The 144,179-nt window shown below is 39.1% G+C and overlaps 1 protein-coding gene, 1 long non-coding RNA gene and 1 pseudogene across 7 annotated transcripts; 2 read left to right on the forward strand and 1 right to left on the reverse strand.

Annotated features, from left to right (window-relative positions):
• Window positions 1-9,809: 9,809 nt before the first annotated feature.
• LOC123000193 (uncharacterized) lies at window positions 9,810-13,306 on the forward strand. The gene is made up of 3 exons (XR_006408018.2): window positions 9,810-9,862; window positions 10,484-10,813; window positions 12,912-13,306. It is a non-coding gene; the product is annotated as an uncharacterized LOC123000193 (long non-coding RNA).
• Window positions 13,307-21,595: 8,289 nt separating this feature from the next.
• HECTD2 (HECT domain E3 ubiquitin protein ligase 2) lies at window positions 21,596-96,211 on the reverse strand. 6 transcript variants are annotated; one of them, XM_057308703.1, is made up of 22 exons: window positions 91,191-91,351; window positions 90,893-91,011; window positions 76,209-76,338; window positions 60,148-60,286; window positions 58,103-58,205; window positions 57,545-57,634; window positions 55,648-55,712; window positions 49,157-49,202; window positions 47,334-47,443; window positions 45,743-45,891; window positions 44,880-45,018; window positions 42,421-42,517; window positions 39,255-39,362; window positions 38,282-38,414; window positions 37,313-37,401; window positions 34,026-34,184; window positions 30,599-30,673; window positions 29,887-29,974; window positions 29,695-29,801; window positions 28,031-28,146; window positions 26,966-27,109; window positions 21,720-24,091 (listed from the first exon to the last, which is right to left on the reverse strand). In XM_057308703.1, exons 2-22 carry the CDS (start codon window positions 90,974-90,976, stop codon window positions 23,971-23,973), a joined length of 2,292 nt encoding a protein of 763 aa, XP_057164686.1. In that variant the 5' UTR covers window positions 90,977-91,011; window positions 91,191-91,351; the 3' UTR covers window positions 21,720-23,970. The 6 variants fall into 6 exon arrangements, 5 of the variants coding, with proteins under 5 accessions (XP_026337429.1, XP_057164685.1, XP_057164687.1 ...); XM_026481644.4 differs by lacking the exons at window positions 90,893-91,011; window positions 91,191-91,351 and adding an exon at window positions 96,002-96,211 and having other exon boundaries at window positions 21,596-24,091; window positions 44,880-45,003; XM_057308702.1 differs by lacking the exons at window positions 90,893-91,011; window positions 91,191-91,351 and adding an exon at window positions 96,002-96,211 and having other exon boundaries at window positions 21,597-24,091.
• Window positions 64,226-65,999, forward strand: LOC113243057 (60S ribosomal protein L21-like; annotated as a pseudogene).
• Window positions 96,212-144,179: the final 47,968 nt, after the last annotated feature.

Below are 144,179 nucleotides of genomic sequence, written 5' to 3' on the forward strand. Positions count from 1 at the left end.
GTACTATTGGTGGGAGTATAAATTGGTGTAGCCACTGTAAGTATGGAGATTCCTCAAAAAATCAAAATTTACTGTATAAGCCAGCAATTCCACTTCTGGGTATTTATCGGAGGGAAACAAAAACACTAATTTGAAAAGGTGTCTGGGCCATGTTTGTTGCAACCTTATTTACAATAGCCAAGATATGGAAACGATTTAAGTGCCCACTGATGGATGACTGGACAAAGAAATCGTGGTGTATATGCACACAATGGAATATTATTCAGCCGTGAAAAAGAAGGAAATCTTGCCACTTGCGACAACATGGATGGACCTTGAGGGCATTATGCTAAGTGAAATAAGTCAGACAGAGAAAGACAAATGCCATATGATTTTACTTATATGTGGAATCAAATTTAAAAGCAAAAATAAGCTCATAGATACAGAAAACAGATCGGTGGTTGTAATAGGCAGGGGGCAGGGGTGGGAGAGGGCAGGTGTTTTGTATTTTTTTAGTTTAAATAAATTGAATAAAAATTTTTAAAAAAGATTGTTTTCCCACTGTACTACTTCAAAAGTAAAAGTGATTTTTTCTAACCAAAAACATTCGCAAACAAAAAGGTACTGGGCAGTGTGGTGGTTTAGTAGAGAAATCACTAAAGTGGGAATTGGGAGATTGGAATCCTGTTCCTGTCTCGTGACCTTGGGTAAATTGCTTCCCTTGTTTGGGGCTCAACTTTCTCCATTTGTAAAATAAGAAAGTTGAATTATAGTACATTGAAGGTCTAGTGGTCCCCAGGGGTGGCTGTCAGTTCAAGCCACCAACAAATCAACCCACAGCAGGGTGCTTCCATGCACCCGAAGTTTGAAGAGAATCCCCCTCCAGATCGCTGACAATTTAGAAAACCTAGAATGCCTGCTGGAGGTCCATTTCCTCCTAACCTGCTGAGACAGCCTTGCCTCATCAGCCTTGCCTCATCAGACTCACCGGCAGTCATGAGGAGTGAGTGTGAGAGTGTGTAGCAGAGATGTTGCATGATCTGGACAGACAACTGTTTACTATTGTGTTGTCATAACAGTTCAGAGGAATGATCAAAGGCCAACCTGCCTCGTCTTCAGAGTAACTCAGCTGAGGAGTGGGTGGACTGTTGATGATACCACCGACTGCTTCAAGTTAAACTTGTACACCATCTCTCAGGAAGAAAGTTTCAGACAAATAGGTTAGAATTCATGGATGGAGGAAGGACCAACAGGCACGGTGCTGAAATCCACTGAGCAAGCAAACAGGAATTTCCACAAAGCCTCAGTGACTCTGTGGTCTGTTGGTGAAAGGATTCCCTCATCAGAAGCTTGTGGTCGTGGCTGCTCTCTCTGTGGCCCCTGAGAGACCCTTACCCTGTCCCCACCGTGGGCCTTTGAGGATTTGGGCCAATGAGTGATGTGTACCAGTCAGCCCAGGCTGCGTGAGTCTGGAAGCTGTGAAAGCAGCCAGCATTTATTAAGTGCTTGATAAATGCCAGGCCTTGAACTAATTGTCTTACAATGTTGTTCTATTTAGTCCCCCGATGGTCCTCTGAGTTGGGTCTTATTATCCTTCCCATTTTATAGATGAGGAAACTGAAGTTCAGGTAGACCACATGCTTTTGCAGGATTTGAAGCCAGGTCTTCTGACTGCAGATTCCATGACCTAAACTGCTATCGCCTTTGGCCTCAGATAGTTCCCTCCTCCTTGGAAATAGTGTGTGCCAAGCATGCACAAGGGGGCAATACCAAGCACACAATCTTCAGTTAGCCTCAACAGCCTGGTGAGATGAGCATTATTATTCCCACTTTACAGGTGACCCTGGTCTCAGAGATGTAACATCCACAAAGTCACACAGCAGGAAGCGGAGGAATTACATCTGGTCTGCCCAGCCTGAGTCCTTGTTCTTCATCCTTCTACTCTCCTGACTCTCCCCGAGCCATCTCGAGATCTACTCACTTAGAATTGTTGGCTCCCTTCTTGGGATTCTGTGGCTCTTCGAGCATTCTCTTCTACAGCACACACCACCTCATGGTGACTTTTATGGGACTAGGGCACATAGATCCCATCTCTCTACCAAGTGGAGAGCCTAGCAAGGGTGCTGGGGTCTTATTTCCTCTCTGTGTTTTCTGTGCCCCCATGCCAACAAAGCAGAGAAGGCAGTCCAGAGCTACATTATAGAGAACCTTAGCTGTAGAGTCCTGGGTGGAATTTTGGGGGCTAAGACTAGCCGGCAGGATCCTGGGATCTTATGGACAAAGGCTGGTAAATTGAGACAAAGGTCTTTTTGTGAGGGATAGGGGATGGGGATTCCAATGCTTTGGAGATTAAATGCCTGGACAAAGATTTAGGGAAGAATTCAGAGACACTCATCATTCCCATGTTCTTGTTTGGACTGCTCTTTCAGAGATGCCAGAAAGACCATCCCATCACAGCCCACCCCCCTCCGCTGCCCTGTCCGCACAGTGTTTCATCAGTGCCCTGCCGTGGCTTGGTTACAGGCAATAGGCAGGGTGACTGGGAGACAGGGAGGGCAGCCTCCATCCCCACCACGTGCCTCAGTGCTGGGCCACACCACATGGAGGAGCCTAAATGTAAACTGTCTAGGGTCAGTAATGATGCAACCACAGGCTTTGTTGCAAGTTGACATGGCTGTCAGAGCTCCAAGAAACCCTGAAAAGAGGAAGAGTGGCCCAGAGGAGCCAAGGTGGAGCTTGGAAGGCCCAGCCAGGAATGTGTTTGCTGTGGCGCAAGTCATCCTCTCCTCCCCCTGGACTCTTCCCGCAGCTGTCCCCTGACGAGGCCAGATAGGATGGATGCCTTTTCCTACCTAGGGTTTTGGAAGGCCTGAGGTTCTTGCAGAGGCCTTGGGGTAACTGCATGGCCAGAGTCCTGAGTCCCTTGGGGCCAATGTCAAACAAAGCAGCTCCTCTCTATGATTTCTGTGCTTGATTCTCTGGGCTCCCTCTTCTCTTCTCCTCACCACCTTTCTCTGCTCCTACCCTGAGCCCTGACCTATTTCAACTGATTCTACAACTCTCCCGTAGCTGGGAAATCATCAGGCCTTGGGAAGGGAAGGAAGGTGTTGTGATGAGTCATTTCACTCCTCGGAGTGGAGGAGGGAGGGGAGACTGCCAAGGTGGTCGGGGCACCGCAGGACCATCTGCCTTTTCTTGCTTTCTGGCACACCCTGGATAGTGAAACTGAAATCCGATGTGTAAAAGTGGTCACTCTCCTGAGTGACTCCCAGAGCTCTGGAGCCTTATATGCCGTAAGATCACTCATTTCTTTTGCAATCTTGCATTCAAAGATCCTGACGGTATAGCTGTGTTCCTCCCTAGGTGGTCTCTGAGTTCTGACACAGCTTAGAAGATTTCTGGTTCTATGGCCTCGTCTTCCCATGTAGTCAGGCTATGATACTGTCCACAGTGAGGAGGCAAGCCAGAAGCAGGCCTTCAACAAATCAGTCTTTAGTACTACATAATGACTTCTTCATCATCCCCAGGCATTTGGACAAGGAACTCAGAAGGAACAGAATGCCTCCATTGGAAGACAGAGCTTCCTGATGTCTGAGATCTGGTCTCACGTTGGCTTTACACTCCAAAACCTGCCATCCTGGATAGAATTCTAGGTGGAAGACCTGGGAGTAGGATACTCTCCACTTCCAAATATAGGCTTATAAGCAGCAGAGGGGAGGGAAGAGGGTGCTCCTTTCCCAAGGCCCTCAGTGTGCTCTTGGTTGAATAGAAGGAACACCCCGCTAGCATAGAGAATAGCTGGTGGTCTTTCCCCACTGGTGAATCCTTGACAATTAGGACTGATGAGAATGACTCTAGAAGGCTCCAGAGGAGATGCTTCAGAATTCCGAGTTGGAGTAGATGCTCCAGTCCTTGTTCATCCCACCCCCACAGAACAAAGCCCTTGTTTCCAGCTTTCAAGGGACTGTAACTACGTAGTAGCTGGATCTACATGGTGCGGCACCAGGATCCCACTTCCTTGGAGATTAAGGTTGATAACTTTCTGGGGTCAGGCTTTGCTCACAGGTAGTGACACATTGGAGGGTCAAACAGAAGCAGCTCTGTCCTGTTCACCAATGCTATGTGTCCCCAGCATCTTCCACTGTATGCCTCGTCCTGATTGGGGGAGAGTATGGCAGCCACGCAAACAGCAGCAAAGAGTCTGGTAAGAAAACACCAAGCACATTCCCAAACTATTAGAAGTTATAGAGCAATTCAGTAATGTGGTGGGATACAAAATCAATGCTCAGAAATCAGTTGCATTTCCATACATGAATAATGAGACTGAAGAAAGAGAAATTAGGGAATCCATCCCATTTACAATAGCACCAAAAACCATAGGTTACCTTGGAATTAACTTAACCAGAGACGTAAAGGACCTATATTCTAGAAACTATAAATCACTCTTGCAAGACATTGAGGAAGACACAAAAAGATGGAAAAATATTCCATGCTCATGGATCGGAAGAATTAACATAGTTAAAATGTCCATGCTACCCAGAGCAATTTACACTTTCAACGCTATCCCGATCAAAAGACATTTTTCAAGAACTGGAACAAATAGTCCTTAAATTTGTATGGAACCAGAAAAGGCCCCAAATCGCCAAGGAACTGTTGAAAAGGAAAAACAAAGCTGGAGGCATCACAATGCCAGATTTCAAGCTGTACTACAAAGCTGTGATCACAAAGACAGCATGGTACTGGCACAAAAACAGACACACAGACCAATGGACCAGAATAGAGAACCCAGAAATGGACCCTCAGCTCTTTGGGCAACTAATCTTTGATAAAGCAGGAAAAAACATCCAGTGGAAAAAAGACAGTCTTGTCAATAAATGGTGCTGGGAAAATTGGACAGCTACATGCAAAAGAATAAAACTTGACCACTCTCTCACACCATACACAAAGATAAACTCCAAATGGATGAAAGACCTCGATGTGAGACAGGAATCCATCAAAATCCTAGAGGAGAACATAGGCAGCAACCTCTACGACATTGGCCAAAGCAACCTTTTTCATGACACATCTCCAAAGGCAAGAGAAACAAAAGAAAAAATGAACTTATGGGACTTCATCAAGATAAAAAGCTTCTGCACAGCCAAGGAAACAGTCAAAAAAACTAAGAGGCAGCCCATGGAATGGGAGAATATATTTGCAAATGATACTACAGATAAAAGACTGGTATCTAAGATCTACAAAGAACTTCTCAAACTCAATACGTGAGAAACAAATAAACAAATCATAAAATGGGCAGAAGATATGAACAGACACTTTTCCAATGAAGACATACAAATGGCTAACAGACACATGAAAAAATGTTCAACATCATTAGCCATCAGGGAAATTCAAATCAAAACTACACTAAGATACCACCTTACGCCAGTTAGAATGGCAAAAATTGACAAGGTAAGAAACAACAATTGCTGGAGAGGATGTGGAGAAAGGGGATCCCTCCTACATTGTTGGTGGGAATGCAAGTTGGTACAGCCACTCTGGAAAACAGTGTGGAGGTCCCTTAAAAAGTTAAAAATTGAGCTACCCTATGACCCAGCCATTGCACTACTGGGTATTTACCCCAAAGATACAGATGTAGTGAAGAGAAGGGCCAGATGCACCCCAATGTTCATAGCAGCACTGTCCACAATAGCCAAATCGTGGAAGGAACCGAGATGCCTTTCAACAGATGACTGGATTAAGAAGTTGTGGTCCATATATACAATGGAATATTACTCAGCTATCAGTAAGAACGAGTTCTCAACATTTGCTGCAACATGGACGGCACTGGAGGAGATAATGCTAAGTGAAATAAGTCAAGCAGAGAAAGACAATTATCATATGATTTCTCTCATCTATGGAACATAAGAGCTAGGAAGATCGGTAGGAAAAGAAAGGGATAAAGAAAGGGGGGGGTAATCAGAAGGGGGAATGAAGCATGAGAGACTACGGACTCTGAGAAACAAACTGAGGGCTTCAGAGGAGAGGAGGGTGGGGGAATGGGATAGGCTGGTGATGGGTAGTAAGGAGGGCATGTATTGCATGGTGCACTGGGTGTTATACGCAACTAATGAATCATCGAACTTTACATCGGAAACCGGAGATGTACTACTGTATGGTGATTAACGTAATATAATAAAAAAACATTAAAATAAAAAAATGTATATGTGAATTTTTGGGGTGCCTAGCTGGCTCAGTGGGAGAAGTGTGTGACTCCTGATCTCAGGGTCATGAGTTTGAGCCCCACGTTGGGTGTAGAGATTACTAAAAAATAAAATAAACTTAAAAAAAGAAAAAAGAAGAAAGAAAACACCAAGCAGCATTTCCAGGCTGGCTACCAGCTAGGCCTCCTTTCTTCATAGACTCCTGCCTACTGCTGAGCCTTGGGACAAATGCTGCTATATCCTGGGACCTCCTGTCCTGACCCTCTGGGTGGACCTTAGGCTTTTCTGCTTGTGAATCTTTCAGCTTACCTGATGCTGGGTGGGTGATGTAAACATCCCCAGTGATTTTCAAAAGCTGCTCCCATTTGTCTTCACTGATATTCTCACTGGCCAGAGCCATTTTGGAGTCCATGAGTCATATCATATTCAGTTCACTCAAGAGAATGGCCTTGAAAAACTCTACATTTAAGGAGGCAAAGGCTACCTAGGAAATTTCCGGACTGCAGTGTTAACAAGGACGGCAATGCTCTGCAGCCAGAGCAGCCCAGCCCCTCCTGCCACCAACCAACCTTCCATCCATTTGCCACATGTGCATCTCTAGGGTGTTTGGGTGACCAGTGCTTCCAGTCATTCCCCATGGTCACCAGTGTCCCAGTCCGAGGTGAAGGGGGGCATGAGAAGAGCCATTACTGCACATTTGGGCCCTGCCAGCTCTCTAGAACTCAGGTTGGAATCCCAGGAAGGCCCATTTTCAGTAGTTGACCAGGGGACAGTCAAGTGGCAAGAACAAGACTTCCAGAAACCCACAGACCCAGCTTGAATCCCAGCACTACTGCTTACTAGCTGATGACCTAGTTCGGGCCTCAGGGTATGAGGGGTTTGCCTTCAGTGACTCAAGTTCTCTCTTCTCTCAAAAGCCCTAGGATTCTGTCCTGAGGAATGGGAAATGGCCTATTTTGTCTGAGTGTACTGAGTGTTCCAAAGTAAACAAACCCTGGTTACTAATTACCTGACCTACATTCCATGTGATTGCAATGGTGTGGGACAGATCTCAAATTTCTGCGGAGGAATTGGAAAGGAGATAATAGGAAGCACCCAGAGGTGAGGCCTAAGGTTCTCACTGGGCAGAATCTTGAAGTTTTGGTTCATGCTATTCTCTAGCAAAACCTGTATTTTTGAAAAGCCCCTTAGTCTTTTTTTTTTTTTAAAGATTTTATTTATTTATTTGACAGAGATAGAGACAGCCAGCGAGAGAGGGAACACAAGCAGGGGGAGTGGGAGAGGAAGAAGCAGGCTCCTAGCAGAGGAGCCTGATGTGGGGCTCGATCCCATAACGCCGGGATCACGCCCTGAGCCGAAGGCAGACGCTTAACCGCTGTGCCACCCAGGCGCCCCAGCCCCTTAGTCTTTAAACACAAATAGGCACTGTCCTATTTTCTCTTAGTTATAAAAAATAATGTGTTTATTATATATATTTTATTAGTGTATTATACATAATATTATGTGTATGTATATATATACATATACATACACACACACAATAGAACATTCTTGAAATTATAACTTAGAAAGTGAAAATCTGGAATCCTTTAGCTGCTTCCTCCCTGTGGCCCCCACTCCCTAAGATAACACAGTTAATAGTTTGGTGCATATACTTGTGCTGGGATTCAAGCTGGGTCTGTAGGTATTTTCTCTGTAGAAACAAACACAAATCTATTATTTTATGGAAATAAAATAAACATGCTGCTCTGAAGTTTGCTTTTCACACTTAACCACATATTTTGGACAACAGTCCCTGTTAGTACAAGAAGAGATCTTAATGCTTTGGGGACTTTAGAAAAAGGAGGAAACCATGAAGTATATAAAGCCTGTTTTCTTTCATTTTCAATATTATTTCTGCTGTATTTAGGAACAGCAGAATATCTAAAATTAGTTTTCAAATACTTCAGATATAGTTAAGTAAAGAAACAATCACAAGGAGGACACTTGGATCACTGCAGGAAATCAGTGAATAAATGAAAAAGAGCCACTTTACCATCCTGACCATTCCTTATTCTTATGCCCATTTTTGTCTTCAGCTGGACTGACTGAGCAATGGAAAGCTTTCTGTGGTAGCAGAACAATGGCCCCCAAGGACGTCCATGTCTTACTCCCGGGAACTTGTGAATATGTTGTTTTGGCTGGAGTGGGACTTTGCAGCTGTGACTACGTTAAGGATCTTGAGACGGGGAGATTATCCTGGATCATCTCAGTGAGCTCAATGTAATCGCAGGGGTCTTTATAAATGAAAGGAGGCAGAAGGTCAGAGTGAGAGATTAGACAATGCTACGCTGCTGGCTTTGAGGAGGAAGGAAGTGGTCAGAAGCCAAGGAATGCGGGCAGCCTCTAAAAGCCGGAAAAGGCAAGGAAACAAAGTCTCCCCTAGAGCCTCCAGAAGAAATGCAGCCCTTCTGACACCTTGATTTTAGCTTGGTAAGACCCATTTCACGCTTCTGATCTCCAGAACTGTAAGAAAACAAATCCGTGTTGTTTTAAGCCTCAAAACTTGTGGTAATTTGTTACAGCGTCCATAAGAAACGAATACACCTCCATTCATTTGTCTTGCATGCTGAGAAGCATGTGGTCTCCCTTGGATTCAAACACAAAACATTGCGTCTGAAATCATGACACACCCAGATGACCAGGAACTAACCAAGTACTCAGTATAACATGGCCCTCAGGTAAGCCAGAGTCATCTTGTGGAAATCATTTTCAGTTATCAAAATCAAAAAGAAAAATGACAAAGGAGAGCCCATTGGCCTCGAGAAGGATGTGCATAGAGCCTGGAGGTCTACAAACTCAAGGTTTAAAAAGCCACCAGAGAAGTAGGTAGACTTGATATTCTTGCCCCACTTAATGGTTGCATCATGAAGGCCCTGCAAAGTTACTTGCTCAAGGTCACAGAGCAGGTGAGGGCCTGAAGAGGGCTGAGATGGTCTCTTCCTCTCAGTTCTGTGATGGTTTCTCTTCTCTTTAAAGGGAACACCAGGCTTAGGGTACTACTGAGGGGGTGACAGGAGGAGGAAGGGTGGGCCCAGATTTGCCCATCCCACCAGGCCCTCCTTTGCAACCTTACTGCTCTCACCCACCTTGGCTGGCGGCCTGTCAGATTCCCTGCTCAGGGAGGTGGCTACCTGATGCTGGTTGCCTGTGGTTCCAGATGACTAGGAGTTAACCCAGGCAGCCTCCCCGGCTAGCCAGGACTTGTGTTTGGCTTGAATTTCCCAATGTTCTCTTGTGATGGATCAAAGAGGAGAGCTTGGCAGCTGTGTTCTCAGCTGTGACAAGCACAGACAACTTCCCAACATTTCCTTTGACCATTGGAACCTCAGAAATGACAGCAAAAGAGAAAAGTAGGTCATTTGGTATAAAGTGGGGGGATTTATTTCTAGGTTTCCAGATTTCTCTCTTGGACCTAGAAAGTGATTATAGGCCCTCAGAAGCTCGGAGGTCAAGGCTGATGGGCCCACACATAAACTAGGGCAGTTGTGTAATTCAGAGGCCATTTTCATCTCCCCCCTTTTAATAAATCACTCCGAATGCTGCTAAGCTGGGCTCCTGATGGGGCTGTTCAGACTCTCCAAGAATGAGAGGAAGCAGGAAAAGCTGGAGACTGAAGCAGCATTGATCAGGCCCTTCCTGTTCAGGTACTTTATAGACATTCTTGCCAGGGTTAGGTTCCTGTGCCCACCACCCTGCTCCCCTCAGGGTTGTAGCAGGTGGAGTAAACACACATGGCTAAACGGAGATCAGACTATCTACTTGCTGTGTCATTTAGCTCCCAAGTGTGGCCCCTCTTGGGTTTGGAGAACGTGCTGAGATCTTGCCGGACTGCTAGCTGGCACCACACCCTGCTCTCCCTTCTTCTTGGGCCCAGAGCTGGCTCACATTTTTCAGACTCCCTTGCAGTTAGGTGTGGCCACGTACGGCAGACATGAGGTGCGCCTCCAGACACCCCTTCCAGGAAGGGCCTGCTGCCCACGGGCAGGAAATGTAGTCAGTAGATGGTCTTCAGTTGTCAGCTCCTTCAGGGTTGGCTTGAGCTACAGAGAGCCACCTCACCCAGTGTCACACCTTTCCCAGGGCCCGCCTGACTGCCTGAGGCACGACAGAAAGGCCTGGCTATTTTGACCCAGACAGGACAATTCTGACAGACAATATTCGCTCCGGAGCTCCCCACCGGGTTGGCCATTGTGTTGTCAGATTGTGCTGTTATAGCCCAGCTTCTTCCTCTGCCCAGTTCTGCTTCTCCCCTTTTCCTTTCATAGGTACTGTTTTCCAACGACTTCTGTGTACCCCTGAACTTCAATGTCAGCACCTGCTTCTTGAGAATCCAGCCTGCGGCTCTGTGTCACTGAGTTCTCTCCAAAGCAGTGTGAGCAGGCACCGTGGGTGCTATTTGTAGGCCCGGCCCATGAAAATCTTCTGGGCAATCTGCCATGCTTTCTCCTTCAGCCCACTGGATACGGACATCAGTGATGCCCTAGGGGATGGTGGAGCCACAAGATGGAAATGGCCTGGGCATGATGACGGGGACAGCTGGCATGATGACGGGGACAGCTGCCCTGCTGACCTCAGTATCCTCCCAGAACTGCTGAGTGAGTTAGAGACTAACTTCTACTTCACAAAGCCATGAGTCTGGGTCACCTGTTACTCTAGCTGATCTTCGCTGACTTCTCTGTCCTCCGCTCTTACTTCTCCAGATACAAATGGAGGAGCTGGAGAATGGTGGGTCTCATGGGCATGGCCATTGGCTGAGGAGACTGGAAGCTCAGGTGCCCACTGTGGCTAGGCCAGAGATTCCCAGAACACTAGAGAGAAGAACAAGGCCCAGGGCAGCTTTTCTGTGTATAGATCCACACTCCAGTGAAACACGGCCCAGTGAGACCTGGCTCTCCTCAATCAAAAAGCAGCTGCCCTCCCCTGGGGGCAGCAGTCAGAGAGTGGAGAGAAAGCAAGTTCTCATTCTAACACTCCCTGAGCGAGCTGGAGAATCAAAGGCCTTTTGTGTGTGTATTTGTGTGTACGTGTGTGTCTCAGGGTTGGTATGCAGGAAAAGCAGCAGGATTTGCCCAACAATGGAATAATTCCACTGTTTCTGTAATTCATAGATAGCTAAGGAATAAGTGACAGATAGAGGCTAGGTCACAGAGGATAGGTGGAGGGGATAGAGATAGATAGGAGACAGATAATGGATAGATACAGTAGATAGATGATAGTAGGCAGGTAAGTAGGTAGATAGGTAGGAAATCAAGGTCTAGAGACATTGAGGTATGTCTTCATAGTCCCATAACTAGTATGGAATAGAGGATGATTCAAAGCCAGGTCTAGTCTGACTCAGAGGTGGGACTTAAGACCTGGCTCCATATCCTTTCCTCTGCTGAGGATGGTAAATAGCATGTCTCGTTTGCCCCATACACAGGGTTTCACTTACCTGTAAAACGTTGGTTGCTTTTGTTTTCTTACCTTTAGGATTTATCTACTTGTAGCTTGCGTTTTATCATCTAGTAGTTTTTGTTTGGTTGGTTGAAGATGGGCATTTAAAAGGCTGCATTCTCCAAACTCTTGCATGCTCAAAAATGTTTATTGTGGGACGCCTGGGTGGCTCAGTCAGTTAAGCATTTGACACTTGATCTCAGCTCAGGTCTTGATCTCAGGGCCATGAGTGCAAGCCCTGTGTTGGGCTCCATGCTGGGCATGAAGCCTAGTTTAAAAAAAAATGTTTTTTGCTTTTTGTTCAAAGAACAACTTGGATGTCTACACAATTTCTTAGTAACACTCTTTCAGAACTTTTTAAAAATACTTTTTAAAAAATATTTTATTTATCTATTTGAGAGAGAGGGAGACAGGGAGGGCACAAGCAATGGGAGGGGCAGAGGGAGAGGGAGAAGTGGACTCCCGGCTGAGTGGGGAGCCCGATGTGGGGCTCCATCTCAGGACCCTGGGATCATGACCTGAACAGAAGTCAGACACTTAACCGACTGAGGCACCCAGGTGCCCCTCAGAACTCTTGTTATGGCTTTCTGACAAGTCTGCATGCTGTTTGGAAGGATTATGGCATATTTGAAGGAGAAGCATAAGTGCCAAGGTTGATTAAATTGGGTTGAACAATGGAAAGCCTCCAATCTGCTGCTGTGTTTTGACCTCCTGTTGTGGGCAACAGAGAGCCACTGAAGGTTTCTGAACAATGTGGTGGTGGTAGCTTGGGTGTAGATGGATTTGGGAAGAAAGAGGCCACAGAAAGACCAGATTGGAGCTCGCAGTTGAGTAGGTGGTCAAGGCCTGGACCAGTAAACATGCACTGAGCCAGAACTGACAGGGCTTGGCAACTGCTTGAACGAGGGAGCCCTGAGGAGCCCAGGGAGGGGGTGTCGTTTTTAGAACCAGAGAAAGAAGGTGGAGGAGGAAGAGAGATGAAAGACAATGGGAGGGTGAGAGGAGAAGGGGAGGATCTGAGATCTAAGAGGCCACATTTTGGAGGAGCTGTCAGGACCCCGAGGGGAGCAGTTGGGCCACAGCTGAGATTTGGAAGCAGAGTTCAGAGGAGAGTTAGGGTGAGGGAGAGAGCAGAACAGGAAGGAGCCCCCAGGTGCGATGACTATGTCCAGTACAGTTTCTTTCTCCTTAGCCATGTTTCTGGAGGGCGCTGTGAGAACAGCCTCTGACATCTGTCCTGTCAACACTGTTTTCTTCCAGATGGTGATGGCGACAGTGACGGACTTGCAGCCTCTGCTGAGCAGGACAAACGTGGGCTCCGCGGCACACCCCACTACCTGCAACTGCTTCTCCTTTCTAGTGTGGTGTGGTTCCCCCTTTTCCTGATTAACATTTGCTAGAAGTTTATTAATTGTATCAACCTCTTCAAGGGACCTGCTTTTGGGTTAATGCCTCGATGATACTGTTTTTATGGTTTTAAATTTAGTTATTGATGCTTTTATCTCTTTTTCTTTGTTCCCCGCCCCCTCACCAAAATTTTAATTTATTTGTTGAATTAATGAATTTATCTTTTGTCGATAAAAATATTTAGGTTGTAAGTTTCCCCACAAATACTCTTCGCCTGTATTCCCGGTGATCAGACATACGGTGTCTCACTATCATGGTTTCCTAAGGCATTATTATAGACAAAATATCTTCCTCGATCCAGAGGAAGTTATTATTCTGTATTATATTTAAAAATTCCAAGAATATTTGTCTTTTTTTTGGAAGACAAAAGGGAGGCAAATAAAGAAATCATCTAAGGTTACACAGCCAGTAAGTGTCAGGTTTAGGATGAGAGCATAGATTGACTGACTCCTGGGCCAATCAATGAGAAAATATTTTGTCTACACCTAGCAGTACAGTTTAAGCTTAGGAGTTTCTGGAAAGCCTCACTAGTTTGGGGAAGCATTTGAAATGGGAAATCATGATGTTTAGAGTCACACAGACATGAGTTCAAATTCTGCCTTGGTTCCTGTGTGGGCCTTGGGCAAAAGTTTAGACTTCTCGGAGTTTTAATTTTCTTATCAATTTTATACTGTTGTTGTAAAGATTAAATGAAATGTGAAATGGTGTACATAAAATGGCTCATACACCATAGATGTTCAATAAATATGGATCTTTTTCTGTAGATGCTTAGAGTATTGGGTACCTGGTTTAAAATATTAAGAGTTTTTTCTTTATTACGAAGAAATTAAAAACACACAAGCAAAAAGACAAAAGTAAAATCATGCATAATCCCAGTGATAACTACTATTAACAAAGTGCAATATAGTCTTTCAGAACATACACACACATATATACATTTATGTACACACACAGTCACACACAGTCACACACACACACATTCACAAATATACATACATACATAACCAAAATTTGGTTTATACCACAGAACTATTTTGCAACCATTTTGTTTCCCTTTCACAGTTAATGTACGATGACTGCCACTGCTTACTGATTTTGTTTCGTTTGGTGAATGAGCCACTTGGTAATTGGAGGCAGGCAAGCTCAGGTTCCGTGTAGTTTGGAGTGGAAAGGTAGGCTCAGGCTGATGGGAACATGGTGGTAGGTGGGGGTTAAGAAGGTGTTTCCTCAAGGCTGACACACTGGAGTCTTGACAGCCAGGGTGCAAACTGGTTTGTGTGAGTCAGGACAATAGGCTACAATTAACAACGAACTACTTACCCAAGCAGGGCTAAGTAGTTCTCTGGTTCATTCCACGGACTGCATGACTGCTTCACCTGCCCAGTCAAGTCAACAAGTCAGATAGGATTTTATCTGAGTTTACTGACCCAACACTGTGCTAGGTGCTAGGTGGGGACACAGGAAATAACTTCTGTTCTCAAGCTGCTGATATGCATATAGTGAATCACACACCAGTTTGAAAACACGAAGCACCACCTGAGAAATGAAGACAGTAGGATGGTGTGAAAAAGAGTGCGATTTGCCCCCCAGCTACCTTTTTTGTTTGGGGGTAGTAATGGTTCAGGGCAAGGTTTGGCAGGGGAGAGAGAGTTCTAGACTGGGAGGCTCTGGAGGGCAGGAGACGTGAGCTGATTTGGGGTAGAGCTGAGGGAGGAGTTGGTTGGTGGGAGAGGAGCAGGAAGAGGACCATTAGAGAAGCATTAGGCTGAGCAGGGATGGGACTGAGTAGGCGTGTTCAATAAAGGAGCTATCCTCTTGGAAGTTGTGTTGGGGAGAATGCAAAGTAGAAGTGGAACCCATGTTAGGCTCGGGATTTGGAAGATGGTCAGGTCAGCACTAGATATATCTTAGACACTTGATAGCAAGGCATGTGAGAAGAACGAAATTTTATAAAGATTAACTGAGGAGCCTTAGGATAAATGGGGAAGAGTGAGTCTACAGTCAGGGGGGCCAGTTAGCTATCAAAGGTTGAGTGTCTAAACCAAGGAGGAGGCTGTATGAACAGAGTAGAAAGAGGGGTCAAACAAGAGAAACATCATAAAGGTGAAGATTGCTGATAGGAGGCTGAAGAGGAGGAAAAGTTAAAATGAGACCACCATTTACAAGTCAAGTCAATCAGGAGAGTAAGACTGCCAGTGACAGAGACGAGTCAGGAAGGCGTATTGAGAGGTGGCCTATGTGCAAGTGGAAACACAGCACAAGACTGAGCTCCTTGAGAAATCCTACTGAAATAATTCTAGATTTTTCCTATTGTGATTTGCATGTGTGTGTGGGTGGGTGTGGGTATGTGTACATATGGAAAAAGCCAGGTTGTGTTGCTGGAAAACCCAGCAGCTAAACTCAATGGGATTAATGCTCCTACTGTCTGTCCACCCGTGGGTTCAGTTGTAATATCTAAATGGCATGAAAACGTTGAGTTGTATAATTGCTATGAAAATCCTTGCTATAATACACATTTTAATGCTTCATAAGTATTCAGAATCACATCTGCTTCTTATGTTTGTAAAGAATAAACAAGTGGTGTATAGCGTTAACCTTCAGCCTCTAGCTGACATAATAGTCACTCAATAAAAAAGTGTTGAATTAATAGGGCACCTGAGTGGCTCAGTCGGGTAAAGTGTCTGATATTGATCTCAGCTCAGGTCTTGATCTTGGGGTCGTGAGTTCAAGCCCTGTGTTGGCCTCCACGCTGAGTAGGGAGCCTACTTAAAAAAAAAAAAGTATTAACAAATTAATAAGCCTCGATGCAAATAATCTACAGGAAACAATATATGTCAAAGTTTCACAAATTGGATGGGGTAAGAAGAACCAAGGGGCATGTTTGTATAGGCTGAGTTGAAATGGAAGAGGCCATTGACTACAATAGAATTTTATAAATTTTGGGAACATATCTACAAAAATCTTAAAATATAAATGTCCAAAATTGAAAGCAAGGGAAATTATCAGTTATAGGAAATGAGGAAGAAATGAAAAGCTGAAAACAGTAAGCAGGATTAGGTGACTCATGGGGGTGATGAGACCTGTAAGGGATTTCAGTGCACATGGGTTCAGCAGACATGCCTCAGGCCTATTCAAGGTGCGCAGTCAAAACTGATCCAACTTCATAAAGCCTAGAGTTTAAAAGGGTTGCTATGGGGAGACCTGAGCGGCTCAGTCAGCTAAGTGTCTGCCTTCCGCTCAGGCCCTGACCCAGGGTCTTGGGATCAAGTCCCACATCAGGCTACTTGCTCAGCAGGGAGTCTGCTTCTCCCTCTGCCTGTCACTCCCCCTGCTTGTGCTCTCTCTCTCTCTCTCTGTCAGAATAAATAAATAAAATCTTTTAAAAAAAGGTTGCTATGTCTATGAAAAGGGGATAGAAAAATTCTACTCATAAACCCACTACAGGTAAGGGGGTCCACATTTTCACAAGTGGAAAAGGAAACCTAGTCCAAGAAGTTAATAGAAAAATTTGTGTGGGAAACCTGGAGGGCCTTGGCTGAGAACAACGTGGAACTACTCTGCTAGGGCACTCGCACGATTCAGGACCTGAAAGTAAACAGAAAATGCAAAAATACAAAATCACAAATCACACAAGGATACAAATCACTATGAGATCCAGTACATGAAGAAATACAAGAATTAGGGGCAGCTGGCTGGTCTGGTTGATGGAGCATGCAACTCTTGGTCTGGGGGTTGTGGGTTTGAGGCCCACGTTGGGTATAGAGATTACTTAAAAATTAAATCTTTATAGGGTGACTGGGTGGCTCAGTCAGTGAAGCATCTGCCTTCAGCTCAGGTCGTGATCGCGGGGTCTTGGGATCGAGTCCTGCATTAGGCTCACTGCTCAGTGGGGAGCCTGCTTCTTCCTCTGCCTCTCTCTCTCTTTCTGTCTGTCATGAATATATAAACTAAATCTTATAAAAAATTAAATCTTTATTAAAGAAGAGAGAAATACAAGAATTAGTACTTCAAGAACTGAAGAGTAGAACCATTTAAAAGAGAGTATCAAACAAGTATGCTGAAAATTATTTAAAAAATTAAACCATATGAAGGAAAGAACAGTATGAAAAAAGGACAGGGGAGCTTGAAAAGGAACCAAAAGAATCTCTAGAAATAAAAAAATAGAGCCATTGAAAATTTAAAAAAAAATCAGTGTGTTGGTTAAACAACAGATCAGGCACTCAGAGAGATGGAATGGTTGAGTGAGATGTTCCAATATATGTCTAACAGGAGAGGTCAGAGAGAACAGGGAAGAAGCGTAATTCAAAGAGGAAATGGCTGACACATTTTCTAGAATTGAATGATACAAATCCATAGATTCAAGAGACATAATGAATTCTAAGTGGGATAAAAAAATATACAATATATATCGTCTTTGATGTCCAGTAGTGTCATGAGAAAATATTAAAAGTAGAGAAAAAGATTATCTACCAAGGAGTGGTAATTAGGCTGACAGCTAACTTCATACGAACAATGAAACCTAAAGATAGTGGATTAATATATTCAAAGACCTTAGACAAAAATAACCACCAACATAAAAATGTGTGCTTAATAAAGCTATCTTTCATGAACAAAAGTGAAAGTCATTTTCAGATGAATGAAAAAAGAATTTACTACCAACAAACATTAAAGGAGCTTCTAGTAATTGTAATTTAGGAGGAAGAAAACTGATCCCAGAGGTAAATGTGAGGAACAATAGATGAGGGAATGGTGTGCAAGGAAATTATAAATATGTGGTTAAATCTAAACAAACATCAACTATATCATGTTTTATTGTATGGACTACATTAAAATTTAAAAAATCATATTATGAAAGTTAGGCCTCATACTAGAAGATCTCTGCAATGCATGAACTATAATAATAATAATAATAATAATAACAGTCATAATACTAAACATATGATTATGGCTCAGGCATAAATATAAGTACTTATTTACACACATATATACGTTAAATAGGTTTAAAAGTAAGTACATATTTTTGTGTATATATTAACTAGATATATACAATATACTTATAAGCTTATTTAACTTCATATTACATATATTTAAGATATACATATATGCATAAGTATATGCAGACACACACACTTACGTATGCTTATACACAGGCTTATTTAACAACTCTATGAGCTATGTATTATTATTTTCTTTATTTTACAGAGGTGAACTGAGAGTAAACTGAGGTGAAGAGATGTTATTTGTCGAAAGTCACATAGTCACTGGCAGATTAACAAAGGATCAGAATTGAGAATAAAGAAATAACTCCTGAAAACCAACGAGGGAAAAGATAGAAAAAAAAAATAGGCCAGCATATTGAACTAGCCATTCGCAGAAGAAATATGAACGGCCTGTAAACGTACAAAGATGTGCTCAGCAATGGTGGAAATGTAAGAAACACACTGGTAAGCTAAAATCAAGTGTTAAGGAGAATGTGGAGAAATGACAACTCTTAGAATGTGGTGGAAATTAATACTGGTACCACCACTCTGGAGAGTGATCGGACAATAGCATCTGTGTTTTGGCCTGTGATTCTGGCCATTCCACGTCGGGGCTTATGATCTAGGGAGACTGCGCAGGTCCGCTCAGTCTGGGAGAGGGCACTCTTCGTGGCCCGGTTCACCCTGGCGAAAACACCTAAATGTTAGTCTGTGAAGGAGAGATCTACAAACTGTGGTGTTTATACATTTAGTAGGGTTCCGTTCTGCAACTAAAACGGGTGAATTATATCTAAACATAGAATCGTGGATAAACCTGGAAAAGACAATATTGACTGTAGACAGTTGGGTTCAGATAGTAGAGTATATTAGGTATGCGACTGTGGCAATGCTGTCTAGTGTTTATAGGCGGGCACGTGGGTGAGAGGGATATAAGACAGTGCTGGAAGGGTTCACGGCCGCCGAAGCTTAATGGAGAAAGGAAAGAATGTATTGGGATTGGAGAAGGGCACAAAAAGGGGCTGTTCATAGCAGCATTGTCCACAATAGCTAAATTGTGGAAGGAGCCAAGATGCCCTTCAACAGATGACTGGATTAAGAAGATGTGGTCCATATATACAGCGGAATATTACTCAGCCATCAGAAAGAACGATTACACAACATTTGCAGCAACATGGACAGGACTGGAGATTATGCCAAGTGAAATAAGTCAAGCAGAGAAAGACAATTATCATATGGTTTCACTCATTTATGGAACATAAGAAATAGGAAGATCGGTAGGAGAAGGAAGGAAAGAATGAAGGGGGGTAAACAGAAGGGGGAATGAACCACGAGAGACTATGGACTCTGGGAAACAAACTGAGGGCTTCAGAGGGGAGGGGGGGTGGGGGACTGGGATAGGCCAGTGATGGGCATTAAGGAGGGCACGTATTGCATGGAGCACCGGTGTTATACGCAAACAATGAATCATGGAACACTACATCAAAAACTAAGGATGTACTTTATGATGACTAACATAATAAAAAATTATTATTAAAAACAAAGGGGCTTCAACTCCACCTGTAATTTTTTATTTTTAAATAAAGTTGGGCAAATGTTAACATTTGTTGGATCTGAGTGTGGGGACATGGTTTTACTATATTAATTTCTGAAATTTTTCTCTGTATTTGAAATGTTTCATTAAAAATAAACTCCCCATTTATGAGTTTTAAAATTATGCCATTTACACATCTGTAAAATAGTATTAGAAACCCTTGCCCAGAGGATGTGGAGAAAGGGGAACCCTCTTACACTGTTGGTGGGAATGCAAGCTGGTGCGGCCACTCTGGAAAACAGTATGGAGGTTCCTCGAAAAGATGAAAATAGAGCTACCCTAATGACCCAGTGATTGCACTAGTGTGTATTTACCCCAAAGATACAGATGTAGTGATCTGAAGGGGCATCTGCACCCCAATGTTTATAGCAGCAATGTCCACAATAGCCAAACTATGGAAAGAACTCAGAAGTCCACTGACAGATGAATAAAGAAGAGGTGAGATACACACACACACACACACACACACACACACACACACACACTGGAATACTACTCGGCCATCAAAAAAATGAAATCTTGCCATTTGCAATGACGTGGATAGAACTAGAGGTATTATTAATGCTAAGCAAAATAAGTCAATCACAGAAAGACAATTATCATATAATCTCACTCATGTGGAATTTAAGAAACAAAGCAGAGGATCATAGGGGAAGGGAGGGAAAAATAAAACAAGACAAAATCAGAGAGGCAGACAAACTGTAAGAGACTCTTAATCAACTGAGGGTTGCTGGAGGGGAGAGAGGTGGGGGAATGGGATGATGGACGTTAAAGAGGGCACGTAATGTAATGAGCACTGGGTATTATATAAGACCGATGAATCACTGACCTCCACCTCTGAAACTAATAAAACACTATAGGTTAATTAATGAATTTAAATAAAAAAATAAAATACAGAAATTGATGCAAAAAAAAAAAAAGAAACCGTTGCCTAGTGAGACATCTACAAGGATAAATTCTAAAGCACTGTTTCTGGAATAAGAAATATTCTCAAAAAAAAAAAAAAGAAATATTCTCCTAACACAATTTTAATGCCTCAGAAGCACTTTGTGTTCTTTAATCTGTGGTTGTCCCAGTGTCTGATAGTCAAAACCCCCCAGAAGCCTTCAGAAGCCGTGGTTTTAAGGTCAACACGTAAGCACCATGCTCCCTCTTGCATCCCATCATATTGTTTAACATATGCCACGTGCGGTGAGTGCTTTACACACATTGACTCATTTAATCCTCCTACAAACCTACTTACTAGATAGGTTTGTTATTTCCACTTACTAATTATTTTCACGTAGTAATTGAGGCCGGGGGAGAATAAGTAATTGGCCCAAAAAAAACACAGTTAGTGAATAGCAAACCCAAACCCAGGCAGTCTGGCTCCAAAGTGTGGTTCGTAACCACCACATGGGACCAAAGGCTGTGTGGCCATCTGGGTGAACTGATCGCGTATTTGCCACTGTGAAAACCCACCCTGGTCTTTCTTCCTCCCACCCAGCTACCTATCTTCCATGAATCAGTCAGCTCTCTTGTCCCATGAATTACTCATGACATTCTCCCCTACATTCTCATAATCTCTTCTCTCTTTTCCTTAAGCATAGGGGATGTGGGCAAGGTGAAGAAGCCCAAACTAATGGTTTTGGGGAGGAATACTTAAGATCTGAAGTTGGCCAATGAAATGTCTTACTTGGTTCCTTTCTAGGTGGCCTCCGTGGCGTTTTAACGTTCATTTGACAGAATGGTCTGTGACCGTCCAGACACTGGATAGACGTTATTTCATACTGAAAATAATGTGAAAGAAGTTGGTTTTATTTGGTGTCAATATCAACACATATCTCTTGAAGCTCTACGTATTAGCAAATTCCCAAGCACTAGTTTAGGAGACAGTGTGATGAAGAGAACAGTTTGCTTTTATAAGATATTTTAAACTTATGGTTTTAATTAATTGCCTAATATTAAAAAATTGAGCTGAAGCCTGATTGATTGTATAACTTTAATATTTGAAAAATTTTATCCAGAAACGAAGAACTTAATACAATACGATTTGTACAAAAAAGACAGACTGTTAAAAACTTTTGATCATACAGACAAAAATATGATTAAGCAGATTTAAAAAGGACAGGACGTTTTCTAAATACTGATAAATACTGCACAATGCTTTAATTTACTGTGGCAGATATAAAAATCAAGAATTCTTTAACAGATTATATTTTAAAAAGCAACTACATGAATTTTCTAGCTATTTAAATTAACAAGATAGAACAGCAGTGGTTTCTTTTTTTTTTTTTGGAAAATGAGGTATTATTACACTGTAAACCAAAAACAACATAAATAAATAAAGGCAACGTGTAATTAAGTGATAAATGGTTACAAATTTCAACTTAATAACAACGGACAACAATAATTTTCTAGTTGCTTATGGACTTTGTCATTTAAAAATTTGGCTTGCTTGTGTACTTATTTAAAAGTGACAGAGCTATCGATATACAAGCACATCATTAAACATGCAGACCAAGCCAACACAATTTTTCCATCTCTACCAAATAAAAACTCTGTTTACATTTTATTTAAAACACTTAAGTCTGATTTCTTATACGTGATTCTTTTGTGCTTATTAGTAAGTAGTAACCTACATTAAACATCTTACATTCTAGTTCAAGCAGTGTAACAGAGAAGCAGTTTTATTTGCATATGGATAAAAAACAAGAGCAAACAAAACCAAACCAACATGCCTTTAACTTCCTTAGGCTTTTCCAAGATTTTTAAGAAGAATCCTTTACATAGTATACCCAGTGGAAAAGCAGAGTCACTTCCGTCGCAAAGAGAACAGTAACCTAAGTAACTCTATTCCTCAAACATTTGAGAATTGGCTCTAGAACTACAGGAGAACGAGTTGATTCGTTCCTCCACCCTAAAAGAATTCTGCTGGTTGGGTGTAGGAAGCATAGCAATAAGAAAACAGTGTAACTAAGAAAAAACTGGGGGATGGTATTATTTGCCTGTGAACCATATGCTGGTACTAAATGCTGGCTTCATTATTATTGCAAATGTATCTTCAGAGTTTCCTGAAGGAAAGCTATCAAAGTATAATAGAGAAGTCTTGATTCGGAAATATTTGTAACATGCCAATAAAACTGCTTCATTTGCTGTAAATAAAAAGAAAACCATTTACAGTCTGACTTAAAATGTAGTTTCTTTTTACATGCTACTTGTTTAGAAACGCCTAAAAGGGTAACTTTTGAATTTACTACATTCAGAATCCAGTGAAATACAATCATTTTGGCCAAAATGTTGAACTTTATTTTTACACCAAGCTACATCATTTTGACATAGATGTTATTATTGTATTCACTTTTGTCAAATATCTTATCCTAGCCTTTCCCCAAAATTAGTGTTTCAGTACAACTGGTGATCAAAAAATATTAGAAATAAGCCTTGTACATCAGTCAAAGTATATATAAAAACAGTTCTTTTCTTTTGTGCTTGTAATTGACTTAATTTATCAACAGTTAGATCTGATTTCCCCTCTAATGTCCTGACCCTTAAGAAGAAATGATCATTATACAAATATTACAGAATACTCAAAGTAACTAGTTTACCACCCACGTGCATGCAGACTAACATTACTTAAAAGAACAGAACCTCGAATCCAATTAGTCTGAAAATAGTTAACACTCTTGTACAATCATCTTTATTGATTTGTAAAAGCTGTATACACATCTAAAACCCTGAATTTACTTTGTAAAAATAAATCTTTTAGCAATAAATGGCACTATCAAAATCCCATTATTCTCAGGCTATTATGTAGTTATTTACATGCTTTTCAGCAACAGTTGAAAAGAATCTTATAGGACCAAAGCCAGTATATCAAAAAAACCCTGTAAACTGCATTTATACTGTTGTTGTTTACCTCTATATGAAAATATGGCTACATGCCTTACATGAATGCGAATGTAGCTGTGTGTGTTGCTAGTGTGAGCCAGCAGCACACAATCTGCCACCGGGCTCCACCGGGCTCCACTACGCGGTCAACGCACTCTTCACTGTGCTTTGCTTTCCCAGTGGAACACCTGTGAGAAACTACTTATGGAGAATGGTAAAGTGCTATAAAAAAGAGGGGCTGGACCCACACCTGTCTCTGCCATCTGGTGTTTTCCCCACTCAAGCAATTTCTGTGTTTTTAGAAAATCATGCCTCCCCCACTGAATGTATTTCATATTTGATTTTTTAAAAAAATCAGTATTTTAAAGTTGGTGAGCTTTGTCAGGTGTTGTGAGACAGAGACATGAAAAGGTTAAAGGCACAATAAGAGGGAAGTGAATGCTACATATAAATATATTTCAAGTCTTCTAGGTTACTCAAGTCCAAAACCTTCTGAATTTGAAATTCCAATGATCAATTTCTGTTTTAGGTCCTTTTTGCTCTTGTAGGGGGGAAGGCAAAGTTGATTGAAGCAGGTGTGGGCCACAGGCAACCTAGGGAAAAAAATTTTTTTTAGAGATGCTAAGTCTCAGAATACATACAGGATACGTGCTAAGCTATGGTCAAACATGGCCAATTCGAATCTAGTTCGCTATGCTAAGAGGCGACCCATTAATTCCTTCACTGAGCAGATACTTACAGAGCACCTACTATGTACTGGCACCGTTGTTCTAGACACAGGGGCTGGGTTTACAGACCAGACAGTCAATGTCCCTGCGCTCTTGTGAAATTTGCATCCTAGAGGCATTACTCTTGGAGGCAGATCTGAATTTGAATGCTGGATCCCCGACTTTTTGGCCATGGGATCTTGTTCGAGTGGCTTCATGTCTCCACATCTCAGTGTCCTTTTCACCACAACAGGGTAAACTATCCAAGTTGGTTGTTTGAAAGATTTAAAGAGCTATGTGCATAAAACACCTGGCAGAATAGTGGGTAATACAACTGTTACTATTATTTCAGTCTTGATTGTCCAAAAGTAATAAAAAGAACATTCCTGGATACTTAACGCCCACTCTTTCAGTGCCGCTGCCCTCAGGCACATGCGGCATCCATCCTCGGAATCTTCTGGACCAGCGCCGGTCCTCTCCCTGATGACACTGTTTATCTTCGTTCTAGATTGCTACCCTTTCTTAGGCCCTTCCTGCAGACTTTATGAACTTCGGCAGCGTCAGAACAGCCATCAGAGAAGTCAGTGAAAAAAAAAATAGAGAATGTGCCAGAAAAAAAGGAGAACATTTTCAAAGAAGTTTGTAGGTTAGAAACTAAACTTTGCCAGCTCTCCGTATGAAAAGACTTAAAACTGTTATAATCAGTTTGCATTTATTGAGTGCTTGGTCTATGACAAGCACCGTGCTAATATGCAGTGTTTAATTTAAGCCTCAAAGCAACCTAAAAAGTGGTTTTTGTTATCCTCATTTTACTGATGAGGGAAACTAAACATGGAAACATACAGGCTAAGTAATCTGTTCGACACTATAGAGCTGGTAAAGTTGTAGACCTGATAATCAAACCCAGATCAGTCTGACCCCACACCAATACTGTTACCATGTAAAAATTCAACATTCTCATTTAACAAAAATCTAGTGGCTCTATAATGGTGATGTACAGATCTTTGATGGACAACTATATTTAATCTATGTGATGTCCTACTGCACATCCTAGAGCTGTGGAAGATTCATGCCTAAACCACATGTGCTCACAAAACAATCCCTGAAGTAACAATAGGAAAAGTTCAGATGTAATACCACTTTTGTATTAAATTACATTACTCCTATGACCTTATTTATTTCTTTTCTTATTTTCTTATTGTTAAAGTGGGCTCCATCTGGGTGTGGAGCCCAGTGTGAGGCTTAAACTCACAACACTGAGATCAAGGTCGGAGCCAAAATCAAGAGTTGAGCGTTTGACCCTAACTGAGCCACTCAGGCCCCCTCAGGTTACTCTTTCTACATTGACAATATTGTTGTTAGTCAATATTCTGGAACATCAATTTCTGTTAAGTAAATAAGCCTATAACCTTAAAAAAAGCTTCTTTTGAAATTTTTTTCATTTTGGGTTTTACTTGTAAATCTTATTTAGACATTTCTCAATTATATATATACATGTATAAATATTTGTTTTGTAGTTTAATATAATGTTGATGTTGACTGAACTATTCATTCAGGAAACATTTATTGAGCACCTAATACATACTGTGGCTATCTGAAGAATACAAAGATGTATAAGGCATGGCCTCTGCCTTGAGGGGCTAAATGACTAAGATAAAGGTGCGAGACGCTAAGTGACAAAGGATTTCTATTAAATATTTGAGGAGCGCATCGAAGGAACTACGATTTTTGGCTTCACAGAGAAAGTTGGTGAGAAAGTGGGTCTTTAAGGAGGGGTAGAACTTTCTTGAGCAGATAGACAGCAAGTGAATGTTAGACACAAAATGTGTCTAAGGAAGAGCAAAATCACCTGCTGACTAAAGCATGACAAGAAAGGAAAACTGATCTGTAATCTTGGGGAGAAGACTGCAGAGCTTTATTGGATAGGCTCTAGAGTCTAGAACTTACACTGAAGGAGAGCAGTAAAGGTATTACGGCCCAAGGACATACCATGAACAAAGCAGTGTTAAGGAAAATGAATTTAATAGGATAAAATAATTAAAAAGGGAAGAATCTGAGCAAGTAGACCAGGAAGAAGGCCATTTCAGTAAGTTAGGAATGAGGCAAAAAGCAACTCCACCAGGGTGATGGCCGTGGGAAAGGAAAGGACGGGGTCCAGTTCTAACATGAAAGAAAGAGCTGACAAAGCTCAGGGAATATATTGGGTGGGAGAAAAAAATGATTCTAATAAAAACAGTGTCTACTCATATCAGCTTTAGAAATTATAAGGTGTTTGGGAAAACAAGTAGATCAGCATCAACCCATCAATACTATTAGAAAACAAAGCCATCATTCAAAGCCATCATTACAACCTTCATATGCAAAACGCACTAGATATAAAAAAAAATGACTACTATTAGAGGACTTCGTGAACTAACTGTAATACAAGCGAAAAAACTCACCTTAATATTTTTAATAAAAAACACCTTTAAATAAAAATGAACATAATACAATGTACCACTAAAAGCCAGATAGATTCTAAAAGAGACTACAAAGCAGCCGACTTAGCAAAGTAAAAAGTTGATAGAAAGGAGTTATTAGTATTGGTAAGTCTTAAAAATGAACAGAGAACTTTAATGCATGCTCTCTCGAGGCTGTATTTACTCCCAAGATTTTTTTTCTACAAAAATGACTTCTGACTGAAAGAATCCTCTAATTCCAAACATATTATTATTAGCAAAACTTACAGATTAAAAATAAAATTACGATCTGGAAATTTACCAGTTAGTAGAAGTTTCATTCTTTGAGATTTTAAAGTTCAAGTCGGCCATTCCACCTACAGGTACTCTGTCACTTCCTGTAGTAAAATGTAGCAACTTCTTTTGCAGATCAAGAGGAAATCCAAGCACAACATCCCAAAAATATCTAGAGAACACCAAAGGAAATTTATATAAAATGTCTTGTCAAAAATTCTGCAGATCAGAATAAAGTAACATAAAGTAAGCTCTAAGGAAAGAACTTCTCTTAAACACACATAATAGCCCTTAATGTGAAGTTAAGGAATGACAAGCTTCTATATATGAATTAGATTTTTGACTAACATTATTATGAAACCACCATTTTTTTTAAAGTAGGCTCCATGCCCAGCATGGAGTCCAACTCCGGGCTTGAGCTCAAAACCCTGAGATCAAGACCTGAGGTGAAACCCCAACTGAGCCACCCAGGCACCCCCAAAGTAACATCTTTATAGAATTATAAAAGTAGTCCAACAGTAGATAGTACAAAAGCCATTTTTCGCCTATGTAATTTACAAGTCTCATTTTTTTTTCAGCACAGCACTAGTAAAATGCTATTTATAAGTATAGCATCCCCGAATTCTAGAACCAAAGTCATTTTTTAAAAAAGTAAAATCTTGGGGCACCTGGGTGGCTCAGTAGGGTAAGTATCCAACTCCTGATTTTGGCTCAGGTCATAATCACAGGGTCATGAGATTGAGCCCCATGCTGGGCTCTGCGCTGGGTGTGGAGCCCACTTAAAGTTCTCTCTCTCCTTCTCTCTGCCCCTGCCCCACCACAGCTCACGCACTCTCTCTAAAAAAAGATCTGAAAAAAAAAATCTTTATACTTTTGTTGAAACTTATTTATGTCACTTTCTCTCAGGGGATTGCTAAGTGATTTCATATTTAATATTCTCACATTACTTTCTAAAGATAAAATAAGGCAGGGTGGGACTCTACAATATTTCAGCTAACTTACTTGATTTAAAGATTGTAAATTCTACAAATAAGTCACATTCTCTTCCGCTCCCTCCCCGGCAACCTCACTGTCAGAAATAGACTGAGCTAACCTTATAGTTAAGTCTGTTTTCGCGTAGCCATCGTACTGAGTACTTCTCTGCAGAGCGTGCATGTCCAGCTCGGGACTTCCGCAGACCAGAATCTCAACCTCTTCTGGACGAAGCAACTGCCAATAATTATTTTCCAAAAATGATAATAAAAAGTGATTATTAAAGTAATTATTAGTAATTAAAGTAATTATTAAAAAATGAAATTGGAATTATCTTCACTGAATCAAATTACAAAACACATGACTTCTTTATAGTAAATCAGGCCATTTTTATTAAGGAAAACTCTCCATTTTTAGTTTTCTACTGAGGTTAAGATATTTTTGCTTCTGAAAGTTTATAAATCTTGTCAAACTATTAGGCTGTCCCTTTTGCAAATAGTAATTAGCAATTTGTGGGAAAAACAAGCAGGTGACTAAGCGTGAATTCAAATGACAACTCTTCCCCTGAAGCCTGCTTGAAACTCTCTTAGCCATTCCAGCCTCCTTCCGATACCCACGCGCCTCCCAGGTGCACGGCAGAGTTGGGTACTTGGTTATAGTCTGCCTCGTGTAGTTCCCTGGTTTTTTCACCTACGTAAGTTGTGTCTCACCTAAAGAGATTAAAACTTAAGAACAGAGACCATGCTGTGCCATTCAATTCTTATTTTCCCTCCCTCCACTCCCACAACTAGCAGTGCGTCACACACAAAACCCAGTTAGAGCTCAATAAGGTGCTCCCTTTTCAAAGGTGCTTTTAACAACAAATATGAGATAGAAGTTACCTTAAAACCAGCTCTCTCCTATAATAATAACTCAAATGGGAGACCTTACTCCACACGCTATAATAAAACCGAGGGGAGATACAGGTGGCACGCCGGAGCGCACCCTGCGTAGCTGGGGCGGAGAGCAGGGCTTCGTGAGAAGACTCCTGCCGACTTTCATCTGACACGGTGCTCTAAATGGCAGCTAACGCATCTTCACATGGCTAAGGCATGTCAAACCAACCAGAGTTCATCATGCCTCTGAGGACAAACTACTTCCTATGGAAAAAGGTAACTTAGAGTTGCAGCAGGAAGCAATTATGAATACGTTCCTTAATCAGAAGAAGTTGTGGCTTTGGCCCTGGAGCTGACATGTTAACTCTGTTCTCTGTGCTTTGTCCCTCAGTATTAAGATCTTGGGCCTACAGGCTCTCTTCATCTGCTCTTAAGGAAAATTCTTAAAGCCCCAAACGACATAGTATAAGACAGAGCCCAAGGAAAGAAAAATGGAGATGACTGGTCTTTTCTCCCATTAGAAAGTAAAGGCCAAAATGAGAAAACTATTTTTATTTCTAGTCTACATTTAAAAAGTAAAAAATATTTTCTATTTTAGAAGCTTATCTATTTAAGGACTTATTTGTCAATATTATAGTATTACAAAATCTAATTAAAAGCTAATTTAGTTTTAGGGGCGCCTGGGTGGCACAGTCGTTAAGCGTCTGCCTTCGGCTCAGGGCGTGATCCCAGAACGCTGGGATCAAGCCCCACATCAGGTTCCTCCGCTATGAGCCTGCTTCTTCCCCTCCCACTCCCCCTGCTTGTGTTCCCTCTCTTGCTGGCTGTCTCTGTTAAATAAATAAATAAATAAAATATTTAAAAATAAATAAATAAATAAAAATAAAAGCTAATTTAGTTTTAAACTCACCATCAGAGCATTTGAAGCACACACACTATGAAACCCATAATAAAATGCAGCAAACTGCTTATAGATGGATTTGTTGAGAAGAAAGTCAATATAAAGCTGTACATATTCTGGAAAGCAATTTTACATCCGTTAAATAGTAAAAGTAAATGGAAAATGTTCATGCATTTCAATTAAGAAATGGTGTCTACTTACCTTTCCTATTTTGATTGGTAACTGGAATTTTATCACCACCTGGCTTTAAATTGTAGGACTTAATTATTCCAAATTCTTCTTGAAAAACCTGTTGGGAGATTCCAACACATTTATTGGTATGGTTAATATAATAATAGGCTTCAATGAACAGATTTGTGAAAATTTAAGAACAGGTTCCGTCCCTCCCCTTTTCAACATACAAACTACAGGGACTTAACCCTCTCTGTTGAGCACAGATGAATACCTTACTGCTGTTCATCAACTTGTGTGGCCACTTAGACAATATTCAGGTCTTGGAGCTTTGTGGATTACTGACTTCCATTTCCCAATTGCTATTAGGGGAGAGGAAATGAGACCACTTTGGTCTGATCCATTAGTTTCTGCTCCTAACTTCTTGTATTGAAGCTACACGAGAGACTTATTTTTAGAAGCTGAAAAGCTCTGAGAAAGTGGCTGAGTCAAGGGAATATGGCAGGTGCCTAGCAGAGTGCCTGCCCCCTTGGGGAATTTCTCTGGGCACTTTCCTTGACTAGTCATCTATCCGTGCCTGCTGTGCTGTCCTGCTTTATCAAGGTAAGACCCTTTATGATAAAGGATGCTGTGTGTTGATTAATCCTTGTTCATCTTTTCTAATGATAGGTATTGAATAACAAATGGCATTTTTCATATATGGAATACACGGTTAAAGAAAGCTACTTGCCCTTAACAGTACCTGGAATGTTGAATAGAAATCTTCTTCAACATTGCCTTCATAGGAGAGGAGTTCACTTAACCCATGGGCCAACTCCTGTAAAAAGAAATGTTACCTGTGTTTTTAAACAAATAATATTACCTAAAACAGTTAAGCAAATCTACCATAGTGAACTCACATGTGAGACAGAGTAGATACACTCTTTCAGATTTTGAACCAAAGATAATATTTGAGATATATTTTTCCAGGGCATAGAATGCTTGTTAATGATTTCTACCACGTGAAAGGTTTGGAAAAACTCATTGGGGAAAGTCATGTAAAACATCCAGTTCAAATGACAGAGGCTTAACTCTGGAATCTGTTCTCATGCAGAGAGTGAAGAGCACAGTCTCCATCATAATTCACTGCTATCTGCAACATTACTCTTTTATGAATTCATAGTATTTCTCAATGTATATTCTTTAAAAACCTGCATGAGAGACTGTGGACTCTGGGAAACAAACTGAGGGCATCAGAGGGGAGGGGGGTGGGGGATTGGGATAGGCTGGTGATGGGTAGTAAGGAGGGCACGTATTGCATGGTGCACTGGGTGTTATACGCAACTAATGAATCATGGAACATTGCATCAAAAACTGGGGATGTACTGTATGGTGACTAATATAACAAAATAAAAATTATTTAAAAACATTTAAAAAAATAAAAATATCATTACTTAAAAAAAAACCTGCGCTCTTAGGATTCATTTTTAAGCATAAAAACACACAGCTCATACATGTTAAGTGGTTTCTACATTTCAGTTACAGTGCCCTTCTCCTCAAAAAGTTGGGAACAGTGGAAGTAGTATTTTCCTATAACTTGTGTTATCCATGAACAAAGATTTACAAACAGAAAAACTGACCCAGTATTTAAAAATATTTTTCAGGTTTTATGAAAAAAATTAAAGTTTTAATTTATTTTAAATTATTAGAGGAAAAGGTAAACAACAGTATAGAATGATCTTACATACTTAAATACATAATAAATTTTCCATTCTCTTAAAAATCAGAAATTTTTATACAAATCTAGGCTGGCATAGATTTGGTATGACTGTCATCATTTGCTTCAATTATTAATAAAAATTATGAATGCTGAAAATTATAATTGGGAGTGTGCAATTTTTAAGAACGCCACAGATTACCAGGTGAACCCAGGGGAAAAGACTTACCATCATCTTTCAGAGATGAAACTTTTAATGACAAAATACAAAGTCAGTAGGTTATGAAGTTATGTATTCAGGTCTGTTTTATTGGGGACTACAGACCCTTTATTTCCAGACTTTGTATTTTCAAACCCCTATTTCTGAGGAGAATTTTTTTGTTTGTTTACCTATACGGTCAGTCTTAGATTCTTAACTATAATATGCTATTTCTAAAATTACCAGAATAAACTTTTTATGATTTTTGTAAACCTAAAATTAGATAAAGAGTGTGTGAATATACTGAATACTGTTTTTACACACCATTTGAATACCCTACCTGGTCTTATTTAATACAACATATTTGGGAGTGAGTTAAGCAGAAGAAATATCATAGTTGCTGATTCAAGGATATGCTTGGGTCTCCTCTGTTCTCATCTAAAACCCTCAAGTGTAATTTTCACAAAGCTATGAAGGTTGGGAAGATTTCTTATTGTTGCCACAGGACAATCCTGGTGGTTTGTCGAAGGAATGTAGGAATCTTGATTCATTATTAAAGGGCCAACATAAGAATATGAAATTAGCACAGTGAAATCTTCAGCTCCATAATATAAAACTATATTTCAGTGTAGTCATTCATAAAATATCATTAACTAAAAAAGAGCTGGCTCTAAATGAGCCAAATTTGAACAGTTTTAATGATAAAATGAGGCAATTTATTGGCAAAAACCAGTAATGAAATTAGAAAATTGGTAAAAAAAAACTTGACTGAAATTTAATATGTGCAATTAAAAAAATTACAAAAGTCTAAAATGAGATCATGGTAACTCAGAGATTAGTCTATTTCCAACATTTTACAGGTAAGAAAATTAAGTGAATAATCCAGAGTCATAGCTCATATATTGCAGATATAAGACTATAGAAGGGAGAACCTTTTTTTTTTTAAGATTTTAATTTATTTATTTGAGATAGAGAGAGAGTGAGAGCATGAGCCAGGGGACAGTGGGAGAGGGAGAAGCAGGCTCCCTACTGAGCAGGGAGCCTGACTGTGGGGAGATCCCAGGATCCTGGGATCGTGATCTGAGCTGAAGGCAGATGCTTAACGGACAGAGCCACCCAGGCACCCCGAACTTTCAGTTTCTTAATCAGAGCCTGCTCTATTAACTTGTGCACTCCCATATCATATTATTTTTCTAACTGTTAAGTCATTTTTGTTTTGTTTTTTTGTTTGTTTTTGAGAGAGTGTGCATGCTCGGGGGGGGGGGGGGTGTGGAGGAGGTGCAGAGGCAGAGGGAGAGAGAGAATCTTAAGCGGGTTCCACACCCAGGGCAGAACCACCCAGGTGCCCCACTATTAAGTCTTATAAGAATTTATAAGACTTATGGATATTTGCTCTTAATTGAAAATATCATAAACCAACTTCGAAAAATTTGTCCGATATCAACCCCCAGGGAGTATGAAGAGTAGTTTTCTAACCAAACATGTTCTGGAGAGATATCTCAACTTCCACAGGAAGGCACCAATCCTACACAAACTCATTGGATCATTAAAACACAGGGATATTTAGATAGGAATACTTAGCAACAGAAATTCTCCACATCTCGGCTATTTGCTAAAGATATTACCGAGAATTTTCTGCTGACCAACAGTTATTAAAACTCAGCTGTAAAAAATAATATTATTATCGGGGATTGTCAGAAGGATATGTATAGCATCCACTCCTCTACTAAATTTTAATCTTTGATTAAATTTGATGATGAGAAATCTAATTTCTGAACAGAGGAATGTTATAAGAGATGGTACCATGAAATTCATTTGTTGTATTTATTTTAGAGATGTTTTTGCAGACACCGTTACTGATATTGCACAGTATCATCTTAATAAGAATTCACAGAAGTAATCAAGTACTAAGGGCTTTATTATCTCGTATCATTGCCCCGTATAGAAGTTTTGATTGATCACATAAGGAAATGAGAGCTCAGAAAAGTTAAACAACTTGGCCAAGTTCACAGAGCTAGTAAGTGGCAGAGCCGGGATTCTAATCTCTGTCTCTTTCACTTCAAAGCCTGTTCCGCTATGCTGTAAGAGCTGAGGAGTGCAGCAAAGTGGGTGATATCTCTCTATGAGGAAGGAGAAAGCTAGAGGAAAAAGGAGATGGGTTACATAGGTAGAGAGAAACTATATTTAAAAATGAGGTGCATTAGGAGAAAGACTTCAGGTGGAAGAGAGATGATTTAGCATTAAGGAATAAGATGCCAATAACTTTATACTTACAGGCATAATTTGACACAAGTCGTCAGTGGTCACACTGCAGATGCCTACTGGTATATTTTGATCACTAGGAATGATGGGAGGGCTCAATAATTTCTTGTAACAGCAGGGGGGGAAACGAATATCCAAGGTAATGCTGTTATAAACAGCTAGTCCCATAAGCTATGCATACTGAATGTTAAGCATTAACATAAAATCCGTGACAACGAATGAGTTTTGAATTATGCATCAGTCTATTTCTTGCATACTTCTTCCAGATCTAACACTGACTTTAATTAATCCCACATACTTCCTTTTCTTTATTTTCCTTTTATTTTACATAATATAATTCCTTGATTACCAAAAGTCATGTGAAAAGGGGGGGGTCGGTTGATAGTATTTGATGATTCCCCAAGAAAAATTTATCTAAGATCACAACAGACAGCAATTTCGGACATTTCATAAATTATTTTACTACAAGAAAATATTTTCTAAATTTATTCTAAATTTAAACGCTGTTGGTGATTTTATAAGTAGCAGCAGCAGCAATTTATTCAGAACTCAGTGCAGAACACACTACTAATTTTGGTGATCATTTTAACTATTTTAAAACTACATATAGACCATGTAAAGAGAGCTGAACTGAAGAAACCTATGGACACAGACACACATACACACAGATGTACACACGCGCTATTGACAGTCTAACAAGGCAATTACTCTCCTACAGAAATACTTGAAAGGCCTTTATTGTTACTCGGAGTGTACACAAAGTGTTGAGGTTAAAAGCGACAGATGTTATATATATAAACTCTGCCCAATTGTATTTTATTTATTACTTAAATGGCAGAATGTAACTTATCCATTTGTTGAAAGAGGGATTTTAAATGTCCTATTTCAGCTGTCAAATAAAGATTATTATATCAAGTTATTAAGGAAGTCATTAATTTTATAGGCTGAAAAGGAAATCTAAACATATGGCCTGGATAAATTACTGAAAATAATTTTTAAAAATTGGAAGACAATGAGTATTTCAATTAGCAAAGTCAGAATGAAAGTTAATAATTTAAGGAATAGATGTATTATTTTATAGGTAACTGTATCAACAGAGACTGAGCAGTGTATTCAAGGGACAGAGACTGAAAATGATTCCATACTTGTGATAATAGCAACACTGACAGTGACCATAATACTATGATGGTTACCATTTATGATCTTCTATCACAGTGACAAGTTCTAAGCATTTTTCATTAAAAATTAAAAAAATTATAACCCTAAAGGCAGGTTTTTAGCAGATGAGGAAGCAGGCCCATAAGATTTGCCACAGGGCAGTTTCATATGTAGACCACAGTGTTTCATTTCATACCAAGTCAACCCGTGCTGGTTGAAGCAAGGATAAGATAAGGATGGGGGAATTCCGCTGGACCACTGAGGCATCAGGTGATGCAAACAGAACAGATTGTGAAAACCCTGTTATTTAATTTAATTAATTAACTTGAAATGTGCAGCATATGTAAATATGCTTAATGAGCTTGGTCTTTTGGGTAATGATTGAATAGAAACTAATGCCTACTGCAAAAGAAGCCATTTAGTAAACTTATGATTTTATGTATAACACCATTCTAAAAATGTGATTTAAGCTAAGATCTAATACTGCATTATAAATATGAGAAAGTCAAAAAATCATCCAAATCTAAGCTGCGATAAGAATGTAAAGTATGACAAACATATATATCAGGGAATTCAAATAGCTCGTAGTATAGTGAGAAGTATTGGTGACTCAGGCCTTCAATGAAACTGTAACATTCAACAAATGATTACTGTAGATAACACTATAAAAACAGACGTCTAAGAATTGATGAGCACTCCATATTGTGGAACTTGGTGCTTTGGACCTTCGGACATGACGACATATACAAAATTTCAAATTAGGTTTACCATCTTAATGGGCAGTTTTCTCCCTGCTAACTTTTCTTCCATTCACTTTCTCAATTTTAATATACGTTCCTCAGGACTTATTCCAACAAATGCAACTGAACATTCCAAGCCTTCTCTAAGATCACTCCTGATTCCTTTGCTGAAGATGTCCTCTTACTCCCAGGGTGTCCTCTGCTTCAGTCAAGGGGCCTGGACACTCCTCTGTAACAAGCCCAGGACAATGCAGCCTGGTTTCTAGCCATTCTCCCAGTCTGTCCTGTTCTCTCCAGCCCTGTGCCAATCAAATAGAATGGCTCCATTTTTAAACCTCTACCTTCTCTGGGAAGAATACACCGACTCTTTTCCTTCTCAGAACTCCTTAGCACTCAATGTCAAAGATGAGTCTCTGAGAACTGATGACCTTGAATTGGGGGTCATCTGCCTAACTAGATAGTAAACTTCTTTTTTTTTTTTTTTTTTTAAAGATTTTATTATTTATGTGACAGAGAGACAGCCAGCGAGAGAGGGAACACAGCAGGGGGAGTGGGAGAGGAAGAAGCAGGCTCCCAGCGGAGGAGCCCGATGTGGGACTCGATCCCGGCACGCCAGGATCACGCCCTGAGCCAAAGGCAGACGCTTTAACAACTGCACTACCCAGGCGCCCCTAGATGGTAAACTTCTTAAAGCTGGATATTTTCCCTTCTTTTAACCTTGGTATCTCCAGTGCTTGCTCATTTATTTACTCTTCCTTTCTTCCATAGACAATCATATTTCTTAGAATTAAAAAAGTAAATGTGGCAGCAGTCTTTTCCAATCTCCTCCCCAATGCAGGAATGTCCTCTCCACTCCACCTAATAGGGATCAGAGGATGGCACAGGGATTTATATAATTTAAAAAAACACTACACAATAATGCCATATACTTTAAATATTCCCATTCCATTCAGTTTTTAATTTTTATGGAAGTTTCCAGATTTAAGGGCATATTAAAGACCTAGATTTAATTTCCACAATTACAATTTATTAAACTAAGTGAAATAAGCACAAAGTAAAAGAACAGAAAAAATAGTTCATTAGGAATGGAAAAGATACTTTAATTTTAAAAATGTCTTAATTTTCTGATAATTCAGATAATATATGAAATAGGAAATAACGATTTTTATTTTGAGATCATATTTTCAGAGAAAAATATAAAAAAATCATAATTCCTTTTAATTAATTAAGTCTGGTGACATTTTATAGCTGTGATACTGCAAATAATTGAAAATCTATTAGTAAATTTGACAAGAATGTTAAATCTGAATAAAAGGCTTAATGTGAACAGCTTCCAAAAGTCAGCTAAAATTTAATATCTCTAGTGTACTAGCACCTCCTAGTGGAAAGTTTAAAGGATACAATTCCAACCAATCGGAATTCAGAATAGTTATCACATTTAAAACTGCTAAACCAATGGCAGTGTGAATCCTTGTGATATGTAAACATGCCTGAAAAAAAGAAACATATTTTCATTAACATGACTGATTAAAAAAATCAAAGTACTAAAAATGTACATAATATCTCATCTATTAGAAGCAAAACATTTCAGCAATAGTTGTTACAAATCATCTTTCATGTTAAAATATATAAAACATGCACAATGATGGGTAAGAGCATTTTACTGTTTATTGGCATCCTGAACCAAGGGTATAAATAGGCTAAAAAGAAAACTAAATCGGCTGATTTTCTTTTACAGAAACGATAGTTTTTAAGTTATGATCAAAATTAATTCTGAGGGTTTCCTGGAGATTTTAATTTATTCATATCATCTCCATTATCCATTGCCAGAAAGAGGTTATATATACATATATACAAAATAGAGTAAGAAAAACATTTAAAACTCTCTTTGAAGAAAAATCTTTTACAGACACTAAGAATTATATAGGTGTTTCCTCTAAGATAAAATTTAAACTTCAAAGCTTACTTTTGTCTTAAAAATTAATGAATTCTTATTTATCAAAATGGCTCAAAATCTAATGAAAGAAGCTTCAAGTATTAGTGTAGAGCAAGCCATAGTCTTGTTTTTAAATTCTGAATATTCTTTATTTCAATGACAAATTTCATGGATTTGGTTTATTCAGGAAAGATGGGGATGTTGCCTTGCAAATATATACTTTCAGTCTTTTTTGTGTAGGATTCCCAGTAAGATAATGAAAATTTCATTCATTAGTTTGCTCACTTTTAAAAATGTAAATAACAATCCTTAAATTATTCAACATTTATGGTTGACAAAAAAATCTATGAAGTCATAGGGTAGGTTAAAAATAAGAGTGTCTACTTAATCTAACAATTATGAAGAAACACTGTTCATAAAAATTGAATACTCACCATAATCCGGATGAAAAATTTGGCGAATCAGAAGAAGGAACCACTCTTTAGTCAAGCCACCCATGTCCAAACCAGCTTCCCCTACAAATGTAACTTTCAGCTTCTTTTTTAAGTCTGCTCTTTTCCGGGTCAACTATTTGAAAAAATTATATGGTAGAGAAGAACAAAAGCCAGTAAAAAGGAAATTAACTTTTTCAATTCTGGGAAATGCATTAGGCAATCTTTTCTTTATTTAAAATGTCACAAAACTCCCTCCATCCCATTTATCCAATAATTTGTCAGTTACTGTGTGAATTAAGCATTATTATGTTTGTTGTAGAGATCAAGAGAAAGAATTAGAGGGTCAAGTACCTTGCCCAAAGTTACGGTCTCCTGGTATCATATTGCCTCCAAGATTTTAATTTAGCAGGTTATATCATAAAATATTTAATTTCCTTTTCTTTAACTTTCCTTCCTGATTTTAAAAATCACATAACAAAATTAGCCCTTATCTTAAAAGAGCCACATGAAGACCTGGCTGAAGCACTGAACATTCATGAAGCTCCATACAACCAAAGTATGTTTGGGCCTGAGTACACTCAGTATCTCCTGGAGGTCAGACCTCTAATTTTAAAGATGAGTCATCTCAGGCCTGGAGAAGTTAAAATGCCTTGTTACACACCCAGCAAGTCACAAAGGTGGGTCCGGAATCTTAGTTACATATTCAGAAACACAGACTGCTCACTTAAGTGTTCTACATAAAATCCTTTTCTGGGGAGCTAACAACAAACCATTAATAAACATAAATAACGAACATAAGGCTCAATTGTGAATACATAACTGATTTTAACGATGGTACCAGAGTATAAGGAAGCACACTTACTGGCATACAAAAATGAAAAACAGATTACTAAGACTTTAGTTATATACCATATTATAGAATTTATTGAAAGCTTTAATCAATTAGTACCATTTTGGAATAAATGATCTATACCTCATCAAGCGAATCACTAACCAGATGTGTCCGTCTTACTTTCATATTTAGAAATAACATGTTCATATCAGGTCTCTGTCTTCGAGATACTTTATCCACCAAACTTTGCTATTTAAAAAAGAAAGCAAACATTTTTACTTTTACTGAAACTATAATTTCATTTAAAACATTTAAGCACTGTAGTAAAAAATCATTTATATCCTTCTCTATGCCATCTCGCATATAAATATTTTCATAGACTCAATTACACAATTTATTATTATATATATATATATTTTATATATATATATATCTTTCCATTTTGAAGCAATGGTAACCAAAGGGGGTCCAAAATGGAGGACCAAAAATAATTCACCTTTCATAGTAAAGAATGTTGCATTACAGTTTCCATCTCATCTCTTAAATAGCAAGGCTTTTTAATAAACATAACGTGGGAACATTTGAAACGAGGTATATACTACTGATGACAAAGTGGCTTAAGCTTTTTAAATACTGAATTTACTGGAAAAGCACAGTCTACTTTTAGAAAGTAATTTGTCAACATTTATCAGAAACATTAACAATGTTCATACCCTTTGTCCCAAAATTCCACTTCTGGGAATTCTAAACACAAAAAATATACAGTGAGATGTTCATCACAGCACTACCTATAAAAGCAAAACTTTAGAAATACATAATATACGTATCTACCTAATGGAATATAATACAACTATTAAAAGGGATGGTTATAATTATGTAAATAACATGGAAAATATTTAAGAAAGGTACAAGTGAAAAAAGCAGGGAACAAAAGTGCGTATACAAAATTGTTTTAACTCTATTGCCTTTTAAAGATAATATAGAGAAGAAATGTCAAAAGAAAATTTACTAAAATATTAACAGTTTGGGTATGTCATGTTTGGGTAATGGAAATGTCTGGGTAATGGAAATGTGCATAATTTAAAAAATCTATGGTTTTTCAAAATATAAGTAATGAGTATGTAAAAAACACATTAAAAATACCTATTAGAAATATAAGTATCATAAGAAGTCTACATGCTTGGACAATTTGTTTCAATTTACATAATTTAATTGAGTTAAATAATTTTTATCAGACTACTTCATCTTCTTTGGAAGCAAAGAAAAATTATTATAGACTAGAGATGACAATTCAGACATTTTAAATAATGCAGTGAAGTGCTTTAGTAGATAAAATTTTACTACTACAAATCTATATAAGGTTATGCCCACGATTTTGTAGATTACTATAATAAAACAGTCATTCAGAGCACTTCATTTCTCTAATTCCTAATTCTGAAGGCTTTTAATAATTTCTTTTTTCTTCTCTGGGTCCTCCCTTTGATGCTCAAACAGATCTATATTCCTGGGGTAGTATCCTATGTCATGGACCTATTGTCCTACCCTTTCCTATGTTGTGTTCACAGTCTAGCTCCCAGAAAGCCACCACACTGGAAACATCCAGCAAACAAATTTATACTAAGATGCTAATGGTAGATAAGGCTTAGTGGCTACTCCTTCCATCAGGAATACTTAATAGAAAATGCTTTGAATGAAACAAATAATCTCTAAAAGGTAGAAATTAGACCCAGTCTGATGAGGAGGTTATTTTTAGGTTGGGGAATCTCTTTTGCAACTTCGGATAGTAGTTGCAAAGACTACTACGGGTGAGGCTGTCTGTCCTTGTGTCAAAATTAACGTTGGGAAGCACCCATAAGAACAGATAATGCCACTTAACTCTTCAATCTCTACTCATTTGTGTCCACGCTGGGTGGAAGACAGCCTGTGATAGAGTCTACAGCTGCTACTCTCCTTTTAATTTAAATTTCCACAAAAGAAGATATTCGATGTTTAAGTAGGAGTGACATGGCAGAAAACTGCTCAGAGGAACTGAGATAAACTCTTCAGATTTTTTTTTTTTTTACAAATATAAAAAAGTCATAGCCCAAAGTAAAAAAGTACTAAAAAGGCACATGAGATTGCATAAATGCCTCTAATAGAAACTTCCAAAATGACTAGCTATATAGACTAATCTTTGAGCCAATATCTACCCGAGATTAAGTAATAATTCTGATGCCAAATATACCTGTTTAAATTTACTTTTCAGGGGGGTAGAGTGGCTTTGGAACTCCCTGGGTACACACAGGCAATAACGTGTCTTCTAATATTCTCATAGTCAGTGTAAGCTGACTCTGGGATGTCACCAGTCACTCAAATTTTTGTCCTACTCTGTGATAGAAAAAAATACTCACCTTCTGGGAACTGAATTACTGAAGAATGAATACTTCTTATTTTTTAAAGCATTTTTAAGTATTATAATTTATACTTCAGGAATGTTTTCATATTCTTGGACAAGACATGGAAATAATTTTTTTATTTTGAGGATCTCTTTAAGACTACTGCCAACCTTCCCTCTCATGTTTAAAGTAGTGAGTGTGCAGATGCTCAAAATATATGAGCACTGAAATGTATAGCCTAGTGCTCTAATAAAAGAAAAACTGCTCACTCAGTCCGTGTCTCTTAGATAAGGTAACTTCACTGTGCTGTGCCAAGACACAAGCGCTGGAGGCTGGGGCGGTAAGGACAGGCCCAGAGGTAAACTTCATCCTGCTGCGTGGTCTGCCTACAGCCAGTGTGACTGCTACCCCAATTTCTATGGGTCTCCATGCCTTTTGGTTTCCTAAAAATCCATAAAACATCTTTCACCTCTTTTGGACATATTTCTCAGTTTCTCAAGGTTGTACATCTCCTAATTTTTTGGCTGTTTCTGATTTTCATAAAACCTAGAACACGTTGCAGTGGTTTGAGTGGTGTGCCCTTAAGGGCCCTCTTCGCCCTCCCTGTAGTCTTCCCCAGTGCTCTGCCGGCTACCGTGGAGCTGGAATATGGTATCCACAGAATGATGTCCAACAAGTTCCCCATACTTTGGTCTGTGAGAGGTATTTCATCTTCCTGCTCTATTTAGAATATAATGAGAACTTGATGAGGGCTATCTCTTTCCTGTATCATGAACAGGTTTTAAGCACTTTTGGAAGGAGTTATAAAATGAATTTTACTTTTAACATTTCCTGATTATGCTAGAACAATTCACAAGACAGTTGATTTATTTATTAAATTATTTACTATATTGATTATAGTCAGCATAAATATGTTTTTGTAGCTGGCTTACCCTTGCGATGCTTATCATCTGTTGTTCTGAGTCTCTTTGAATAATGATTTTTTTTGCAGCTATAGAAATAACGAATGGGTACTGACAGAAGGAAAACCTGCTCAACAAGTGAAAACAGAAAAAGCAAAATGGTGTATTTTTAGCAAAATTATACTAAGGGAATATCTAAGGTACCCCTCCTAACAATATAAAACATTACTTTTGTATTGTGTTTAACCATTTACAAAGTGCTTTTATGTGCATCATTTCTTTTAATCCCCACAGCCTTGTGAAGTCCACATCATTTCTAGACACGCTGTGTGTTCATTCTCTAGAGGAAGCTACATCTAACATTCTGAAATGTACTAACAACTTACATGGTTTATACAAATGATTTCAGTTTATGTACAGTCACCTGTAGATCATTACCTGTGAAAATATGGCCACCACCAGACCCTAGAGGCAGAAGTGCTAATGAAGGAGGATTGGGACAGAAAGTTCATGTGCAGAAATTGTTATAAAAATCCATTATGACATGGATATTTCTCATGTGCAAACTTCAGAAATGAGGAAATCTAGCAATAACTGCAGTAGTAAAAAGCAAAGTAATGAATTTAAGATCAATAAAATAAAAGTATGTTGCTACTGGTATTGTGTTAAATGGTGAAGTAGTATGAAATGGTATGTATTTGTAAAGACACAACATTATGATCAAAGGTCAGGAAAATAACTAACTTCCTCCCTTTAGAGCTGATCCTATGTTATATAAAAAAGCCACAAACTACCCAGAGAGAAACGCATTTAGAGAGAACTAGTAGGTGACAGTGACACTTCAGGAGCCAGACTCCCTCAGAAGTGGTTGCAATGAATCCATCAGTTACAGCTGGAATCCATCCAAATATAGTCGAGCACTGGGTGCAAGGAAGGCATAATGAGGAAAAAGGAGACTGCCCTAGTGTGAATCACAAATAAAACAGCTTTCTCCAGAACGCAGGTGTTAATAAAAGTTGTTCAGTACTAATGTGTAATAGTATTGAATCACTAAGTGCAACCTAAAAATCTGGAAATGAAAGAAGTACAATGACCTTAGTCTTGGTCTTATTATGTATTTTAAAATGGTGTGTCTCAACCCTTCCCTAATCATGCACATAGAAAAATGACAGTGTGTGTGTGACACACTGAAAGAAGCCGATGTGGCTGCTCATCGCCAGAGGTGACTTGCCCTTGGGCTCCAGGTCCCCCTCTAAGTCCAGGCTGGCTTCCCCCAAACTGAAAGGATCATAGGATCAAAAGTCCTCTGTAACTCCTTCTTGGTATACTGGTACCATGGCACAGAGTTAGAAGAGCTCTGTATTAAAAAATGTTCACGTTTCAGTAACTCTTGGAGTTGTTTTGTGGTTTTGTCTACAACATTACAATTATATTAAAGTTAGAGAAAAAAGTGTCTTTGTAAAATAAATACTTTCTGAAGAAAATATCCATTGGACAGAACAAAGTCCTCAGAAACAATTCTTGTTTAGTTCTGAGTGTTCAGATGCAGACTGAGATATGTCCAGAAGGCCGGTCTATGGTTTTGGCCAATTCTGATAGAAAGGGTCCCTGGTAGATTGAACCAACTTACAAACTAATCTGGGGTTTGAGGTTACTTATATCCCTACCATATCTATTAAGTATCCTTTAGAACAGACACACTCTCTAAGCTATCACCTGGTCTGGGAATAAACTATGTTTGGGATAGTCATGCTGGTTTAATCCAAACTATGAGTGTGGATATAGGTGCAGTATATTAAAGAATGTGGTCAAGCATTTTGAAAACCTATGACACTATTGTAATAAATAATTTGTGGTGAAGCCCTTCCGCTGGAACTCCCATTCTTTGTAAATTGTGTATAAGGGACAATCACTTTTTCTACAGAATGAAGGAGGAAAGGAGTGAACTGTACGTGTGTATGTGTATGATCACTGTGTTAGAACAGACATTAGCAAACTAGAGCCCATGGGACAAATACGGCCTATCACCTGTGTACAGAAAGTTTTCTGGGACACGGACAAACCAGTTTGTTTACATACTGTCTAACGCTGTTTTTGTGTTACAGTGGTATACCAGAGTTCGTAAAGTGCAAAGAGCCAAAAATATTTACCATCTAGTACTTTACGGAGAAAGTTTGTGACCCCTGTACTGGATGATAGCATACAGAAGAAGAAGATAAAAGAAACTTGCATACTAAGAACTTTTCCCTTCTTAAAAAGATGTTGTTAATCAAACCAAAACCAAATTAACATGTACATAAAATCAAAATATAAGAAAAAGAAAATGCTTTAAGAAATATAATGATGTTTCAGGGCTGGATATCTAAACTATAAGTTTATGTATAAAGTTATGTGCATACTTAAATTTACTTATATAAATTTAACATCCAGTCATTATTTTGAATAGTATTTTGTTTAGGTAAGTAATCAAAATGAGCTTCTGATTGTACCTGTGAGAGTTTCCAAAGCTCTGCCAGGTGTGGTATTCTTCCATGAGATCAATGTGATCCAGTGTAGAATTATAGAAATCAGTATAAGGAATAAGGGGAGGATGAACCAAACTGTTTGCAGTATCTGTAAAGATAAATTCTAAAAATGATCTTTTCTAACATGTGCATGATTCATTCTAATAAGAACATTTTAATGTTCACCAGATAGCCTTTATCTAGAAATTCTATTTTAAGCAATTGTAGCTCCAAATTTAAAAAGTAGTTTTGTTTTGTTTTTTTTAACTGTGGTTCAGGGGATGCCTGGGTGGCTCAGTCGGATAAGTGTCTGCCTTCAGCTCAGGTCATGATCTCAGGGTATTCAGATTGAGCCCCACAACCCAGGCTCTCTGCTCAGCGGGGGAGTCTGCTTCTCCCTCTGCCCCTTCCCCTGCTCATGTGTGCTCTCTCTCTCTCTCAAATAAATAAATAAATTAATTAAATATTTTTAAAAAATTGTGGGTCAGATGCAGCCAATCATGTCTTGCTTTTATAAAACAACTTGTGCTAGGGATTGGAACAGTATAGCAAAGGGAGTACACAGGTTAGCACCTCCTCACACTACTTTCCCATGAGTGTGTTCTCTCCTAGGAGTTCTTGGGAATCAGCTCCTGCTTTCTTAGGGGTCTCTACTTAGCAGATGGCCAGAACACAGAATACTGCTTATACATTAAATGTGAAATCCATTATCAAAACAGGAAATAAATTACAATTCTTCACTTCAAAGGAAGGTTTTAAAATTTAAGAACGCCTCTACAGTACTTTGAGATCCTTATAGAAATGTCCTTAATATTTAACAAAAGAGAAGACAGAGTAATAAAACCTACTAAGTAAAGCCAACACTTTGGATGCTGATGGGATCCACCAGGAACACTTTGTTATAGGTGGAAATTCTTCAGGCTTTGCAGGAAACAGGCGCAAAGAAATAAACTGCAGCAATCTCTCTACCAATTGTTTGAACCTCTTCTGGGATAATCTGGTAAAGATTTTGAGATAATTCCAATCAAATTACATTTTCTATTTTGACAATATGTTAGATATCAAAGTGCATCCCGTACACATAAAATTTTAGAATATCCCCCCAAATTCTATTTCGTAAGTTGCCAAATATTTGAAAAGATGCAAAATCTTACCTGGAGTATTGTTTCTTAAATAAGAAATAAATACCAAAATTACCGTAACATTAGCATCAAGCATTTCATTTTTAAGGCTTTCAATATTCAGTCAATCCTTGTTATTTAGACTCAGTATTTGCAAATTTGCCTACTTGCTAAAATTTAATTATAACTCCAAGATCAATATCAGTGCAGCTTTCACTCATGGTCATTTGCAGATGTGCAGAATGGCAAAAAATGTGAGTTGCCAGATATGCATACTCCCAGCTGAGCTCGAACAAAGAAACACCCTGCCTTCTTGTTTTAGCTCTCATACTGTAAATGATACCCTTTACACAGTTTAGTTAGCGTCATGTTTTCCACATTTTCATGCTTTTTGTTAGTCATCCTGGTGTTTTAAAAGGGCTCCCAAAATGTAGTGCTAAAGTTCTGTCTAGTGTTTGTTCCCAAGTACGAGAGGAATGTGAGGTACCTTATGGAGAATAAACTTGTATTAGATAAAATTTGTTCAGACATTAGTCACAGTACTGCTGGTCGCAAGTTCAATGCTAATGAATCAACAACTTCAATTATATGTCTTAACACACGATGCGGTAAAAACAAGACCATGGATTCATCGGTTGATGGGAATGCTATGACCAGCAGCTCATAGGAACCTAACCCTGTTATGTCCCGTAGGATCAATGACTTGGTATTTGTTAATTCGGTGTTAGCAGTGACTTTATAGAACATAAGTACCATGAATAATGAGAACCGACTGTATTTAAAATTAATTCTGAAAATATTTTGCCTCTAACATTTTATCAATCATAGAGAAGAGTCATTGTTTACGTGAGTATAGCTTTATGAAAAAACAGACAGTATTTTTAATAAATGGATATTGATGGCGAAGCTGTATTTTATGATGACGTTATTAGGTAAGGAAAAGGCACTATGTAAGTAATGGTGAGATTGACTGATATAAAGATAGGAAATAAAAAGACACAAATCGAAATAGTATCTGAGAAAATCCGGTCACCGTCTTTGAGATACATGAAAACCACTGGTAAGCGTAGGCAGTGGATAGAAACGGCAACGACAGTTTGCACCAGCAAAACGGTTCCTTGCTTTAAAGACAAATTTTTAATTACCCTCTCTGTGGTACTAAAGTATATGTTTATAATTGGCTTTGAAGTACTGTTAATTAGAAGATCATTTCTAAAGACCTGAAAACATTTAACTATATTTTATTATAAAATCACTAATATCAAACTTGAAACTGTACGATTATAAGAGTTCTTATGAATATGATAGAATGATTTACTTTTTAAACCAGTGAACTAGGAAATGATGATCAGCTTCCACTAAGGTAGCTATCTGTCGTAGCAAGTGAGCATAGATGACATACGTAGATGTATTATTAAATTGAGGATTCTGAAAAAGATATTAAAGATAATTGTGTTAAAATTTTGTTAACATGTAAAAGGAAAGACACTAAGCTTAATGAGCTAAGTGGTAAACTAGGAAACTAAATTTGAGATTATGAAATATTGGGTGAAATCCTATAAAACAATAACCTATTTTTTAACTGCTTAATTAACAGAAACTTCAATTTTGGCTATGATATAGCAGAAAGAGCATGGGCTTTGAAATTAAGACAGATCTGGGTCTGAGGGCTGATTCTACAACTTAGGGATGTTCCTTAAACTTTGATTCTCAATTTCCTCATCTCTAAAATAGGAATGATAATATCTATCTTACTTGTTTTAAGTAGTTTAAAAAAAAATGTATGTAAGGCTCCTAGCTCCATGGCAATCACTATCATCCAATTAAACAAAAAACCTCGTTCTTCCTTAATTAAAAAAAAAAAAGAAGAATGCTAGAAAAGTGAAGTAAAAGCTGGTTGTGAAACTTTTGCCACTGTGAAATGAATTAGTTGCATGTCTCACAAAGAACAAAGAGAGAGTCACATACAGCTTCTGACAACTTTCAAATGTCAAAGGGACACTGAAGGAGTGCTTGAAGCCTCTAGTTACATCTCTACAACTTAAACTCATCACAATGTGCATTTCAGAAGTTCATGGAAAAAATGAGTATTATTGAAAAATAAACTGAAATTGTGGGAACTAAGAGAGCACCATGGATTTTTCAAAACTGACTTACTGGCAAAGACAAATTCAAAATCAGAGTGTCTCCAGCTGATAGCCTCACCTAGTGGTGCTCATGAGAAGGTATCACGGGCAGAGCTTATTGCTGACTAACAGACTCACTCACAAAATCTGAACTTCAGTTGTCATTTCTCTGTTTTTACTATCTACATACATTTCCTCCCTTTCTTCTAGTTTTGCTTTTGTCCTTCCTACCTCTCTACTTTCCCTTCTCATATCTCTCAACTACCTCTTGTCCACTTGCTTCCTTTTCCCCCACTTTTACTTTTTTCCTTTCTCCCCCTTCTTTTATTCCTACTGTGCATATTTTCTCTTATTGGACGTAATATTTAACTAAACACTGTATCTTATTTAACATAATTTTTTCTTACCTTTAAATGAGATAATAATATACACAAACACCTTTTGTAAATTGTAAAGACTAATACAAAAGCAGTATGCTAGCTATGTAATAACATACCTCTTTTTCAAAAATAATACAAACTCAAAATTGCTTTTCATTTGTCCAGACCTTATTTTTTTGTATCTACGAATCTGTATCTCTCCAGAGGACAAGGGTCATCACCTTTGCTATAGCAAACATAAGCAACCACCTTGATTTTTCCATTAGAATTCTAATGGAAGCATTTATTAAAAATACCTAGAGACATTAGAGACGTACTAGTTGGGAAATAAAGGAAAGTTCTGGAGCCCATTAAAGCTAGTTCTAAGAAAAGAGGTTGATTGGGGGAAGAAGAGGTGCTTCCATTCTGCTTGTTCCTGAATACCACAGCAGAAAGGCAAGAACTACATTAAAATTTATATCCCAAAGATAATTTAGCTTCCCATTGTTTATTTAACTTTAATGCTCTGGTTACACTATAATCTAAAAAATATCAATAATGTTGTACAAAATAATACTTAGTACTTGATATCATTTCCCTTAACACATGCATAGACTGGGATGTGAATTATACAACTTCAGTTCTTGCTTTCTTACCTGTAAAAGTATAAAATATGCTCTAAGATCATCTTTTGTTCGTGGACTGTAAAAGAAATAAGCATAATTGATTACAGATTAGTATTTAATCTTACAGCATCTAACAAAAAATGATTAGCACATGTTTTTGTGAGAACTGAGGTGGTAAAAGCCAAAAATGAGACTTAAGTTAATATGTATGATTATGGAGACAGTAACAGATTCATAATATGCTGGGAATATAGGTTCTTCTGTGCTTACTCTTGGCTGGTTCTGAAGACACCTAAAAGATGAATTAAGTAGGGGTGCCTGGGCCGCTCAGTTGGTTAAGCATCTGACTCTTGGTTTCAGCTCAGGTCACAGTCTCAGGGTTGTGAGATGGAGTCTTGTGTCAGGCTCTGCACTCAGCATGGGGTCTGCCTGAGAGTCTCTCTCTCTGCCCCTCCCCCCACTTGTGCTCTCACATGCTTTCTCTCTCACAAATAAAATCTTAAAAGAAAAAGGTGAATTAAATAGGCTATAACATTTTATGAGGTAAATATCATGACTGACTTGGGAAAGAGTTAAGAGCCTGATGAATAATCAACAATTTTAGAATACTTAGATTTTTGTTTTAATAAAGGATAGTTGATATATCTCACTTAAAAATACTGATGCACTGAAGTAAGAAAATATGTGGGATGCCTGGATGGCTCAGTCAGTTAAGCATCTGCCTTTGGCTCTGGTCATGATCTCAGGGTCCTGGGATCGAGTCTTACATCGGGCTCCCTGCTCAGTGGGGAGCCTGCTTCTCCCTTTCCCTCTGCCTGTTTTTCCCCCTGCTTGCGCTGTCAAAAAAAAAAAAAATTTCTTTCACAGAAAGAAAATATGCTCTGTTTATATATCTATTTCTGAAGTGATAGATATAGAAATGTCTGCAAATCAAGTCACACTGTAAATGCATTTAGTATGTTTCTAATTAAATTCAAAATTAAATTCATATTTGAATACCTCTGAGAAATAACTAATTTGTAATTTTTTTCCATGATAATCTGGATTTTCACATTATCAAATCTGACCAAGAGTTTCTGCTATTCCCAAAGCTGGTGAGTGTTTCTTTCTCACCCTCTCAGGGTCTATTGAATACACTCTCACAAATTCCCTGAAGTAACTTCTTAAATTAAAAATGGTTCATCTATATGATTACCAGATTCAATTCACGATCCTTGACTGGTCCTGGATTGAAAAACAAAACCCAGATATTAAAGAACACTTTTGAGACAACTGGGGAAATTTAAATGTGGACTGCATTTGAGAGAGTACTATTAGAAAAACATTAAATTTGTTTCATGTGATACAGTGTTATTGTTATGTAGGAAAAGGTTATTAAGAAATACATGCTGAAGTAATTAGAGGTTAAGTGTCCATTTACTAAAAAAAAAAACAATCACGTACACACTCACATGCACGAGAGAGAAAGCAAAAAAGCAAATGTGGCATAAAATTAACAACTGGTGAATCTAGGTGAAAGGTATATGAGTTTTCATTGTCTTTAACTTTTCTGTGGTTTGAAATTTTTCAAAATTAAATGCTGGGGAAAAAAAGGTTCACCTCCCAGTATCTCCTTGAATTTCCTTTAAGAAAATAAAATGACCAAATGCTTACTTACTTTTCTGTTATAGTTACAAAATAAATCTGAAAACATAAATCACTGCCCCGAATGTACTAAACGACCCTTACATAATGTAAAGCTACATAGTCTGAAATATAAATATATAACATACATGTTAAAATTTGAAATATGTATACACATGTATATATAAAAATGTTTAGTCAGTAACATTTCTTTGTGGAAGAATTATCTTGACTGAATAATGATTTAAAGTGTTTAGGTTTAACGACAAGGATGCCCACTCTCGCCATTATCATTCAACATAGCACTAGAAGTCCTTACAACAGCAATCAGACAACAAAAAGGGATAAAAGGTATTCAGATCGGCAAAGAAGAAGTCAAACTGTCTCTCTTCGCAGATGACATGATACTCTATATGGAAAACCCAAAAGACTCCACCCCCAAATTATTAGAACTTATAGAACAATTCAGTAATGTGGCAGGATACAAAATCAATGCTCAGAAATCAGTTGCATTTCTATACACAACAATGAGACTGAAGAAAGAGAAATTAGGGAATCGATTCCAATTACAACAGCACCAAAAACCATACGATATCTTGGAATTAACTTAACCAGAGAGATAAAGGATCTATATTCTAGAAACTACAGATTACTCTTGAAAGACATTGAAGAAGACACAAAAAGATGGAAAAACATTCCATGCTCATGGATCGGAAGAATTAACATAGTTAAAATGTCTATGCTACCCAGAGCAATCTACACTTTCAATGCCATCCCGATCAAAATACCAATGACATTTTTCAAAGAGCTGAAACAAACAGCCCTTAAATTTGTGTGGAACCAGAGAAGCCCTGAATCGCCAAGAAAATGTTGAAAAGGAAAAACAAAGCTGGGGGCATCATGTTGCCTGATTTCAAGCTATACTACAAAGCTGTGATCACAAAGACAGCATGGTACTGGCACAAAAACAGACACACAGACCAACAGAGCAGAATAGAGAACCCAGAAATGGACCCTTGGCTCTTTGGGCAACTAATCATTGACAAAGCAGGAAGAAACATCCAGTGGAAAAAAGACAGTCTCTTCAATAAATGGTGCTGGGAAAATTGGACAGCTACATGTAAAAGAATGAAAGTTGATCACTCTCTCACACCATACACAAAAATAAACTCCTCGATGTGAGACAGGAATCCACCAAAATTATAGAGGAGAACATAGGCAGCAACCTCTTTGACATCAGCCACAGCAACTTCTTTCATGACACATCTCCAAAGGCAAGAGAAACAAAAGAAAAAATGAACTTGTGGGATTTCATCAAGATAAAAAGCTTCTGCACAGCCAATGAAACAGTCAAAACTAAGAGGCAGCCCACAGAATGGGAGAAGATATTTGCAAATGACACTACAGATAAAAGACTGGTATCCAAGATCTACAAAGAACTTCTCAAACTCAATACACGAGAAACAAATAAACAAACCAAAAAATGGGCAGAAGATATGAACAGGGGCGCCTGGGTGGCATAGCGGTTAAGCGTCTGCCTTCGGCTCAGGGCGTGATCCCGGCGATCTGGGATCGAGCCCCACATCAGGCTCTTCTGCTATGAGCCTGCTTCTTCCTCTCCCACTCCCCCTGCCTGTGTTCCCTCTCTCGCTGGCTGTCTCTATCTCTGTCGAATAAATAAATAAAATCTTTAAAAAAAAAAAAAAGATATGAACAGACACTTTTCCAATGAAGACATACAAATGGCTAAAAGACACATGAAAAAATGTTCAAAATCAGCCATCAGGGAAATTCAAATCAAAACCACACTGAGATACCACCTTACGCCAGTTAGAATGGCAAAAATTGACAAGGCAAGAAACAAAAAATGTTGAAGAGGATGTGAAGAAAGGGGATCCCTCTTACACTGTTGGTGGGAATGCAAGTTGGTACAGCCACTTTGGAAAACAGTGTGGAGGTCCCTCAAAAAATAGAGCTACCCTATGACCCAGCCATTGCACTACTGGGTATTTACCCCAAAGATACAGACGTAGTGAAGAGAAGGGCCATATGCACCCCAATGTTCATAGCAGCATTGTGCACAATAGCTAAATTGTGGAAGGACCAAGATGCCCTTCAACAGATGAATGGATAAAGAAGATGTGGTCCATACATATAATAGAATATTACTCAGCCATCAGAAAGAATGATTACCCAACATTTACAGCAACATGGATGGGACTGGAGGAGATTATGCTAAGTTAAATAAGTCAAGCAGAGAAAGACAATTATCATATGGTTTCACTCATTTATGGAACATAAGAAATAGCAGGGAGATCGGTGGGAGAAGGAAGGGAAGAATGAAGGGGGTGTAAACAGAAGAGGGAATGAACCACGAGAGACTATGGACTCTGGGAGACAAACTGAGGGCTTCAGAGGGGAGGGGTGTGGGGGATTGGGATAGGCCGGTGATGGGTATTAAGGAGGGCACGTATTGCATGGAGCACTGGGTGTTATACGCAAACAATGAATCATGGAACACTACATCAAAAACTAAGGATGTACTTTATGGTGACTAACATAACATAATAAAAAATTACAAAAAAACCCCACATAACCCCCCCCCAAAAAAACAAAAACAAAAGCAGTCAGATATTATAAAGGGGCATAGGTAATGGGAAGCCTTTATGATTATATCATAGGGAGATCAGAAACAAAATGGATTGGCTAATAAACTGAAGAAAATACAATTAAAAAAAAGTGTTTAGGTTTAAGTCAAATCTAAACTATTTCTGTCTATAATATTATACACAATTGTCAGACTATTTTCTGAACAGGACTACTGTTATGTTTTAGAAATTATATTTGAAAATATTTTATTTATTTTTTAAGATTTTATTTATGAGAGAGAGAGAGAGAGAGACAGAGAAAGTACAAGCAGGGGGAGAGGCAGAGGGAGAGGGAGAAGCAGACTGCCCACTGAGCGGGGAGACTGACATGGGGCTCTATCCCAGGACCTGGAGATCATGACCTGAGCCGAAAGCAGACACTTAATCATCTGAGCCACCCAGGTGCCCCTATCTGAAAATATTTTAAAACACTCAAGGCAGTTCATAAATATTAAAATTCCTGGTGATAGGCGAGCCCTACTTTTTCCATTTTATAACAATACCATGACAATTTCCAAATTCCTGTCCCATGCACTCATATTTTAATGCAATTCACAGTTCCGGGCATTGAAGTTGTGGTTGAGATCACAGGCTCTTTGCCAGACTGCCTATGTTCTAATCCTGACTCAGGCACTTCTGTGTTAACTTGGGCAATTTCTGTAACTTTTCTGTAAATTAGTTTCTTCCACTGTGAAATGAAAAAAATCATATTATGTATTTCATAAAATTGCAGTGAAGACTCAATGAGAAATACATGGAAGATTGTTAGAAAGGTGCCTAGCCCATAATAAACAGTCAGTAAACTTTAGATCTTGTTGTTGTTATTTAAAAAATCCAGAATAAAACAAGATTTTTGGGTAAAGACCACAAGCTCCTTTGATAGATAAAACACATTGAATTATTCTTTAATCTGTCTCAGGCACACTTCTGAGGGGCAGGGTTGGAAAGCATTGAGAGCGTGCTTATGAGAGGGGACTCAGGCCCGGGTGGCGTCAGGCCACTGGGCTTCCTCCTTCTCTCAGGAGCTCTCCCCACACTCTAAATCTCTCTCTTCATTTTCAGTGAAGCAGTATGGGTTTAACCAAAACCATACAATTCAAGGAAAATGTAAATTTATTATCTTAATGACAAATTAGGAAAAATACTGTTAAAAATCACATCAAACTATACAGTATGATTTAAATTGTTTCAAAAAGGTGACCAGGAAAAAGATGGCAAAATGTTAACATGTTTACTTTTTTTTTTATAATACTAGCAATGCTTTTTCTAAATTTTCTGTAATAACCATGAATTTCTTTGAAAATCAGAGCAGTGTTATTAAAAAATATGGGCTACATTTAATATTTAATAATTTTTAAAAAGATTTATTTATTTATTTGAGAGAGAGAGAGAGACTGAGGGCACATGAATGGGGGGTGGGCAGAGGGAGAGAATCTCAAGCAGATCCTCACTGGGTGCGGAGCCCACTGTGGGGCTGGATCCCATGACTCATGAGATCATGACCTGAGCCGAAACCAAGAGTCAGACGTTCAATCAACTGAACCACCCAGGTGTCCCTTAACATTTAATAATTTTGATATTATTTTTAAATGGGGCTTAATATAAACATTGAATTATAATTTAATGGTATTCCTTTGGCTTTAGTAGAAGCTATTATTTAAGTTACATGCTACTTAAATAATATCAATTTAAATAATATGGACTTTTCACAGCATATTGTTGTGTTCTACATAGCCAGTGATATTTGAACATTATCAATTACATTATTCCATCATTCCTTATATAATGATTCAAGATTTAGTTACAGGAAAAAAATATTTCAGTAGCCAAACTTACATTTCCTTATATTAGAAACAAGAAAAATTTTGCTCTAGCTACCAAGAAATCCAAAGCTAAATTTAATGTCCATATAATTTAATTCTAGGTTACTGATGTGACTACCCATCCCATTTTTATACCACACATATATCTGTACATAACAAATTTTACATATAATTTTAAAGGATTCACAGATCCTGTGAAGCCCGCATATAGACCCTCTTGAGAAGTCACAAATCTCAAGTTAAAAAACTTTGTCATAAGTGTTTTTGTGGTTTTTTGTCATAAATGGTTTACAATTTCTTTCTGATCTATGCTTTTAAAACAACTAAAATCTTTTTTGAGAATAAAATACATGCATATATATTGAGGATGTATGGGATGTAAAAATTAACTATCAATATTGATTAGCTAAATATTAGTTAAAATTACCCTTTCCATTCTCGTAATAGGCTGTTAATGATTCCCTTTAATACTGTCTTCTGAATGTCTTGAGGCTATAGGCAAAAGAAAATCATGAAATAATTAGGATTAGGTACTTAGGTGACTTTTATATGTTAATTACATTTAGAGATCTGTTTCAATAGTTAAAATCAGACTTGATGACTGAGGACTGCCACTTACGGTCGTATGATTTTCACACCTGAGAGCGCTAGGGCACCAATGACGTAAGATTACAATGAGAATGCTCCCTGGGATGTGCCATGCACAGCAAACTGCACAAATGTATATGGTGGCCCTTTGATGACCAACATCAGTTTTATATAACTGAAAAAAATTTCACTTTCCCTGGATTGGCAGGATAAAATCACAAACACGAGTCCAAGAGTAGTATGTTTAACAATATAAAATGACCACATATATTTAAATATATTTATTACTACCAGTAACAAGTTATAATTAGCAGGTAGATCCACAATTCATTATTAAGTGCCATGAAATTATGTTCAATAAAAAATAAGAATTTTTTTCATTACTGGATTTGGAAAAGGCATAAAATAACATTCCTATATAGTTTAATAATTCAAATACTAAAAAAAAAATCTTATTTCCATTTTAGACAGTTTTCCCCTTGTGTTGTAGATTTAATTTTTTTAGTGTCTATAAAACACTGACATCATTCCAAGTCAAATGGGGTCAGACAAATGTCCTAGGAGAGGAACATTTTGGGTCACAGTTTATGTATATGCTTAGTGTTAGTAAATAATGTCAAACAACTTTCCAAAGTGGTTGTACTAGTTTATACTTACCTTATCAGGGTATCAAAGTTCCAGTTGCTGCACAATATTGCCAATTCAGTACTAAAAAACTCTGTACTCATTTTGAACGGATGTGTAATGTTATTTATATTTCTCTCATGGCAATTATTATTATGTATCTTTTCAAGTATTTAATAGTAAAGTACTGAGATTAGAAATAAGACAAAAATGTTTGCTATTACTTCTTTTATTCAAAATTGTGCAAGAGGTCCTAGCCAGTGCAATAAGGCAAATACTTAGATCTATCCATCCATACATGCAAGATAAAAGGACGGAAGAGGTGAAAAATCTCATTTTTCACAAACGACAGGACTGTTTATACAGAAAATCCAAATAAATCTATTGATGCAATATTAGAATTAATGAGTGAATTTGGCATGATAAAGATAAATATATGAAAGTATTTCTATATACTAGTAATTAGAAAATGAAACTACAATAGTATCAAGAAAATCAAGTACTAGTAAAAATCAAGTACTACTAAATGTGACAAGACACGCGTAAGACATTTATCCAGAAAACTACAAAGCATCATCAAGAAAAACTAAAGAAGATCTAAGTAACTGGAAGGCTATACCATGCTCGTGAATTTAAAAAATGTCAACTCTTCACAAATTCATCTATAGCACTGTGGTTCTTAAAATGCGGTCCCTGGGAACCTGTCAGAAACACAAATGCTTGGGCTCTCCCCCAGACCTACTGAATCTGAAACTCTGTATTTAAGAAGCCCTTGCTGTGATTCTGATGCATAGTAAAATTTGAGAACCACTATAGATTCAGTGCAATGCCAATACAATCAAATAATTTATCTCCTTTTGCTGGCTAAGTGAAGCATGATTTTATTTCAGCAAGCCTTACTAAAGAAGGACTGGACATAAAAGTATTTTCTGCTTAATTATCATTTAATTAAAAAAATAAAAAATATCTAACTTTCCGAGAACAACTAAATTTACTCTACAATTATATAATTATGTTACAAGGTGATTATTACAATATTTGTGTGGCTGCTTTTGAAATACAAAAGAGATAAAGAATTATAGCGTTTGCATCTGTTCTTAAGTAATACTTACAGTATTAAGTAAGGCATCATATACAGCATTCACAAATTTAGCATTGATCCCAGAGTCTTCAATGGTATTAAAGGAGGCGGTGGCATCTTTCTGCAAATTCAATTAATGAATTAAGTGTATATAACATTAAGGACTGTTCTTAGTAATTTTGAACCGTAACTATTTCTTCATAATTTCTAATATTTTTTAGTAGGATGATGAAAAAGAACTTTCAGGCAAAGTTGCTAGAAATAAAAATGAATGTATAAGAACTATTTTAAACACTTTGTTTTTTATATTTATTTTTTTATTATCATGTTCAATCAGCCAGCATAATCACTTTGTTTCTTAAAACTGAAAGAGTGAAGTCAAACATCATCATTAGTACAAATGTAAACAATCCTTAAGATATCACTTAAGTAATATTTATTTGTGATATATACTTTCTGAAATTAATACATATATGTTTGTTTAAACAGCTGCTTAAAGTCAATATGAGGTAGAAAAAGAGCTAAGTTATTGTATCCTTTTTGGAAAACGTAAAACTAAAAGTGAAAAATGTGTTTTATGTGTTATTACCTTAAATGCAGCATTTAGTTCTGGGAAAGAATCAAATGTTGTTAGATAAAAATCATGTACTGCTTTCCAATCTCCTGATGACTTAACTTTTTCTATATCTTCCCTAAAATGAAAACAAACATTAACAGATAGAAATATTATTCAGATAAAATAGCATTATTTCTTTAAAAATAAGTGTCACCAAACATGTAATTTGAAATACTGAAGCTGAATACAATATGCTCCAGTTAATATAAGTATAGTTTATGAACTTATAATTCTTAAATGGATCATGATATTATTTTTTTAAATAAACTTTATTTTTTGGAACACTTTAAGATTTACAGGAAAATTGAGAAGATAATCAGGAGTTCCCATATATGAGGATGGTATGTTACACTGAATGAATCAATATTGACACACGATGATTAACCGAGGTCCATAACTTTATTGACATTTCCTTAGGTTTTATCTAATGTCCCTTTTTCTGTTTGGATCATGATATTAAATTCGGCTCTCCATTTACTTGCTTTTTAAAAAGGTCACTCTTTTTTTTTTTTTTTTTAAGATTTACTTTTTTGTCAGAGAGACGAGAGTGAGCACAAGTAAGGGGAGTGGCAGGGAGAGGGAGAAGCAGGCTTCAGACTGAGCAAGGAGCCAGATGCGGGACTCAATCCCAAGACCCTAGGATCATGACCTGAGCGGAAGACAAATACTTAACCGACTGAGCCACCCAGGTGTCCCTAAAGAGGTCATTCTTGATGTGCTCTTTACAATGAACACTTTTTTTCCTTCACAGCCAAACTTTTTTTTTTTTTAAGATTTTATTTATTTATTTATTCGACAGAGATAGAGACACACAGCGAGAGAGGGAACACAAGCAGGGGGAGTGGGAGAGGAAGAAGCAGGCTCCTAGCGGAGGAGCCTGATGTGGGACTCGATCCCAGAACGCTGGGATCACGCCCTGAGCTGAAGGCAGATGCTTAACAGCTGTGCCACCCAGGCGCCCCTACACAGCCAAACTTCTTGAGATTTTGTTTACATGCTCTGTCTCTACTTTCTCATTATCTTTTTTTTGTTTTATTTTATTTTATTTTATTTTATTTTATTTTATTTTATTTTATTTTATTTTATTTTATTTTATTTTATTTATGTGACAGAGACAGCCAGCGAGAGAGGGAACACAAGCATGGGGAGTGGGAGAGGAAGAAGCAGGCTCCTAGCAGAGGAGCCTGATGTGGGGCTCGATCCCAGAACACCGGGATCACACCCTGAGCCGAAGGCAGACGCCTAACGACTGTGCCACCCAGGCGCCCCTCTACTTTCTCATTATCACTTAGTTCTTCAAAGTATTCATTTGGATTATTTTCAGTAGTGACATAACTTTTATGGTTTATGTGTCACATAGATGAAATCGTATTTTTTTTAAAAGAAACACTTTATTATTATTATTATTTTAAGATTTATTTATTTTGACAGAGAGAGAGACAGTCAGCGAGAGAGGGAACACAAGCAGGGGGAGTGGGAGAGGAAGAAGCAGGCTCCCAGCGGAGGAGCCTGATGTGGGGCTCCATCCCAGGACTCTGGGATCATGCCCTGAGCCGAAGGCAGACGCTTAACGACTGCGCCACCCAGGCGCCCCGAAACACTTTATTATTTTATCACCATCTTTATCTCCTTTTGTCTGTTTTAACTCATACTCTCTTATTTAGTATTGTTTCTTTTGCTGCAACATTATCTACCCCTTACCTATTATTTATACATAAAACATATATATATATGTTTTCACCTTCACCTTGAGACATCTAGTCTTTCAATGTCTTCACTCTTGACCAATACCTTATAAAGAGCCACAAGTTCAATCAATTCCTTACACAAAAATATGAAATTATGTAGAGTTCTGGCATGCAGATGACTATATGTCTTTTTTCTTCTTTTTATAATAATTTTTTATTATATTATGTTAGTCACCATACAGTACATCCCTAGTTTTTGATGCAAAGTTCCATGATTCATTACTTGCATATAACACCCAGTGCTACATATAACAGTGAGCTGAAACTTACTGAAAGTCCTTCATAGTTTTCGGTTGGTTGGGAAGGACAGGTTCTGGAAGAACTGGGGCCTTCATTTCAGATGGTAATGTATCTGTAGAAATACGCTGTTTTTGTCTAACATCAAGGCAAATTGGTGGTAGGTCTCTCACTGTGAGGTATAAAAAAGCATTCAATGTAATTCATAGTAAAAATTTTCCAAAAAAAACAAGTGAATTATTTGGTATTGCATTCACCTTGGGATCATATATCTATCATATATCTATCTCCCCAAGTCCCTTCCAACCCCAACTTCACCCACAACAGATATTAGGCCATATCTTAAATTAAAAGTTATCCACAGATATGATATCAAATTTCTTCCCTTTGTTCCTTTCCCGAAAGTTGTCTTCCAGGAAGTATTTCAGTGAGACTCAATGTTTTTAGTGTTTATTACCTTTTTGAATATATGCAAACAATTTATTTACATCCTCTGTAATTCTTTATTGTAGTTTTAGTTTTTTTAAAAAATCAATTTGCATGACATTTTTATATTTTTTTCTTTTTCCTTTTTTTTTTTTGCAAATATTTGCCAGTTCACTATTTGTCTTTTTGTTGCATTTCATAATGTTTTAATTGTAAAACAAAACAAATACAGAAGAATCTCACAAAAGGAATGTACGGTTTAATAAGTTATTATAAGATAAACACCTCTGAAACCATTAACCAGCTGAGGAACAGAGTCTTACCAAGTCCCTTCTTGCTCCAATTACCCAGATGTTAGACTTTGCCTATTTCAATTTTAATTTCTTTCAAATTTTTAGGTCTTTCTTCATTTCTTTTTAAATTTTAAACATTTCCTTCTTTTCATCTTCTAGTTCTCTTAAGGCATTATCTGGTATGTATGTTTGCTTTTGTGTTCCTTCTGTTTTATTTCTAAAATCAAAAAATTACTTTTAATTGTTTCCTTGTAATTCCGATTTTATCACTATATAATGTCCCTCTCTCCAGTAATTTCTTTTTTCTAAGTCTACCTTATCTGATATTAATGTAGTCACTATTATACATCTTTTCCCATCCTTTACTTTCAACCTTCCTCTATTGTTATATTTGAATTGAGCTTCTTGTAGACAGCATATAGTAGGTCATGTTTTTAATCTACCCTGACAATGTTTTATAATTGATGTATTTTAGACCATTTACATTTAATGAAATTATTGATCCCTTAGGGCTTAAGTTTGTCATTTTATTTTTTTTGTTTTCTATTTTTTAAGTTTTTCCTATCTTCTTGGGGGTTACTTGAACATTTTTTTAGAATTCCATTCTGATTCATCTGTAGTATTTCTGAAAGGATGCTCTAAATACTATATTATATACACATAACTTATCATAGTCTACTGGTGTTATAATTTTACCAGTTGGAGTGAAGTGTAGAAATTGTACTTTTTATATATCTTCACTGTTCTCTGGTTTATGATTATCTTATCCTATAGGTAAGGTGTTGTGTTTCTCTGGCTGCTTTTCAGAGGTTTAATTATCATATGTCTTGACATAGATTTCTTTGGGTTTATCCTGTTTGTGGTTTGCTCAGTTTCTTGAACCTGTAGGTTTATGTCTCTTGCCAAATATAGGAAGCTTTCAGTCATTTCTGAGTACATTTTCAGCATACCCTCTTTCTCCTGTCCTTCCAAGACACCAATGACAAGAAGGTAACCTCTTTTGTTACAGTCCCACAGGTCTCTGAGATAATTCGTTTTCTTTCTATTCTATTTTCTCTCTATTGCTCAGATTGGGTAATTTCTATTGTTCTATATTCCAGCTCATTTATTCCTGTCTCCTTCATTCTGCTGTTGAGCTAGTCTACTAAGCATTTTATTTTGGTCATTGTATTTTCTCAATTATTAATACTTCTAAACCAATAGAATAGGTGAATATTTTATATATTCTAAATACTACAATATGAAATGTACACATGTAGAATTTAATTCTACTCTTATGTAATCAGGATATATTTTTAACTAAGCAAACATAGCTATATCAATCATCACAGTAGGAACATAGCTATCAGGTCTTTCCTTCCTTATCCACTCTTCCAATCAAATATCTATCCTTGGATCTATCCCTAACTTCAATAAACTAAGATAAATTTCACTAGTGTTAGGGTACATTTTATAGTAAAATATCTTTCATATTAGAAGATACTACAGAGATGCCAATTTCTTATAATTAACAGAAATGATTTTCGAACTTTGCTGTATAGCAGAATCACATAGAGAGCTTGTTAAAACACAGATAACTAGACCTTTCCCCAAAGTTTGTGATCCAGTAGGTCTGGTGTGGAGCCCAAGAATTTGTATTTCTAACATGTTACCCGATGTTGATGCCTCCAGTCTGAGGGTGACACTGAGAAACACTGTTCAGTGGTATTAGGAAAGAACAATGGTGCTGACAGTACAAAACATTAAATTTCTTTAATTCATTCCTATAACTGATTTTTATACCCTTTATTAAATATGGAAATATCTAATTTCTAGTAATTTTAATTTAGGCACATATTGGACAGAGGTTCAATTCATTATCAAGTAAAATTAGATATCTCTACAAATGATTTCTTTTTTTTTTTTTTAAGACTTTATTTATTTGACAGAGAGAGAGAGAGACAGCCAGCGAGAGAGGGAACACAAGCAGGGGGAGTGGGAGAGGAAGAAGAAGGCTTCCCAGTGGAGCAGGGAACCTGATGCGGGGCTCGATCCCAGCACCCTGGGATCACGCCCTGAGCCGAAGGCAGATGCTTAACAACTGAGCCACCCAGGCACCCCTCTACAAATGATTTCTTATTATGTTTGGAAATCTTTATTAATAAGAAAGAAATGACCATCTCGGCAGCAAAGAAACAGATGATAGTCTCCTCTCTCCAACACTAGTCTTATTACTATTGTCTTGAGGTTCCTCTACAGTTTCTCTTCCTCTTCACCAGGCTTACCCTTTCCTATCCCTTCCCACACACCTTTCCCAACCTGGCTATGAACACCCACTATTAGATACACACAGACTCATTCAAATATAAATTAACTTATTCACTCAGAGCATATATACACATTTTTATACCCACTCATTTTTACTAATACCATGCTGAGGTGGAAGAAGAGTGAAATTTTAGTTAGTAAGAGAACTGGATTTTGGCAAAGCCTGAGAGTGGGAAGATTCTTATATAAAAGAAATAGTAATGCTAAGGCCAAGAGGATTATAGGGTGAGATTAGAACCAGAGGCCCAGACAGGATTTATTTTTAGGTCACAAGGTAACTTGGACTAAAGAGTAATACAGAATGTTAACGTACTATGTAATTGGAACTTGAGTCAGAAAGGCAGATCATTAGCTCACATTAGTGAATGAAAGCCAAACTACAGGATGTGACATTCAGCTATTAAGAAAGGAAGAACAACAGCTCACAGCTGCTCTCATGTCCCTAAATATCAAGGCATTGTTTCCAGAGACAGGCTTTCAGTCTGTTCTCACAGATGGTTATTAAAATCTAATTCAAAAGAGAAAATCAATAAATGTGGTGATGAGAGATTAAATCTCAAACTGATATTATAAATAGAATGGGCAATTCTTCGTTCTATCACATGCAGGTTTTTCTGCAATATAGAATACCGTAAACACACTGAAAAAAGCCAAAATATATTTATCAGTGAAAACCTGTCATTTTGGTTTCATTCAGCCAATACTTGGGAACACTGTGTGCTAAATTGATAAGCAGTAATCATTTTCCCTTGCTTTTAATATAGTGCTGCCAATTTTAGTTGGTTGCTTAGAAACATTAAGTAAAACACTTGAAGCCAGTGCAAGAAGAATAAGGGTTCTGGTGGGGGCTGGAAGTATATTGAAAAAAAACGTGAAGATCATAATACAAGTATGTGTAACAGTGTAGGATTATCAGCCAAATTTTGCCAGCTCACTCACTGTTTTGAAGAAGCTATCATAAGTTGACTCCGGTTGGAAACTAGTAATATGTGGTTTTCCACAACTGTAGCCCAAAATTAAGACTGACATTTTAAATTGGCCACGTGATTAGGACACTGAAGGTTGTTCCTGGCCATCCAGCACAGATGGCAACGACAACATCAGAGGTAAGCAAGAGCCTCTATGGAGGTTGGTTGTTCAGCAGGAGGACCCTGGGCCTGTTCCTTGTCCCTCAATTGCTGGAAAGGAATCACTGTTTTAAAAGGTTTGCTGCTGGTGACACACTGTTGCAAAATGCTATACTCTAAGCTTCATCCTGAATAATTTGTAATTAAGTAATAAATAAGTAACAACAACAACAACAACAACAACAAAAGCACTAGCCTTGGAAGAAGGGACTTGGTCCTATTGTTGGCTCCTGTTGTTGGCTCGGTTACCAACTTTCATAACCTTAGACATGTCACTGAAACTCCTTAGACCTCAATTTTGACATTAAAATAAAAGAGATGACCTAAGTCAGTTGTTCCCAAGGTTCCGAAGAACTTCAAGGGCCACCCCTTGGGACTCGCGCGGGTGGACGTGTTTACTCAGAGCAGCTCAGCTTTTCTCTGCTTAATATAATGACGCTCTAAGAAAAATTTCACTATTCAAAAAAGTGTTGTGCTATGAAAATAAAAAATAAAAATAGGTTTGAAAACCACTAGCTTAATAATTTCTAACTTCTATCTCCACAACTATTTAAGAACAAAATGTTTAAAGTTTAAAAAATTATCTGTTAGAGTGAACTACGTGAGGACATCTAATAGAGAAATTGAAGCAGCATGGAAACTTGACATGTATATGTCATCTAAACACCTGATTTTTGTTATGACTTCCCGTCCTACAACAGGGTATAAGAGAAAGTTCTAAAATAAGAGTCAAAAGGACTAGGTTCTTTTTAGGAATTTTAAAATCACGTGATGTGTTCATTTTAAAATAAGTCCATAAATTCTTTTCTATTCCTCCATGAAAAGATAGAGTCTAACTTTTCTCCCTTGGAATGTGGGTCAGCCTTAGAGGATCCTCACTAATGAAAAAATGTGACAGAGAGATGCTGTAGGACTAGATTACAAAAGGCAATACAACTTCTGCTTGGCTGTCTCTTTTTGGGGTGTTCGACCTTGGAATCCAGTCACCATGCTGCAAGGAAGCCAAGCAGTCCATGAAAAGGCCAGGTGCAGGTGCTCCAGCTAGAACCTATTTAAAGTCCAAGGCAATAGCCAGCATCAATCATCAGCATTGAGTGAACAAGCCTTCAAGGGATTCCAACATTGTAGAAACCAAAACAAACAAGAGCAACCCAGAAGAGTCAGAAGTCATGCAGGGAGGGAAAAAAATGTAAAAATCTATCACTAGCCTTTCACAGGAACCACCATCTTCCAGTAGTTTGCCAAAATCGTCAACTCATAGAGAAGGGGGAAAGGCACCCACTATATGTTCTCTAGGCCTTTTAGAAAACATGGAGTTGTTCCTTTGGCCACATAGGTGTCAACCTACAAGAAAGGTGATACTGTTGCCATCAAGGGAATGGGCACTGTTCAAAAAGGAATGCCCCACATGTGTTACAATGACAAAAATGAAAGAGTCTACAGTGTTACCCAGCTTGCTGTTGGCATTGTTGTAAATAAGCAAGTTAAAGGCAAGATTTTTGCCAAAAGAATTAATGTACATATTGAGCATATTAAGCACTCAAAGAGCCGAGATAGCTTCTTGAAGATCATGAAGTAAAATGATCAGAGAAAGAAGGAAACTGAAGAGAAAGGTACTTGGGTCCAACTGAAGCACCAGCCTGCTCCACCCAGCAAAGCACATTTTCTAAGAACCAATGGAAAGGAGCCGGAGCTGCTGGAACCCATTCCCCATGAATTCATGCCATTATAAGTGTAAAACAAAACAACAATACCCCCAAAGCCCCTGAAGACTAAAATACATGCATACATACACACAGAAAAATAAAAACCTATTACTAATTTAATTAGAAGGATAAAAGACAGTACAACCAGGAAATAAGAGAGTTCTATAAAAAAAGAAATAGAGAGGGGAAAAAAGAATTCTTGTTCATTAAAAGCACATTAGCAGAAACAAAATACTTAGTAGAAGAGTTTTGAGGAAATGCCCTAAAATATATAGCAAAAGGATAAAGAAATGGAAAATAGAAATGAAAGAAGTAAGAAAACTAGGAGCTCAGAAAGTCTGGCTTCTGAATAATAGGGGATCCATAAAGAAAGGATAGAAGAAGAAGATGGAAGGAAATCATCAGTAAAAAGTTTCTAGAAAATTCCTTGGAATTCAAGGACATGAACTGCTAGATGAAAAGGGCCTGCCAAACATGTAGCAAAAGGGATGAAACTAGAACCACACCAAGCACAGCTCTGTGCAATTTCAGACACTGAGACAAAGAAATGGTTCTACAAGCTTCCAGAGAGACAGATACCTTTTACAAAGGACAGGAAGGTGAGAGACATACTCTGCACACACTAGAACAGACTGGTCTAAGAGTGAGTAATTTGGTGCCTGCCATCACCAAGATTCTGACTACCTTTGCACTCTTCTTTTTCAACTGAAGATAGAAGGAATAGGCGAGCCCAGCCCAGACTGTTCTCTGTACTTTGGCTTGTCTTGCCAGTGGGGTGATGAAATCTCTGTTCTCCATTTGTTGCTGTGCTATCTGAATCAGCTGAGGGCACTCAGTTCACCTCACTGCTTTACCCTGGGGTACTCCTGACAGCTGGAGAGGTTGTATTTCTGCCAGACATCTAGTACATACATAGTCCAATAAATCACAGCTCTGTCGGATATGCCAATGGTTGTCCTTTGTTTCAGAGGACTCACTCATGACCTTGCTCACTGACTTCCCCAGAAGGGATGCATATATTCTTGTGGAAGCTGAAGCCAGATCTGATTCAGAGACTCTGTTCAGACTATCATCTCTTCCTCACCTAATAGTGGCAATATTGTCCCTTACACATCCAAGGTTTGTGCTTGCTATTCTGTTTTTCAAAACTCAGCAGTGTGTGTGTGTGTGTGTATAATTACAGATACAATTTAATTGGTATATTGCTTATAGGAACATATAAAGACAACAAAACTATTTTTTTTTAAAATCAAGGGAACGGTAGTCACCTCTGGACAGAAACGCAGGGCAATGCAACTGGGTGGGTTCACAGGGGCTTGTAATGTTCTTTTTCTTAATTTTAGCACTAAGTTCATGTGCTTTCCTTTAATTATTACTAAAACCATATACTACTGTTGATTACATTCTTCTATATGTGTGATGCTTCAAATTTTTAAAAATTTGTGCAGTTACCCATGAAATAAGAGTAACAGAAACTCCTGTCGACCACAATACCTTCCCTACAACATAGCTGCCCATAATATTATCACTCGCATTTACTGAATTTCATAAGGCATGGAGCTAAATGCTTTTTTTCATTTATCCTTACGACCTTATGAGGTAGCTTCTTTATTATGCTATTTTACAGATGGAAAAACCTCTCACAGAGAGGTTAAATAACTTTTCCAGGATCATAAGTTACAGAGCCAGGATTCAAACCCATCCAGGTAAGTTACACACCCATGTCTTTTCAACTATCAAATAATGCCAAACCTTCTACCACATATAAAAACAAATAGCAAAACTGAACACTAAATTTACATGGAAGTAGGACCTGGTAAATTATGACAGGTCAAAACAAAACTCAACAAGGATCAAACAAAATCAATATGTTTGAAAATGAACGCTTTAAATCATAAAACTTTGGTGTAAAGGATATTTTACAACTCATAATGCCCTAATTCCTCATTCTATAAATGAGCAAATGAAGGCTCATGAGGCCTAAGTGTAATGTCTAAGGTCACAATGACACTCACTGTTAGTAATTCACTCAAATATTCAGTTCTTATTTAATATCATAATTTACAGCGTGTGGGTACCAGGCAGGTGATAAATGAGCTACAAACGGAAAGAGCCCTCACTACATCAGTAGTGGCAGGCAACTGAAGCAGGGACACCAGAGGGGATTAGTCATAACAGGTGGTGTTGACATCGTTGTCATCTATAGGGTGACTTTCCTGAACATTTGGCAAAAAATAAAATTGAAGGTGGGAGAGAGAAAGGAAGAAAGAGGGAAAAAAACCTCTGACTCACAGGACTTTAGCCACCAGAGCCAAATATATTGAATATATTCATTAGTTTTTGTTTTGGAGATGTACTTTTTACTAAGTTCAATGATGTTTATGTTTATAAAACTGCAACAAAAACACAGGTGAAATGTTCTTTTATGAGTCTAGTTATAAAAATATTCAAAGTCCTTTTTCCAGAAGGTTACCTCTAGTGGAACAGATGCCTTACACCAGACATATCTTAGAGAATTTATTACAGAGATGTGTCTGACATTCCAACAGGGAAAACTGACCAGAAACCCAGAAAAACTGTCTCCCATATATTTCCTCATTCAGTAAACTATTTACTGAGTAAAGATTCTTTGTACCATAGAGGCTGGATCCTGGAGATACACTGATGAATTAAAAATTCAAGGAGAATGAAGATGCATTTACTCTCAGACCCAACAATCCCACTTCTAGGGATGTCTCAGAAACACAAAGAGACATATATACAGATTCATTCACTGTGGCATTGTTTAGTAAAAAAATGGACATGACTCATTTCTTTTAATAGGATCTTATTAAATAAGTTATAGTACATTCTATACAGTGGAATATAATTATAAAAAAAGAATAAGGGAGCTCTTTATGTACTGATGTAGAACAGTATCCAGGATACGCTAACTAAAAATAAGGTGCTGGACAATGTATACGCAGTTAACTTTTCTTTAAGAAGAGGTGGGAAATGAGAATGTATATTTATATTTGCTTTCATTTGCATAAAGAAACACAGGAAAGAATATAATAAGACAGCAGGGAAGAATGTAAAGACGAGATGTCTGAAACATACTGTTTTTATAGTTTTGATTTTCTGAAACACAAAATGTGTTACCTACTCAAAAAATTGATTTCAATAAAAAATAAAAAGAATTGCCCTTTCCCTCTCTAAAACAGAGGCTTAAGAATTTACTACAGACTAGTAAAGAGACAGATAAGTAAACAAATAAATGCAGCAGGGTACTCTATGTTCTTGATAGAGTACTTCTCCCCTAGGCACAGTTAGGAAAAGTCAAGTCCAAGGTACTCACTCTGACCCAGGGAAGGATTTTGGAGATTTAGTCTAAAATCAGTTCGTGTTCCACAGAAACCTAGAGATGGGGTCATTTGAGGCTTTGGAGATACTTCTAGGGTAAGATTCCTAAAGCAGCTATTTCAAATCCTTTTCTCTCCCCAGATGGCAAGTCCTGGGCTGGGTTTCTTCTAACAGCTTGTTTCTCTGTCTGCCTCTGAAATTGCTCTTGGAGGAACTGTGAAAACTCTGTGGTACTTCACCTGTGTAGAGCTCACAGGACACCACCACACACAGATCCAATCACCATTTGTTTTTCCGGAGCTATTTCAGAGTGGAAAGGTCATGGGATGCCTTTCTCCAGAGTGAGGTAGAAAACTGCCCGGCTCACTATGTCCTATCAGGGATCTTCTAGAGTAAACTCATGAAATGCACTGAGCTGGGAGAGGAACAGTGTCCTTGAGGTAAACGTCAGAGATCCTGTCTACTCTTTTCTGAATTACCAAGAATGCAAAGACATTATAAAAGAGATGGGGAGAAACTGCTTCATTTCTTTCAAAGATGTTCTGCGCTGGTTAAAGATGTTTGAAGGAAGTCTGACAAGGGACATAATCACTTCAGAAGGAAGATACAAAAGAATAAGAGAGAACCTAAAGCTAATTCCCTTCCACCATTACTTAACATTTATATTGTTTCTCTGGAGCTGTATCATCCCGAACAGCTGTTGTAGTAGGTAAAACTCCTACACTTCTTTGATCTCCAAAAGGACAGCCAACTCGACAGGCAGACCTAGTCATGTGATCTACAGGGAGGAAAGGCATCCCTCGGCTGTTAGGTAAACCCACGCTGGGCTTTTGCAGCTTCTCTAATACCACTTGAAGATCAGATGGGGAGACAAGCTGTTAGAGAATACCCAGCATAGGTCCTGCTACCAGAGAAGAGGGAGGAAATTGTAATAACTGCCAAGAATGATGCATCTTTGAGGAAACAATATTACTGGCAAGTAAAAGAGGCTTCCCAAAAGATCAAGGAATTATAAACATGCTTACATTGGGAAGACTTAGTCTAACTTCCCATTCAATAAAAGAATTCTTTCTGCAGCAGCCCTGACATATGAACTCCAAGTCACAACTGAATCCAGGTGGTATCCAGACAGAACAGCTAGAAGAAGTCAGCACCAGGAGTTCCAAGAAAGTAAAAGAAGTCTGCTAAGAGGTCGATTCCTCTAGAGTGGTGTATACACATATTCCAAGTGCAGGTTGGGGCTGAGTCCAGATTCCATAAGACTGGCACAGATGAGAGGGAAACAGACAAGTAGTGGGGGCTCAAACAGATGGACCATATTCAGAGTCAATGCATTCACCCAAGGAGGAGGCAGGTAGGTTGTGGGCAAATACGTTGGTTCCGACATCAGGATTTTAGTATAGACAGAATAGAATACAGGAATCAGCATGGAAGCAAAGGCTATTGAATTTGAACAAACAGTCCAAACAAAGAAGGTTATAGCTATTCATGACTTTCTTTTTGACTATCATTCTCCACAGCAGACATTTCAATGTTCTTAAGATACTTAACACTGTTGTGGGCTGAGCTGTGTTGTCAAATGGATATGTTTGGGGATATTTTGAAGTCCTAAACCCTACCACCTGTGATTGTGACCTTATTTGGAAAAAGGGCCTTTGTAGATGCAAACAAATTAAGACGAAGTCATACTGGAATAGGGTGGACCCTAATTCAATGACTGGTATCCTTACAAGAAGAGGGAAATTTGGACACAGAAAGGCATACAGGAAAGAATGCCATGTGAAGGCAGAGGCAAAGTTTGGAGAGGCATCTACAAGGCAAGGGACACCAAGGATTGCTGGTAATCACCCGAGGCTAGGACAGAGACATGGTACAGATTCTAAGAACCTTCAAAAAGAACCAGTTCCATCAATGCCTGGATTTCAAACCTCTAGCCTCCAGAACCAGGAGAGAATAAAATTTTGTTGTTTTAAGCTATCAAATTTGTGTTCTATGTTATAGCAGCAGGAGGAAATAAATACACCCTCCAAGGAGATTAGTGAATTCAAGGGGAGAAGAAGTGAGTTTCCTACTTCCATTTCCTCTTCCTACTTCCTCTCTTCCCTCTAATTCCATTGTGTGAGTGACAAGTGCTCTTTTAACCTTCCTGGAGCAGACATCTCAACCCCTGTGCTTTGCATTTTTCCCTGATCTTATCCTCATACCACTTCTCTATTCTACTCGTTCATTTTATTATTTTATATTCCTAATGCAACTTTAGTCTCTCCCTCTGTATTAGGTCCTTTCCCTTGACCACACTACTCCACTAGATCCTGCTTTTCTTTCGGTTCAAGCTAATCTTCAGTTCAAGCTAGGCAGTCTACATTGCCCCTATATCCTCGCCACTAATCCGCCCCTTAACTTTCTACAGTTTGAATTCTCCTCATACCATCCTACTGAAACTGTTCTCTTAAAAGTCACCAATAAACACATTAAACAACAAATCCTTGGCTTTGTCTCAGTGCTTACTCATCCTGGCCTCACTTAGCAATGACATCGTAGACCAAATCCTCTTCTTTGAATTTTCTTTTCCCTTGTTATCTTTTTTTTTTTAAGATTTATTTATTTATTTTAGTGAAAGAGAGTGCGCATGTGTGAGTTGGGGGAGGGGCAGAGGGAGAGAATCTCAAGTAGACTCCCCACTGAGCATGGAGCCTGACACAGGGCTCCATGCAGGGCTTGATATCATGACCCAAGAGATCATGACCTGAGCCAAAAACCAAGAGTTGGATTCTTAACTGACTGAGCCACACAGGCGTCCCTCTTTTCCCTTGATTTCTAAGTCACAGCCCAACACGGTTCTTCTCCCTCTTTCATGACTCACTTTCTTTTCTTTTACCAACTCTCCTTTTAATGAAGGCATTATCCAAAACTACCCTTGGCTCTCTTCCTTTTTCTATGTCTGCCATTCATTAGCTATGTAAGTTCATGCAAGTCACTTAAAACTTTCCGTGGCTTAAGTTTCATTACCTTTGAAATGGGAAAAGAATTCCAACTTCAGCTGCTGTAAAGACCGAATGAATTCATATATGCACAGTGCGTAGAACCGTGAGTGGCACATAGTAAGCACTATATGAAGCTGCTGCTGTGGCTGCCGCTGTTACTGCTTTGGCACATCCACTCTGACAGCTATTTCCTCTGTCCTGGGTTCTCTCTTGTTTGACTCTATGCAATAAACACAGTTGACCCTTTAACAATGTGGGGGTCAGGGGCGCCAACCTCTCATGCAATTGAAAATCCATGTATAACTTTTGACTCCCCCAAAACTTCACTACTAATAGCCTACTACTGACTAGAAGCCTTCCTGATAACATAAACAGTTGGTTAACACATATTTTGTCTGTTATACATTATATTCTTAAAATAATAAGCTAGAGAAAATAAAATGTTAAGAAAGTCACAAGGAAAATGCATTCACTGTACTGTACTATATTTATTGAAAAATTCTGCATGTAAGTGGAACCTATGCAGTTCAAACCTGTGTCATTCAAGAGTCAACTGGTCAACTGTACTTGTAAGAACCTCTAATGGACAAGGTAACCTTTACTCCCTCATGGAACATGCAGTCTAAGACATTATAGTATTCGAATGATAATACACAAGACTGCATGACTGATAAGAGGTAATAACAAAAGAAAACCTAAATGGAAAGTCAAAGAAGGGAAGAACTGTATCTGGTTGGAGAGAATGAGCAAAGGTTTAATTAGGAAGTAGCTTTGAAGGACAGGATGTGTCAGGTGGAAAAGAGGGGAGAGTGCATCCCAGGCAGTGGGAACAAACTGGCAAAATCTTTGAGGTAAGGTATGAGGCGTCCAGAATAGCTGAAATGTAAGTTATATGTAGGAGAAAAGTGGGAGATAACGTTGAAAAGCTGTCATATTTTGAACGTCCTTGAGTGTCAAGGTAAAAATTTTTTATTTAATTTTGGAAGCATTAGGGAGTATGAAGATGATGGAATCAGAGTTGTATGATTAATGTGATATGATTAATCAGGCAAGAGAAACAAGTCAATCAGGAATTTCCTCTATCTGTCAGAGGAACAAGGGTTTTGTTGTCACAAAATGTGGATTGAATTTTGGTTCTGACACTTAGCAGTGACCTCAGCCAAGTCACTTACCCTCTCTGAGCCTGTTTCCGTACTTATAAAATGGTGTGATAAACAGAAACTAAGATGGCCTCCATGAGTCTCAGCTTTCTGGTGTTCCATCAGGATTACATTACATTACATGACAAAAGGGACTGTGCAGATAGAAATAATTAATTGGTTGACCTTAAAAAGGGAGATTATCCAGGTAGGCAAAACCGAATGACATGAGACCTTTATAAGCAGAGAGTTTTCTCCCACTGGTTGCAAAAGACAAAGTCAGAGAGACTGGAAACATGAAGGGGGTTCAACACAAGGGCTCCTGCCACCAGCCTTAAAACAGGAAGCTACAATACTCCAAGAGGGTCTGTGAGCGGAGGTGGCAGTCTGTAAGTGGTCTCTTTAGGAGCCAAGAGCAGCCCTGGCTGATTGACAGCAGGGATACTGCCAGCAATCTGAAGATGCTTGGAGGAGGTTTCTTCCCCCAGAGTCCAGCCCAGCCAACACCTTGTGAGACCCTGAGTAGAAAACCCAGCCACACTCACCAAGACCTCCTACTTAAAGAGCCATCAGCTAATAAACGGGTGTTGCTTTTAAACCACTAGGTTTGTGGTAATTTGGTAAACAGCAATAGAAAACTAATAAAACAGGGATTCTAATATCTATTCTATTTTATGTGATTGTTGTGAGGCTCAAATAAAGTAATGTATACACAAATAACACACAAATATAATTTACAGTTGTTATCTAGTTAACATGTCTAAAATAGATATCATTTCTCTCAACCCCTCTCCCCATCAAATAGGCTCATTTTCTTTATTTCTTTAATGGTACCAAAATTACAGCTTTGCTTTGTTTTGTTGTGGGTTGGGGGACTGACGTAAAGTGTACTCGTGCTTCCTTGGAATGAGAATGGGGTGACAGAATATGTGTGTGTGCGCGCGTGCGCGCGCTGGCGTGCACTGGGATTATAAAATAAAGGAAGAAAGAAGTCATCAAAGGCAAAGGTTGATAAATGAAATAAGGTAAATACTGACCTGCAAAAGTGCAGAGTATAGGTATAGCACTAGCATGGAGTGTCAACCGAAAATCTGTGCGAGAATAATTTATGCCACACGCAGCTATGGACACAAGTAATTTACCAAAAACTATGTCCTTCAACATTTCTAGGTTTGTTTTGTGTTGTTTGGGTACAGGAACCATTTAAACCTTTGCAGATTTGTTTTGTTATAAGCCAGGGGAACTTAAAATTATGCAAGTAATGGATGTTTCCTGTGACAAAACAATACAGAGTTGTATAAAGAAATAAAGCATATTTATAATAAACACCCCATTCTACTTTCTTGAGGAAACCATTAAACTGATTGGTGGGCATCGTTCCATACCTCTTTATATGCTCAAAGAAGTATAAAATGCTTCCCTACTCTTAAAAATATTCTGGGGTCATATTCTACTTACTAAGTGTAACTTGTGTTTTTCATTTTACAGTGTACTGTGGACACTTTCCTAGACATTTTATACACATACCATATTTTTCTTAATAGAGGCATAGTACTCCAAGCCACCCATTCATAAAAGTGCCAATTTTCACACTTCCTAGACAACATCACAGACATAAATCCTTTCATTCTCCGTAACTGCAGAGGAAAATGTTAGCTTCTTATTGTAATTTTGTACTTCCTTAAATACAAGTGAGATTGAGCATCCTTTCACATGTGTAGTTACTGCTCATATATCCTCTTTTGATTGGTCTGTTTAGATCCTCTGTCTTTTCTTCATTGGAATGTTCATTTAATTGACTTATTAATAGTCTTTATGATCAAGGGAATGTTTTTCACAGACTATGACATTTGTAGATGTCTATGCTTTCTGACTTTAAAAAATTCCTATGGATGTTTTAAATTTTCTTATATACTCAAACTTGTCAATTTTTTGTTTTATGGTTCTTGGCATTGTTATCACGCCAAGAGATTTTTTATATAAATAACGTCCTGTGTTTTCTTCTAGTACTTTTGTAGTTTAAAAAAAAGCTCAAGTTATTATTTTCAATAGGTTAACCAGTCATCCTACTTCCATTTTTTGAATAACTGAATACCACTTAGGTACTATATTTTTTACTGCTCTGTCTCTATTTGGCTGTCTTCGCAGCAGTACTGCAATTATAATAGCTTTATAATATACGTACTACAGAGGAATGGGCTCCCTCATTATTTTTGCTTGCATCTTCTTGGACACTGATACTTATAGATCACATGGAGCATCATCTTCTTAAGATATCCCCCCCCCCAAAAAAAAAACCTGCTGAAAAATGTATTAAATGTAGAGAGCAAACTGGGTATACGAGACATCTTGATGTTTTTCCATCCCACAACCTTTTAGTCTTTTGATAAAGTCTTACAGTTTTCCTCATACAGGTTTAGCTCACTTTCTTTTAGGTTTATTTCTAAGTATTTCATTATTTTCCATCAAGTTCTTCTAATTGATTATTTCTCAAAGGAATTCTATTGAATTTTCATATATTTTTATGGTGTCGGCTCCTTAACCAAATTCTATTACTCATGAGCTTTGTATGTCATTCATACCTTACCCTAGGTAACAATCACCTAAAAATAACAATTTTGCTCCTTTCTGTAAATATTTATACAGCTTATTTCTATTTCATATTGTATTAATTGACTTCACCTACCAAAAAACTACTTTTTAATAGTTTGATAATATATTTTCAGCAGACTATATGTACTTTTAATAACAATTATTATTATTATTTTACCATTCTTGATGTTAGGGAAAACAAGATGTGTAGGTGAACTTCTGTTTTCAGCGGCTTCTTTCTTCTGGTTAACAGTTGAAATAAAACTGCTAAAAGTGGAAATTTGGCCTTTGGATCCTCTGTCCAAACCCTAAAAACAGAAAAGTTAACGTTGCAGCATAATTCCCACTAGCTATATTTAAACTATTTTATTGGAGAAATCATAAACACTTAAACAGAGATTTTAATTTGATGATAGATATACGATATACAGACAAATATGTAACACTGACTTACCTTTTCTAGGATCAAATTGTTTTAAATATAAAATGAAAATAGTTGTATCATGCCTACAAATTGATAAAGTTTGGAAATAGGGATATTAATACTATCTTCCTTATAGGGTTACTATAAGGTCTCACTGAGGTAAGCATATAAGGTAACTGGCACAACGCTTCGTACATTGTACATGCTCCATTCATGTTAATGGCTCTTTTACCTTTGTATTTAGATAACACTATTTTTTATGAGCATAACACCATTTTTATGAGCTCCACAAACATTATTTTCAATAGCTAATATGCATGTGATACCTCGCATGTTGATTCATTGAAGGTTTTCTTGTCTTTTGATGCAACTTTAACAGTTCAGGTGAAAAGATAAACCTTTTAGAGCTCATTGCTTTCTAAGCGCTGTGACTGACTATACTTTGGGTGTACCAGAATTAAAAAAGATAATGCTAACATAATAAAGGCCACAGGTGAAAAACCCACAGCTAATATCATCTCAGCTGGGGAAAAATTGAGAGCTTTTCCTCTATGGCCAGGAAAAGACAGGGATGCCCACTCTCACCGCTGTTATTCAACATAGTACTGGAAGTCCTAGCCACAGCAATCAGACAACAAAAAGAAATAAAAGGCATCCAAATCAGCAAGGAAGAAGTAAAACTTTTACTCTTTGCAGATGATGTGATACTAAACATAAAAAACCCAAAAGACTCCACCAAAAAACTGCTAGAACTGAAAAACGAATTCAGTAAAGTTGCAGCATACAAAATCAAAGTACAGAGATTTGTTGCATTTCCATACACCAATAATGAAACAGTAGAAAGAGAAATTAAGGAATCAAACCCATTTACAATTGCACCAAAAATAATAAGCTACCCAGGAATAAACCTAACCAAAGAGGTAAAAGCCTGTACTCTGAAAATTATAGAACACTAAGGAAAGAAACTGAAGATGACACAAAGAAATGGAAAGATATTTTATGCTCATGGACTGGAACAACAGATATTGTTAAAATATCTATACTACCCAAAGTAATCTAAATATTTAATGCAATCCCTATCAAAACACCAATAGCATTTTAAGAGCTAGAACAAACAATCCTAAAATGTGTATGGAAACACAAAAGACCTTGAATACCCAAAGCAATCTTGAAAAAGAAAAGCAAAACTGGAGGTATCACAATTCCAGACTTCAAGTTATGTTATAAACCTGTAATGATCAAGACAGTATTGTACTGGCACAAAAAAAGACACATAGATTTATGGAACAGAATCGAGAACCCAGAAATAGACCCACAACTATATGGTCAACTAACTTTAAACAAAGCAGGAAAGAATATCCAATGGAAAAAAAGACAGTCTCCTCAACAAATGGTGTTGGGAAAACTGGACACCCACAGGCAGAAGAATGAAACTGGACCATTTCCTTACGCCATACACAAAAATAGACTCAAAATGGAGGAAAGGCCTCAGTGTGAAACAGGAATCCATCAAAATCCTAGAGGAGAACATAGGCAGCAACCTCTTCGACCTCAGCTATAGCCACATCTTGCTAGACACATCTCCAAAGGCAAAAGCAAAAATGAACTACTGGGACTTCATCAGGATAAAAAGCTTTTGCACAGCAAAGGAAACAATCAATAAAACTAAAAGGCAACCTATGGAATAGGAGAAGACATTCGCAAATGACCTATCAGATAAAGGGCTAGTATCCAAGATCTATAAAGAACTTATCACACTCAACACCAAAAAAAAAACAAAAAATCCAGTCAAGAAATGGGCAGAAGACATGAACAGACATTTCTCCAAAGACATACAAATAGCCAATAGACACATGAAAAAATGCTCCACATCACCTGGCGTCAGGGAAATACAAATGAAAACCACAATGAGATAGCACCTCACACCAGTCAGAATGGCTAAAATTAACAAGACGGAAACAACAGATGTTGGTGAGGAAGTGGAGAAAGGGGTACCCTCTTACACTGTTGGTGGGAATGCAAACTGGTTGCAGCCACTCTGGAAAACGGTATGGAGATCCTCAAAAATTAAAAATAGAATTACCCTACAGCAATTGCTCTACTAGGTATTTATCCTAAGGATACAAACATAATGATTTGAAGGGGCACATGCAGCCCAAGGTTTATAGCAGCAATGTCCACAATAGCCAAAATACAGAAAGAGCCCAGATGTCCATCAACAGATGAATGGATAAAGAAGATGTGGTATGTATACCATGGAATATTACTCGGCCATCAAAAAGAATAAAATCTTGCCATTTGCAACGACATGGATGGAACCAGAGGGTACTATGTTAAGTGAAATAAGTCAGAGAAAGACAAATAGCATTTGATTTCACTCATATGTGGAATTTTAGAAGCAAAACAAATGAGCAAAGGGAAAAAAAGAGAGAGAGGGGCAAACCAAGAAACAGACTCTTAACTATAGAGAACAAACTGATGGTTACCAGAAGGGAGATGGGTGAGGGGTTAGGTTTGGGTTAAACAGGTACAGGGGGAAAAACACTAATATTGCTAAGCACTTAGGGATCCAGAGGTACATATAACAGTGCAATCTTCCTATAGCACAGAATCTATCCATTAACACACTTTCTACAAAATAATAACTGTAAAGTCCATAATATGTAATTCATCTGTATTTTATAATTATAAATAAAATATTACCAGGGCAATATGCAGTTATAGGGCTACCTCAGGGTTTGTTCTCGGCTCTAGCTCTTTCCAGCTTATAGATGCTTAATAGAATATAACTTCTTTCTTAATATTCACTCCCTTACTCTAAAAGTAATTTCTTTGCTTTCACAATTGTTTCCTTTTCCTCTCCTCCTTCCTAATCCACTGAACTGATTTCCATTTGCCTTTTCAGAATCAGCTCATATACCATGTAGCAAAAACGTTTACAATTACCAAGGACTGACTCTCCCACATTTCTTACTCTCTTAGAGATAAGTGGGACCATCTGATTCATTCTCATGGGGCCCTAAGTAGAAATGTTGCTTGCTTACTGACTAGATTTAGGCTCAGTGAAGACTGATCAATATTTCTGTTAGGATTAGGCTACATGATCCAGCTATTAGACATATTGCCTAGGTAAAACAAAGTAATCTTCAAATAGAAGTAGGAGATGAATCTGGTTTCAGAATCATAAACAGTATCATGTAGGGTCTTGTACAAAACCTACAATGTGATGAGTGGCTCAACAAATGACTATTCCTGTGTAACAGCATAGTAAAACAAGTCACTTATTGAGTAGTTGCTATAGGCGTGGTGCTATATTAAGCACCTTAATATACCATTCCTATGAGATATGTATTTATACCCCACTTTATGAATAAGGAAATTGAAGTACCAAGCCCAAGTTCACAGAGCTGGTAAGTGGGAATTTAAATTCTGAATGACCCTGAGTCTGTACCCTTAAACCATCATATATCCAAGTTTCTCAATATAGTAGCTATCACTTATTTAGGGTATATCCTGTGACAGTAGGTACATTACACATATCAGCTTGTTTCCACAACAACACTTTGTGGCTATTATCTTCTTGACTTTTACAGATATATGCTGAATGAAATTCGATAGCTTTAGGAGCAACTCAAGTAAGCAGAGGAAATTGACATAAGGAGAAAAACTACATGTACTTTAAGGAAATGAAGTCCTAGCAATCTAGGAAAGACTCAATATTTTATTTTCCTACTTCTTCCTCTACCCCTGCTCAATAAAAGAAGGTCCCAAAGAACATAGCTTCATTCACTTGTGGAATCTCTGAATAGTATAAAGTAACAAGTAACTGATTCAATCAACAAATCCATTCAGCAGCTATCAATTCTAATCTCTAATAGATTTATAATATAGATTCCTGAAGAGAGAAAACTGGAGAAAGAGACAAGATAATGATATCCGATATTTTTCTTGGTAAATTACATAATCTGCATAATCTTGGTAAATTATAGCAATACACTCAAATTCACAGAACTAGTATGTTCATTAGGAAAATAAAATAAAAATAAACTATACATTTGAAAAAGTAAATCATTCCTTATTATAAATATTAGGATACTTACATAAGAATTTTATTACCTACTAGGGCCAAGTTTGCTTACTTGCATGTTTTGTTCTTTAGAACATCTCAAATGCTAGTGCAAATAAATGCCAAATTTGATGAACTATGTATTTTGTTTATACATAGCAATTAATAAAAATAACCAATTTGTAAAATGAGATCAACGAATGGCCTCTCAGGAATGGAGCTATATTGACCGAGCTTTAAATATCTGCAATAATTTAATATACCAAGGGCGGTTTTTGTTTTTTCACTGATAACTGTCAAAGACAGTTAACTGTTATCTAAGACTGAGCAACAATACGATTTAGGGAGCAGAGTGGTTGAAACAGAGAATCAGAAAGGGAGAACAGTCCAGTGAGATGAGACTGGAAAGATAGGCAGAAACCGTATCATGAAGCCCTCAAGCTATGGAGTAGAGATGCTGTGCTGGATGGAAGGAGAAAGGGAAAAATCACTGAGGACCTCTAAGCAGGGAGTGATATGATCATATCCGTTTCTTAGCAAAATTACTCGGTCAGCAGTGTAGAGAAGAGGCTAGAGAGAGTAAAACTAGAAGCTAAACCAGGCCTCAGAGGACCTTTATATCAGAGGAAATAAAGTCTAAACCAAGACGACAATAGGAATAGGGAATGAAGAGTCATGGAAGGCTGGGCCAAAACAATGGCAAAATTTAAGAGCTACTTCAGTTCCAAATGTGAAGCATAATGAGAATCATAGAACCCTTCCATAAATTACAAAATAAATAACATAAAATGCTTTATTTCAAAGTTGAGGAGAACATGCACATTTTGACACCTCACTATAAACAAGGGGGTATATGATTTAAGAGTATGTAAAATTCTAGCCTGGGTTAGAAATCATGAATTTGCTTTCTGAGTGACGACCGGAAAAGGAATCAATGCTCACTAGGCAAAAACGTGTTTCTCATGCCAAAATAATGGATTTTTTCCTAACTGACAGGGTTATCATTATGCCACTATTACGTAGCAATTGTTGTGCAAAACTAAATATAAGGCCAGAACTGTGGGAAATACAGGCATACCTCCTCCTATTGCTCTTTATAACATTTCTCAGATACGGCATTTTTACAAATTGAAGGTTTGTAGAAACCCTGAATCAAGAAGTCTATCAGCACCACTTTTACAAAGCATTTGCTTACTTTGTGTCTCTGTGTCACATTTTGATAATTCATGCAGTATTTCAAACGTTTTCATCATTATTATTATGGTGATCCATAAGCAATGATCTTTGATGCTACTATTATAATTGTTTTGGGGCACCATGAATCACACCCATTTAAGATGGCAAACTTAATTGATAAATGTGTGTGTTCTGAATGCTTCAGGGACTGGCTATTGTCCCATCTACTTCCTTCTCCATGGGCCTCCCATTCTCTGAGACACAACAATATTATTCAATTAGGCCAACTAATAACCCTACAATGGCCTCTAAGTATTCAAGTGAAAGCAAGAGTTGCATATCTCTCACTTTATTTCAAAAGCTAGAAGTGATTCAGCTTAAGGAAGAAGATACACTGATATATGAAATAAACTGAAAACTAGGCCTCTTGCACCAAACAGCCAAGTTGTGAATACAAAGGAAAAGTTCTTGAAGGAAATTAAAAGTGCTACTCCAGTGAACACACAAATGATAAGAAAACAAAACAGCCTTACTGCTGATATAGAGAAAGTTTGAGTGGTCTGGATAGAGGATCAAACCAGCCGCAACATTTCCTTAAGCCAAAACCTAATCCAGAGCAAGACCTTAACTCTCTGCAATTCTATGAAGGCCGGGAGAAGTGAGGAAGCCGCAGAAAAGTTGGAAGCCAGCAGAAGTTGCTTCATGAGGTTTAAAGAAAGAAGCCAGGTCCATAACACAAAAGTGCAAGGGAAGCAGCAAATGCTGATACAGAAGCTGTAGCAAGTTACCCAGAAGATTTAGCTAAGTTAATTCATGAAGGCAGCTGCACTAAACAACAGGTTTTTCAGTGTCATTTCAGATGAAATAGCCTTCGACTGGAAGAAGAGTCATCTAAAACTTTCATAGAAAGGAGAAGTAAATACTTGGTTTCAAAAGACAGGCTGATTTCCTTTCTAGGGGCTAATGTAGCTGGTGATTCTGAGTTGAGGCCAATGTTGTTGACCATTCCGAAAATTCTAGGGCCCTTAAAAATTATGCTAGATCTACTCTGTGTTCTATAAATGGAATAATAAAGCCTGGGTGACAGCACATCTGTTTACAACATGGTTTACTGAGTATTTTAAGCCCACTATGGAGACCTACTGCTCAGAAAAAAGATGCCTTTCAAAATATTACTGCTCATTGACAATGCACCTGGTCACCCGGGAACTCTGATGGAGATGTACAATGAACTGAATGTTGTCTTCATGCCTGCTAACACAAAAACCATCATGCAGCTTATGGATCAAGGAGTCATTTTGATTTCTAAGTCATATTTAAAAAATACATTTCATGAGGCTGTAGCTGCCCTAGATAGGAATTCCTCCGATGGATCTGGGCAAAGTCAAATGAAAACTTCTGGAAAGGATTCACCATGCTAGATGCCATTAAGAACATCTGTGACTCATGCGAAGAGGTCAAAATAGCAATATTCACAGGAGTTTGGAAGAAGTGGATTCCAACCCTCATGGATGACTTTAAGGGGTTCAAGACTTCTGTGGAGGAAGTAACTGCTAATGTGGTGGAAACAGCAAGAGAACTAGAATTATAAGTGGAGCCTAGGATGTGCCTGGACTGCTGCAATCACATGGTGAAACTTTAACAGATGAGGCATTGCTGCTTATGGATGAGCCAAGCACGTGGTTTCTTGAGATGGAATCTAGTCCTGGTAGACTGTTGAAATGTCAAGGGTGGATGCAGATAAGAACATCAATTTAGCTGATAAAACAGAGGCAGGGTTTTAGATGATTGACTTAATTTGGAAAGAAGCTCTAAACTGCTATCAAACAACATCACATGCTGCAGAGAAATCATTTGTGAAAGGAAGAGTCAATTGATGCAGCCAACGTCATTGTTTTATTTTAATAAACTGCCATAGCCACCCCAACTTTCATCAGCCACCACCCCGATCAGTCAGCAGCCATCAACATCAAGGCCAGACCCTCTACCAGCAAAAAAATTATGACTCACTGAATGCTTCAATGGTGGTCAGCATTTTTTTTAGCAATAAAGTATTTTTAAATTAAGGTATGTACATTGTTTTTTAAATATTACGCTTTTAGACACTTAATAAGCTACAGTAGAGTGTCAACATAATTTTATATGCAGTGGGAAATTTAAAAAAGTTTGATTTGACTCGCTTTATTGTGATATATGCTTTATGCCAGTGGTCTGGAATTAAACCTGCAGTATCTCTGAGGCACGTATGATATGAGCTGACAAAGCAGATAAAGTATCAATGGCCAAGGAGATATGAAATCCAAGAAAAGGTGATGTGTTAAAAATGAAGGGAAGATCAAGTTTCAAGGAAAGATATGGTCAGTTAAACAATGGAGAGTGATTAGGTCTAAAATGCACCTACTAGAGGGGCGCCTGGGTAGCTCAGCCATTAAGCGTCTGCCTTCGGCTCAGGTCATGATGCCAGGGTCCTGGGATTGAGCCTCACATCAGGCTCCCTGCTCCGCTGGGAGCCTGCTTCTCCCTCTGACACTCCCCTTGTGTTCCCTCTCTCGCTGTCTCTCTCTGTCAAATAAATAAATAAAATCTTTAAAAATAAAATAAAATAAAATGCACCTACTAGATGAACAACTGTGAAATCCTGGGGACACTGGAGACAACAGATTCAGGGGAATGGTGGTGGCAGAAACTATATGAACTGGACTTGTGAATGAGTGGAAAGTTAGGAAGTGGAGGCAATGAGCAGCAATTGCTATGTCCAGAAGCTTTACAGAAGGGGAGAAAGGCCAGTGGCTGGAAGGGTACAAAGGTTTGAGGGAAGATACACTGAGCATGTTTCATGGCTGCCAAATCCAATGTTTGCCTCTGTGGTCCCAGAGCATTACTGCTATTCTCTGTGCAGGAATGGCCACAGATGGGAGCAGAGATAGGCACTCAACCAAAGGGTAGCCATCTGTAGCCTGAGTGGCTACACATTAGGTGGCCTGGCATAAAGGGCACTGATTCTTCCTAGTACATAATCAGAAGGAGATCTTTCCAGATTTTAGATGAAGGAATATGGAAAAGAGTGCCAGCCAAGAGTGAGAGAACAGCAGAGGCACAGAGAGTGGCCAGTCTCTGTTCCAGTTTGCTTTCTGGTTCTGATCTATGTGTATGTATCATTCCAATAAATCCCCCTTTTTCCTAAGGGAGGCATATATGGCCCGGCTTTCTGTTCCTTGCAATCAAAAAAACTTAAATGACATGGAAAAAATCCTTGGTCTACTAAGTCTCTTGTTTTAAGATGGCTATGTTCTTGATACTTTATACTTGAAATGACATGAAAACAAATCATGGACAATTTCAGAGGCTGACAGTACACTACAGATTAATAAAAGCAAACTCACAAAATGGCCGTTGTCCCACACTAGCTTGTACAAGAGAAATCTTACACATAATCTAATCTTTTTACAAGAAAAAGCAGGGCAGCATGTTGTGCCATGGTAAACTAAAACTTAGAGAATCAACTCAAGAAGCTATTGGGTATTGACATCAAACATCAGACTAAATTAAAGGTTAGAGAACATTTCTTTATAAGTCTTCTAAGAACTGAATCTACAACAATTATTACATTTGGTTTCCTGAGGAGTTTTGGAAATGCAATCTAGGAGTCCTACAGAAGGAGAACACTAAGGATGAAGTCCTGGAATGTGGCCAGCCTACAAGCAGTGGGCTGGATGTGTTGAAGAATAGAGTAGCAGGATACCAAACCAGCTGTTACAGATTGAAGATAAGCACAAAGAGGGAACATGAAGGAAAAAAACACCAAGAATTCATTGAGGAAAAAAACTCAAAATATTTAAACCTGGCATAATAAATAATAGACCTAACTCTAGGCAGAAGCTACCACGGGTTCAATAAACAGCAAAAAAAAAAAAAAAAAAAATGTATGAAGTAATTACATAATTAATCAAAGATCATATTTCACAAGTACCTAATATGGACCTCAATGATCTCTTTGACTATTTATAATCACAAATAATTTCAAAAAATATAAATAAATAGAGTATCTGCTCTGCTATTGTTAACATATAATATTGTCGGGGCGCCTGGGTAGCGCAGTCGTTAAGCGTCTGCCTTTGGCTCAGGGCGTGATTCCGGCGTTCCGGGATCGAGTCCCACATCAGGCTCCTCCTCTGGGAGCCTGCTTCTTCCTCTCCCGCTCCCCCTGCTTGTGTTCCCTCTCTCGCTGTCTGTCTCTCTGTCACATAAATAAATAAAAAAATCTTAAAAAAAAAAAAATTAACATATAATATTGTCAACCTAAGTAATTACATAATTAATCAAAGATCATATTTCACAAGCACCTAATATGGACCTCAATGGTCTCTTTGACTATTAATAATCACAAATAATTTCAAAAAATATAAATAAATAGAGTATCTGCTCTGCTATTGTTAACATATAATATTGTCAACCTAATTTTAAATTTTTATACAAATTCCTGTTTTTAACCTTTACTGAGGAACAAACTACACCTGAGTTAAATTTCTGATTTCTTTATCATATTTTTCATCAGGTGTTAATAAGAAGGATATTTGTGGTTTTCCATGATACCTTTTGTACTGAACACCAAGTTCTATCATATTCAAGATTCTGGTAAAATTTTCCTTGTTCAGCCTCTATTCCCCAAAAGCTGCTGTAGAAGATAAAACATTTCTGTTCACATTCTAAACCAATCACTGATAAAAGAATAATATGCTGGCTCTGTTCCATCATGAAACACCTTTTAAAGCCATAATATCTCACTACCTTAGGGTCTTTGAATTAAAATATTTTAAACTGAATTTCTATATCTACAAAATTCATCATTCATAACATATTTTAAACATATTTAACTAGTTTTGGTAACCAGCTGGGAAATGCTTGCATTTTAAACTACATCAAGTGAAAATTAATATTACATTCTAGCTATTTGGGTCAACTGGCAGAAGTTGTACTTACTGAAGGGACAAACAATACAAATGGACTCTGCATAGAGCTCTGTGAAGCGGTCAGCTCTGGATGCAAAGCTGTCACAGGGATCAGGACATGCTAAATTGTGTCCAGTATCTTCTATTTGAGAGGTACATAATGTATTTTATTTTATTTTTTTAAAGATTTTATTTATTTATTTGACAGAGAGAGAGACAGCCAGTGAGAGAGGGAACACAAACAGGGGGACTGGGAGAGGAAGAAGCAGGCTCCCAGCAGAGCAGGGAGCCTGATGTGGGGCTTGATCCCAGGACCCTGGGATCATGCCCTGAGCCAAAGGCAGACACTTAACGACTAAGCCACCCAGGCACCCCTACATAATGTGTTTTAGAAAATGCTCCATACAATAAATAGTGATTGGGTATTCTAAAATGTTCAATATAACACTTGGTTAGTTGGAAAATACACTTTTGTAGAATAGCTGTCATCAATAATGCCAAATAAAAAGCAAACAAGGAAATTCAACATATGTTGTAGTAGTGGTTCTCAAACTTTCTAGTCTCGGAATCCCTTTACACTCTTAAAAATTATTGCATGTATTAATTCCTTTTAAGATAACAATAAACCCATGTATGGAAAATATATTTTCTCAAACAGCAACAAAAAATCTTAGTGAGAAGAGTGGCATTTACATTTTGCAAATCTATTTTTTAACATCTGGTTTCACAGAAGACAGCTGGATTCTTCTATCTGCTTCTGTGTTCAATTTGTTGCAATACTAAGTCATGTACCCTTTAGAAAACTACACTCTACACTCAGGAGAATGAGTGGAAATAAGACAAGACAAATAATATCTTAGTATCATAAAAGTAGTTTCGACCTCATGGACGTCTATAAGGATGTAGAAGATAACACTCTGAGGACTGCTACAAGAGGAATAAACAATAATTAAAACTAAGAATGGATTTAAGAAATCTTGGGAGGACAAGAAGATATCACAGATCTGCACTAATATGGCCATTTGCTAAAGGGGGCTATGAAGGACTTGAAATGTGCTAATCCAAACAGATACCTAGTAAGTGTAAAATACACAATTTTCAAAGACGTAGTATGAAAAAGAAGTAAAGTAGTTCAGTTCAGCTCAATCAATTAATTTGATTAAATACTGAAATGGTAAATTTCTGGATATGTTGGGCTAAGTAAAATATATTATTATAAGTAACTTTACCTCTTTATTTTTATTTGTTTTGATGTGGCTATTAGAAAATTTTAAATTACATATGTGATTTGCATTATATTTCTCCTGGACAGAGCTGCTCTAGACAGATGAAAACATTTTCCTAAACTAGATCCAATACAGCATACAATCTTAGGGAAAAGAACAGAATTTTTTTTTTTAAGATTTTATTTATTTATTTGACAGAGAGAGACAGCCAGCAAGAGAGGGAACACAAGCAGGGGGAGTGGGAGAGAAAGAAGCAGGCTCATAGCGGAAGAGCCTGATGTGGGGCTCGATCCCATAACGCCGGGATCATGCCCTGAGCCGAAGGCAGACGCTTAACTGCTGTGCCACCCAGGTGCCCCAAGAACAGAATTATTATTCTGATTCAGAATATCCCTACATCATTTTTGGAAGAAGGGATTTGCTGGATAGGTAGTGGATTTAAATATGGTTTAAAATACACTACAGACAAAGAATAAAAGATATCTGAATGAATAAAAACTGAGTTTCTTACTTTGGTAATTTCTGATAGATATCTGTATCTATATATCTATACATCTATACATAGCAATCTATATTTTGAGCCATACCTCACTGAAATATATTTTTCATATTCAAAGATAAATATTTCAGCAACAGGTTAAGTGCTCCTAATATAATGCATAATGCATGTATCATTCAGTATCAATGAGCCCAAAAACTACCTATAATGCATAGAAAAACCACTTTACAAAGAGTGAGTGGCTTCCTGTGGTATTAAACAAAGGCTACTGTGTCAAAAGACAGGTGAACAAATGTACATTTATATGTTTTAAGTTAAAATAAAAAACATTTAAAGATAGTCTGCTTTACCAACTTTTTATAGAAACTGACCTAAATTACCAGGTAGGGGCATATCAGAGGAGAGGCCTCAAATGTGTTTAGTCTACAAAGCAGACTATTTAAAGCCCTGTTACTGGGTAAAAATACTTTGTTTTTCTTTTTTGTATGTTTTTTCACAGTTCCCTATTAGGATGCTGGGTTATAAAATCAGAAGTGCTAACTTTGCTGGACAGCCTTACATTAAGATGTGAAAAGTTAGCTACTTCAAGGCGTGAACTTCCCTCCCAAACTAAATAGCATCAGTCCAAGTGGAATTGCTTTCCTGAAGTGATATAAACCACCTCTTTCAAAGGAGACTAGGAAATAAGGATATGGATTCTGAAACAAAATTCTGACACCAAAAAAGTCACAATGCAATTAATATTATAAATAACTGAAAATTAACCCTACTCAATATAAAAGAAATGTTAGTCCTGAAACAGAAAATTCAGTGTTCACTCATCAGGAAGGCAAGGTGGCATGGGAGATTTTATTCACTTATTTTACAACAGAGGAAAAGAAAAAAATTGCATCAATAGATTATTGTTATACAGTAAAATACTACTTTTAAAATGTATGATTTGATGCGATCACAATTCCTCAACCAATTTGCTATTCTTTAATAAAAACGTGTGCATAAAAACCAAGTTAATTTGAAATTAGAGCTTTCTTTAATGACTAGACTCACACTTCAGATAGACTTTTCAATAGTAAAATTTCAATAATTTCTATTTTTAAAAGGCATATTCGTCTACTACAATCATTCCCCAAAACTTGTTTTTTGACTGCTTACCAAAATGTCACTAAGTTACAAATATCAACTTAGGAACAACTAATTCTTCATATAAGGCTTAGCAGTCTAACATTTTTGCAATGCCAGAAGGAATCCTTCACGCATAGAGTAAACTCATACTAGAAACAGAACAAAACAAAACAAAAACAGGAGAAAAAAGCAGGGAAATCAAAGCTTCCCAGAGCTTTCTCAGCTCCACCCATTTCCTCACTTGTCTTCTGTTGATCTTTCTCTACTCTCTCTTCCTCAACTCAAACTAAAAATAAGCAAGCTAATTTCCAAACACTATGCCAAAATAACCTGCTACTCTGGCAACACTAGCTGTACCCCTTTTTGAAGCTCTTTCTTTTCCTCTTCAAAAAGAAATCCATATGAACCCTGGCATACACCAACCCTGAAGAGTTCAGAGAATGCATAATATCCTTTAATTCAGTGTGTGTGTTGTGTGTGTGTGTGCGTGTGTATACGCACGCGCCCGTGCTCACACACTCGTGCAGATGGGCACACGCACATGGTAGGAAAAGAGAAGGAAGATGGGGTGGTACAGGACTGGAGGTTTGATACAGAAGGTTATGAAGGAAAGTACCAAAGCCACAGGACAGAATTAGAAAGGGCGGGCTGGCTTACAAAAAGCTACCCAGCTACAGATGTTGGTTTGCAAATAACAACAACAACAATAATATCATCATCCAACATTTACTGAGTGCTCACTTTGTCAAAGCTCTTTCCTAAATGCTTTATGTGTATTATTTTTGTCTTCTCACTTACCCTATGAGGACGTTTCAGTATTACATAGGGCACTTTTCAAGGTTCCCTGGTTCACAACTTACAATGTGTTGGCTGTAATTTTTCTCCAATTGTTACATATAGTCAAATTACTTACGTCCTAATATGCTGAATTAGTTATGAATGAGAGAAGAAGTAGGCAACAACATAATGGCTGTGCAGTTAAAAAAAAAAATTGACAAACAGACTTTACAACCCACTCAAAATTAGAGACACCCTGGATATATATTTATATAGCTTTCGCCCTCCTTTTTATGTCTTAAGACTCTCAGATTATTTTTCTTTAATGAGATTGCTTTATTTTACATAGAAAATTCATTCATTCATTCATACCATCATTAAAGCTGACACTATCAGATATCCTAGAACACATTTTCTCTTCCATAATAGTTCTATCTCTGGTTAACAAAATTTTGAACAAACTTGTCACTAGACCACAACCTCTTTTCAAAAAGAACAAATATTGCTATAGGTGTAGGTTCTTCGAGCCACATTGCCCTGACCATAGATACAGTATGTGGAAAAGCATGGGTTTCTGAGTCAGAAAAGTCTCAATTTTAAACCAAGTTCTGCTACTTACTCACCATTTTACCCTTCAGCAAGGAACTGGTAACCTCTCTGACTCTGATTCCTTTTCTGTGAAATGAGAATACCTTCCTCACCATCATAGTGGTTGTTGGGATTGGTTTTGGTTGCAACCTGACTAAACAAGAGATACAGGGAAGATGCTTAGCAAAGAGTAGGTACTCAAATACTAGCTATGATTTATATTACTTATATATATTAAGCATACATATATGATGTATTTTTTATAAGATCTGTGGTTTATTAAACTGCTTACAACACCTTTGGCACCATAGCCTTCACTCTCACCCGTCTCACCTCTTGTTTAGAACATAATGGACAGGGGCGCCTGAATGGCGCAGTCGTTAAGCGTCTGCCTTCGGCTCAGGGCGTGATCCCGGCGTTCTGGGATCGAGCCCCACATCAGACTCCTCTGCTGGGAGCCTGCTTCTTCCTCTCCTACTCCCCCTGCTTGTGTTCCCTCTCTCGCTGGCTGTCTCTGTCAAATAAATAAATAAAATCTTAAAAAAAAAAAAAAAAGAAGAACATAATGGACAAAGGGCATAAGAGTCTCCATGTATAAGATTGTTCCGAACACCTAGATGGGCAGGGTTTATATGAGCTCACACACACGTATGTTTATTTGGAATGCTATTGCCTGGATTGCCTTTTGATATAAACATTTTTCTCTGAGATAACTTGTCTGGAAACTGCAGAATCCTTTTCTGTATCAATCTTCCTTCTTTTCCATTCTGTTGTCTAGTAAGGTTCCACGTCATGTGGGTTCTTCCATCCCTTCCAGTTATCACATGGCCACCAACTGAGTGGATGCACCTGTTTATCTCAGGTACCAACTTCAAAGCTCCTTCTTTGCACTCTTCCTCCTCCCCCTCCAGGCTAACTACCGCTAATCACTACCATGGATTTCATTATGTCGTTCCTCTATTTAAGCAACTCCAGTGGCTTCCCACTAACCACAGGAGGAAAAAAAAATGCCCATACTTCTGTGCCTAGTGATCTGGCTCCAGCCCCCAGGCAATCTTACTTACCTCCCACAAGTTCCCAGCACGCTTCCATTGGGCTCACTGTATTACTCCCTAATGCTTTTCCTTTAGCCTTGTTCATGTTGTTTTCCACACTGGATTACTTATACCACTTTCTTTTGCCCATCCAAATCCTATCATCCTTCAATGGCCAGCTGGCTTAAATAATTACCTTTACTTCAAGGCCTTTCTTCACAGTTCTGCACACATTGATTTCCTTTCTCTGGTCTCCTATAGCGCAAATTGTTTCTATGGCTCATTGTGACTTACACACATTGCTTTGCTTTGTTATGTTTCCATGTGTTAGCCTTGCCTCCTCTGAGGCAGGAATTTTTTTTAAGCCATGTTTTGTGTTTTCTGTAGCATCTAGCCCAAAGCTAAACATAATAGATGTTTAATAACTGGTAGTTTCATTTTGGCTACTGGCTTCACCAAGCCCATTTATACACACCTGACACAATGTATATGAACTTCTCATTCTTGCTACTGACTTCCTATCAAATCCTCTCCACAAACTTTATGCTTTCCCTCAAAACCTTCCCCACGCCTTCCATCTACTTGACAAGTCTTCTAGCCTTCAGTGAGGGCAAACTTCCCTTTGAAATCCTAAACTGTTTTCCTCCATTTCCCTTCACCTCCCTGATTTCATTAAATCTAGCTCTGGCTTGAACCCATTTCATTCCTTGCTATCCTATCCTGTGGAGAACTCCTCCCTCTTCCTGTTCACCTGATTTAAATGTTGAAGTCGACAGTCAAACTCATCCTCACTTGTCACTATTATTTTTTTTTTTAAGAATTTACTTATTTGGTTTGAGAGAGAGACAGCACGAGTGCTTGTGAGAGCCCGGGGAGAGAGAGGGAGACAGAGAATCTCAAGCTGACTCCACGCTGAGCGTAGAGCCCCATGCAGGGTTTGATCTCACAACCCTGAGATCATGACCTGAGCCGAAACCAAGAGTCAGACACTTAACCGACTGAGCCACCCAGGTGCCCCGCCACTATTATTTCTGCTCTTCCTCTGACCATTTTCTTCTTTCCTACTCACCATTTTTTTTTCTAACTTCTGTATTATATCAACAACTAATTTACAATATTCTCCTCCACTCCAATTCGTCAACCTCAGTAAATTCAATGTTCACACCACTACCCCTTTGTATCCATGTCCTGCTTCCAATTCCTCAGTCTCCTCAACTCTGTGGACTTGCATCACCTGTACACAGCAGCAAGGCCAAACCATGCGCCCTGATGGTTTTCTCGGGTCTCTGTCCTGAGCCTCTTGAGCATCTATAACTAGGACCACTTTAACCACCATTTCTCTCAGTTCCCCCACCACCCTTGGTCTCTGCTGTGCCTCACTGATTTAATACATATCTTTCACCAGTCCATTTCAAATGCTGCTCCACAAACTAAGTAGACTTGAACAAATGTAGTTAAAATACAGATTTCATGGAGCTCTTAATTTAGTACATAAAGCGCAAATTTTCAATCTTAGCTACACCTGAGAATTTAAAAGAAGTCTGAGCCCCATCTGCAGAAATTGATTTAACTGGTTTGCAATTAAAACTGAACAATGATGGCTCTAAACGTTCCCCAGGTGATTCTACTGTGCATCAAAGTTTGAAAACTGGTGCTCTGAGGTGAGATCTGGGAATCAGGATTTTAATCTTCTACCAGGGAAACTGTGGTCAGTCACGTTTGAGACCACTGTGGTAGGCACTTTCTGGCTAGAACGGACTTCCTTTACACTTAGGTGGTCTTAGGATCAATCACTTTAGGGCTGCTTTTTCCAGTATCCTCAATCCCACACCTGCACATTTCCTTATATTTCCAGGCTATAGTCCCAACTCTTCGAGCTTACTTAGGGTCATCATAACCTGGCCTTCTATTTATTCTAGGGAGCTGTCACTTTAAATTATTTCCAAACTCCCATAAAAATGTAATAGAATGATTTTTGGAAAAAGCCAATAATGTAGGGTTACATTGAGTCATAAACTCAGTCTACATAGAACTATTCACCTGGGGCAAAAAGAATCACTAAAGTGGCCCAAAGAAAAAGTTATTGATGGCAATCAGGTTCCAAGCAAACCTCCAGAAGCTTCATCTAATCCACGATGGAGGCTGAAAAACAACCAAACGGGCCACAAACTGTCTTTCCCTGTCCCTCCAAACCAAGGCCTTCCCCACCTGCTTGTGAACTCAGACATCATCCCAGCTCTCCTGCCCTCTGGAGGACCAAACACATATTTTATTCAATTTTCTTTAATTCAAGGTTTCAAAAAACTTATCGAACTCTATTCTTGTTTGGTAGTAAAAGTCCATAATATTTTATTCACACTTTTGAAATCCTATAAGCTATTAAAACTGAAAGGTTTTTATAACTCATATGGTGACAAAACATGTACCTGACCTGAACTCTGACAATCCAACCTGATCTGAACTGATATGAAGCTATTTATACTTAGGTCTGACTTTACCTCTCTTAGTGTGAACACACATACATTTCACTGCAGAGCTACTGACTGACATGCTTGATTAAGAAGAACTGGCCAGTACCTCACTGTGGATATTATATATGACATACGTAACGAATTGCCTTTCTAAAATCTGAAAAACTCTGGATTCCAAAACTCTGAACGCCAACGGTTTCAGGAAACAATCTCTAGACCTGGTCCCCTAGTATATCAATTTCTCCCCAAATATGTTTTGCGGAGGGTGCTCACTTGAGGACCTAAACCCATTCATATAACTGTTTCTTAGAAGCATGTGCATTCGTTGTTTTAAACAACTGATTTAGGAATGAATTTTCAAAACACTGTCTTTTTGCAAGTTAAGAACGTCCTGGATAAACTCTGAAAGCCTAGGGTACCAACACAGGAACTGGGTCTGCAAGCAGTTGGGTGACAAATTCCTTCAAACCATTTCCCAAAGTGATCCCTAACTGCACACAACTCCAATTTACCATTCAATTGTAGCTATATTTTAATATGTATGTCATTTTATTACTGTCCATACTTTGCTGCACTGATTTAATGATCAGAGCTTGTTCTAACAATTTCCTGTTATCACAGTCCCTAGACATTTTTTAAAAACCTACAGAATCAAAACATTATTCCTAACACTTTAAAGAGTGAGCTATTTTAGTAACTTCTTAGTCATTTAAGAGGGAGGTTTTAAGAAATGAATTGCAAGTAGGAATAAAGAAAATGTATCATGTTCTCTAAACTTTTACTATTTTGTCAAGCACAAATGCATGACAAGTCATGGCCTTTAAATGTACCAAAGCAAACTTTCAAAAAGTATTTAAATGTTATGTCAAATAAAAATCTCAAAAATCAGAGATTAATTTGTGTGTGTGTGCTCCAAAGTAATCAGAGTCATAACCACCAGTAAAAACAGGGAAGGGGGGCTGTCCCATTACATCATCTGGCAATATGTAGTTGGAAGCCTTAGAGCGCTCTCCAAATAATCCTTAAGAAAATCCAGCTGGGAAATCATCCCTGTCAAGCTTAGATAACTTGAGTTTAAATAAAAGGTTAAAGAAGCCTCTCCACCTTACGTCACATGTCTGTACCATATGAAAAATAAAACCATCACCGAGGCATCTACCTCCCACTATCCTGACAGCAACGGAAAGGTCACAATTAAGTGGAACTCGCCGCACAGCCTGTTCAATCCCAGGGGGGAAGGGAAAGAAAATCGAAGAGAAGGGGTTAAATCTCCGCGCCCCAAAGGCAGGCAGGCACCTCCGTGGAAAACCCACTCCGCCCTGCCTGACACCTTGCCCTCACCCAACAGATGATAACGTCGACTCCAAGATGCTGGTCATTTCCTTAGAGAAAGTGGGCCCCCCAAACCAGACAATAACCTAGAATGGGCAGCGGACGCGGCCACCCTAACATTTCCCGACTGTGGAAGGTGCAGCTCGAGAAGTGTTCGCGGCTGTCCACGAGGCACACTCCACTGCAGCCCGGGGAAGGACGGCCTGGCCGCATCTCCGCTGGGGGCCCCGGGGGTCGCCGGGCGCCCCCTGCCTTCCCTCCCGCCGCCCGCCGTCGGGGCGCCCCGCTGCCCCCGCCCGGCACTTACCGCAGCAGCTCCGGCGCCCGCCGACACGATGGGCGGCAGCTTCTCGCGCTCAGGCTCCTTCCCTTTCCTCTCGTCCGGCGCTGCCGCTGCCACCTCCGGCGGCGCGGCGGGCGAGGGCACCCGATCCGCTTCACTCATGTCGGGCCGGGCGGCGGGAGCGCGACGCGGCGGCGGCGGCGGCGGCCGGGCTGCTGCTGGGGCTGGCGCTGCTGCCGCCGCGGCCGCGAGAGGGCTCTGGGCCGCCGCTTCCAACCGCCGCCGCCGCGCCGCCCCCGCCGGCGCCCGCGCCCGCGCCCGCGCTCGGCCCCGCGCGCGAGCCCGGATGCTCCGCCCTGCCGTCGCCCCCGCACGCGCCCGGCCCGCGGCTGCCGCTCTCCGCGGCCCCCGCCCGCCTCTTGCCTCGGCCTCCCCCGCCCCGCCCCGGGCTCGAGGGTGGCGGGTCGGGATGCCAGCCGCTGCCAGCCTTGTCGCCCCCGAGGTCTGGGAGCGGAGGCGCCGCGGCCGACGCCGGGCGGCCATGTTTGGCGACTGTCGCCAGACGCGGCGAGAAGGGGTCTGCACGAGAGGGTCTGGGCTGAGGGGATAAGACGAGGCCTGCGGAGGGTCGCGGCGGTAGTGAGAGCGCCCGAATGGCGCTGGATGGGGCGGGGCGGGCGCGGCAACATCCCCCGCACGGACGGCCCGGGCCTGGGGCGTCCAGACCCGTGGGACTGGGCTGGTGGCCTTTTCCCCCCAGCGCCCACAGAACCGTCTGCCTTGGGGTCACTGCTGTTCCTGCCATCCCTGCCCGCCCGCCTGCTCCAGGAGAGGTGGTTTCGAGCCTGCGCATCCTCAGGCGACAGCCTTTCCTTTCTTAGCCGACCGATTCTTTCCAGATGCCCTGAGAGCCCCCACCTACAAAGGAAAAACCTGGGGGTGGGGGGAAGTGAGACGTCTTGGGCTCCACCTTCTCCACCACAGGACTGGACGGCCAGGCCACACTTTCCATTCCTGTTCCTTTCGTCCCCCCCTTTGACTGCCAAATCCGCCTCTCCCTTCCCGTCCCCACGCGCCTACATCTCGCTCTCTCCCTTCATCTCTTTCCTGCCTCCTATCCTTGCTTTGTTCTTTCCTTTTATAAGTTACAGATGGACGGACTCAAACTCCGCTCCCGCTCAGACTCATATTCCTTAATGTCAGATTAATATGGGTAAGAACTTTCAAACTTTGGAGGAAAGCTTTTAATCATAATATTAACACCACCCCCACCCCCCACCCCTCCAAGCCACACAGACAATTTCCTTTCCTTTCTTGTCGCCCCCTCCTTTTCCTTTTCTCAGTCTACTGGAGCAGCGGAGACACCTGCAGATCTAAGAGAAGGGAGAGAGTAGGATTGCGCTGTATCGCCTATTAAAAATAGGGAATTTCTCGACGTCCAAGTCTTCAGATTTTTAGGCTTTGTCATTTTATTTGAGGTTGAGTGAATTTTCCGATCGAAGAGACCCAGGTCTAAATATAAGAACCAAAAATATATCTGAAACAAAGCCGAAAGTGATGTTTGGGTTATCTGTTGTTCTACATAATTCAGAATTATTAGCGCAACTAAATACTAAAGTGCACCGTGAGATGAGGTTGCATGTTTTTCAAACCCAGAATTTGTAGCAAGCAGCTCTGAAGCAACCAACGTAATGAATATAACAATTAGTGTTAATTTCTAAGTTATAAATTCTGACTTTCGTTTATAGAAAAGGCTTTCTAGTTTTAATGCAGTTGCTGTTATCACCTATTTACATGTTAATTAGTAAAAGGTATGAAGTAAGTGCCATCTAGTCAGGAAAAAGCAATTCTGTGCTAAATAGCCTTGGAGGGAAACGATGTATACAGACATTACTTTGAAGCAGTCTCCTTTCTATTTTTCTTGACTTCTTCAGGATTTTCTTTCCTTCTTAAATCTCGGAAATATCCTAAGGAGAAGAACCTACAATCACATCCTACTTTCAGCAGGTCAGCTTGCTGATCTTTTGATATGGCAACAACTCAAATGCTGTTTTAGAAAGGGAAGCCTTTATTTTAACTACAGTTCAAAATGTTCTGTGCTGCCAAGCTAGGTTGGTAGAACAAATACTGGGGGAGAAGGGGGTGGGGAAGTATCCTCTTTCTTACTGTTTTCAACTAGATTTAGTCATTTGTGATAAAAATGCTTGGATGAGAAGCCACTTGAATTACATGCCTTATGCTTTCTCTTTTCATGTGTGAGACTAAATAAAAGTGTGTCTGTACATGTAGTCACATTCAATAGAACAAGATGCCTAAATATTGGCAAAACAAGGCAAGCCAGAAATTTTAATTTCTGCTACTACACCAGTATAGATAATCCATTTTTTTCCCCAGATGGAATCTCTAAGTAGATAATCCATTTCTAAACAAGTCCACTGATTAATTTGCCTGTGAGTTACATACCAAAAATTATAATTCATTGATGTTTTCTTTTACTTCCTATTAAATACACTGCTCTCTTTAGGCACCACTCCATATCTCCTTCGTGCACATGAACTCCAGGGTGTGGGTTGGAGTTTGGATGGGGCTGCTGGAAAACCGCAGAGTGATGGCCCCTGGGGGAATTAGTGGGCTTGAGAGGCACATTTCCAGCTGCCACCAATACGCCTCTGGGGTTCAGGTGGGAGAGAGAGGGTTGTGGAGCAGGACATGCTGAGAGCCCTGGCTGGCCTGGACAAAGGTGTGGAGAAGATGCTTTTCAGCTATGTAAGTGTCAACCAGAAGTGTAACAGTGATGGCATCCAAGTATAAACTCATTAGCCTTGAAAAAACTGGGAGTGAGGCAGGAGAAACATCTCACCTTCCTAAATTCAGATGGAAAGCCAAGTCATTAATTATACCTATGGGGGATAGGAGTTTGGGGGGTGGGGAGGTTACAGAACTGGTTATTTCCATGGAAGAAAAGGAAGGACCAAATTACAAGGTAATGGAAGCTCTAATTATAGAGAACATTCTATTATAATTACATAGAATAATACTAATCTAGTGAACAATAGCAAAGTAAGTTCTGGCAGGCCATTTAAGAGTGGTTTATAACATATACCTTAATTATAGCAGGTATAGCTGTGAAATAGTAAACTTGTTTTTTTAAAGAAAACATCCTTTTCATATTTCAACTGAACGTTGTCCTAAAGCAGTATTAAATTTGGTGAAAGAAACTGTTTTAGCCATGTTGACATTGTTAAAACATTCTTAGAACTCTTCCTTAATGACTGTGGCTTTTCAAAATTACTATTTTAAAAATAGCTTTTCTTTATTACATAAACAATACATTGTCATTACAGAAAACGATAGAAAATACAAATAAGCAAATTGAAGAATATAAACTCTGGATCACCCAACTTGAGATAATTGCCAAGACCTTGCTTGGTCTGTTTCTTTACAAAATCTATCTATCTATCCACACACATACTGTTTCTTGATTTGTTTTTATAAAAACAGAACATACTGAAATACTTTTTTGAATCTGTGCAACTTACTCTTTAGAAAACCCCCAGGATGACTTTTTTAAAAAACTGCGCAAGTTACGTAGAGGCAAACCTGAAGAACAGAATGGGTGATCATCAAGCTTTGAATTCTGAATCAGGCCTCTCTTCAATCTGTTCTTTCTCTCTGGATTCCCATGGCCATTGACCTAGTCGGGGCCCTCAACGTCTCTAGCCCAAATTATTTCCCTCGCTTGCCACTTGGTCTCACCTTCAGTGTTTTACCTGCTCCAGTTCCTACAGGAATGACCTTTTCAAAATACCTAACTTCTCGTCAGTCCTTTGTTTAAAAAATACTTCAGTGATCTTTCAACGCAAAGCTTTGAAACCCCTCGTCTAGCATTTACCCGAATTCTTTACAAAGAAGGCCTTTTCTTCATTAGGATCAATTGTTTCTTTCTCTCCGCTCCAAGAGCATATTGTACACACTTACATTTATACACCTATTACCTTACATCTTAGGTTTTTATTCCCGCAGTAGGTCATGGCATAGAGAGGAAAGTACCCCCTAAACCCGTGAAGCGTGCCGTTAAGGAGGCACTTGATATGCTCGGAATAAACGAAGTAAGATGTTTTCTTAGTGTGGCTTGTAAGGGCTCTGGAGATCGCTTCCAAAGAGGAATTACAAACCTGCTCCTAGTGATGGGCTGCGCTCATTCAGACAATTTGGTCTGGTACTGCTTCTTCAAAGCATTGATCTTATGGGGCAGCGCTCTCCGTTAGAACTTCTTGCGATGGCGAAAGTGTTCTCTATCTGCACTGGCTATACAATAGCGACCAGCCGCATGTGGCTACTGAGCACTTGAAATGTGGCTATTGTGACTGCGGAACTGAAGTGTTCATTTTAGTTAATTTATATTTGAGTAGCCTAATGTAACTAGTGCAGAGCTCTGGAGTCACATCTCGACTTTTCAAAAGTACCCCCAAATTAGTGGCATCTTTATTAAGGAGCTTTACTGTATCGTAACCTCTTCCTTTAGAACATATGCAAGCAAAAGTTCCCTACATAATAAGGCCTGACCTAAAAGAGTTCTGATAACAAGCCTAAAAGCCTCAATAATTTCTTCCTTTGTTAAATTATTTTTTTTCTTATTCTGTTTTCACAGGAGTTTGCACTTTGTGGATGAAACGACCATCTTGTCTTAGCCCAGTGCAATGTAGAAGAAAATATGAATGGCAGTAAAATCAGGATGTCTGTATGTGTTTTTAAGGTGGTTTTGGATGGCTTCTTCAGATGTTTCCGAAGGAATATCGATGTATCAATACACACACGCACATACGTGCATGTATGCACCTAGATACCTCAATATAGGTAGATAAATAGTTTTAAATCTTAACCCCAATTTTATATTTGTTTTCTACTCATGTAAGATAAAAGCAACAATAAAATGATGGCACAACAAAAACATCCCATGCATGATGCACCCATTTGAAATTTTCATGAATCTAAGTTAAAAGAAACTATATGGGGGCACCCGGCTAGCTCAGTCGGAGGAGGGTGCAACTCTTGATCTTGGGGTCATGAGTTTGAGCCCCACATGGGGGGTAGAGATTATTTGAATAAATAAAACTTAAAAAAAAAAAGAAATATGTTCTAAGGTTGCTGAAGACATCAAAACAAGTCAAAATGGCAGACACTGCTATTCATTCTTCCCCTTTGTCTTGCTAACAGAAACCCTGATTCAGTGTGAGATGGCGCTATGCCCCGTTAAAGGTGGCTTCTTTTCTGGACTTCCTTGTAGCTATGTGCGGCCATGTGACAATTCTGGCCAATGAGGGGTAAGCTGAGTGTTTTAGGCAAACTTTTGCTATCTTTTCCCTGCCTGAAATTAGTGTACGATGTGTGGACGTGGTGCTACAATCTTGTAACCATGAAGATGCAAGTATGAGGATGAATGCCAAAACACTAAGGACAATATGGTGGAACGACACAAGACATCTGGAACATTCCTGAAATTGTGGAATTGATACATCAGTTTGAACTGCCAAATCTGAATTTCTTGTTTTGTGAAACAAATCCCTATCTTACTTAAATGAGTGTTAATTGATTTTTCTGTCCTTTGCAGCTGAACACATTCCTGTTAGGCACAGTGTGTGCAAGTGTATGGGCTCAGACATACACACACACACAGAGGTTTGTGGGTTTTTTCTTAGTTGATGCCAAAGCTAGTAAATTGGTTAAATTTCTACTGGTTTAAACTTTTGTTTCAGTTATGAAAACACAATCCTAATCAAGTAAAATGTGTCATCTTAATTCTAAGAGTAGTAGTTTGGAAATTGCAATAACCTTTGTACAAGCATAAACATTTCCCATCAGAGTTAGAAAAGATGACTCTGTGTATTTCAACTCAAGGTATTGGAAAGAGTAAAATTAGGAGTTTTTAACATTGGCTTTTAGGTCTGGTTCTTCCAATTTTTAACTAATTATGTGGCTTTGGCAAAATCACTCTGTCTTTGAGTTAGTTTCTTTATCCTTGTATGGGTGTTGTGAGGCAAAACAAGAAAACATACAGAGTGCTTTGTGAATTGTGATGCATTTTAGAAAAAAGATTTTATTTATTTATTTGAGAGAAAAAGAGAGCATGAACAGGGGAGGAAACGGGGTGAGGGAAAGGGGGAGGCAGATTCTCCCCTTAGCCCAGAGCATGACGTGGGGCTCAACACTGGGCTCAATTTGGGGCTTGGTCCCAGGACTCTGAGATATGACCTGAGGTGAAGTCAGACACCTAACCGACTGAGCCACCAAGGCACCCTGTGAATTGTGATGCATTTTAATAAATCTAATTTAATGCGTACTTACTGGGTACCGAGTCTGTGCTAAGAACTCTCTAAGGATTGGTTCATGTATTCTTCTCAGGAACCTTACTTGTAATATTGTTGTAAAGCCACCTGGGTGGCTCAGTTAATCGCCTGACTCTTGATTTGAGCTCAGGTCTTGATCTCAGGGTTGTGAGTTCAAGCCCCATGTTGGACTCCATGCTGGGTATGGACGCCACTTAAAAAAAATAAAAAAATAAAATAAAAAAAGGTGAAACAGCAGATGGGTTTGGGAAATAGCAGAGGAATTGCAATTCAGGACATGCAAGCTGTGGGAAAACATAGGCAAGTCTGGAGATCAAAGGAGAGGAACTTTAGAGAGAAAATGAGGAAGTTGAAATGAGGAAGTTGGGAGAAGTGGCTTTGAATGAAGTCCATTGGAGGAAATGGACAGTTCAGGCTAATGATGGTTTCTCACTGGCTGAGCTTGTTGCTGGGCAAGGAGAAATTCTTCCTACCTCCTCATACATGAGTAGTAAAGTGGGATTCTTCCCAGTCTGTATCTGTGATTGACTAAGTGGCAGAGTGTGAGAGCCCCCCTTTTTGGCCTCCAGATTCCAACAAAAAAAAAGATTTTATTTATTTATTTGACAGAGAGAGAGAGAGAGAACACAAGCAGGGGGAGCAGCAGAAGGAGAGGGAGAAGCAGGCTCCCCACTGAGCAGGAAGCCCGATGCGGGGCTCAATCCCAGGACCCCAGGATCATGACCTGAGCCAAATGCAAGCACTTAACCGACTGAGCCACCCAGGGGCCACACACTCCGTTTTAAATAAGTGTTTGCTTTATTTGAATTCACAGAACTCAACCCCCTCGTACACGTGGGGAAATTAAAGAATCATATCTAGTAAACTGCAAATTCATCTCTTTATACTCCGCAAAGTACAGAATAGTTGCTCAAAAAATGTTTATGGCAGGAATAGAGGTATATTTTATTCCTTTTGAAATCCCGAATTATTTACCATTTAGGATGTTATAAACTCAGATTTGGCCACAATGAAACACTGCGACTGAAGGCTTATCCAGCACCTCTCTGTTGCCTAACATCTTAAAGAGACATTTAGAGGTACTGAAATAGTCAACCGTTATTGAGGTGGCAATCCTAGCTAAGCATCTTTGGCTAATAATTTCTATTGCCTCTGGAGGTTTTTGAGGACAGATATAGAGAATCCCCAACCTTTCGCAACCCCCTGGCCCACAGGATCAACAAATACTATTGAATAGTTGAATGTTACGTGCTTCCCAGGGACTCTCCCTTTGTGGGCTCTGCAAATGTTACTATGTTACAATCACGTTTTGATTGGGAAATTGATAGAGGACATTTTGGAAAGATTTTTAGTAAATCCTGTGTTATTTAAACACATCAGGTATGAGAGTTCATTTTTAAAAGGCAGAAAAATAAGAAATTGAGGTTCCCAGTATCACTGTTTAGGTGGAGGCATTAGCACTCACAGGGTAAATCTCTAAAAACAAAGCAGGTGCATTAAACCTTCCTAAGTCAACTCTGTTCCTACCATATTTTTCTTCATGGGAAAATTTTTCTTCATGGGAAAAATATTTTTCTTCATAGGGAACTGAAGTGCTGAGTCACTTCATCAGCCACAGGGTAAAGGTATTCTGTGATATGAGATTGCCAACATGAGGATGCCTTCCAGAATTTCAAAGAGTTCCTGGCTATAGGACCTGTGCTAATGCATTCTGATGATCAAGGACCATAGTTTCTTTTATCTGACCCTTCTTTTCACCATGCAGGAACTTGGCTTAGTGACAAAATGCTAAATGGCACTAGAACATCTTCTTGAAAAAAAAATGCTATCAACATAGAAGTAGTAATACGTTGGTAAAGAAGCTCGTGGTGAAAGTTGGAAGTTCCATAACTACCTTGATACTCATATGCTTTTATAATTATGTTGATTACAAACCTCTTTTGGAAACCCATTTCTAAGGACAAATCTGGATTTGTAGTGACGGCCCTAATATAATTTCCATTGTTGCTGATGAGACACCAGTCTTACAAATCCAGAAAAGCCAGGTTTAACGTCAATGTCCTCAGTTATCCACCACTATAGATATTGTGCCACCAAAAGTTTTAATTTTTTAAAAGATTTTATTTGTTGATTTTAGAGTAGGGAGAGAGAGAGAGAGAGAGAACTAATGCAAACAAGGGGAGGAGCAGAGGGAGAGGGACAAGCAGACTCCGAACTGAGTGCAGAGACTGACTCGGGGATTGATCTCACCATCCTGAGATCATGACCTGAGCCAAAATCAAAAGTTGGATGTTTAACCAACTGAGCCACCCAAGTGCCCCTTGAAAGTTTTAATTTCAGAAGACTTCCTTCCTGGACCACCCTTATCTGGTTGATAAAATCAATAATTCAATGACCAATTAACTGACACTATTGATCAGTTACTATCCAGCAGGTGACATACAAGAATTATGTTTAGAATATAAGAATTATGAAACTATCCCCAAGAAGCTTACAGTGTAGTGCAATGGTCTTCAAACTTTTGTATGCAGTAGACTGACTCTCTTGAAACATTAAAATTAAGACTCTCAGCCTTCCTCCAAGATTCGAGCTGTCAAGTTGCAAAATCATCAGGTGGGGGGATGAGGAAAGGATTGGTCTTCATGTTGTATTCTATAGGAATGTAACTTCTGGTATGTGAGCGTACCACTGGGGTGACCGCAGAGCCTGGGAAGTACAGTGGGCATTGTAGTGTCTTCCCAATATCTGTTTCCCTTTCTTCTGGTAAACACACACTTCCTGTCTTTACCCAATGTGCTTTAGGAGACCATGTCTTTATGTCTGATTGAAAGAGTGGGCACATGGCTCAAAGTCAATCAGCACAATCCCTTCTCTTGACCACAGTATTTGGCTCAGGAACAGGCACATGACCCAATTCATGTTAACAAGAGGTGAAAAAGTGTTTTCTGGGGACTTTTAGGAGAGCATCCTTCCTTACGTAGAGAACTTGCAAGAACAGCCTCCTCTCTCTTTCAAGATGTAATAGAGGAAGCAATCTCTCTGGGAGCTAGGGACACCTTTCTTTCAGAATGAAGCTGACACTCTGGAGGGCAGAAAGGGAGGGGAAAAAGGAACCAGTTGTTTAATGTGTCTAATGACAGTGATGAGCCACTCAACTCCTTTGACTCACTAACTCCTGCTTCTTTTGAGAAAAAGTTTGTTGTTTGGTGTGTGTGTGTGTGTGCATGTGTGTGTGCGCGTGTGTGTGTTACTTGCAATAAAGTAAGTCCTAGCTGTTGTGGTTTGAAGACCATAGGACTACTCTTTAAGCTTCCGGGGATAGTTTCATAATTCTTGTACCCTAAACACCCGCTGCAATATGTTGCCTGTTGTAGAGTAACAAGTCAATCACGTCAGTTAACTGGTGACTGAATTATTGATTTTATCAACCAGATAAAGGTGGTCTAGGAAGGCCTTCTAAAATTAAAACTAACTTTGAGGTGGGCCCTGGAATCCTCATGTTAAACAGGATGCTCCAGGTGATGTTGAAGTAGGTGACAAATGACCCAGTCTAATACCTTTAGGTAGATCTCATTTTCAGAGAGTAGAGGTGTTTGCCTCATAAAGAGTTTGGAAAACCCGTACGGAAAATATGTAGATTAGTGTTTAAAAGTTTAACTAAATCAGATCTAATGAATTTTATTTTGAAGGTTGGAGTCATCTGTCTATAATACATCTGCCAAAGATAACTGCTCTTGAAACTTAAAATCATACACTTTCTGCTTTGTCATCATAAGAATTGATTCCATCGCTACCACAATGACGACAATTGTTATACCTCTTATGTGGTGTAAGTGGAGAAAATGGGTTTTATGTAATCATCACTTAGTGAAAATTGAGCTGTCACCTCAAATAGTCAACAGATCAGAAAACTTAAGTAAAACTAACACCTCCTTTACTCTTCAACTTCACAAAAGTAAAAAAACTGCTACATAAAATTGATATGCACCTTTATTGTCATCTTCCTGTTCCAGAAATTAGCTCATCAGATATATACTTTGCTGATAAAATATTGAAATGCTAAAATTTAATGAGTGGCAGATTAAAATAGCCAAAAGAAAATTGTATTGTTTATTAACCCATATGTTACAGAATTAGGCATAAAAACATTTCTGTAAATGACACCTCATTAATATCAATATTCTTACTACTTGGAGGTGCTCATTGTATCTGTAGTTAACCTTTTACTTTCCTAAAAAGATAATGTTTTCTGAAGAAACGACATGAAGAAAAATGGACCAAAACCATCTTAGAAAGTTTTCTATAAAATCGTAACATGTGCTGTTTAGTTTCCTTTAAGATTTATTTATTTATAGAGGGAGAGTGTGTGTCTGCGAGTGGGGGTGGGGGAAATGGCTGGGCAGAGAGAGAATCTCAGACTCCCCACTGAGCACAGAGCCCCACCCTGGGCTCCATCTCACAACCCTGAGATCATGACCTGAGCTGAAATCAAAAGTCAGAGGGATTAACCGACTGAGCCACCCAGGTGCCCTGCAACATGCACTTTTAAAAGACCTCCATTCAATTAAATAAGATAACCTTATATAATTCTAAAAACCTTACCTGTGGCTGGGGTGAAATCTTCCTGTCTGGCAGCAGAGGTCTCCAAATGACTGATGGCTTGAGGCGGAAATTCCATTGGTCAGTATGAGAGGCAGAATTTCTGAAATGATCCTCAAAGATGTCCTGCCCTAATATCCAGCTGCCGTGAATGGGATGAGATCTCTCTCATGATTGGGTTATGTGGCACAGCTGACCGTAAGGTAGGGCGATTATTCAGGTGGATCTCATCCAATCACACGGGTCCTGAAAAGTGGTGCGCTTGCTCTGGCTGGCAGCAGAAATCAGAAAGATTCAAAGTGTGAGAAGGACTTCATGCGCCGTCATGGCTTCGACGACGGAGGAGGCCACAAGAAGGAAGGTAAGTGGCCTTAAGGATCTGAGAGAGAGGCCTCAGTGACCACCAGCCAGGAAGCAGGGACCTCAGTCCTACAACTCAAGTAACGAATTCTACCAACAGCTTGAACGAGCTTCTAAGTGGTTCTTCCCAGAGCCTCCACACACGAGCCAGCTGGCCGACACTTCCACGTCAGCCTTGTGCGACCTTAAGCAGAGAACCCACCCAAGCCTGCCTGGACTTCTGACCTACAGAACTGTAAGATCATAAATGGGTGTTGTCTTAAGCACCCAAGTTTGTGGTAATTTTTTACACTGTAATAGAAAACTGATATAGTCAAGAAAAATGCAAGCAGAATATTTAAGGTAGGAGGGACCTCAGAATGCTTCTAGTTCACCGGTTTCTTAGATAAAGAGGGTCTCTAGACACAGGAAAGAGTGTGAAACCACAAGTGGTTTCCAACTTTAAAAAGCCTAGGTTAAGTCACACATTTATTATTAAATACGGCTACACGGATTAACTTGATCTTGGTAACCACCAAGTTTCTCAGTTTTCAGCCCCACTGGAACAGACATTATCCCCATTATGCCCAATATTAAGAACAGAACCTAGAACAAATAAATGATAAAAGATTTCGGCTAGAATTACATCAAGTCTGTATTATAACTACAATTATTCAACTGTTGCCAAATATGTTTTGAATTCATTAGATAATAATAAACTTGTTTGTATGTAGAAATGCAGTTAGATTGGCCAAATCATTCAAAATACAAGGTTGCTGGGTAGGGGACAGTAACAAAAAGGACATTAGTTATTAACTTGTTTAAAAAAAAAACTATTATTTTTGTCCACACCCCACCCTTAAAGACACAGAGGAGTGAACTCGTTAGGCTAAATAAGCATGTAACTGTTAGCTAAATCATGGCACCAGTTCTAAATGTTATGATAGAAAATTTTTGAATCAAACAAGAATCTATCCAAGTTTAAAACTGGTAAGTGCTGCTGCTCAATCAGCTGTGTGAAAAGAAAGTGGAAATGGACCCCCAAAAAAGCAGGCTTTAAAAAAATAATAATTTTTAAAAATCAGGCATTAGCTTCACAGTTAATGGATCACAACGTCATTTCCATTTGGTTTCATGAAATAGAATTTATTGAGCACCAACTATGTGTAAGGTATTAATAGACACTCTTTGGACTGCGAGTCCAAAGGATGCAGAAACCTGCCTTGACCCCACAGGAGTAAGAGCCTGGGACGAAGGCAGAGGCACGTGCCTGCATAAATACAGCCCAAGGTGGAATGGGGGGGTAGGAGGGGAGTTCCTGGGGGAAACAAAGAACTATGAGAGCTGAAAGGGTGGAGAGCTTCCCTTCCAGCCATAGGTTTCATGGAGGTGTCCTCTGGCACCGCGACAATGGTCACGGAGTGGAGTTTCCTCCAAAGTTTATTACATTTTACTGAATAGATGTCTCATTAGAAACTTGCCCTTTGAATGCTTGTCCTGGCAAGGGCCTGAAATGTGAACAGTAAGGAAAACCAGCTGTGGAATTGCTATGCCTCAGAAATAGATACACAGAAACTATTTGGACGGAAAGGCGCTCACTTTGTACTCCCTCAGCACACTCCCCATAGGTGTAATTCCCTTGTCCTGCAGATTTTCCTTAAATGCAGTGATGCTTAACTTCACCCTGGGATGAATGTGGAGGATCAAGCATTTTAAAACATGAAAAGATGGGGCACCAATGTTTCAGATCCCTGTTTCATGTCTGAGAGGAATAAGGAGCATCTCTACTCCCATTTGTAGTGGCTGGTTTCTTCTCTCCAGGCCAGGGACTTCATCCCTAGACACCTTGGCACTCTGGCACTTAGCCTCTATTTCAAGTGTTCTTTTTATATTTGTGGAATGTTTGCTCAAGCCAAAGTGCAGAATTTATCAAAAGGCATCCCCCCCCAATGCAAAGAACATCTGAAAAAGAAGATATATATATATATATATATATATATATTTTTTTTTTTTTTTTAAAGGCTTTTCTTCTGGAACGACATCAGCGGTGTTCAGTAATCTTGAGTACATTGCCCTCTAGTGGTGACAAGAGGGTATAAGGTGCAGTCAACATTTCCTTTTTGGTAGTGTTAACATTTATTGAGCATCTATTGTATAGCCCTGAGATAGCCTCTGAGAATAGTGAGATGTTAAGAGCTGGTTCTTACTTACCCTTGTTGATTTCTTGGTTCAGCAGTGGAGGCATTAACCGCAGCACGGTGTAAAAAGGAACTACAGCAGAAATATGTACAAAGATCTATGAGCACGCAGAGGAGAAAATAATTAATTCTCCCTAAGTGTACCTGGAAAGGCTTTTGAAACATATTACACTTGAGCAGCACCTTGAAAAATGCATAGGAGTTTTCCAGCTGTGTGTGTGTGTGTGTGTGTGTGTGTTGCTTCATGATTGAAGGAGCAACCTGAGTAAAGGAAGCTAGTCCTTTATTAACTGTGAAAACACATAGTGTGTTCTGGTGATGGGTAGGTGCCTTCCGTGTGAGATTCAAACATGCTTCAGCCTGTCGTTATAGTCCTGCCTCCCCGTGTGTACCCACAAAACAATTCACAAACTTCCTGCAGATTTTATATTGGAAAGGTTGGGACAAACAAATTAAGTAGGCCTTCATATCATAGTCAAGATTTTGTTTTACCATGATTATATCTATTATGATTATAATAATATATATAACACAATTTATATAATATATAAATGATTGTGTTCTTAATAATAATCCAGACTACTTTATAACACATGCTCTGGTTCTCACCCTCCCCTTCTTGGATGTATAGTACTGACTCTGTTTTACCATCTCTTTTTAAAATTTCTATGTTCCTTAATTTGTGGGATTAAAACAGAGCTTGAAAAAGACACTTATTTAACTATCAGACTCCAGTGGTTTGTGGATTTGCTGACTTACTCTGTGGGTAAATATCTTTTCCTTTGGCCGTGCAAAAAATGCAGTACCTTCCTGGCTTCTGGGCATCCAGTCGACAGCACTGCAGATTCCTGGGCCACCCCCAACTCGGCCACCACTGGGCCGCATGCCTTAGGCAATTTCTCCTGATGTGTCCCCCCCTCCTTTTTTTCAGATCTGTGGAATGGGGGAAGGGCAGAATAGGTATGAGCAAGGTAATTATGACCCAGGATTCCTTCCTCTGCAAAAGTAGCATCCTGGAGGGGAGCAAACATGGGTTCCAAAGGCAGACCGATCGGGATCAAATCCTATCCTGGCTCTGCCGCTTACTAGCTGCGTCATGTTGGCAAGTGTTTTGGTCTTTCTGAGCTCCAGTTTCCTCCTCTCTAAAATGGAGATATTAATATCTACCTCCAGGATTGCTGGAGGGATTAATAAGAATATGTGAAAAGTGTGTGGCACAGAGAAAATGATCAGTAAAGATGCACTGGCTTCCTAACTCCCTTTATTGATCGTAACAAGCATCAGCTGTTCCAAAGTTCTGCATAAATATGAGCACAATAGAACAACTTTTTTGTGTATTCCATTTTGTCAAAACTTCCTAACATCTAAAAAGGGCCTTGTCATTTGAAGCTCCTCTCCTTTGCGTCCCTTCATTGACTCTTCAGCCAAGCCTGTAAAGCACGGCATTGTAACATCTCTTGCCCGTCGTTTACTGAGAGTCTACTCTGTGCCAGATAAAACGCTGGGATTAAAGCATCAGTCGCTGCCCTCCGGAAGCCCTCTAGTCAGGTGCGAGGAGGCAGATGAGAAAACCAGCTACAACTCAGCTTAGTAAGTGCTGTGATGTGGGTAGGGGTGCTAAAGGAGCACGGAGGAAGGGCACCTAATTTAAGTTGGTCTTTGGAGTAAAGTGGGCACATAAAGTGAATCAGGAAGGATAAGCGTTTTTCTTGTTTCTCTTGTGGGAAATGAAAGGAAGTATGTATGGGGGTTGGGGGGATGAGGAGAGTAGGAAGGTGAGGTAGGGGGCAGGGAGTGGTGAAGATGGAGAGAGAGGACTTTTCCAGAAAGAGGAAGCACAGGTTATTGAGGCTAGCTAGAAGACAAAATCCATATTTGTGATCAAAGGAATCTTCTAGATCATGGTATTTTGGTCTTTTATTTATGTGTCTGGTGGATGTGATGTTGTGAAAGGAATGGGTTTTGTAGCCCAGGTAACCAAAGCTTCTTAGAAAAACGGTTACCTGTACCTGAAATAACCCAGCCACAGGCTAGTTAATGCCAGATCAAAGTTATTAGTTAAACCACAGCGTCTCTAACCCTAATCGGAGTAACGATAACTATTCATGAAATCATGGTGTCAGTACCATTTCATACACACGAATATTCCTGTGATGTATTTTTCCTCAAAGAAACTCCTGCATTTTCTAGACTACAATAACTGCCTTAAAAAGAAGAAAAAGTTTCTCAACCAACAATATGATTTATTCACTCTTTGTCCATTCCATCCCTGTACCCCAGCTACTCACCAGATGTGGACATCTTGGATTCGCTCCTCATTTTGCGGAGCTAAAAAATCAGAATGCCAACAGTGAGGTAAAGGAGCCCACAGCCGCATGGTGAGCGGGCTTCCAAGCCGTGATGGTGAAGGAGATGTGCTTCGAGAGGCACAGCAGATATTTTTTTTTCCCTCCCTAACTTGGGCAGGGATGAATTCACTTCTCCAGCCTTGATTCCTGGCATGAACAACCCCAAATTAGCATTTTTAGAGCCCTTTTTCTGGGTGAACGTTTGGTGTGTAGAACTTTTCCTCCAAGGCTAATTTTAGATCTGAAAATGCATCAAATTATTTCAAATCCTGGCAAGTTTCAAAATATGAGTGGGTGACTTAGGAAGGATCTATTCTCGAAAAATAACAATGGTGTCAGCACAATCCAAGAGACTTGGAAAAGAATTTATACACACACACACACACACACACACACACACACACTCCTTCACTTCCCAGAAATTGAAATTGATTTAACACATTGAGATTATGTTACTGAGTGTTTCTTCTAAATGCCAAGGAATAGATTGATATTAGAGACAAACATTTCTAACCCACAGAGAAGAGGGCAGAGAGTTTGGGCTTCACAAGTATTATAGCAGAATTACCATTGCAAATGCAACCCCTCCCCAGCATACCACCCTCTGTCTTTTCTGGGGCTTCTCTTCATGGAACACCGAAAGGAATAAAGCAACTAAGGTAGAGGTTCAGGGTATATACCGTTCATCCTGTGTGGTTTCAGAATATACATTTGCAAGGGCAAAATGAAACACCCCAAATGAATAAGTAACTGCACATTTGCACATATAATTACTCATATTTGCTTGCAGTCCTTATTCCTTTTAATTTCTCCTCCTACTTCCCAAGTTTCAAGAAAGAAATACAAGAGGTATTTTTCTAGGTACAATATCCTCCCAGGTGGGCTGCCATTGTTTTTGGTAGCAGGCAAATAGGCTTGAAGTGATTGCTCTATTTCTGTATATTTCTATGGAGTCCAAACCAGTAAAAGAGCTCAAGGTAATCGTTCTGTGCACTTACACGAGGAAAGTTAAACTGGTATATATCAGGAGGTTAACTTGGAGAATTTTTCTTTCAAAACAACAGGAGAAAGTCGATTATCTTTTAAAATTTGAGATTTCGTATCTCTTTTCTTTGGCCTTGATTCCTGATGTCTATGCAACAATAAAAATGAAAATGACCCATACTCCCACAGCAGAGAGATGGTGATTGCTAACAGGTGCACACATGGTGTGCACAGGCACGTGTGTGTAAAATATATGTCATGTGACTCCCTCCGGAGGGCCACGCTGAGGTGGTCACCAGGGGTGTGAGTTTCCAAGGCACTGAATGTCTGGGCCCTTGGCCGGGGTGCTGGGGAGCACCACCGGGCATTCTACACTCCACAGCGCCTACGGCTTTGCAGTAGGATCAAAAAGAAGCAAATGGAAGTACACCGGAAGTAGTAAGAACAGCCTCTTTCTCCTCCAGTCCCTCCAATGTCCTGTGGGGATTCCGTGTAACACTGTGTTTGCTACAGCAGAAAAGATGCTTAGAGGGTCCATTTAAATGATCACAGAGCTGTGCACGGCAGAGGTCCTTGAGGGCCTGCAAAGAAGCCACACATCTGCTACCACAAGAGCCAGGCTTCAGTTTTCTGTCACCACAGAGGGCATCCTTGGTTAAGACAGCACCGGCGAAGTAGAGAGACTGCCACTTTTCTCTTGTTTCTGCCTCCCCCTGCCCTGCCCTTGGAAGATCCAGAAGCAGGAGAAGAGTGAAAGAGCAAGAAGGAATAAAAAGGGTGGACGCCAGCAGGTCCCTGAGCCACGAGTCAAGCTGAGTTGCGGAGGGGGCGGGGGGTAAGGGAGACGCTTTAGGTGTGTGTTTGGACTAGACTTTTTAATATTTGGAAGTGAGATTTGCTCTTACAACCCAAAGTTTCCAGAAACTTGTTGGTCAAGGACCAGGAAGGGAGAGCGGATAGAACCTGGCAGAAGGCAAGAAGCTGGAGGAGAACCATGTCCTGTTTATCCCTCATCAGGTTCAGGTGGTTGAAAAGAGTACAAAAACCCCTGTGAAGGAGGACAATTGTCTAATAATGTCGCAGTTCAGAGACGGTAAATCACCCGCCTGTGAAGGCTGCTTTTAGGCAACAGGCTTGAGCCACGGAAACTTGATCCAGGCTAAAGGGCCCACGGAGACCACCGAGCTGAATGCAAACAGGCGCATGAAGGGACCCACCTCGAAATTGCCATCGGCCCTGACTGACCAGTTACAACCAGGCACGGTTCCTACTATTACCAAAAGGGAAAATTCCATCCTCTCTCCTCTGTTCTGCCTTGGGTGAACCCTTTCACTGCCCCTGCCGCCGGCCCCATGCCCTCCATCGGGACGCACCCACAGTGCCCAAGCTCACAGGCCCAGGGGCATCTCCTCGCATCCCCGTTGCCCACCGAACTAGCGGGGGTCGAGGTGGGCATTTTAAGAAGTGGTAGAATTTCAAAGAAAAGACAGGGGAGGGCACTGCAGGCCGACAGGGATGTGAAGTCTTGGGACCCTGGGCCAGCAGGTGCCGGCGGCAGGGGAACGTGTGCTGGGAAGAGGGCCGGTTAAGGCGGAGCCAGGCTGTGGAGATCTGGGAAGGGGAGTCCATTCCCACTCTCCCAGTAGGACTCTGAGCCACCAAGTGAGATGACGAAAGTCCTGAAGATCGCTTGGGTGGGGGTGTGGGAAGACGTCACAGAAATCAGACCGTCTCCGTAGCTGGGATGTGAGAGAATGAGGGTTAGAACGACGATGGTGGCAACAGAAACTGCCAGGGCACGATGACAAATTTGATAGAGGTAATAAAGGAGAGGCTTAAATAACAGGTTACCAAAGGAGAGAAGCTGTGTGAGGCTGTCCCTCCTCTATTGAGCAAAGTAGCTTGGAGGGCAGCCTGTCAGGGCCGCTATTAGGAGCCCCGGAGAGCCTGGGAAGGAAGATTGGTCTAATCTATGGAGCTTTTCTTCTGTTCTTTTCCTCGAATGGTGACGCAGTGTGAATGCTAATGCGTGCAGTTCAGGCAACTCTCAGCGGGATCGCCCAGGAAAGCCAGCTGGCTGCCAAGACACAGCCCCGGGGGACCTTCACCGTAGTGAATCGAACCCAGCCAAGGGTCTGGTTGAACCCGTAGGCGGACGAGCCCCCCCCCCTCCCCCCTCGGCCCGGGGTGCCGCAACCTGCCCCCGCTCAGCTCTGGGGTCAGGCGAGCGTGCACTCTGCAAAGATGACAGAAAGGGGGCTTTCGTTGCGCCTGAACTTCCGCCACCAGCAGGGACTGCAAACTCCGCAGCTCGGTCCTGGGGGAAGCAAAGAACAAAAAGCGGAGGGAGCGGAATGATTGACAACACAGACCCAAAGCCGAGGAGGGGAAGAGATAAGATCAGAGAGCCAGGAACAGAGGGATTTAAAAGGCAGGAGGTGGCCGGGAACTAGAAAAGATCGGTAAAGGGGGGAGCCCCCTCCGCCCGCCCCGGGGGCCCTGGGAGAGGAGTGACAGTGTGGGTGGCCCTGCAGTCGCGAACAAAGGCCGGGCGGGGGCGGAGCTCGGAGCGCGGTCGTCGCTGCTGGGATTAGAGCAGATGGTTCCAGCAGGAAGTTAGTGTTCTGAACATTTTCTGGACGTGTCAGGGTGTGAGACTGAGGAGCTCACGGCGAGGCTCAGTTTCTGTACTGGCAGAAAATGGTTTCCGTCTGCACCGTGAGGGAAGCTCTGCTTTTCAGGAGGGACCTGTAGCAAGCAAAACCACAGAAATGAAAATACAAGCAAATGCCAATGTATTGATTTATAACGAGAAAGACGGCTGTGGACAGAGCAGAATGTTCATGTCAGCCGATCTGGAGATGATCTCCCTGCAGACAAGTGGCCAGGGAAGTCGAATTATGGCCAAAAGGTTGTAGGTGAGCCCACAACCAGAACAAGGGTAGTTTGCTACGTCATTCACAACCCGGATGCGGCTGACACAGAATGACGAGCCCTTGGGCAGTGCTTAGATGACGCTGGCAACTTTAGATGCTTTAAATTTCCCCGTTTTATCAGCTAGACCACTGTTTCTCAGGGTCTGATCTGAAAATACCTGCATCCAAGTTCACTGGGGAACTTAAATATTCAGATTCTCAGGTGTCATCGGAGACTTTTCAGAATCAAAATCTCAAGGGAAGGGCCCTGGAATATGCATTTTATATGCATTCTCCATAGGATGTGTAAAATCTAAACATAGTTTTAGGTTGATCATTCACTTTCTTTCCAGTCTTTCTTCAAGTGAAGTCCACTTGGTTGATTGGGTTTGTCCAGTTAAACCTCTTGTGTGATGTCTAGGAGTTCATCCCTCCTCCCCTCTGGGTTCTAATTCATTGAATAATCAATGTAAGAAGTCAAGTGGGGATCTAAGTGTTGGTTTTATTTAGCACTCTCCTGTCAGGCTTAGGTGGACAATGGGGCTGGGGCCTCCCAGCTCTCTATTAGAACTCTGATTTAGGGGTTTTTAGAAGCCTGAAATAGAGAATGGCAGGGAGGCCCTGACAAGGAGGCCTTTGTGCGTGGGGAGTGGGGACGGGGTCAGGTACATTTGGGCAGGTCCAGAGGAATCCAGAGATAAGAGGTAGGGCTATGCTGCAAAATGGTAACTCTGCCTGGTAGACATGTGTGAGCCAGTGAGTCCCTCTCTCTTCCCTACTGTCCCCAAGAAGGCAGGTGCTGACAGAAGTGTTCCCTTCTAGAATTACTTGGATGTTCTGTTTCCCTGAGCTACTCTCAGTTGCATTTCACTGGACTTCTCCATGAACTTTGACCTCACCTATCAAGCCCCCTTTCTGGCTTAGTTCTTCCTTCCAGCTCAGTTTCTCCCATTGTGTCCAGTGAGGACTTCTGCCTCTGGCCTGCCTTCAAGTAACCATACCCAGGTTCTGACCCCTCAGCCAAGTCTCGGGGCAGATCACTAGCAATGGGGGGCGGGGGTTGTGGAGGAAGTCAGGCACAGGCTGGATCTTCTTCTCAGTCACCTCTTTTTATGCCTCCTCTGAAGCAGCTTTCCCAGTGGAAGAGAGTTGGAGGGTGATTCTCAAGTCAAGGGAAGAGACCCAGTAGTGCTTGCTTGCTAGATTCTTCACAAAGATGCCAGTGGTTTTGTCACAGTATCCATGGTGAGCCTAGAGGAAGACAGGACCTACATCAGCCTGAGAAAGTCAGGATGGTTTCCCAGAGGAGCTGTCTCTCCATAGTGGAATAGCATCAGAGCTCGTGGCGTTTTTGCGCAGGTTATGTGACAGCTCATGGTAGGAGTTCGGTGGTTAGAGGGGAGAAGGATGCAGTGTGCCTGAAACAGAGACAGTTTAGGGAACTACAAGGACATAGATATAGCTAGATCAAGGGGACCGGAGGCATGCGACAGGCTGAAACGTGGGCAGGGGCCGCATTCTGGTAGTCTCTTCTGCCAAGCCCAAAGGTTTAAACTTTATCTTGCAGTCAGTGCTCTCCACAGTGGGCTCTGTCTGCTCGTTGGGGATGTACAAAGTGAGCTACTGGAGTGTGAAATGAAAATCTAGACCTACTTATGTTCATTAAAAATTTAACTTTATTGGGGTATCTTGTATTATATTTTTAATGTAAAATTAAAAAATATAAATGTTTCTAAACTATAATGTATGGACTGATCGTGGCCCCTTCACTTGGTCCATCTGTCCTATGTGTCACATATGGAGCATGAAGTGTCAGGAGGACAGAGTGAGATGGGAACTCTCTAGTTCCAAGTCTATCACTTGGGCCTTCAGTTTTTGTTTCCTTTTACATATGCCACATATTTCAATTTATATTGCCTGCTTAAATAGACTGATAGATTATATTACATTTTGACCAAATGGACTTTACAAACTGGACAGATGCATGGCTTAAGATGGTCTTACAAAGAAACTATAGATTAATAAGAAGCTTTTTGCAAAATGGGCTGGGATAGAGACAGCTCCCAGCAAATGGCTTTTAACCATGTTAAAGATGATCAGTCTAACTCATGGTGATAAATGGAAATTAAAACTACACAGGGATATAATTTATCACCTATCAGATTTGCAAATATCCCAGTTTGACTCAATACTCAATTGGCGAGGCTGTGGGGAAACCAGCACTATCACATTGGGGGGGGGGATGCAAAATGGTACCACCCTTATGGAGAGGACTTGATACTATTTAGCAAAATCACATAAGCCTGAAATATCTTGTGAAGTCAAGTAGCAAGGAAGCCAACAGATTACTGGGGTCATGTCAAAAGACCACAAGAGTTATTGAATAGGCTCGTATTGGTGACAGATGGGAGAAATTAAGCTTTAACAAGAATAATAAGTGCAATGGATTGACATACATCAAATATGTTTAAATCCATGAGTTCAGAATGACACAAAAAACTTTGGTTACCTTTGGAGGATGATAGGAAAGCAACTATTATTTAAAAACTAGTGATAAAGGGACAGGATTAGCATTTATTCTTTTCCTATATAATTTCTATCCCTTGGGAAAAGAAATGGTTGAAGTTAAGAAGTATTAGCATTATAGAAGTATTCAATTTACTAAATGAAGAAGGCATAATAGAATTAGAATATAACGATGAAGAAAAGATTGCCTTTATACACATATTCCAGCTAATAAATGAGGAATGATAAGATTAGACTAATACCATATCCCTAATGAATTGATGGATTTATGCAATGATTGTCCAGGGCTGCTCGCATCCCCAAATATGCTTCCTGACAGAGTCACACACCACCCATGAAGTAGTTTAGCCAAATAAATTGAACTGAATTTGATAAAATCTCTACATATAATTACCAATTTGTGGGAAATACAGGGAACTGAGGAGTTTGTTAAATGAAACTTGACACTCTACAGGACAAATGACTCTGCTTCTTTAACATATGATTTGAGGGGGTGGGTAAAGAAGATGGAAAAGAGACTATAAATTAAAAGAAACTTTAGAGACATATAACCAATCCCAATGTATGAATTTTATTTGGACGCTTATTCAAATAAATAAACACACACAAAAAAGGAGTTTGAAGTAATTAGGAAAGTTTGAGTTTGGATTATATATTCATGATATCAAAGAGTTATTGTAACATTTTTAGGTATGGTAATGGAACTGTGGTTTTCTTTTTAGATACATACCCTGAAATAATTATAGATAAAGTGATATGATACCTGGGATTCATTTCAGAGTAATCCAGGGTTAGGAGAATGCTATGAGAAGTGGGTAGGAATATAGATGAAACAAGGTGTTGGCTGTGAGTTGATAATTGTTGAAGCTGAGTGAAGGGCAGATCAAGATTCATTATCCTATCCTCTCTACCTTTGTGTATGATTGAATTTTTCTATCATAAGAATAAAATAGATTTTTACAGATAAAACAGATTGAAGAGAATACAAATACTGCAAATACCAACAAAATAGCAGAACTGACATATTCCTCCTAGGATGAGCCTTTTATCAGTCATCTAATGAGATAAAAACAATGATAATCTAATTAGAGCTGACATGAAGCTGGGAAAAATCTTTTAAGTTACTGTGACTATTTGAAATATGTTTAAAGATGAATCCTGATCTAACTGCATATTGTGCCTTAGGATATTAACCACTACTCAAAGATCAAAGCCACTGTTTCACATAATTCACCTATTTTTTAAATCATTTGACTAAAGAAACAGCCAGAGTATATGAAAGAGTGGCTTTCAGACATTGGATGACAGGCAGTGAGGAAAAGTGATCCCTGAAAGAAGGGAAATGAATGAAGTGAGCCCAATAATTACCCCCAGTTTACTACTCACAGAGAGTTTCCAGGCCAAAGTGCAGGGAAGGCAATCCCAAAATGACACTGGCAGGTCCCTGTGTTCAGGACACAGGGTTGAGAATTTAGAGAGGTCAGAGTGGCTAGAATCTACCAGGCAAAGTTTTGAAGAGGAGGGGCGCCTGGGTGGCTCAGTCGTTAAGCATCTCCCTTCGACTCAGGTCATGATCTCAGGTCCTGGGATGGAGCCCTGCATCAGGCTCCCTGCTCGGCAGGGGGCCTGCTTCTCCCTCTCCCACTCCCGCCCCCACCTGTATTCCCTCTCTCGCTGTCTCTCTCTGTCAAATAAATAAAATCTTAAAAAAAAAAAAAAGGTATTGAAGAGGAGAAGCATCACAGAGCCAGGGGTCCTCTCACTATTTAGCTGAAAAACTGATTGGCATGTATGTATGGTGAACCTACACAGGGCCACCAGAAAGGAGTAGGGAAAACAATTTTTGGACATCCGAAAGAACTTGGAATAGTTCACCTTCCCAACAGCCAGAATAGAGAAATTTCTTAATAAATGGGGCATCACATAGAGCACTCAGAAGGGTACTACTATTTCAGTAGTGGAGCCCAAATAGCCTAGACGATGGTTTCTCAGTCTTGGCGCTATTGATATTTTGGGCCAGGTGGTTCTTAATTATGGAGGGCTGTCCTGTGTATCCTAGAATGTTTAGCAGCGTCCCTAGCCTCTACCTGCTAGATGCCAGTAACACATCTGCTCCTCTAGTTGTGACAACTGAAAGTGTCTCCATATATTGCCAGCGTGCCCTTCCCTTAGGGTCGGAATTGTCCCTGGTTGAGATCAGTTGCTGAGATGAAAAGTGGCTCTCATTCTTCCTAACAGAGTTTAAAAGCAAGCTGCAAAAGGATTAAATTGTTTCTAAGGAGCTCTGCTGCATTCTAGAACAAGTTTAGGAATATTGAAAACACAATCTAACATGCCAAAATATAAATTTTACCATGTCTGGCATCCAATCAAAAAATTCCAGACATGCAAAGAAGCAGAAAAGATAAACCTCAATGAGGAGGAAAACAATTAGAAACAGATTCAGAAGTAGCACAGATGATAGAATTAAGAGAGAAGAATGTTAAAATAGTTATGATTAATATACTCCATATGTTCAAGCATGTACATGGAAGTATGAATAGTTTTAGGAGAGATCGAGATGATATAAAAAAAACCATAAAGAACTTCTGAAGATGAAGAATACAATGTCTAAGATGAAAAATACACTGAATGAGATTAATAGTAGATCGGATACTTCAGAAGAGAAAAATTAGTGAACTTGAATACAGCATGGCAATTATTCCATTAAAACACAACAGAATATCAGCTTTGGAACAATGTCAAGTGGCTTAATATGCCCGTAATTGGGGTTTCAAAAAGAGTGGAAGGGCTGGGGATAAAAGATTTTGAAGAAATAATGTCTGAAAAACTTTCAAATTTGATGAAAACTATATATCTCCAGATTCAAGAGTCTCAATGATCTATAAGCAGATGAAAAATGAATAGTACACCAAGACACATTCTAATCAAATTGATAAAAATAAGTGCTAAAGAGAAAAATCTTTTAAAGGAACTCGAGTAAAAACACAAATTAAATACAGAGGAACAAAGATAAGAATGACAACAGGCTTCTTGTTGGAAACATAGGAATAAGAAAACAACCAAAAAAAAAAAAAAAAAAAAGAAGAAGAAGAAGAAGAAAAGAAAAGATAGCATAGCAACATCTTTTAAGTATTGAAAGAAAAACACCTCTGTGGATTTAGAATTCTATACCCAACAAAAATATCTTCCAAAAATGAAAGCAACACAAAGATTTTTTTCCAGGCATATAAAAGCTGGAGAAATTTCATGGCAGCAGACCAGTACTACAAGAAATCTCAAAGGTAGTCCTTAACGTAGAAGGAAAATGGAACCAAACAGAAATCTGGATCTACACAAAGGAATGAAGAGCGCCTGAAATGGGAAATATGGAAGACTCTTTGTTTCTTATTTTAAAATATCTTTTAAAAGTGCCAGGATATTTTAATGTAAACGGGTTTTTTTTCCCCTGAAATCAATAAATAACATTTTATTTCACCTTTATGTTATCCTTTGAACATCTTTGGTTTTATATTAGTGTAGTAGGCGTGTATAATATTTATCAATCAAATGAAAAGGTAATAATATTTCACTAATACGTATTATACACAGGAGTTGCATGCTCTTTTTTTTTTCAGATAACAATGAATGATTAAAATCTTGGAGATGATCGCTGGGGCTTATAAAGACCAATTAGAGTGTTTCAAATGTCGATACAATATTATTTTATTATTTGATTTGGCTCTTAGAAAATTCACTAGGGTTAGCAATAGGGCAATTACTTGAGGCAATGAAGGACCTGAAATGAGAGGAAATGGCTGAACATGAGCTCTCAAAATTTGAGGTCATTCAGAGGACCTTAAACTAATTATACAATATGCGATTTCAGTGACTAAATTAAAACAAAAAGGCATATGTGTCATCCTGGACTGTGGTTTTGACCTGTTTTGGGGGAAAAAAAAGTGACAAGACTTTGAACCATTAAACTTTTTTAGTGCCTTGGAATTGAGCTAGCATTTGCCTTACATTTTATGGATTTGGAAACTGAGACCAACTGAGATGAAGTGACTTGCCTGAAATCACACAGCTGGCTAATTGGATCGTATCTGGCAGGGATTCGCCTTATGGACTGCCGATGTGAGGCTATCAATCCACACGAATTTCATAGCAGGGTCACTTCTAGCTGTGGCTTCCTCAGGGCCCCTTGTCTGCTGTGCAGAATTTTGGTCACTAGATGGCACCCCGGACAACAGCACCAGAAGATCCTGTGATTTCTCCAGTTCTGATTACCCATAAGGCAAGCTAAGTTGACTCTTTGTATCGCAAAGAAATTTCCTAAAAAGTTACCTGGCTGAGACAGAATTAAATAAACATAATATTCTGGGATTGATAACAAACAGGGGGGAAAAAAATCCCTGTAAACGCCTTAGGAAGGATTGTTGGTTTTCTACTGTATTAGAATCCCTTCCCGAATAAATTAACAGTTTAACATTTTAATGTATTCACCAGAAGTCACATAGGAGCTCCCAATTTCTCCATTTAGCACAGTTACCGTTTTTACCTTGAACTAATTCGCTTACCACAGGGGAGTCATTCAGGTCAATTCTACCTCATAAACCTCTCATGGATCTCTACTTCCTCACTGTCTCCACCGCTGCTTCCCTGGTCCAAGTGTTACCACTGCTCTCTTGGACTCTTACAACATCCTCTTAATTTGACTTCCTGCTTTCGCTTCTAACTCATTTCAAACTTATTTTCTACAATGTTGTCTGAGGAGTCTTCTAAAAATATGAATCTAGTCATATTGTTCCCTTGCTAAAAATGCTTAGTGAGACTTTCTGGATTATTCACCACTGTTCTGGAAAACATGGAAAGTGATTCAGATAAATTAACAGCACTATAAATTTATCAACTAATATTATTTGGAATGAAGCTCTGAGTCCGAAGCACGGCGCTGCAACTTTTACCTCACAGGCAGAAGCATTCAACAATGGAGGAGGAGGAGGAAGGGGAAAAGGAGGAAGAGGAAGGGGAAGAGGAGGAAGAGGAAGAGGAGAAGGAGAAGGAGGAGGAGAGAGAGAGAGAGAGACATTATTGTACAAGAGCTGCCTTCCAGGGTTACCAGACTTGTATACATTCCCCCTTCTCCTCAATGCAGAGCTACAGTTTTGGGTAATATCAGATGGCCGGGAGCACTTACATTTGGGTTATGAACTTGGTAGTGGCAAGGGACTGAATCTGAAAGAATGGTTTCTGGAAGGGAATGAAATATACAGGGTTTCAAAGAATTCCGGAATAAGCTCCACTCCTCATGGGAAGCTAATCAAGCAAAAAGATCGAGAGACATTTCCTAAGGATTGCAAATTTATACCAAGTAAAAGTCACAAAAATCTAGAAAGTTATCTAGAAATGGCCTTCTAGGTTATAAACAAAGAGAACGATTTTGATGGTAGCTAGGTGTATAGTAAAAAGAGACAAGGAGAAACTACATACATTGTTTATGGACAAACGCTGGGACTCAAAACAAACTCTCCTTTGTTAGGGATAAGAAAGGTTAGAAGAACACGAAATAAAACCAAATGCTTCTCTAGCATGAAAGATGATAACCTAACACTCTACTGTTTGAAAAAGAGTTTACTTTTGATAAAGATTTACTTCAAGGAGTTAGTTAATTTTAGACATCATTTATATTATACTCTTAAAAGTGTGAAAACCGTGGACTACACAAAGCAAAAGATCAAAGATAAGAAGTTAAAACATTAAAATGGAAAAGGAGCTGATTGAATAATAAACAGAAAAGGCCTTGGAAGTGAAAATGTAAATATAAAATACAAAATAATCAGAATCAACACTAAAGAGTTAACACTACAGAAAGTCAAATTCATGCTGTAGACACTAGAGGGTCAATGTCAAAAGTCTTCTGGGATACGGAAGAAAAGTACTCAGAGAAGAACATGAAAAAAAAATGTCAGGTGTGGAGAGTAGAGAGATCTGAAAATACAAACAAGAAAAAAAAAAAGCTAGTGGAACAGAAACAAGTATTTCAAACATATATGACCTTAAGCTTGACTAGAGTTTGAAAGTGAAAGCGATTCATTCATAACAGTATAAGGGAAATGTTTATATAAAGTTACCATGACCTGTACAGATCCTAGTGAATCTTTTAACTGAAATTTTTACTAAGAAAATTGTAAATTCACATGCAGTTGTAATAAGTAAGGCAGAGAGAGCCTATACACCCTTAACCCAGCTTTCCCAATGGCAACAATGTGCAAAATTGTCGTATAATACCATAACGAGTGTATTGACGTTGATACAATCCACCAATCTTATTCAGATTCCTCCAGTTTTACTTGAACTCATTTGTATGTGTATGTGTTTTGCTCAATTTGTATGTGTGTGTATTTTGTACAATTTTATCACATGTGCAGATTTGTGTATCTATCACTACAGTAAATATGCTGAACATTTCCCTCACCTCTAGTATCCCTTTTATTGCCCTATTATAACCACACCAACATCCTTCCCACCCCCACACCCTGCTAGTTCTATCTCTAACTCCTAGGAACCACGAATTCCTTCTCCATGTCTAAAATTTTTTCACAGGTGCCTGGGTGGCTCAGTTGGTTAAGCATCTGCCTTTGCCTCAGGTAATGATCCCAGGGTGCTGGGATTGAGCCCTGTGTCGGGCTCTCTGCTCAGTGGGGAGCCTCCTTCTCCCTCTCCCCCCCCCCCCCCCCCGCTCATGCTCTCTCTCTCTCTCTCTCTCTCTCGCTATCTCTCTCCCTCAAATAAATACATAAAATCTTTAAAAAAATAAAGTTTTTCCGAGAATGTTGTATAAATGGAATCATATAGTATGTAACCTCTTGGGAGTGGCTTTATTCACTCAGCATAATTCCTTAGAGATTTTTCCAAGTTGTTGTTGTGTATCAATAATTCCTTCCCATTTGTTACTGAGTAATATTCTCAGTAATACCACAGTTTGTTTAAATGTTCACCTGTTGAAGGCTGGTGACATTTAAAAAATTTAAATATATAGAAAGAATTCAGTACTTTTCTAGACAAAACGACAAGTTTATGAAGAAAGGAGTAAAAAAATTAGAATTACCTTAGATTCTTCCATGTGTTTCTATTGACTGGTGCTTTTTGTTTTGATATTTCAAACCACTAGTTAAAACTTTTATATGGGCTTAAATACTTGTGTTATTAAACACAGTGGCAGTTACTAGTAAAAATTAAAAAATAAAGCACGTGATATCTGTCTTTCAGATCACAAAAGAAGCAAAAATAAACCATAGGAAACATAAAAACATAGAAAACAAAGGAAATAGTAGGGAAGCATTTTATTATTTTTTTAAATAAAGCTGCAAGCGGCTTATTTAGCTTATTTTTATAAAAGATTTTACTTGTCAGAGAGAGAACACAAGCAGTGGGGGGCAGCAGGCAGGGGGAGAAGCAGGCTCTCTGCTGAGCAAGGATCCCAATGCGGGACTCAATCCCAGGACCCTGGGATCATGACCTGAGCCAAAGACAGATGCTTAACCAACTGAGCCACCCAGGCACCCCATAAGGAACCATTCTAAGAAGAGAGTGACAGTGAGACCAAGCATGCTAATTATGACAGTAAGTGTAAGAGAGTTAAATTCTCTTGTTAAATAGTAAACACTTTCAGATTAATTAAAATATATATGTGCATTTATTAGAGGCAGTTCTAAAACAAAACTTTAAAAAGGAAGTTAAAAGAAACATGTGGATTTGATAACAATTCCTGTTTTCTTTGTAAGTAGGTCTAGCACCCATAACTCCTCATCCTAGTGTAAGAGCACCCCCAGTTAATGTGCTCGCCATCTCCCAACAAGGCTTGCTGAGCAATTGCATTTCAGTAGAACCAACACTCCTTCCCTTACCCCCCGCAACAAGGAGGGCTGTGAGGTGGAGGAGGGGTATTAGAACGTTCACTTTTAGGAGTGCCCGGTGTTTGTAAAGGTAGGGCGTACTTAACTAGTTCCTCTTTCCAAAGGCAAAAAAGAGAAACCCAAGATGGAATTATTTATAAGGTTTGAGATTTCTTTTTTTTGCATGAGAGGGAGACATATCTTGCTTTCCAGTTGAAAGTCCAGAAAGATATAGTGATTGCTGACCTGTCTTAGGTGATAAAAGAGCCAAACTGAGAGGGGAAAAGAGGCTTCTCCTGGGAGGCCTCCCCTTGAGATCCCGAGAATCCAGAATATACACCCACTTATTCCCAGAGCTGGGGGTCAAGACTGAAGGTGAGGCTGGGAGCTGCAGCTTGCTGGAGACTGCACGGCTTAGGTCAAAGAGGAACATGTATCAGAAGGGTGTCACAGGACATGGGGTACCATCTGGGGGCCAGGGGAAAGTGCATTTGTATCTACAAGGGCTCACCTGTGCCTTGGGAAGGCTCTTGGGATTTAAACTGTCACCAGTGAGCGCACACCAAGTCAATAGTTAACGAACTGGTTTAGCCAGGGTGACAAACAATGAAGAGTCATCTGCCTTGTCACCACTGATTGGTAGTTGATCACAAAAGAGAATCACATTTACAGCCCACGAATCAGAGGCCCTCCACTTTCTCTTACACAGTCACCTGAGACAATTTTTTTACTTTTATCACTGAGGAAGAGCCACAGGAATGAGGAAGAGGGCATGAGAGCGTAACTCTCGTTTTGCGGACCTCCGCTCCTCCTCCCTTCATTTTCATGGACTCTTTCTCACCAACCTACTGCAAGTACAACTCGAGCCTGCGCCTGGAGGAGGAGAGATTAATATTATGACTGGGGAACTTCATTAACCGAATGGACACTGAAAGTTATGAGATCAGACTGAAATATTACAAAGAGTCTACTGAGCTTAGCTGATAACGGTTATTTGTATAATAAAGCTGTTCCACGTTTATACCCTCAATAAGTCAACAAGCCTCAATCAAAATGGTTAAGAAAAAGAAAAGAGTGATTGTAATATTAATGTAGAATTCAAGAGAAAATGCAATAAATAGTAAGAAAAAATCCACTGAATACTTTTATTTTGATCATTTGTAATGTCCTTGATGAAGATATAGTCATTGGTCTTTATGAACCAAATGACATTCAGTGAATGTTTATAATAAAAATTTGAATGAATACAAACAGAAATTTACAAAACCACTGTGGATCTAAGAGTCTTTAATATACGATGAAACAAGTAAAACTTGGTGAGGGAGTTTACTTGCCCAGCGTCGCACAGCAAGAGAACGGCAGAGTCAAGCCTTGAACCCAGATCTGTTGACCACTGGTCTGTGTTTTTTGAGTCTCAACAAGTGGATTTCCTTCCCTGGCATCTGCACTCTGTACACAGTGTCCTCCTGCCCCCAGCTCCTCATACCTATACAATGAAACATGTCCCCCTGTCCAAAGCCGGGCACTTAAGGGATGTTTTTATTAACTGCATATGCAGGATGAGTCTCAAAACTTGTGTGTGAGAGAAAAGGTTCTTGTACTATGTTTAGGGGTGTTATTGTTTCAATAGTTAGGATAACTTTGGAAGCTTGGTATAATTTAATATTTGGCTTTCACAAATCAGTTTTCAGTTCTCAAAGCAAGAGCATATAAATAGCCAAACAGCAGACAAAGGTGATAAAGAGAATCTTACTGCGTGTGAAAGTGACTGGCGTGTGGCAACTGCGTTCTCCCTTCCTTTCTTCCCTCTAAATAATTAAGGTAATACATGAAACTAAAAAGGGAAAACTCTTTCATTTACTCGAATCTCCAAACGTTTGGAATAACACTGTAGTCTGGCAGTCTGCTCCAGACCACATGCTGATAGACGCACTGTCTCTTCAGCTGTGTTCAGAAAGAACTCTGAGTTTAACAAAAATGTTCATGTTTGAACAAAGTTTTCTCTTTGTAGCTTTCTTTACTTATATAGAATTAGCAATGAAAATCATATAAAAATTACGTAAGTTTCAGTAAAAGGAAGGAAGGGAGGAAGAAAAAAAGTAAAAAAAGAAATCTCATCATTTAGTGTATAAGATACTGGAAAATACCGGAAATGATCACTGAAAACTTCTAAATGGCATGAAGTGGAATGAAATGTTAATTGCACAATCCCGTTGTAATGTTACTGATAGTGAATAATCATAGATTCAATCTTAGTTAATTGCCATTTCTTTGAAATTTTATTTCCTGGGAAAGAACAAGGAAACAATTATGACCCTTGTACTTAAACAGAAAGTTAAGAATTCCCAGACCCAAGCTCTGTTTTGTAATTGTACCACTCACTCATACAACCTTATGAGTCTATGCTTCTCATTATTTTGCCAGAATGGGGGTGGAGTAGGACTGGATTTGCCTAGAGTAGAGAGAACTTAGTGCTACCATCTATAACAGGGTGTTAATGCCTGGTTCTTGTAAGTGCATTACTTAGTCTTAGTAATGAAGTTAATCTCATAGACCAGCAGGACATCCTTTTTACTCATAGGTCCAAAAACTCCCTCTCTGTAGACTTGGTTAAATTAAAAACTTTTCCAGTTATACTTCTACCATATATATTGCTATATGCCAAGCAACTGAACTGCCAGTTTTCCACCACTCGGCCATGTGGCTGAGTGATGAAGCATTTTATGTCTATGGAATAATATTAACAATAAAATAAAAATAGATGGAGGTGCCTGGGTGGCTCAGTCAGTTAAGAGTCTGAGTCTTGATTTCTGCTCAGGTCATGATCTCAGGGTTGTGAGATTGAGCCCTGAGCTGGGCTCCATGCTGAGCATGGAGCCTGCTTAAGATTCTCTCCCTCCATCTTCCTCTTCCCCTCCCTCTCTACTACCCACCCTCTGCTTGCGCATGCTCTCTCTCCATCTCTTTCTCTAAAAAAAACAAAGGGAGATGACACTCAGTCTATTTTAAGCACAGGTAGATTATCAAGTCAAGTGACTGAAGAGAAAGCACCGAAACATATAAACTAGAATCCACAAGGGCTCACCTGTCTGTGTCTATCCATTTATCTATCTATTTGTCTATCTATCTACCAATGGCTTGAATAAATTTGTAGCATATCTAGAAATTTATAAGAACAAAGCATTGAATCCCAGTTAAGTTTTCAATACCTATGATTCAAGATGCATGAATTGCATGCTGCCTTATAGGTAGTCATTGGATGAGAAGCTTAGTCCTGAAATATGATATGATTGGTTTTGATTCAAGAGGGCTAACTTTAGTAGCTTATTCCTAAAAATACCCTGTACTTTGGTTGTGTAAATCTGTCCCTGTTACCTTAGGGGGGGTAAGGGGGTGTGTGTGTGACTCAGGCATGTGGGAATAGGAAAGAACAGTGACATCCTAGAAATGAGAAGTTGAAATAAAATCCTTTGAGTCAACGGGGAAGATGCCATAATTGTGTGCATGCACATACATGCACGTCTATACTTAGAGATATGATTCACAGTCAGGAAGAATAGAGCGTTTATATTCATACCTTATAAAATGCGCCCTTTCCCTGTTCTTCATAGATCAATATGAAAGAACAAATGCTTTTGTTTCTTATGACGCTGTAAATTATGTATACATTATTGCTCACAGTCTCTAATAAGTAGTAGAATTCCAAGATTTTGTCCAAAGCATGTTTGAAAAGTAACACTGGATTTGCTAACTCAACACATCTTAATGCAATGATGACATTTTACAGTATTAATCCTGTCTACAGTGGGAGTTATTGATCTCATTGTTCCTAAGATAACTTGCCCACATCCCAAAGGTGGTAATTTCACAAGAACCTTTGTAGCCTGTGGTTATTCCGAGTCTATTTGGAATCACTAAGGAGTGAATTCAACCCAAGGAAGGCTGAAGAGGTCATAACCAGGACACCGAAATTGGTCAGGCCACAGCCACAAAGTGAAGCAGGTTTAGAACCAATGAAGGGGGGCGCCTGGGTGGCACAGCGGTTAATCGTCTGCCTTCAGCTCAGGGCGTGATCCCGGCGTTCCGGGATCGAGTCCCACATCGGGCTCTTCCGCTATGAGCCTGCTTCTTCCTCTCCCACTCCTCCTGCTTGTGTTCCCTCTCTCGCTGGCTGTCTCTCTCTGTCGAATAAATAAATAAAATCTTTAAAAAAAAAAAAAAAAAAAAAAAAAAAAAAAACCAATGAAGGACTTCAGAACCCACCGTAGGACTAAAGGAAAATGTGGACTGAGCCTAAGCCTGAACTCAGAAAGACTGTGAACTCTGCTTTAGCCATGTTATTACCCAGGTTCTTTTGGCCAAGGACCAACCAACCAATGAGTGACGTGTACTTCCATGGAATACCTGAATCAGCACATATCTTAAGGTAGCCCTATAGTTGCCATCACACTGTTACTCCCCAATATGCATCATCATGGAATCTGTGGGGTTATTTGGTGAAGGAAAAAAAACATAAAGGCAAGAAACAAAAGGTAAGAATAAGGACACGTAATGGAGGTCTAAATAATGGAATCCTGAGGGATCAGAGCAGAGCTAGTTATTTCTCATGATTAGAAACATTACTAGCAAAAAAACATCTGTAGTCAAGTTTCCAAGTTTACAGGAGACATTAAATTGTTTGAGGGAGTGAAGTGTCAGCCAGCAAAGGTAATCATAGAGATCTCACAAGAAAATGAGCAGCTGAGTGTCCGTGAGGGCAAATGTAAAGCCATGTGTGAGAAAATATAATGGTTCAAATTTTGCTTATGGGGATGGACTGTGAACTATCAGATATGCTCGGAGAAGCCCTAAAGTCACTCTGACCCAGTGAATAGCTTTACCATCGAGTCTGGCTGGATATCTTCAGTGAGACCACTGGAAGCAAACCAAAAGAATATAATCTTACCAGGGTTAAAAATTCTAGTTCAGCCATAGGAAACATATAGAATCACTAAGACTCAAAAATTCCCAGGAGAAGTGAAGCAATTCCAAAGAAAGGCAATTGGAATGACCAAGAAGGGAAATGTCTACAAGTGGACAGCTGGAAAACAAAGTATACTTCTATCAGCAAACATAGAGACCAAAAGTGCATGTCATCTTGGTCTGTGAAGCCCTAATGGGACCATGAATGGATAGTGATTTGTTTTTCCAGTTTCTGAGGTAACAGGTCAGGAGATTCGCTCAAAATACCAATTAGCAACAACAACAAGGATGACAAAAGATGACAATGATGATGTGATGACAGTGACAATGATGGCAGCAATAATTTCGTGCTCGATGAAGAGTTAATACTCAGTGAATGCCATGTTGAATGAAATGGATCACCTGTTTTTTTGTTATTGTCTAATGTCTGAGAAGCTAAGTTTCCAGGACCTCCTGTAGGGAAAAAGGAAGATTTCTCTGGGCCCATTTGGGTTACTTGATGTCATTGAGCCAAATTACCCAGTTTCAGCCGAAACAGTGTGGTAGGCAGCTATGTACAGCAGCCCAAGACATCCTACTCTTTTCATTTATGTAACAGTGTAGTATGTGGTTATCTTCATCTGGGACATTGGAGCCTCTCAGCCTGGTTATTGTAGTTTGGGGTTTCCAGGAAGCAGACCCTGAGATGGAGATTGGCATGCAGATTTTTTAGGGCATACTTTTGAAATCAATGCTTTTGAAAAAGAAGGAAAGGAAATAGGACTGGGCAGAGGGAGAAGTTGAGCTGTGAAGCAGTCTTAACAGATGCCTCCTCAGCCAACCAAGTGGGGAGTTATGAAGATGAAATGAAACTGCAGACAAGTCACAGGTGAGGCCTTTACCCCATCATGTTAATCAGTCACTAGATGTAGGATCCCTTGGGAGGGAGAGGTGATCTTGGTCTGGCAGTTTCATTCAACCAAGGTCCCTAAAGGGGGCTGATGGCTGAGGGTAGAGTCCCAGCTGCTGGGAGGAACTGGCGATCTTGGCAGCACATCCCAGCATCTCCCTGCCGCCACCCCCCCCCCCCCCGCCCCCGCCAGCCAATCTTGGCCTGTAGTTTCCATTTCTGATTTACATAGTTGGACAAGAGGATGCTGCTTAGACTCTGTTAGGTGAGATACCGTGGCTTAGTTGCCAAGTACAAGACCAGCCCTTGGGGAAACCAAGGAGCTGACAGATTGTCATCAGTGGTCCCAGCTTCCCTTCCTGGATTCTTTGCTCCTATTGTCAATGCCTCTTCCTCTCCCCGCTCCTCCCTTGCTGTTACTCTTCTGCTTACCTCCTCTCACCTCTACCCCACTCACCTTTCCAGTGGAAGTGAATTGAGAAATTCATTCACTGAAAACTGTCAATGACAGGGACTGGATTTGCATTTCAATGTAAAATAGAATCTTTGGCCCCAAAGAGTAAAGCCCTCTGAAAATTTCAAGCTGTTTTGGTTGAGCAGAGGCATAGTTTGGGGAGAGGAGAACACCTTTCTGAACTATGGGAATGAAATGGTTTTGGTAATCATTGATCCTGGAAGTTAAGCATGGTCCTGAAGAGATCCCACAAAATCGGTGTGGATGTGGCCAGCAAGAGAGAGGAGAAAAATAAGCTTTCCGTGGAGGCGCTTGCTTGGTGCACGATTGACAACTACTGATAAAAGCAAGAGCCGGCTCCTCAGCGTGGGAACAGCTGCTGCCTAGCAACTCGGGCTAGAGAATCAAAGCAGGGGTTTTTCCACCCTGAACTAAGAATTCGTCCCTTGTCAGTTCTGATGAGTTTGTTAACGTAAACCCAAGTAGAGAACCGGAGAAGATAGACCTCTGTTAAAGATATGGTGGTGAAGAGCGTTTGCTCAGGACTAGACGTAGTTTCTCAGCCTTCCTCCTCCTCAGTGGTCTTCATTTGTTCTAGCTGCCAGCATTCCACTTTTTAGTAGTAAGAATCTCCAATAACCTGAAAGAGGACTTTATTTATTTTAAAGATTTTATATTTAAGTAATCTCTGTACCCAACATGGGGCTCCCACTTACAACCCCGAGATCAAGAGTCACCTGGTGTACCAACTGAGCCAGTCAGGCGTCCCTAAAAGAGGACTTTAAAAAGGATCTTAGAAGATTTTTTTTTTAAGGTGGGGCAACTTTCTCAAAGATTTTATGTGCTCTAATATGCTATAAAATCTGTCTTTACAGCTCCATCTGATCCTCTATTATTATTGGAGGGAGGACTTCTCACTTCCTTTGGTAGTCTGTGTCTAATTTATACCAACAAAAAGTTGATGTTGTATTTTGAAAAATCTCAAGTTACCAACATTTTACATATCAGTGGGTTGTTTCTGGGAAGAAGCATGTGGGAAATAAATGAGTTACTGAAAAGAAGTAGACTTGAAAAAAGAATTCAGTTGAATTCATTTATAATTCTGCTTTATATTGTTCCTCTTTATTTCCAAAGTAATTCTTCTATGTCACCATCAATATTTTCTTATACTCTACTAGAATGTAAATTCTATGAAAGTAGAGATTTTTGTTTGTTTTGTTCATAGATAGACTCCTGTGCCAAAAACAGGGCCTAACATAATTAGGGAATCTTTAAGTATTTGTAGAATAAAGTGAATATTTCTCATCACCATCTGGGGGTTCAGAAATTCTCAAGGCTGCTTTTTTTAGCTTCTCAGAATATCTTACTTTAGATTGCATCAAAATGGAATTATCTTTGCCCCAATCTCTCTTTTTGCTGGTAAGGACTTGGCCAGTAATCTTCTGTCTTAATATATTATAAGAGTTGATTAGGAGTAGTGATTACCAGAATTAGTCAGGAATCAACTAATAATTAGTTGGGGAAACTTGGGTAAATTAAATTTTCTAGGTCTCCATTGGTTCATCTATAAAAGGTAGTTTAATAATGTCTTTATCTTGCAGGACTTTGGCTTGGATCTGATAGCATAACAAATAATTTAATGGTTAAAAGCAAGAACTCTGAATCTAGACTGAAATCCTAACTTCTCTACTTTCTAACTATATGACCTTAAGAAAGACATTTAATCTTATTAGACTTTAGTTTCTTCATATTTATTTATTTATTATTTTAAAAAGTTTTTTTCTTTCTTTTAGACGGGGGAAGGGCAGAAAGAGAGAGAGCGAGAGAGAGAATCTCAAGCAGACTCCCTGCTGAGCATGGAGCCCAACGTGGGGCTCCATCTCATGACCATGAGATCATGACCTGATGACAGAAGCCAAAACCAAGAGTCAGGGGCTTAACTGACTGAGCCAACCAGGCACCCCTAGTTTCTTCATGTTTAAAATAGAGATATTTATAATACTCTTCTCTTATAATTATTGTACAGATAAAAATAGTTAAAATACACAAAACATTTAAAATAGTGCCTACCATAACAGAGTGCTCATAATAGCTGTTAGGTTATATTTTCAAAGGTAAATCACATTTGGAAAATTGTGTATTGCTGTAGCAATGCAAAGTAATTAGATTTCCATTTTAGCAGGCCATTGATGGCTCAAGCTAAAATTAGTGACTAATGCTGAAATTTTAGGCTCTGTGATAAGTTAGGGGGGGAACAATTTGGCATCTCTCAAATTATACCTCGCGGTTGGCTGTGATTTCCGTTCATTTGAGGGCTGCCCAGGGGTGCCTATGTCTCAGGGCAGAAGCAGGAAATTTGCTCACAGTGATTTTGCCTCTCTGAATTCTGCCCTTATCTACCTGTGTGTTGTTGGACAAGCCAATGAACTTACTTGAGTCATAGTTTCTTCATTTGCAAAATGGGAATGATAAGAGCTTATTGCCTTTTTTTCAGAGGGTTAGTGAGGGACCCAATTAAGATATTTACTATTCAAATATGAAGTAGTATTATCCTTTTGTTTATTCTCCTTGACGTTTTGATAGACCATTAACTACCCTGTTCTAGACAGACAGTAGGCTGTTTGAGGCTGTGCAACTCTAGGTGCCTCCTCTTACGGACTCAAATATATTTTCTTTTTCTTCTCTCTCTCTCTCTTTTTTTTTAAGATTTTATTTATTTATTTGACAGAGAGAAAGACAGCCAGAGAGAGAGGGAGCACAGCAGGAGGAGTGGGGGAGGAAGAAGCAGGCTCCCAGCGGAGGAGCCCGATGTGGGGCTTGATCCCAGGACTCTGGGATCACACCCTGAGCCGAAGGCAGACGCTTAACGACTGAGCCACCCAGGCGCCCCACAAATATATTTTCTTTTTCTATCTAGACTCCTCCATTATGCAAAGTTCAAACAGACCCTATTAGCTATCCAATAAGCTAAGGTCCAAATTCAAATGTACTGTATGAGCAGTGGTGGTAGAAGAGGGCTTTTGACTACTTATTCAGCCTTAGTGGCCAATCTCAGAGCAGCACAGTGTTTGCAATGGCCAAGTTGGTCTGATTGGCTTAGTTTTCCAAGTTTAATATGTTAAACTTCTTAATGGATTAAAGAACTTATATTCATGCTATGGGCCATAAAAATGAGTATTATAGAATTGGAAAACTGGATGTAGAATATGCAAGAGATTCGGAAAACATTTTCATTTTTGATTCAAATCCTGGCTAGCTCTTGCTCGTAGCTATAAAGGAATAACCAAGGTTGGGTTCTGCCTCCTGTGGTAAACAACCATAAAACTAGAAAATATATGTGAAGCAACTATTGTTAAACATTGGAAAACAGGCCTTGAAAAGGATGAGGTAAGCCTCACCTCCTCGCAGTTTTCTGCTTGGAGACGTGTTTCCAGTTATGGTACAGAACGCTGAGATCTAAGTCAGACTTAGATCTCACAGTCGTACCATTGAGCCGAGGAAACAGATTGGAGTTTGGGGTATCTGAAGCAGCTGGAATCTGCCAAGCCGGGCACCGGAGAGGAGAAGCTGTACAGAGTAGGCAGGAGGTTTTGGAAGGAGTTCTGCCTGAATTTCTGACGGAGGACTGCACTGTATATATGCAGCACAAGACTATACAAGGCTCACCAGAGAACAAACACTGCACGACGGACTGTAAAACAGAAATGATAAAGGTTGAGCAGGACTGGGGGGTGTTGGAGATCCTGCAAGAGTTGAGAGACAGCACTAACATCTTGTTACTACCTCAAGCATCCAGCATTGAGACCAGAAAGCCCATGTCTTAGAAGTAAGCACTGAACTTTAGAGGAAAGCCTAGTTTCTCAACCTGATCTAAAAACAGACAAACAAAGAAACAAAAAAACACAAACCTAATGCCAATCCTCCACAACAAGCTAAGTCGAGGGGATATTCACAGATCCACTCCAATATAAGGAAAAGCCAACTTACACAAGTTCAAGGTGATCAGCCAGTAAGTGACCTGCCTACTAGGGCAAAAATAAACGCTCTTTTAAGAATGATAACAAAATCCAGAGTCTCTACAAAGTATCATGAGTGATACCCAATACACAGTAAAAAATCACCAGATATGCAAGGAAACAGGAAAACATGGTCCATAGTTAAGGACAAAAGAGGTCAATGATTACCAACTCCAAGATGGCTCAGATGTGGGATTAACCAGGCAAAACTTCAGAGCAGCTATTATAAATATCTTGAGAGAGAAAGTGAAAAATATGGAAGAGGTAAAGAAGTTTATATCTTAATGAGTAAATAGCTAGGGAATTTCAGCAGAGAAAAGGATATATAAATATTCACATAGAAATTCTAGAATTGAAAAGTACATAACTTCTCTAATCTGCAGCACAGAAAGAAAAAAAATGTGAATAAAAAAGATCCTTAGGGACCTGTGGAACAAATGGTCTAATATACATGTAATAGAAATATCAGAAGAAAAAGACATAAAGAGAGGCACAGAAAAAATATTTGAGTTAATAATGACCAGAAAGTCCCCAAATTTAATGACAATTACAGGCTTAAAAATCTAGGAAAGAAGCAAACTCCAAGAAGTAGAAATACAAGACAGATCACACTTAGACATATTGAACTGATGAAAATTGAAAGTAAAACATCTTGAAAGTAACCAGAGACAAAAAGCATATTACATAAAGGGAAATATAATAGAATGGCATATTTAAAGTGCTGGAGTTAAAACAAACAAAAAGAGGGGCGCCCAGGTGACTCAGTCGGTTAAGCATCTGATTCTTGATTTCGGCTCAGGTCGTGATCTCAGGGTCCTGAGAGTGATCCTCTCATCAGGCTCCGTGCTAAATGTGGTGCCTGCTTAAGATTCTCTCCCTCTCCCTCCGCCCCTCCCCCCACTTGCACACGCTCTCTCTTTCTGAAAACAAAACAAACAAACAAAAAGAGACAGAGAAAATGCCTGTCAACCCACAATTCTATATCCAGTGAAAGTAGTTTGCAACAACAACAAAAAAGGATGAAATACATTTTCAGATAAATAAAAGCTTGGAGAATCCATCACCAGCAGACCTGCTCTGTGAGGATTCCTAAGGGATGTTTTTTAGGCTAACAGGAGATGATACAGAAGGAAACTCGGATCTGAAGGAGAAAAGAAGAGCCCCAGGAATAGTAATTAGGAGGATACATTTAAATGACAATATTAGTTTTCTTTTCATAATCCTTAGAAGTGAATGGACTATTTAAAGCAAAATTGATGTTGTGGTTTTTACAGCATTTGTAGAAGCAAAAGATATGGCAACAGTAACACAAAGAACAAGGGTGGGTGGTGAATGGAATTGTATTGGTGTAAGTTTATTACATTTGGGAAGAGCAAAATGGGAAGTGAAAAGTATCAGGTGTAAAGTAGGAAGGATGAAATCAGAAGTGCAAAGGTCAGATATGAAGTGTGAAGTTTGAAGGAGTACAGTAGGGAATCTAAACAGACTTTGTTAAGGAAGCATATTGTTGGCCTTGGAGCAACCACTAAACATTTAAAATAAAAGGAATATATCTGAGAAGCCAATGGAGAAAATACTAAAAATATTCAATTAGCCCAAATGAAGGCAGGAAACAAGCAACAGAGGGACAAAAAACCAGAAAGGGCCAATGAAAAACAAATAGCAAGAAGATATATAAAATCTAATCTTATGGATAATTTCATTAAATGTCAATGAACTAAGCTCCAGTCAAAAGACAGACATTTTCTTGTTGGATAAAAAAGCACAACCCAGTATGTGATAGCTACAAGAGACGCACTCTGAATATAAAGATACAAATAGAACAGAAATAAATATACCATGCAAACAGTAAGCATAAGAAACCTGGCGTTGCTATATTAGTATCAGATAAGTTAGACTTCAAGACAAGAAGAATTAGAAAAGATAAAGAGGGGTAATTTATCAGAAAGGCACAATAATTCTAAATGTGTATGCATCTAATAAAATAACTTCAAAATTCTTAAGGTAAAAATTGAAAAACCAAAGGTAAAAAACAAACAGACCAATCCACAATCACAGTTGGTGATTATAATATCCTCCCATTCAATAATAAAAAGAGTATAGATACAAAATCAATAAGGACATAAAAATCTTTTTTTTTTTTAAGATTTTATTTATTTATTTGCCAGAGAGAGAGAGAGCACAAGCAGGAGGAGCAGCAGGCAGAGGGAGAAGCAGGCTCCCTGCTGAGCAAGGAGCTCAATTCAGGACTTGATCCCAAAACCCTGGGGTCATGACCTGAGCCCAAGGCAGATGCTTAACCAACTGAGTCACCCGGGACATAAAAATCTTAATGGCACTATCAATCAAATATATTTAACTGACATTTGTCAAGAACTATAGCCCCAAACTGCAAAATACTCATTCCTCTCAAGTGCGTGTGTAACATTTACTAAAACAGCCTTCTGCTGAACCGTAAAGTAAATCTCAAGAAATTTAAAATAATTGAAATGATAGAGTATAGTCTCAGACAACGGTGAAATTAAAAATCAATCACAATAAGCTATCTCGAAAACCCTCAAATATTTGGATATTGAAAGAGCACATTTATCAATAATCTATAGCTCAGGGAAAAAATCACAAGGGAAATGAGAAAATATTTTGAACTTCATGATAAGGAAAATTTAATTTATCAAAATTTTGGGACTCAGCCAAAGTAGTACTTGGAAGGAAATTTAGAGATTCACATACCATTTAGAAAAAGAAAAAAATAAAAATCAATGATCTAAATTTCCAAATTAAGAAACTAATAAAAGAAGAGCAAAATAAGTACAAAGAAGGAAATAATAGAGATTAAAGCCAGAAACTGATTATGTAGACTGCAAACACTAGAGAAAATTGTCAGAGCTCATGTTGGTTTTTTGAAAAGCTCACATCCTGACCAAGACACAGATGAATCTAACATTTTTTATACTTATAAAACATATTTGGTTGACATTTTCCAGAAGATTTCACCAATATTATTCACTTAGAATCTTCACTTAGGCTGATAACTAATAAAGAGAAAAAATTCACTCAATAAAATATATATAACCAGATGAATCCTGGAGACGTCACTTTACTTTCATGCTGTCTCCAGAAATCATTTTAATCATTTAACTAATTTTTATTTTTAACAAAAATACTTGCTCATGGTTTTAAAACCAAAGAATAGTAAACGATTTATAAAGGATTCCCATGTACCATGACCTACCCCCACACCCATAGTCCTGCTTCGCAAGGCAAGTATGTACTTTTTTCCCCTCCTAGTGTTTACCTGCGTAATTTAAAATTAAGTATTTAACTCTATTTCTTAATAGATCAATTGTATACACTATACATTTTCTATTACGGTACAGCAGGATTTAACACACACAATTCACTCTGCCCCAAGATTTCTCTCCTCCTTCCAGTAGAAATGTATCACAGTTGTTATTGTTTTTTTTAAGAATATTCAGTTTTTTTAGTGTTATGACTAAATAAATATCATTTACTGCTGAACCATAATCAGAGTATACCATGAGAGATGCTATAAGGGCAGGAGAATGGTTATGTTTCTCTCTTTCATGATTTTTTGTTAGCTCTGGCATTAATAATTGTTCAATTCTTATCATGGGTTTCGTTTTCTCATCTATCTATTGCTAATGCTTCTGACTTGCCCCATCAGCCTCTCAAAACAATTTCCTACATTATAAAACATAGCAGATAGTCTCCTGTTGGTTTTTTAAAAAAGGAAATCTCCGCTGGAGCTTCTATTTATTTGCAACTCCTATTCTTTATTTTTTAATATTTTTTTAAAGACGCATTGGTATTTTAATTTATATTATTTTTTTACTTGCTTTATGACAACTCCTGCTCTTTAGAATGCTGCACTCCCTGCTGCCATTCTGGGGTTTCTCTTTCCCATCATCCAGAGAATTCCTCTCCCCTCTCTTGTGTGTTGGATCGTAGGAAATTAAAATCTCGTGTAATTACTCTTGCTTCATTTGCTTTGTGGTTTTGTTGGTGTGGACACTACAGAGGCTTCCTGAGAAAGAACAAATCGTAAGTACCTTTGTTCGCATCGCACAAATCTGTAAATTTTATCCCATCTTCTTGCTTTACTGCTTCGCAGGATATAGAATTTTAGGTTGGAAATCATTTTCGTTTGGACTTTTGGAGGCATTTTTCTTTTGTAGTCTAGTCTCCAGTGTTGCTGTCGAGAAGCCCCCAACCTTTCTAATTCTCATCCTGTCTATATTCTTAGAAAACATTTTTTTGAAAGCTCCGTTTTTTAGCAATATCTACTTAAAAAAAACCCCTCAGGTTTATTGAAGTATAATAGACATGCAATGAACTGTAAAAATTGAAAGTGTAGAAGCTGGTAAGTTATTACTTACGGATACTCATGACACTATCACTTCACTCAAGAACATATCCATCAGTTTGACTACATCAGATTGGAACATAAATAGTTTTCTCCTGCCCTTATAGCATCTCTCATTTCTGTCTCTCTTCGCTACCTCCCCTCCATGACTCCTCTCCAAAAAACCACTTATCTGCTCTCTGCCAGTATAGATTCCTTTCCAGTTTTTAGAATTTTATGTAAATGGATTTAAATAGTATGTATTCTTTTTTGCTTGGTTTCTCTCACTCAGCATAATTATTTAGAGTTACCCATATTCTCACATGTATCAATATTTCACTCCTTTGTATTACTGGGGGGCTTTCTATTGTACACAGCTAATCTAGAATTCATATGGAAATGCAAATGAGCTGCAATAGTCAGGTTTTTCTCAGACAAGGAGTAAAGTTGGAGGACTTATACTACTCAATTTCAAGACTTATTTGCAAAGCCGTAGTGATCAAGAGAGCATGGTACTGGCATAAAGATAAACATTTTGATAAATGGAATAGAATCGAGATTCCAGAAACAGACCCACACATGTATTGATTTTCAGTGAAGGTAGAAATAAGAATATTCTTTTCAACGAATGGTACTGAAATAATTGGGGTATTCATACAGACAAAAATGAACTCCCACTGTTACTTCATGCCACACACAAATGTTTACCTTAAATGGATCATATATCTGAACATAAAGGCTAGAACTATGATGCTTCTCACAGAAAACATAGGAGACTATCTTTCTGATTTTGGTATAGACAAAGATTTCTTACATAGGACATGAAAAGAATAAATTGTAAAATTTAAAAAAATGATATATTGGATTTCATCAAAAATTTAAACATTTTCCCTTTGAAAGATTCCATTAAGAAAATAAGAAGGCAAGTCACAGACTTGGAGAAATCATTCACAATCTGCATATCTGGCAAAGGATTATAATCAGAATATAGAAAGAACTCTTATTGGTCAAGAATAAGAAAACAACTCAATAAAAATAAGCAAAAGATTTGGATACTTCCCAAAAGAAGATACACAAATAAGCCAACAGGCACGTGGGAACATACTCCAAATCTTCCATCAGGAGGGAAATGCAGACCACAGCTACAGAGAGAGCCTTTTACAAATGCACTAGCAGGACTATAATTAAGAAGACGGACAACAGCAAATGTTGGTGAGGAGCTGGAGCAACTGGAATTCTCATACGTAGTTGGTGGGAGTATAAAATGACGCAATCTCCTTGGGAAACACGTCAGCAGTTTCTCATAAAGTTATTCATACACTTACCAGCAATTCCTCTCCTGGGTATTCACCAAGAGAACTGAAAGCCTGTGTGCACACAGACTTGTACGCATTTGTTTTAGCTTTACTCAACATAGCCGAAAATTGGAAAGAATTCAAATGTTTATCAAAAGGTGAATGGATAAACAAATTATGATGTATCCATATCATGGAATCCTTTGCAGCAATAAAAAAGAACAAGTATTGTTCTCAATCTCAAAAACTTAGGCTAAAGAAGCCAAAAGGCGTATCCTGTATATTCCATCTATATGAAAGTCTAGAGGAGGCATCATTAATCTATATCGATGGAAAACAGAGTGTTTGCCTGGAAACAGGGAAGGGGGAGACGACTGCAAAGTGACATGAGGGAACTTTGGGGAATGGTGAGAATGTTCTGCTATCTGTCTTGGCTAGAGTGAGGGTACATAAGCGTCTGCATTTATCACATCTCGTTGAAATGTGCCCTTAATATGGGAGCAGTCTATGTCATGTAAATTATTACCTTAATAAACGTACTGATTTAGAAATTGATATGGTCACTGTATTGTGGACTGCTGTCACATGGCACTTCTACTCTTGGATAATTTCTCAAGTTTACTCATGTGGCCCATAAATCCAGGCAAAGGTAAAGGAGTGGCAACATGACAAGAGATAAAGAAAAAAAAGAAAAATGAAAATTTGTGGTTTCTAAATGCTTGCTAGCCTAAGAACACAAAGATATATTTTATAATTTTTGAAGGGTAGGCAACAGCCATTCAGTGGTGACGGAGAAGTTCGTTTATTCAAGGGAATGTAAGAAAACTCATTCTGGAAATGGAAAAACTAGCGTCGTATCCTGCTATGTATCAGCACACAAACACCAGTAAGTACATGGATTGTCAATTTTCTGAAAATTAGGAGGCCTCTAAATGCACTCAGTACTCAAACTCTGCTAATTAGTGTTGGCTCTTTGATAGCTCACCAGGCTTGTCCTCCCCTGGGCCCTCAGTTCTTTGTGCTGGCAAAGAACTCAGAGATGAGTAGCAGAGGTTAACAGATTTCCTGTTTATAGGATGTGACACACAAGGGGATCTCACGCAGGCGTGTTTTAGAGGAGGCCTTTTAGAAATATAAGGGAGTGAGTCCTAATGGAGCAGATTCCGGGATGACGGGGGACAGTGAGGTGGGACCAGTTTTCATCACCCTCTGTCCCGTATCACCTGAAGCAAGCTTTTCTCCCCCCAAGCAGGTCTGCAGCTATTTTTCTCAGCCAACAAACAAGTTAAACAAACAATTTATGGTTTTTTGGGAAGACTCAATTATAGAGAAGTCTTGGATTTTTCCTTATTACCATTCAAAAGAATGCAGGGACTTACAAAGGAAAAGAATTATGAGACAAATCAACCAATTAAAATGTATGACTCTAATTATTTGGACCCTGATTAGAAAAAAACAAAATGTAAAAGCAAACGAAAAATTATGGGACAGTTAGAGCAATTGCGGAACTGATATTGGATATTGAATAATATTAAGAAATCATTAAAAAAATGTAAGCGTGATGATGGAATTTGTTTTTGTTTTATTTTTTTAAAGATTTTTTTAAAAAGATTTTATTTATTTATTTGAGAGAGAGAGAGAGTAAGCTAGAGAGAGAGGGAACAAGCAGGGGGAGCGGCAGGCAGAGGGAGAAGCAGACTCCCCACTGAGCAGGGAGCCCGATGTGGGGCTCGATCCCAGGACCCTGAGATCATGACCTGGGCTGAAGGCTGACACTTAACCGACTGAGCCACCCAGGCGCCCCAGTTTTGTTTGTAAATACATACTGACATATTAACAGATGAAGTGATAAAATGTCACTATAACTGCTTTTGGAGCATGCTCCTAACCGAGGCCGCAAGGAGAGCCTCAGGAACCCCTACAGCTTCTTACTCTTTGGTTCGGGATTGCCTTGTGGCCTGCTCCCTCTTCCACCTGTCCATAATTTTCACAGCTTCCACCTTACTTGGCCTTCTCCCTGGTTCCCTCTTCCTCTGGTGCTGAATCCAGGTGGGTCTGGCTAAACTCTGGCACTTCCTTGGCGTGCTGTT

This window comes from Ursus arctos, unplaced genomic scaffold (genome assembly GCF_023065955.2).
Source record: "Ursus arctos isolate Adak ecotype North America unplaced genomic scaffold, UrsArc2.0 scaffold_7, whole genome shotgun sequence".
Classification (NCBI taxonomy): Eukaryota; Metazoa; Chordata; class Mammalia; order Carnivora; family Ursidae; genus Ursus; species Ursus arctos.

Excerpts from the sequence above, each read along its gene's own strand:
- HECTD2 (XM_057308702.1), bottom strand. The coding sequence starts at position 96,139 with ATGAGTGAAGCGGATCGGGTGCCCTCGCCCGCCGCGCCGCCGGAGGTG. Across the intron at positions 42,518-44,879 it reads AGCTTTGGAAACTCTCACAG|GTTTTCCTTCTGTCAGTACC; the intron begins GTACAATCAGAA and ends CTTGTTGAGCAG. Across the intron at positions 29,802-29,886 it reads TACCAATCAAAATAGGAAAG|AATATGTACAGCTTTATATT; the intron begins GTAAGTAGACAC and ends ATTGCTTTCCAG.